Here is a 121,896-nt window from a genome sequence, read left to right as displayed (position 1 = left end):
ATATTTTTTTTCATGCCAATATAGCACACTTAAATTGACAAATTGATAGACAGAGGGAAAAATATAGAGAGAATGTGTGTGTGTGGGAGAGCAAGTCTCTTGTGTGAGTCATAAAGAAAGAGAGATGGAAAAATACAAGCGCGCGCACACACACACACACACACTGTAGTTGCAGCTCTGCATTGAATACGTGCAATGCTGTATGCAGTTCATTTGCACATTAGCTAACTATGCCCCAGTACCACACACTGCAGTAGTAGTTATTACTGCATTATAAAACATGTATTGGGGATTTTATCCGAAATATAAAAAAGCAAACAGTGATTGCGTTCCACTGAATTTTGCTCTAATTGGACAACTTGTCAGATTGTACTGTAAGGAAAGACCCACCAATTTACAGGAGCCTCTCTCCTGTCCTCCACCCCCTCCTCGTCCCTCCCCCTTCCCCTCATGAAGTCCTTCCTCCCCCTCTCCTCTACTTTCCTCTCCTCTCACAGCAGAGCGCGCGTGTGATTTGACAGTCGCATCTCTCCTTGTGTCCGGGAGCGCGCGCGTGTGTGTATGTTTACGATCGTCGTGCTCCACGTGCTTCGTGTGGATGCGCTCCTCGCGCGCTGTCGGTAACAGAAACCATGACCGGCGCGCCGCGCGACCCTTTCTACTCCTCTCCGTTCGGTCCTTTTTACCGGAGACACGCGCCCTACCCGGTGCAGCCGGAGTACCGGATGCACGAGCTCAACAAACGGCTCCAGTCCCGGCCTGAGGTGAGTGATTACCAAAAATCAGGACTTTGCATTTAATATTTTATGTATGTAATCAGGACTTTGCATTTATTATTTTATGTACGTAATCAGGACTTTGCATTTAATATTTTATATACGTTCTTAAATATATGAAGCAAACATACATTTTAGATAAGAGATCAATAGTCATCATGTAATCTATAAGGATAACTTTTCTGTCAATTAAGATGATTTTAAAGAATCAAGATCTTTCAATAATTACCCTACTTTATGATAAAAGTGTTAAAAATGTATGTTAGCTATTATTTGCACTTTTCCCCCCAAAAAAAGAAAAAAAGAAAAGAGACATCGTATTTTGAATTCATTTTAGGCCATGTATTTATGTGTATAATATCTCAACATTCTGTCCCAAATGGTGCTGACATTTCTGTATTGCGTTTTAGAAAACAATAAACAAAATTAACTAAATATACTTCATATACAAAATATATATTGCTGGTTATGATGGAAATAAGAAGTGAACAGCAATGCACAGCTATGCCAGAATAGCAGTTTGAAGATCAGAATTTTAATCAGTTTTCATATTTTTTTTTATACATCAAAAGTTGACAGCTTATAAATGACATTATTATTACAGCAGTCAAACATTATTTTTGTTGCACACAAAATGAAAATCCAAATCATCACATAGGCTACCAAAGCACTTGAAGGTTGCCAAAGCCATGATCATATCTTTACCAGACATTTGACACGTTTTAACATAGATGAAACATAATTTGATTTTTCTTTTTTTAAGTAGCCAAAAGTCCCCATGGACAAATCACTTTAACGTATTTATTTATTCTTCTCGCATCACCACAGTGTGACCCCAATGTTCTCTTACAAACTGAACTTATTCTCGGACTTTCACTAAATAGGATTTGACAGAGCACACAACATATTAGACCTTGGTTTGGTACAATACCAAATACACTATTGATCTATTGATTATGTGGTGGTTTTTAGGAACACAAACAGCAAGGTGATGTTCCAAAATGTTGGTAGCATGAATTACTGTAGTACTCTCCATAAGACAGGAACCGGACAAACAATATGCAATGTGACTAGTATATATATATATATGTGTGTGTGTATGTATGTATTTCTTCTCCCTCAATACTGTAGGCCCAGGTTGAAAATGCAGTGCAAGCTGTGTTAATATTTGCTTTTCCTGATGCTGTCAGTGTGTGTACAAAAATAATACACAACAATAAATAGTACTTTTAATATATTGCTTACACTCAGAAAAAGCAATGTGAATAAATGGAGGAAAATAAAATGTATCACCGGAGGTATGAAATGCTGTTCAGCACACCTGGAGTCATAATAATTTGACAGATAATGCTAAGAGAGACTGACCTATTGGAATGATGTCCTCTATAGAAACACCCCTTTCTCACAATCTAATAACTCTCTAACATGTTTAGTACACACAGAGACTGAAGTGCAAGAGCTGTAAAAAAAAAAAAAACAGTGTTTTGTGGCGTATGAACTGGCATAAATAATGTCCAATACAATCAAGTAAATCTCAATAGCAGGCCAGTGGTAGTTGGCTGGATTTGTGGTGTAAATTGCTGCCCTTAATGGAGAGAATCAACATGGGTGTGTGTTTATAATAAACAGAAAGCTTTGAAATGATAATCACTGTGCCAGGCCTAATTATGGTCATTTTAGGTCATTCAGAGGCCAAGTACTTCTGTCCCTCTCCTCTGTCTCACTCAGTGTTAAATGCATGTTAATGTGTGATCCCACAGGACTGTGATATTCTGTGGTGGGATGCATTCTGCACTGAGTTCTTTGAAGAAGATGCCACACTGACTCTCTCATTCTGCCTGGAGGAGGGACCAAAGACATACAGTAAGTGTGTGCAGAGCCATAGTCACCATGTATCCACTGATGTTCGAAAGGTCGGGGTGTAATGGTTTTGATTCTTCAACTTTTTCTGTTGCTCTTTACCTTAAAGCTGTTTTGAAAATAATAAATCAGATGTATAAATTCACATTCAGTGTGTAAAGAAAATATATATATTGTTTTACACAAAAAATGTGTAAAATATCACAAATCACAAAATCACAAATAAAATCATAATAAAATTTGCACACTTTGTCTCGTTTTCCCTTTCTAAGGCAGAGTTTGAATTTGGATTCATTTCAGTTTGTTCAGAGTTAGACAGGTACATAGTTGTGCTGGATTTCACTCAGTCTCATTCATTCCTTATTCACTGTGTATGTGGTGAGATTTGATTGACAGGTCTGGGGTGTTCAAATAAATATGGGCCAGCAGACTTCACACACCTCTACTGCAGTGATTGACAACTCCAGAGCACTAACTGTTCTGTGCGCACACACAGCCTGCTGGACTTAATGCCTGCGGCATTCAGTAGCCTGTTTGTTTCCAACTCTTAGGGGACCACACACAGAGACACACACACTAACACACAATTTTGCGGTTGCCAGTAAAGGTGTTCGGCCAGTGTGTCACCCAACTTTGAGTCTCTTTCATCATATGGCCATTAATAAATAAACACCTCTGCATAGAGTCTACACCATTCTTTTCCTTGTGTTTGTTAATCAGTGACCACTACGGATGTCCTCAAAATGAAATTTCCCTCTCCACGTATGTTTCTCTTACTATCCTTCCTTCTTCCACAGCCATCGGGCGCACCCTGATCCCTCGTTACTTCAGTTCTCTGTTCGAAGGAGGAGTCTATGAGTTGTTTTTTGAGCTGAAACAAACAAAGGAGTCGTTCAACAACTCAACTATTACTGTCGACTCACATAACTGTACTATGACAACACAACATGGCAAACCTACGTTCACTAAGGTACTGCACACATACACGAGTCTGGCTCAGTGAGTCTTTGCTTCCTCATTTTGAGCACTAATGTATTCCTCATTGTGAATTCTGGGCTGGAACTGCACAAAACAAAAAAGGAAAATATAACCCCCACTCTCTCCCTCTCCCTCCTGCTCTTTCTCGGCTTCTTCCTCACTCTCTCTCTCTCTCACCCTCCCTCTCTCCCTCGCTCATCCACAAAAAAACGCTTCTCTTTATTCTATCCTATAGCTTTATGCACTAAAACTGTAGGATGATCTTGATGAAAAGTCTGCAAATACGGTCTTTGAGCAAGTATATTACAATACTATTCAGAGAATGCCTTTGCTTATTTCATTTATATCATATGACAAGAATACTTTGATCCCAAAAGACCAACATAACATGATTTTCTGAATGTCCTATGCAATATTCATATGGTACGCCATTACGATGCAGAATCATTCAGTTGTCAATTAGAGAGAGAGAGAGTTTTGTCCAACTATGCTTCTTAGTAAATGCACATTTGTGAATTAAATATTGATTCGGAAGACTGTATGTTGTAGCTAAGTTATACAGACACAGTTCCCAAGTGGGTGTGTGTGTGTGTGTACTGGAGGCATTGATCAGAGCGTGTCTGCTGGGATTACATCCCTCCCGTTGCTATGCCAACCTTGCAGCTACCCTCCGTTCCCCCGGCAACAGAATGTTGGGGTTCAGAGTTCCACACAAAATCCTGCTTGTGCTGAAAATACTGCTTTAATGAGAGAACCGTATAATTTCATTTGTTTTAAATGAATGAAATTTTTTTTTTTAAATTAGCTAGATGTAATTCTCTCACAAGCTTTTACACTGGTCAAGTCTGTGTTATGATTTCAGAAGATACAAGATAATGAATTGTCTTTGTATGATGTCTGTCTTATTTTATTCTGAAAGTTAAAAAAAACTGAATGACAAACCGAAGAACTTATTCTCTTCCTTTTTTCACAGGTGTGTACAGAAGGTCGTCTAATTCTTGTATTCACCTTTGATGACCTCATGAGAATCAAAACATGGCACTTCACTATCACACACTACAGTGAACTCATTCCTCGCAGCGTTTTGGCTGTAAATGTGAGTTACTTTTCATGTGAATCAAAAGGTCCTCCTTAATATATCTCACACAAAATGATATGCAACCTGAACAACCTTCTACATTGACCAGAATTTGCAGCATACACAGAACACACTGTTTTGAGAAGAATAGACTATATCCCAACATGCAATGTGCCAGATTTGACCATTTATTTCCATAGCAGTAAATAAAGCAGAAGTAATTTCAGCAACAGAACAGGCAAAAAAAAAAAAAAAAAAAAGATGGACTAAAAATTTAATAATTTTGAGATGATAAACTGGATACCACTCTGAATCTTACTCTGAATTCTTCTATAAAAATTAAACTTGCATTAAAGTTGTAGCATTCTATTGTTTAAGACATTTATCTTTGCAGAGTCCATGCTGTCACATATATTCAAAGGTTTGGGGTTGGTAAGATTTTTTATATTTTTTAAAAGAAGTATCTAATGCTCAGCAAGGCTATATTTATTTGATCAAAAACACATTTATATTCTGAAATATTATGACAATTTAAAATAATTATTTTTTTCATTTTAAAATATTTTAAATATAATTTATTCTTATAATGGCAAAACAATTTTTTTAGCAGTCACTACTAGTTTAGTGGCACATTATTCTTCAGAAATCATTCTGATACATGGATTTGGTGCACAAACATTATCATCAATATTGAAAACTATTGTGCTTTCTTAAAATCTTTGTGGAAACTCCAACAATTCCCCTGAGAAGGGAACGAGACACTCTGTCCTCTAGAGGTTACTTTGGGAAATGCCTTCAGGATGACCGGTGTCTGAAGCATCTAAACATGACAATAACATTGGCTGGTGTGACCACAGTATAAAAGGCCGGGAGAACACACTACTACTATCTGTAGCTCAAAACAGCACAGGCTCAACTTCAAAAATAGACTCAGATGCTCAGATTGAAAGAGACCTGCTCATGAAACCCCCAAGGGTACTGCTAAGCTTGACCAACAAGAAGAGCGACTCAACCTGAGAACCCCACTCAATGAAGGTCAAATGAGCAGAGGACTCTATGAGAGGTCCACAAATGCTCATTCAGGAGCAGCAGACTCAAAGGCACCATCGGAGGTTAGCAATGCCTAGCTTGACCCAAAAAGGGGCAGCTTATCAAGGAATCAGCAAGCGGCCCAACTACCTGATGTCACTGACATGGAGCTCAAGAGTGGAGGGTTCAACCCCTAGCGAGGAGAGAGAGGAACCCAGCTTGACCAAAGTGACCAATAGCCCAGGGTAGAGGACCTAACTCTTGAGTAGAGAGGACTCACCCAGTCCGCCCAGGACTGGCAACTCAAAGGGACCCTCCCGCAGTGAGGGGAGCACAGCCATGTCCAGGAAGCAGATAGATAGCAAGTGGGACATCAGAAATGGGAGTCTGCTAGAAAGGGCTCACACATTTCTAATAGAACAAAATGGTCCCAACATAAAGGCAACTGACCAAGGAGGCGACAGAGATGGACCTAACACTTTGTTGTTTGTTGCAAATGGGGTTCTTTAGGAGCGGCACTCTCAGCTCTCAAGCTGAGGCAGGCCCTACAGCACATTCTGGGAGCGACTCATAGCTAACCCCCTCACAGTGAGGTGAGCACTTCTCAGCTAGATTAGAAGGGGAAACCCAGCAGGGCCCAATAAGAGATAGTACACTTGTGCAGCTGGACATGGTCTCCAGCTCGATAGAGACCATGGGTCCCGTATACACAGACCTCGATAGAATCTGAAGAAATATTGGGACCCAATAACCATTAATGCGTATAGAGCTTACTGCTCCTCAGAGCATAAGCATACAAAGGGGTTTTCGCAGAAAACACAAATCCCTCTTCCTCAGGGAATGCAGTGTACTCAACCTCAGGATCATGGATATAGGCTGGAGGCAAAGTCCGAAGAGCACTGGGGTCCAGACCATCAGTAGGTAGTTCTATGAGACATAGAAACTAGACAAAACATCATAGGCCCAGCATAAGAGACTTCAATGCAAGCGCAGGAGGCTCCTACCTAACCTCAGTCAGGAGGAAAGCTTTTCAGGAAAATGAAAGGGAAGTAAGAGGAGAGCAGATGTAATACTCACAGAGAGAGGTGAGTAGATGGCTCAGGTTTTACTCTGGTCCAGACAAGAGTGTTGAAAATGTCTTGTCTGGATCAGCTACCTCAAATCTTGCCTGACACCTTTAGACCCACGCCCCTTTGATGTTCGGGCTCAGACCTTGACATTTTTGGAATGAAGGATTTAAAGGCAGCTGAGCGAGTCTTAGCCTCCTTAAACTTCTCGACCACCGTCTTGACGGAAGTACTAAAAATCTCAGAAGGGGAAACTGGTGCATCAAAAAGAAAGCATTTCTCTTTCAACCCGATAACCGCCAGACCACCATGGCCACCATGGATCTGCCAATGGCAGTGGTGGCCTGCTTAGTGGCACGGAAAGCAAGATCTGTGGTGTGATGCAACTCAGCCATCTCATATGGGAATAAACCCGTACTTTATCCAGGTCTTTCAGCATATCAGCCTGATAAGCCTGAAGCACTGCCATGGTGTGCAATAAGGCTGCAGCCTGACCTGCTGCCGTGTAAGCCCTGCCATTTAAATGGGGTATATCCTGAAAGGGTTTGGACGGCAGAGAGGGAGCCTTAAGAGAAGATGTCTCCCCTATAGAGAGATAGCAGGCCAGTATTTCTTCAACAGGGGGCATCCTTTCATAACCATTCTCAAGCATTCCCTCGATGTTGGCATAAATAGTATTCTGTAATCTGTGGATGCGGAACAAGAATGGATTTTTCCATGTCTCTTCTCAACTTCTTTGTCCTCATCTGACATCTCCTGCTCGCACTGGCTTTGAGCCAGCAGAACATTAGCTGCTGGATCAGAAGATGTTAGAGAAATAGCATCGTCATCCAGCTGCTCACTCTCGTATGATCGTAAAAGGGAAAGACCCTTTTTTAACTCATCAGCCAGGTCATCTGCGATCCCCACAAACTAATTTTCCTCCGTTCCTCAGCAGCAGAGTGCCCTGAACCATGGGGAGCCGATGGCTGTCCTTCTTTCCTCGAGAGCATAGCATTTTCATAGAAAAAAGCTCACAGTGCATGCAAGTTGCCCCCTCGAGGACATTGCCACACATGCTCTTTGCCCAAACAAATGACTCAGAGATCGTGTGTGTCATCAGGTGTCAAATAATGAGGACACAGATCTACACACTTAATTGCCTTTCTAGTGCTAGCAATAGTAAAGAAGAAGAATCGTTCAGTGCTTCAAACAAAACAGTTCGTGAAAACAAAGAAGAGGATGTTGTGTTCTCGTGGCACCCTTTTATACTGTGGTCTCGCCGGGTGATGACGTCACAGGCTGTTGCCGGCCAATGTTATTGTCGTGTTTAGATGTATGCTTCAGACACCAGTCACACTGAAGAAGTTCCCCAAAGTGACCTCTAGAGAATGCAGTTCGACGTTCCATCAGAAAGGAACTCAAGAACAGCATTTCTTGGATTTTGTTTTAATAAACAATAGAAACATAATAAAGGTTTTTACTGTTACCTTTGGACAATTGAATGTTTCTTTGCTTAAATCAATTTTTTCTTTTTTAAAAAAAAATAGTAAACAAAGTCAATCTCCCTGACCCCAAACTTTTGGTAGGGAACAGTGATGCGTGGGTTGATCCAAAATGAGCGGGTGCCTGCGAGTCATCCAAAAATATTTTTAATGATATTCTGGTCGTGGTCGGTCAGGTCGTTTGAAATAAAGATGCAAATTAAACCTTTGTAATTAATATAGTACTAGACACAATTTTGAAATACATAGGCCTACACTTTATTGGGTGAATAACTGGCGCGAAGATGACGCACGAGCTCAGTCTGCAGATAGAGATGGAAGTGGCAAGAGAAAAGGTGAAGACGCTGTTTTTGGTAAAACATGATTTTGACAACTTAATTAAGTTTTGTTTTATAGAAAACTCTTTTTAAAAGATTTTCGTTTTGTATAAATTGTATCTTAATTTTGATCAATGTTTTATCAATCAATTGACCGTATTTTATAAATAAGACGCAAATATATAGCAGACAATGTAATGAGGCGCCGGCACAATAACTTGCATTGCATGTGAATTGGAGGGCGCCGAAACTCAGCTTGTGCCTCACAGATTTGAGAAATATAGGCTATATATTTCAGAAAACTAGAAATGTCTACTTTTAAACTAAAATATATATAAAAAAAAAATCAAAATAAATAGGCTACTCTCTGATTATGTTATCCATATGAAATGTGCATTTCTCTCTGGTGTGGCGAGTCCGCATCGTCAACTTCATATTTGCAGCGACACAGAAAACACCAGTTTATTACTAAACAATTAAATGTCTCCTTGCATATTTTCGAACCAGCAGGCCATTCTGGGTTGAGCGAGACCCCACGGAATGAGTGAGTGAAGCGTAAGAAATGCGCTCTCTGCTTGCGAGCTCTGATCGGAACAAACCAGAGCATCAGTGTCTGCTGAACAGAAACATCAAAATAGAAATAGCCAGGCTAGACTTTTTTAGAACAAATTATGAGCTTATTGACGATTTTTTTTTATAATTCTTGACAAAATTAGAATATATTAAGGATTTGTTTGTTTGTTTTTTTTAGTTGTTTTTTTTTTTTTTGCCTAGTTCCTACGTCTATGGCCCAATGACGCTATGAAGAGCATTTACTACTTTAAAAAATGCGGGGCAGGAAGCAGGTCGGGTACAATATTTTCTTTTCCTTTTTTTGCGGTCCTAGTTGCGGGCGGGTTAGTTGAAAACGTTGGTCGGGTGCGGGTTATTAATACATTGACCCGCGCATCACTGGTAGGGAACTGCTTTTAAAAAATATTTAATATACAGTTTTCATTGTATATTATAATATATGATAATCATATTCTTCATGAACATGTTCTACAACCCTAATTATCCTATCCAATACCAGTTAACAGTTAATGGTATTTTTACTCTAAATTGGATTAAAAAATAAATTATATGATAGCAATAACATAAGGTCATGGAATTGATAACTGGGGTGTTTGTTAATGATAAATTTTGTGTCTTGAGTGCAATGTTAGTTGCGTTGATTAAAAGTGTCTGTAAAATTCTTTGCTAAAAATATCAAATACTTTGTGTGTAAAGTAGGTTCCCTTCCCTTAGCATTAGTAAATTTCCATGTGACCCATACTCTCAGTAATTGTTAATATAAGTAAAACACTGTCCTTTTTTTTTCTTTTTCTGACACTGTGTGTGTGTAATATTATTCTTACATGAGCCATGCACTGCTTGTATGAGTGCAGTACTGCCGAATCGGAGTGAAGTTTATTATTTATAAATTTTTTTAGCTTACTATATGGATTCAAATTTTACATATGTCACATTTACAACACTATTTTAAGCTTTAAACGATTTAAATAATAATAATAAAAAATCTAAAACTAATTTGCTGTTTTCTAAATAATACAGTTTCCCCAGATATGTGGGTTATGTCTACCATGGATTTGTTTGGCATATTGACAAACTCAGGTATTTTCAGATGCATTCACAGGTAGTTGGTTATGGTACAACAAAATGCATTTCAGCCCTTTTTTATCAATCAAGGTGAAAGCATCCAAACCTTTTAGCTAAGCTGTCAGGATGTTGCTATGGAAACATATCCTGTAATGAGTTAGAGCTCTATCTGGATGGGGCACAAAATAAGAGAGTGAATAAATGGACTTGTGTGTCTATGTGTGTGTGTCTTTGTCAGGCACAAGACCCTGGAGCTCTGGAACAACTGTCCAAAAACATCAGTCGAGTGGGACTTACCAACCTCACGCTGAACTACCTCAGAGTATGTTACAATCACACATAATGTACACACACATACTGTACAAACACAACAACTCTCATATGGATTGTATTGATTTTTAATGTGTTAAACAACTGAGTGATTATTTTATTTGTGGGTAGTTGTGTGTGATTCTAGAGCCGATGCAGGAGCTCATGTCTAGGCATAAGACATATGGACTGAGTCCCAGAGACTGCCTGAAGACTTGCCTCTTTCACCAGTGGCAGAGGATGACAACACCACCAGGTCTCTCTCTCTCTCTCTCTCTCACACACACACACACATATGCATGCTGGGTTTCCATGTTTTATGGGGACTTCTAATAGGCATAATGGTTTTTATGTACAGACTGTATACACTATCATCCTGCACTTTTAGATTTTTAAAAATGTTAATTCTGTATAATTTATAAGCTGTTTTTCTCATGGGGACCAAAAATGTCCTTGTGAGTACATTTGGTGTAAATACCTGGTCCACACACACACAAGCCTCACGCAAGTTATTTTAGTATTACAGAGACACAGTTTTTTTTATTAATATTTTGAATTCATATTCATATTTTGAAATTTTTTATATTTCCCATTTTCATTATAATTTTAGCTCAAGATTTTGTAATTTTGTTTATGGTTTTAGTTAATTATAACTCTAGCTTCTACATTCTTCATTAGATCTCGTTTCATGTCTCCTCTTAGCTTTCTTTCTCTCTTAAATACAATCTGTTGTGAAAGATTAATATAGAAACACCAGCATTGTTTAGCTACTCTTTCCCCCATTATTTAATTTCTTTCTGTTGTTCTCCTCTTAAGAGCTACACAATGTCATTAAATTTACAGTAGTTTGTACATTGTAAACATATTTCATATTCCCCATTAACATTTCAAAGTAATAAGCACAGGCTGTTAAGGGTTTTGTGATCTGCAGTAATTAATGGAGGCTTTGACCTTGTGTTGTTATTTATGTGCTATTTTACTGCTCTTTTTAAAAAATAACTACCTCCTACTGTTCTGTGACAATAATTCCTTGTTTTGACTCAACAATAATCTTATTGTTCTTCTCAGGCAACTCTCTTTCATTGTTCCTCTATTTTTCTCATTCTCCTTACTGTTTTGCACCCTCATTATTATTTACTGAAATGTTCTTAATGTTGTTTCTGAAAGATGGTACAGTGGTGTCTTTTGACTGTTATTAATTCCTTTCAATTCAGTTGGACCCTCGCCCAGCTTCAAGACAGAAATATTTCCCTCTAATTCCAAAAAATGTATGTATGCTCTTCTATGCGCGTTCATTTTTTACAATTCCTCAAACATTCTAGTTAGGGTTTCTTCTACACTCATAACTCTAAATATTTAATAATAATAATAATAATAATAATAATAAAACATTTACTTCAACCTGAACTGGATCAATCAAATACAAACTTCATATTGATGCTTCTAGAAGATTCTGCAACTCTGAATTGTGACAGATCTTGCAGTTCCTGCATATATTTAACCTTAAAGCTATGTGCAAAACACTGCACTATGGCTGAATTTAAAATAGCATGCTGAGTACTATGCTAGCCTAGTATGTTATTTCTAATTTAGCCAATGTGAAAATTCCTTGTGAGCACCTGGCAAAAAAAAAAAAAAGACACATAGTGTCATGACAAGGGCAAAGCCATTTCATTTTCTCAAAACTGTAGCCTTATATATAAGAAAAAACACTATTCTTTTGTTGCTGTGCAAGCAGTGGCATTTCCCTTAGGAAATGCAAATCAAATAGGTTCTGCTCTTCCCTATACATGCTAAAAAATGTAATCAGAATACAGTTATTTAGACCTCTACCACTCTTTTGTTGGTTTCATTTGCAGTATTGATATGTGTTTTTTAAAAGATACAGTTTGCTGTGTGTTTGCACACATCTATTAATCTATATATCCACCAAATTTTTTATGGTTTCCAACATAGAATGCAATTAATGGAATGCAATGCTGATTCAGTTTGCATTATGCTGTTTTTATGTTTTGATTGACAGCAGAGCCAGCCAAACCAGCAACAAAGAGACGGAGGAGGAGGAACTCAGCTGGTAGCGCATCCAATACCAGCACAGGAAACAGCAAGAAGCGAAACCCAGCCAATAATTTCAGCCTACCATCACAGGTACATCACATCAACATACCCTAAAGCTATGTTCGGAATGGAGATATACCATACTACCGTTACTACTCTTAGTATTGCTGAAGCATATAGTATGTATGCTAATTTTCTGTATGCACAAATTAAAATGTGCAACAGTGCTTGCTGTTGTTGAATACTATATCCCACAATGCAATGTGTTCTAATCCCAAAGAACACATGTTAGGAAAAAATTGTTAGCTTGAATGCATTGCAAGTCGCTTTGGATAAAAGCGTCTGCTAAATGCATACATTTTAAACAAACCTCCAATAAATTAAAGCTGCATACACTGAAAAAAATAAAATAAAATAAATACAAATAAATCACAGACAAACACATAGAATAACAAAATAATTACTTACAAAAAGGTAACTGTGACCTTTTTTTATCAGAATTCCAATCATTTTTAAATGCCACAAAAATTGGACAAACCCTCCCATTTCCAGTGTTATGTATAAAGTAATATTAGTTGCAATCTTGAACTCTTTTCACATATTGGAGTTGATAACTGGACAGCATTCACTAAATAAAATATAAAGAAATCACATACAGTTGTAGACTGTAAAAAAAAATGCAAACTGTAAAATTAAATACATACCGCACAGTATTCAGGTCATAGTATTCCATTACGGACATACTGTAGATGCAGTCACTTACACACTTGCAGGGAAGCAGTGGTCCACACTGAAAAAATCATATAGGAGAGATATACTAAAATTGATTTATGGAGAATGTCTGGATGTCTACATATATGTGCATGAGTGTGTGTGTGGGTGTGTAAAGAAATAACCAAACAGTATAGAGAGGGAAAGACAGAGAAAGCAGCTTACTACATTAACCCATCTTATTTTTTTCATATTGTAATATTTCTATGCAATGTATTATAAAATCAATACCTGAATTACATTGTTTTATTGTTTATAGTAAGTAACAATCAGTTTTCAGTGTGATTGTAATTTGTAATGCTAGAGTAATTTTTTTTTATATGTAGTGATTTGTCTACTCTGATTCATTTGTTTGTAATTGAGACTTATTAGCCGTAACTGATTTGATGATAATTAGTATTGTCCGTCTCTGGTCCCCAGCCTAAACGTGTCGCCGGGGAAACGAGGGGTGGCGGGTGGCTGGAGGCGGAGCTTAGGTAGGTGAGTGACACATGCAGACAGTAATCACGCAGCATGTGCTGTCTTAACGAGCTACTTAGCAATGCAAATTTGCTTAATTAGCACATATGTTGTTATTTAGGTGTTCTTTATCAAAAAAAAAATCTAATTAAAGTCTAAAGAGCTAGTGTCGGGAGACGAGTTTGTGTGCATGTGTGTGTATGACTGCGTATAGACGGTTTCATCGGGTGCACGCGCCTGGACCTAAGTTAACTTCCGGTCTGTGTTGTGTATATCGGTCTGGCTGCAGTGCCTTCTACAAACGCAGTTAAAGTCAAGGTGATGAGCAGACTGAAGTTGGGCTCAGATGGTTGTGCTGTGGGATGTGTTTCCCATACATTTATTTATTTTTGGAGACTCACCACAATTTTAAAACTGATCGATTTTCAAAAAGGCTTCGTTGAATAAACATGAGTAACGTTATGTACTGCACGTTTAATAATAATAATTCCTTACATTTATATGTTTAAATATTAAAACGAGGCACAGGTGTTTATATATTGCTGTATTTCTGAAGGAAGACTTGCATGTTGTATGCCTGATAAAGCAGCGTGTGAGGGTACCAGCTCTGCTTTGTTTACAGCTGTTACTGGGGAAACCTCTATTTCTCGCGCTTTATGTCTATGCTTTAAAACACCTCCTGCTGACAAAGAATGAATTTGCATTTTCATTAAGTCCACCTGATCCACGCGACAAACATATTTTGTTTGTTATCAAAAAATATCTACTCTAGAGGGACTTGGCTGTTGTTATTGATTCTATTTGGAAGTCTACAGGGAAGTTAAGTTAGGTCCAAAAAAGCGCGCATGCGCAGTAACGTTTGTTTATGTTGTGGCCGTTGAAACCGCCTATATAACAGAGCTAGTGAGTACGCCACAGTAAACTTATGTGAACATATTCCTTATTATCAGAGCTGGGTAGATTACTTACAAATTGTAATCCATTACTGATTCCAAATTATTTGACAAAAAATTTAGTTAGTAACGTAATCCATTACACATTTTAGGTGATATAATTTGAATACGTTTTGATTGCTTTTAGATTACTTTTGATGTAACTTGTTTTTCACATGAATTTAAATAGGATAATTTTGTACCATATTGATATAAAAAAAGTGTACATTCAAAAATAAAAAAAAATAAAATATATTCCGTTTGTGGCAATTAACAACATAAAGTGCGTTAAACATTACATTACATATGGTCTCCCAAACTGTGGTTCATAAAGGTACTGCAGGTTTGTGAGTTTAATGAAAAGTTAATCATTAATTAAATCATAAAAATGTAGAATTAAAATAAATAAATGTATAATAACAGAAAAAAAACACTTCCAAAAAATTAATTATTTTATTTGTTTACATGTATGTCATGTGAGCTTTAACCAATGTCATAGAACGGTGAACATGCAAATGTGATGCTTCATTATTGAATATGTTTTTTTTTTTTTTAATCAGGGGTACTTCAATTAAATACATTAGTTAAAAGAAGTCCAGATGACAGAAAAAATTTAATAAAATACAATGTGAATTTGTGCATTTTATTGTGTTTGAAAGACAAAAGCCTTCCAAATAAGAAGCAATATATTATTAGATAACCCCCTGAGTAATAATGCAAATAAAAACATGTTAAATCATATATTAAAAACATGTTCATTAGTAGTCGATTTAATGTTGAAACACCTGAAATTATTTTTGTAAATCCATTGGTCAGATGCTGTGTAGCCACCCAACTAACGAGTAGTCTTTGTGTGTATGTCCACAAAACTGGAAGACTGTATATATATATATATATATATATATATATATATATATATATATATATAAAGATGTAATATGCTACTTTAAAAAGGAACATTTAAAAGGTGAAAAAGAGGAATTAGGGAGAATCAACAAATTATGAATAATGTGTGAATAATCATGTAATCAACAAAAAAGTAACTGTAGTCTGATCACAAGTATTTTAAAATGTCATTTAATTTATTTACAAGTATACTTAATTTTTGTAATCTGATTGCATAATCCAGAATACCTGTAATCAGTCACTACCCAGCTCTGCTTATTATGCACATCTTTTTTTATTCAATTTTGCACATTCTCTACTGTATGCTTGCATTAACTATATTACAAGTTCAGGTTTTGGAAAATAACAGCCATAAATGATTCTGCTTCTGTCGTTCTTCTCTCTCTTTCTACTCTGCGGCTATTCTCTCTCTTACTCGACCCCCGCATCTCTGTTTACGTCAACTCTCTCTCTCTCTCTCTCTCTCTCTCTCTCTCTCTCTCACTCTCTCTCTCCCTCTCTCTCCCTTACACTCTCTCTCTCTCTCTCTCCCTCTCTCTCCCTTACACTCTCTCTCTCTCTCTCTCTCTCTCACTCTCTCCCTTTCTCTCTCTCTCTCTCCCTGTCTCTCTCCCTCTCTCTCTCTCTCTCTCTCTCTCTCTCCCTCTCCCTCTCTCGCTCCCTGTCTCTCTCTCTCTGTCTCTCTCTCTCTCTGGCTGTAGGATGTGATGGTGGTAGGGGAGCCTTCTCTAATGGGAGGGGAGTTGGGTGACGTGGACGAGCGTTTGATCACACGTCTCGAGAACGAACAGTACGACCCTGTCAACAGTCTCCATGACTACACCAACTCACCGACACTTGGAAACGGCAGCTCCTGGAATGACCAGCACCCTAGCAACCAAGACAGTAAGCCTGGTACCATGGCAACGCAGCAGTTGGAGTAATGTGATCTGACATTGGGTAGCTATGGCAACGGTGCTGTCAAGGGACGGGGGTATTTTCAACTGTAGGAGAGAAGGTGTGTGTGTGTGTGTGTGCATGCTAGCGTTTATGTTGGTGTGACACGGTTTTCCACATTTGAGACATACATCTTCAATCATTTAGTTTAAGTATTCTGAAGGGAAAAAAAAGATACTGCAAGTCTTGTAAATATACAGATCTATCAATTCATTTCAAATCAGAATTTTTCAGCCCTTTTTTAAAACTCAGTGGATGTCTCGGCTTCCTTCTGTACCGTACTGTTTGGTTTCGCTACAACAACCGGATGAAAAAAAGTCCCATTGTGAACGCTATAGCGTTTTGAGCATAAATACAATTTAATGCATATTGTAAAACATGCAGATTTGTGCTGTTAGTTGTGTGTATTTTATGTATGGTTTTCAATCATTTGCATTAATAAAATGTGTTTGGTTATGATACCATATTCTGTGTGTTTGGTTATTGATATCAATGTAATAAAAAAGCCTACTCGAGAACACAGAGTGATTTTCATTGTTATAATCTAAATAAATAAAGGCGACGCTATAGGCTTATGTTATGTTTAACGCCGTTAATGCGAAAATAATCTCTGAATCTTTTCCCCCCTCTAGTGGTCAGAGAAACGCGGTACAAATTCACTGGATGATAGTTCTGAAAATTGTCATTTACTCGTCCTTATGTTGTTCCAAACGTATGATGTTCTTCTGTAACATAAACTTATATTTTGAGAAATGTAACCAAACTGTATTGTGAACACTGACTGGAAAAAAGCAAACAAACAAAAATACTGCGACATTTCTCGGTGAGGGTGAATAAATAATGACAGAATTTTCGTTTCTGGGTGAACTTCCCTTTTAACATTTGTGAATTTCTATTATTTAATCTTATTTTGACGATGAGAAGTTGCTTTTCTGTTCTGGCTGTTTCGATCAGCTGTGCATTGCATTCTGTTCTTTTTGTTTTTGTGTGAGAATATCCATATTTTAATGTTTCTATATTTCTCAATGTTCCTATCACGTAAGAACTGTCAAAACAGATATAAGAAGAATAAAATCATTAAAACATATTTTAGAGGGGTTTGCTTTGCATGTGTGGGCTGTTTACCAGCTGCATTGTGGGAATTGTAGTAATGTTTAGTGACGAATGCCGTGACGCCTGAATGTTGTGTCTGCGAGAAAGATGGCGGACTCAGTAAAGGCTGGTCTCGCAGACGAAAACGATACTGAAAATGAGGATAAGGAGAGGGAGAAACGACTCTTCAGCAGCGTCAAAAAGACGGAGAAACAAGCCGCTGCGTCAGACCTTACAGAAACTCTGGGATTTTACGAGAGGAAGGCGAAATGCAAAGAGAGAAAGAGCAATGTGTCCGGTAAGAGTGACAGACAGCGGCTCTGTGCGCTGCAAACACTGTTTTAAACCTAGTGAGCTGACAAGACAGCACGTATTGGGCATCATAACACACACGTTATGATAGTCTTGGAAAGCAGTGTTTGATATAAATATTAAAACGCGTCAAAATACAGTCTAGTTAGGTGGGCAGCTCACTGCCATGCTCTTTTAAATACCGACACAGACACAGAGCTCAATGCATCAGTACTGTCTGAAGCATCATCAGTCACTAGAGCTTATCATCTTCAACGAGATCAGATATACCATAAATATCAGTGTGGCTCATGTGACACATTCAGCCTTTTGTATAATGAGACTAACTTTAGAAGCGTGAGGATCAAGTGTGAAGACGTAAATAAAGACCAGAGCTACATCAACTTGTTTCCTGAAGTCATCACCATCATTATGCGTTTGAGTGGCGTTTATAAAAACAAATTAAATAATATTGTATATTGTATAAATTTAATAAAATTCCTAGTGTTAAAAGTGAAAATAAAGGTGGTGTGTCATAGAACTGTAACTCTAATTATTAACATTGTGTAATGCAATAATTACAGATCATGTTTAACATGCATATTTAGAGATATCATATTCATATATGAATGAATATGATATCGTTGGTATGTTAGTGGGTTATTAGTGCAATTTAGTATAAAGCAGGGTACCGTAAATGCAGGAAAACAAAATATGGGTTACACTTTATATTAGGTGTCTTTTACTGCTATATTCTTATGTCATACAAATAAATAGGATAAAATAAAATATATTCAGTACAGTGTACATATTGTGTTCATGTTGTATTGCAGAACACTTTTGCTGCTGTTGAGGTAGCAAGCAATAAAGGTTAGGGACAGGTTTTATGGTATAATTAAGGTAGGAGTTGGGTCAACAGTGTAATTATAGATATAATTAAACTGGGGTTTGCAAACCACTGGGATTCAGGAGGGAACTGCAGGCTAGGGTGTTGTAAATAAATAAAAAGCTAATAATTTTATCATGTGAATGTAAAGAAAAAAAGAAAGGAAAAGTTATTTTTAATAGAAAAAAATATATAAATAAAAACATTTTAGTTGTTTACCTGCATGTCATGTGACCATAAACCAACACCCAAGAATCATAAACATGCAAATATGTTGTTAAATTATTTAAATATTAACTTAAAATCTCAAGGGATACTTCAAGTAAATATATATTATGTTTATGTAAAATTATTAAGATATTAAGTCATGTTCCATGAAGATACTTTGTAAATTTCCTATCGTAAATATATAAAAACTTTTTTTTTTTTAATTTTTTGATAAGTAATATGCATTGCTAAGAATTCATTTGGACAACTTCAAAGGCAATTTTCTCAGTATTTTTTGCACCCTCAGATTCCAGATTTTCAAATAGTTGTATCTCGGCCAAATACTGTCTTATCCTAACAAATGGAAATCAATGCAAAGTTTATTCATTCACATTTCAGATGATCTATAAATCTCAATTTCGACAATTTCGAGAAATTGACACTTAAGAATGGTTTTGTGGTATATATATATATATATATATATATTTTTTTTTTCTATTTCTGTTCTTTTACTTTTGCTAAGGTCTTCTAGCTTTTAGAGGTTGTCATGAAGACACGGTCATTGGATAATACATTTAGTCACTTTGTCATAAACCCCAGTTATAAGACACTTACACACACAAGAGGAGCTGTTATCTCTTTAGCTCTCTCGCTCTTTCTGTCCACTCTTTGTGTTTGCGTTCCCATTTAGTGTGTTCATCCTCAAGTTTATCCTTCTCTATTACTGTTAAAAATAGAGAGTAATGTGTGTGTTGGCACTCATTCATGATGTTTGCTGTGTATCTGTCTTGCTCTTATCAACACATTTGGCATTAGGTTAACATAAACATGCCCTAAAAACAGTCCAGTACTTTCTGTTCTGCTTAAATAGAACATTCACTGCTCTCTGCTCTGCTCTGCTGTAAATCAAGTGTGTACGATCACATAACAGCTGTGTCAACTGTGTTCCTAGTCAAGCTTTTACTGCTTTAATATTATGAACATAATGCACAGAATTTGCTTATTGGGCCTTTGTGAGAAGATTGCTTAAATTAATTCTTAGGTTTGTACAATGATCTAGAAAATCTGGCATTTAAAGGTTTTCTTTAAACAAAGTTTTTAAAAATGTAAAATAAAGAATGACGGATTATTTAAATGAACACCCATTTTATTTTTTGTTTTGATGATGGTGTTAGCGCAGTGGATAAACCACATGCCATTGGTGTGAGAGACCCGGGTTCGAATCCACTGTGAGACACCAATGTGTCCCTGAGCAAGACACTTAACCCCTAGTTGCTCCAGAGGCGTGCGACCTCTGACATATATATAGCAATTGTAAGTCCCTTTGGATAAAAGCGTCAGCTAAATGGATAAATGTAAATGTAAATATACCTTCAAAATAAAACAGAAGTTTTAAAATAGAGCACAGTTCAAAGTATTTTGTTAATTTGCTTGTTTTAATAGTATCTTATATTGGAAAACTAAATTCTAAAATCCTTAAGTAGAATTTTCACAAGAGGAGACTTCTGAAAGCCACTTTAGATTACCATTCTAACTCTCTGTATTTTATAATGGTGCATGTTTATTTGCTGTATGCATATGAAAGCAATGAACAGCAGTTAATGCTGGTACACTCGTTTATTCAACCTCTTTTATTTTACACACTGGTTTTGAGCTTCCATCCTTTACATGTCTGTGTTTACAGGATAGTGCTAAATAATGAGTAAAATGGTTTCATTGTGTTGGACTGCACAGTCATGTGTGTGTTTATTTGTGTGCAGATCTCTCTCTTGTAAGGTTTATTAGTGCTGAGTTGACTAGAGGATATTTTCTGGAACACAATGAGGCCAAATACACTGAGCGGAGAGAGAGGGTCTATACCTGCCTGCGTATTCCCAAAGAACTGGAGAAGGTACCAAACACAAACGCATAGTCCATAATACACACTTACATGCCCTCATCTCTTCTGTACAGTATCCTTTATTACTCTGTGCATTAAACCTGAAGTTTGATTTATCTGCCACCAAACAGAAGTGCAAAAATAATGATACATGTATGTATGTTTATATGTGGAGTGTGTGTTTTTGTGTCAGGGTTCTTAAAAGAATAGTTCATCCAATAATAATACCCAATTTTCCCAAACTTATCAATTTCTTTCTGTTAAACATAAAATTAGACATTTTGGAGGATGTTAGTAACCAAACAGTTGCTGGTAGGCATTCACTTGTATAATATGGAATAAAAAATTAAAAAAAAAAGTTCTATAGAGGTTAATGACTACCAGCAACTGTTAAGTTACCAAGAGTTTTAGCTACGAATTTTATTAAACTTACTGGTGATTTTTTTAGTAATTTTTTAGCTTTTTAAGTAAAATGTACCACATACCACATTCAGGACATCACTGATCTCTCTTTTTCTCTCTGTAGCTGATGATGTTTGGGTTTTTCCTGTGTCTGGATGTGTTTCTGTACGTGTTCACTCTGCTGCCCCTCAGAGTGCTGCTGGCCCTGATCAGACTGCTGACACTGCCCTGCTGCGGCCTCAGGTAATACACACCCTGCTCTCACGATATGTGTGGAGGAATATTCCCAAAAGTAGTACTTTCATAATATTCTGATAATCTAACAGGTTGAAACATCTGAGCTGTCCAACTTTTTCTTTCAGTGTTATTACATACAAACACCCACGCACCCTTAAGACCCAAAATGATTGTGCATGTAGGTGTAGCTGCTGTTCACAGTATATTCTTCTGCCTGCAGGGCTAGTATATGCCCCTACTGCAAAAAGAGCAGGTATGCAGAAAAAAAAATGACTGCAACTGCTTTAAGCACACACACCCGTGCTGGTATGATTGCAGCGGCTGTGTTCAAACACACATTCATACACACACACTAGGCTTCAGTTGCCATAGCTGTCTAATTTTGCACTGTTGTGCTTTGATTTCTCCCTAGACTACTAAAATCATCTGAGATCATTCCCAGAGTTCTCCTGTTCTTCTTTCAGTGTTCAGGGTGTACTTGCATGATCGGTCACAAGATGGCAGTATGGTCATGTTCAACAAGCGAACGCTGTGCTAGAAGGAGAAACAATACTTAATGCAATATTATAATAATATTGCAGTGTGTCCTAAATAGCATCTGATAATGAAACTTCAGTAAATTGCTATTGCTTTCAGTGCATGCATTACAATGCCTAATGAATTATACATAATTTCTTGTAAAAATATAATTGGAAGAAGCCAATTATGTTTAAAGGAATGTAGATTCTATTTACAGTAAGAGTAAATAGTTGTACATACTGTTAGCACCCCAGTGTAGATACTCACAATGAGTGTGTTTTGTTTAGTAACAAGGACTTAGTAGTATATTAGTAGTATATTAAAATACACTGTCATTCAAAAGTTTGGGGATTGATTTTTCCCATAAAAATGTACTCTCATGCTCACTAAGGCTGCATTTATTTATTAAAAAATAAATAAATAAATAAAAAAACAGGAAAATAGAATGCTAAATTACAAACTAATATAATTTTTGTATTTCTAAACATAAAAAATATATATTCTAATGCTCTAAAGATTTGGTGTTCAAGAAACATTTTTTTTTATTATCAATAGTTCTTGCAATTTATTTTTGTGGAAACCATGACAATAGAGCAAAAATACCAGTGCACATGCTCTGCCTGTCAGGCACTTTGACATAATGAAATCAGCTTTTTTTGACAGCTATCTCTGTTTAAATAACTCTTGAGACTGTGAATGTAAAGCTTGTTATTTTGTTCTTGTCAGTAATCCAAAACAACTGATTGCTGCTCTTGGACTTTCTAAAGGCATTTTGTGATTTCTACGGTGACCGAGAGAGCACAAGGCGGTGCAACTTCAGAAAACACATGCAAATAGAAAAAGCACCAGCAAATCAAGAAAACATCTTCATCAGTTTGAGAACACGTCCTGCAAATGCTCGCAACACAAGCAAATAAAGAAACGCACTGCAAATTCTTACAACATAACCAGTGATAAATAATCTTATTTTAAGTGCATTTGCAGTGCTTTTTTTGCTTGTGTATTTGTGCATTTGCATTTGAAGCGTGTATTGTCAAATTGATGAAGTTGTTTTCTTAATTTGCAGGTGTTTTTTCTATTTGCAGCGCGTTGAGCTCTCGCGGCCACTGAGATTTCAGCATATTTATGTAAATAATTATGTGTCATTCCGAAACACTCAATTATGATTGTTTTCATATTTATTACTTTATCATTTAGTAAAGCTTGTAAAGGTATTGTTGTTAGAGAAAATAATTCCATTTGGTAAAAAATGTATTTATATTTAAATTACTTGCATCAAATGATTATATAATTTACAATAAATTAACTGTTTCAGTCAAAATATACAAAATATTTCATTGCTGTGTATGTGTTTGGGTGCATTTACACTGCTGATCTTTCCCTAGCACAAGTCGTGTGTTTAGCTTGATGCATGTGCCACTGAGTGTGTGACGCAAGATCGCTAACCCAGTGGCTGTGTGTGGAAGAAGATCTAACTAATAGAAAAACTGCTTTGTGATTATAATCAGTTACTCTTCCATTGTGTAATATCTATGGAGCCAATTTAACCTGAAGATGTTTGTTTATGTGTGTGTGTGTGTGTGTGTGTGTGCACGCAGTGGATCTCGTATCTTGCAGCCTGCTCAGGTGTGTGATGTTCTGAAGGGTTTCATCATGGTTTTGTGTTATTTCATGATGCATTATGTGGATTACTCCATGATGTACCACCTGATCCGGGGTCAGTCTGTCATAAAACTCTACATCATCTACAACATGCTGGAGGTACAGTATCACAACACTCACATCTGCTGCTATTATATCAGCAGTTGTTGAATGAACGCTCTCTGTTTCTCCTCTAGGTGGCAGATCGCTTGTTTTCATCGTTCGGCCAGGATATTCTGGATGCTTTGTACTGGACTGCCACTGAACCTAAAGAGAAAAAAAGAGCTCATATAGGAGTCATCCCACATTTCTTCATGGCTGTTCTCTATGTCTGTAGCCTTCACACTTGCTTTGTTTCAAATACCAAATAGTCATATGTAGATGTAAATAAAAGATAATTTTATATTGATTTGAATAATTTAATATTCAAACTAAGATTAAAAAAAATATATATATATATAATTAATTTATAATATTTTACATATATTTAAAATAATGTATGTAAAATTAGTACTAATAAATACAAAACTAAAGATTTTGTTACTTATACTCTGCAGCTTCAAGTTCTGCATGAAATCCAATTAACTACACTGAAACTCCTCAGTTTTTTATTATTTAATTGAAATGTATTTTTTGTTTCATATTTGATGTATTACAATCAGTCGTGGGTTATAACCTTCCTTAATTAATAATTCAGTTCTACATGCCATTCTGATTATGGTCCAGGCCACCACTCTGAACGTGGCTTTCAATTCACACAACAAGTCACTGCTCACCATTATGATGTCCAATAATGTGAGTACAAGCAAACTACCCTGATAGTAACATTGTTGATTTGGTTAAATTAAATTAAATACACTACAAATGACCTCTTAGTTGCTATATATTACCTTAAATGAACAAACACACACACATTCATGACTCCTTTTGTAGGGTTTATATTGATATGTTTTTTCTTTCTGTATAGTTTGTTGAGATCAAAGGAAGTGTATTCAAGAAATTTGAGAAAAACAATCTCTTCCAAATGTCCAACAGTGGTAGGTTCATATATATATATATATATATATATATATATATATATATTAGTGCTGTCAAATGATTATTCGCGATTAATCGCATCCAAAATAAAAGTTTGAATATATTATATAGTATATATATTAAAACATTTCTATCTCAAATTGTCACTGGTGAGTTTTCTCACTGTTCCTTTCTGTCTTTCTCACTATAGACATTAAAGAAAGATTTACAAACTATACACTCTTACTAATCGTCTGTCTTAGAAACATGGAGCAGTTCTCCTGGAATCCAGGTATCCAGTTAACAACTTACTCATTTCCGAGTTTGTCCATATACATGACATTGATGTTTGTATTAATCATTGTTTATTGGTTATAGATCATCTATGGGTATTGTTTCCTGATGTATGTATGGTGATCGCCTCAGAGATAGCAGTGGATGTTGTCAAACATGCCTTCATCACAAAGTTTAATGACATTACAGCAGATGTGAGTTCATGTTATTGTTGTATTCTTCAAAAGGTAGTATTGTAGCTACAATATTTGAGTAACTATCATATATATATATATATATATATATATATATAAATAACATAAATAATAATATTTAATGATATAAAATTAAATAACAAAACCTAAGAGTTAAAAAATACACACTACTTCCTGTCTGAGCTATACATTTTCTGTTAAGATATTGAGACAACTTTAGGTCAAATATTAACTAAATATGAACAACATTGAATGAGCTAAAAATGAAATCCTGTAACTTGAATACAGTAGTGATTGTGGGCTACAAGGTTTTTCAAGCTATACCTGATGCTATTGAAATGACAAGACACTTATATATGTTTATCTAGAATAAACTAAAGAAAAACAGCTTGAGAACTATGACATGACCTATTTACTGTAAACCAAAGGGCTTCCCCATTCTGGAATGTTCTTTCTTTAAAAAAAAAACAAAAAAAAAAACAGTCCTAGTCAAGAGGAAGTCTTTACAAAGAGAGACAGGTTTCCTTTGGGAGTGTGTCTGAAAATCAGCTCCGCTCTCAGTGTCTTGGATAACCCTAACAGATCCACTGACCCAAATCTATCAGCACACACAGAGCCAGCAGTGGAACTCTCTTTAGCAGTGGGGATGGTTTCACACATTCTGTCCAGTGCAGGGCACCTCTACTGTTCACATACTCATAAGATGAAAGATAAGTGACACTTCAAACAAAAAGGTCCTTAAATATGGTCCTGAAAAAACAAAAGAGAGGTAAAAGATGAAATAAATAGTGGCAGAGCATGCAAAATACACTGAGGATGGGGGGTAGAGAGAAATGTAATGACAGAAAGAGGAGTTACTGGCAGGGATTAAAGACAGATCTGCTTAGTTTAGGCAAGAAGATTAGTGTCACAGCACACACATGGACCCATTGCTCTCTCGTATAGCATCTTTCCTAGAGGTGGACACGAGCAATTTGTATTTTTTTTTTTTTTTTCCTAGCAATTTTAACATATTCAATATAGATCTTAACGTTAATGAAATTGTTAATTATTTATTTATTTTTATTCAGAACCAGAATTTCTACAAAACTGTAATTGTCATTAAGTACACCACTGTTCAAATGTTTGAGGTCAGTAAGATTTTTTATTTTTAAGGAAGTTAAGCAAGGGTGCATGAAATTGATCAATTGTGACATTTGTAATGTAACATAATAAATATATATGAAATAAACATTGTTGAGGAAGATGCTGTTTAGGAAGATGCAGCGTGACATTTTTGCTGGTGATGATGAGTTAAAAAGGTCTTTGTGTTTAAGCTGCAGCCTCAACAGTATGTCAGCTAGGCCTGTTTCTTATGTGGCCACTGCAGCTCTGGCTAAAAACCTGTGTCACATTTCATGCTTGGTACACGGGTCTATTGTGCATCTTTGTGACACGTGAATGCCTGGATGTTATATCTCCCTGGAAAAGCACAGCTCTGTGTGAACTGGACGTGATAATGGAACTGAAATAAAATTAAATGTGGCTCTAGTTTTGCTACAAAAGCATCAAAATCCTGTAGTAAACTTTGAATTGCTCGGGATAATCCCGTAGCTCCTTGATGAAGTGGAATGCTCCTTTCTCTTTAAACAATCTCAACATCAGATCAACCCAATATGTCCTCTTTCTTTTTCTCTTTTTAAGAAGAGAGAGGACAAAAAAAATAAATAATTCGCTCTGCTTGAAGGCTGCATTTTGTATTGGTTTGCAAATATTTTTGCGACTGATTAATTAATATGCATGGGACTTGCATACAAGGTTTCTATGCATGACAAATTTTTAGGATGACAAATATGAAAAAACAATTATATAAAAATTTTGGACTCTGTACATAGAACTTAAGTATGCATTCCCACCAGTGAAATTCTTACATTAAGTAGTGTGCAAAATCAGGGAGAAGAAGGAATCTATTCTGTTAACGATTAACCGCGAGCCTGTTGAAAATCGATTCAAATATGGGACTAATCAAATCAGCTGAGATGCAAAACAAATCGCGATACAATTAGGGGTAGCAGTTCATATGAATGTATGTCTAAGGGGAACTTACTGTCTTTAGAAAAGTTTAGATGGTATTTTTTCTTTTCCTCTTGCCTCCTGTATAATGCATATTAAAGTTCATAAGTGTAGCGCTGCTTTGTTTACAGCGGAAACCAAGAAATGCCTTAAGCAACACCTGCTGGCAGAGTGAATCTGTGTTTAGTTCAGCTCGTCTGCTCGAGTTTCATGCAGATATTTTTTATGTATAGCTTCACAAAGCTGAAGTCAAACCATTCTGATTTTTACTTAAAAAAGAGGACAATGGAAGCAATCAAAACCAACAAAAGAGCAATAAGCATTCAGTAGAGCACACCAGCATCAGATGCACTTCTGCAATGCACTATAATAGAGTACTATTACTGAGGCAAGAGCCCCTTTGATGCCCATAAATGTAGAGTCTTCAAGAGCTTGCACGAAGCAGACCCTGTGAATGGTCCATTATCAGTTATTCTGTCTTTTCTACAAGAGCACTTAGATGGTGGCCATGCTTCTATGCTTAAAATGTGTGTAGCCACTATAACTATAACTTTTCATGGTGAAATTGATAATCATCTGGTAAGAATGTTTTGGTGATTAAATTCTTGAAAAGTGCAAGAAGCTGAATCCTGTCTACCCTTCCATGGTACCAACTTGGGTTCTAGCTCTGGTCTTGAGAGATCTAACAGGCCTTCCATTCAAGCCACTCCAGTCAGCTACCTCGAACACACTCTCACTTAAGACAGTACTCTTACTTACCCTCGCATCAGGTAAAAGTAAGTTGGGGACATGCACGATTTATCAGTTCATGAATCCTACATGCAGTTTGGCCCAGGTGACTGCAGAGTTAAATATAGGTGCTCTCAATCCTATTCAGAGCCCTGGTTATAACTTTGTTTGTTCTCACTCCAAAAGAGCCAGCCTCAGGAGATACTATTTTTGCAGTTACTATGTTCTGTATGCGTATTGAGTGTTTATTTCGAGCACTCTAGGCCCTTTAGAGCAGCTTTTTGTGTGCTTTGGCAGCCACACTAAATGCCAGCCTGTTTTTAAGCTAAGACTGGATTGTTGATATGATAGCTCCATCTTACAGATCTCAAAGCTCTAAATATCCTTTAGGGGTTTGAGCCCACTCCACACAAGGTATGCCTTCCTCTTGGGCATGGGCAAGTGGACTGTCTGTGGAGGACATCTGCTTAGCAGCTGGATGGGTTTTGCTGAATACTTTTGCCAGATTTTACAATCTGGGTGTTTCTTTGCTATCATCTCGAGTGCCGTCAGTATAAGAGAGCTAGCTTTTTATGACAGAGGTTATCTCTAAAGCTGTTCTGTCACACATTTGATTTGTTTTTAGAGCCTGTTTAGATCTGGTCACTTTAGATAGCTATCCAATTGCGAAAAAGACCAGGTGTAAATGCCTTCCGGTGTGAATGCATTTGGTTGTTAAAAATATTTTTGCTACTAAAGTTTAATTCAGGCACTATTAAAAGTGATGTGACAGGGAAGTATTGAGAATCTATTTTTCCTACAACAACCAATGGCCAATACAACAACGTGGTTATGTAAAGCTGCTCGGCCCCTCTGACATTAATTAACAGGTAGTCAGGTGTTAGTGAAGAAAATATTATTTATTATAAGATACTGTAAGTGTTTACTACACCGCCATGTGAGTCTGAATTGAAAGTCATGAGCTAAAAGGGCAAGGACCACAAACAAACAGCGCAATCTGAGTGGTCCATTACATGAATAACTCTGAGGAGTTTTTTGATGAAATCATTCTAATGAATCTTTCACTGAATTGTTAAATTTACTAATTTTATATTTAACTCTTGAATTACTGAACTGCAAGTCATCATTACTTGTAACTGTGTGTGCACAGGTCTATAGTGAATACAGAGCAAGCTTGGCATTTGATCTGGTCAGCAGCAGACAGAAGAACGTAAGTGCATGTTCATTTTAGCATATCAGAAATCCTTTTGAAGCAAGAATCAATAATAAAGCCAGCAATAATCGTCAGTATGTCAATTTATGTATCAAAATTATTTTCATTTCAACAAATGGTTTGTCTCTTGTTTATGGTGCTAATTACATTGACTCAATTTGAAGAGTATTTCGATATTTGTGTGCGTTTTCCAGGCATACACAGACTACAGTGACAGTGTGTCTAGGCGGATGGGCTTCATTCCTCTTCCTCTTGCTCTACTGGTAACCTCCCTCCTTATTTCATAATAATCACAATACTAAATCTGTCATACAGAAAAAGGTAAAAGCAGAAACATAAATCTATTGCTTGGAATAATTAGCAATTTGTAATTTTGCTCGTTAACATGCATTACTGTTCGGTTTAAAACTTAAAGTGACTGTGTTAGACTGAAAGCTGACATGTATTTACACTAGCTATATTTTTCAAAACTTCTAAAGCCATTTACCATGAAGGAACTGTGATGTGTAGTAACGTGGTATTACAGTTATATTCATGTAGAATGTGATTGACAGTTGATCCGGGTGGTGACCAGCTCAGTGAAGATCCAGGGCTCTCTGTCCATTGTTTGTGTTGTGCTCTTCTACCTGGGGTATGAGTTCACTTTTTTTTTTTTAATAAACTTTAGTATAGGGACCAGTTCTCACTATTAACCAGTTGCTTATTAGCATGACTATTATTAACACATTGGCTGTTTACTAGTACTTATAAAGCACATATTCTGCATGACCATGGTCTGCATCCCTAATTCTACCCAATACCTAACAACTACTTTACTAACTATTAAAAAGCAGCAAATTATGAGTATGAGGCAAAAGTTGTAGTTAATGGTTTGTTAATGGCGAGAATTGGACCGTAAAATAAAGTATGACCAACTTTTTTTATTTTCAAATGTTTGGCATCGCTATGATTTTTCTTTAAAGAAATGTATACTTTAAAATAATAAAAAATGACAGTAAAGACAATTATAATGTTGGGAATGATTTCTGTTTCAAATAAATTCAAAAGAAATAGCTTTGTTGAACATAAAAATCCTTTTTCAAAAAATCAACTGATCCTAAAATGTGACCCTGGACCACAAAACCAGTTTTAAGTGTAAATTTTGAGATTTATACACCATCCATTGATGTATGGTTTGTTAGGATTGGACAATATTTGGTTGAGATGCAACTATTTAAAAATCTGGGATCTGAGAGTGCAAAAAAAAATCGAAATAGTGAGAAAGTCGCCTTTGAAGTTGTCCAAAAGAATTCTTAGCCAGTTTTGATATATTTACTGTAGGAAATTTACAAAATATCTTCATGGAACATGATCTTTACTCAATATTCTAATGATTTATGCCCCTAAAAGAAAAATCAATAATTTTGACCTAATTTGGCTATTGCTAAAAATATACTCAAGCGACTTGAGAATGGTTTGTGGTCCAGGGTCACAAATTTGAGCAGTGGCATATATGATCTGAATCTGTTTCTGCGTGCCTGTGTGTTTATTCAGTATGATCACCCTGAAGGTGCTGAACAGTATTGTGTTGTTGGGGAAATCCTGTATGTATGTGAAAGAGGCTAATATGGAGGAGAAGCTGTTTCAAAATCCCCCCTCTGCAGCTCCCAGCAGAGTGTCCAGCAGAGCCCACCGTACCAAACACACACGCGAACCACCAGGTAACACACATGCACATCTTCTCACCCACATAATAAAGAGAAGCCTGATAATAGACAGAAAATAGTTTGCAGCAAGGTTTTGTTCTCACTAACCCGTTGTGTCCGTACCCCTCTAAAGGTGAGCCAGCGGAGGAGGGCATGTCTGCATCAGTCACCACTCAACCCACCCAAAGGGATGAATGCCCCGCCCCTCAGATCCCCACCAGCGAATCAGATCAGTTCCTCACTACACCAGATGAATCAGAAGAGAAAAGCCTTATTCAGGACGATACCGAACTTAAACACGGGGCGCCCAAAAAAGACTTGCTGGAGATTGACCGCTTTACTATCTGCGGTAACCGTATCGACTGACATTAACGCGCACCTTCAAGTTCAAGAGTGATGCCACGTATGCACTGAAATGCCCGTCCTCTCTGCCAGCGTTATTTGTTTGACATTTGAACCTGAGCTCGTTGGAATGGGACAGCGAGAAACTGCAGGATATTTATTAATAAGCGACGCACCTAATTTATTTAAGACTTAAGCACACTTATACACAGACAATCACACCAACACACCGTTTTAACCAATTGGATTCCACCCAGTGATGTTTCCACGCTTTCAAGAGGTTCGAGTGGAGGTCACCATTGGACGGCAGGCAAGATCTTTGTCACTGTGCTTACCTTTCAAAGGGGGCATCCAATTAAGAAAATGAGAGAAATGGATTGATTGTTTTCCTAAATTACTTACTCGGAAGATTACATGCATTTATCCCTTCCCCTCAAAAGACTTTAAGTTTGAAATATTACCATGTTCATTGGCAGATTTTGTTTTTGTATCTTTGAGTAAAAGCAAACAGCAGGCTAAAATACCATATCACTATATTATTTATTTTTAAGAGAGTTGCTTTTTCAGTTTAAATGCAGGGTTTCCATTGACGAAAAAGAATGTGTTTTGCATCGTTTGAAGTAATGACCTTTTAAAAGCCCATTGTGATACTGTGATGAAACGCATGCTTGCAATATGTGGGTTGATTGAAGTACTTTATAAGTCACCATCTTAATGAAAGGATTATAGATTTTTACAAGACAGTCGCATGGAATCAGAAAACTGAAGTACAGTATCAGAACGTGATTTGCCAGATTTTCCCTTTAAGGATGGAAAGTCTGTTTTTTTTCCCTCCTGCAAGCTCTTATTATGCATATGCCATTCCCCCTAGCATATCAGATGAACAATCGTACATTGGTGCTGAGGTTGGGAGCAGATGAAAAATAGTCAATTACCAACATTTCAAAAGTCAGACTTTTGACCAAAGCAAAGTTGAATATACAACCTTTTGCTAATATCTTGGGTGTATTTAAAAAGACCTGTTGGCCTCACATAAACAGTTTTTACAAGTCGATAAGCATCAGAATCCATTAATGTAAATTGATAAAAATGAGCTTCATAATCAATTTATCAGTTAACAGTGACTTTTTGTGAAAGCCCATAATTAGTAATAATGTATCATGTATAGTGCTTACAGAACTTATTGGAATGCTTTCTCATCATAGACAATAATGTTTTATACATTTGCTTAACATAGACCACATGGTCTTAAAGGTTTGTTTTTTTGTTGTTGTTGTTTTTTGTGTGATCCACTAATGTTTCTTAGTAGTACATGAGGTTAGAATTTAAGAATATTTTTCTTAGTAATGGCAACATGTATTGTTTTTTTTTTTCATTTTTGACTGATTTTGAAATGTGTATTTCTTGCATTACAAATGTGTGGCTGAAATTGCTTTGCTTTGTAATATCATTAAGGTGGCATTCAATCTGACAATTTACACTCAAGTCAGCATGTCGACATTCGGCATAAAGGCCGTCTTATTGTATAAGGTGCTCAGTTTTTCAAAAACAAAAGGTTGATTTAATTTATGGTTTAGAAATGTATTAAGAGAGAATATCGGCTATGCCAAGGAATTATTTACCCCTCAGTTATCACACTAATGCAAACTCTGAATCACACTTTTCAGAACCTCTTCAGAAGCATTCACTGGACTTAAACTGCCAAGATTATATCAAAGAGCATTTCTTATTGTTTTTGCATTTGAAACACTGATATTAGAAATACTTTTGCTTATTTTAGAAGGAAAGAGACCATTATAAGCAAATGTTTGGCTTTGTTGTGGTTTACAATATAACTGCCTGTGCATTCCCAGGTTCAGTCATCTTTGGACTCTTGAAATGAGGCTAAAGCTTGACTGCACTGGATATGGATCAGTACTCAACAGCATGATTTTGCTGGACAGAACCTTTCTAATTCATACTTAAAACCATTAATTTGGAAAAAAGATCCAACCTCTCAAGTTCTTTCCATGCTGCTGGAGTTTTCTTTTTTTCCCTCACTGGTCAATATAAGTTTTTTTGCTTTTGGTGTTTTTTTTGTACCCAGATCGGCTTCAGCATCCAAGGTTCCAACAAACTTTTTATTTCATGTAGAAACTGAAGAGGATCGATGGTCAAATCTCTTGTATTGGATGTTTCAGAGACAATTCGGGAGAGGAATCAGGGTGTTGTGTTAATTAAAGTTTTGTTATGTACATTTGTTGTTGTTGTTATTTGTTTAGAGTGGATCCCTAATATAAATTTTCATTTATTGTTTCATAAGACACCAGATGTTAATTTATAAAACGTTCCAGTGCTCACCCCACTAAAATGATGAAAACATATGATTATTAACTACAATATTATATCATATAGTTTTACACTTTTGATTATACATATATACATATATATATATATATATATATATATCTACACTAACATAAATAATAATATACAAATAAACTTGTAATCAGGCATGCAAACTTTGGATTAAAAACTTGTAAAGTGCTTTGTCCCATTTTTGACTGATCACCATTGGCACATAATGGCACTATCACAATACATCATGCCACATCTAACACAACAGAGTGTGTTTTTTTTTCTATGGCAGGACACCTCTAAACGTCACATGCACAGGTGATGTCCTGAAAACATTGTTCAAACACTCATACATATAAAGCATAAAGGTACTGATACCTCATGAAGTTCAATTTCTTTGCACATTCAGACCAACAGATTGCTTTCTCAACGAAGCTTTAGTGATTCAAATGGAAAAGAAACACTGGGAACCTAATATTTTCTGTTAAACTTTTCACTACGTCTTTTTATAACTATTTTAAATTCTATTGAATATTCTTTTAACTGTCCTCTAAAATGTAGGTTAAATTTGTGCAGATCCTAACAGTCACTATAGAACTGTCTGGTTTGAGTGGTGGCGAATGCATGAGGTGATGATGGTGAGTTGTCAAGGACCACATTAAATCCATCCTCTGTGACCCCAGGCCAAAAATAGTTGCCTAAAGATTATGTAACACTAAACTGATCTGTTCTAAAACTATAGAGATCTAAACACTAAACCGATTGAGATTATGACTTGGAATGTGATCACAGAATGAATGAATACCACTATGAGACAAGTCTATTTAAAACTGGATTAGAAATCTCAAATACTTAGGCTAAACAAAATCTCTAGAAGGCTCTCTAATGCGGAGTTAGAGAAAAAACAGATTTTTTTTTTTCTATATTTAATATTTAGTTTATATTTACTATTTAGCTTTGATAACAGCATGCTTGAATGAACAAAGCATATGTCACAAAATGATATAAAATAATTGTAAAATGTTTGTTCAGGTATTTAAAAATTCTAGGTTTAAACTGTGTTTTGACTTTTAGACCCCACCACTTACATAAACTACGTAATTTCAAAGGTACGTTTTAACTACAAAAAATACAGGTGCATCTCAATAAATTAAAATGTTATGGAAAAGTTCATTTATTTCAGTAATTCAACTCAAATTGTGAAACTCATGTATTAAATAAATTCAATGCACACAGACTGAAGTAGTTTAAGTCTTTGGTTCTTTAAATTGTGATGATTTTGGCTCACATTTAACAAGAAACCACCAATTCACAATCTCAACAAATTAGAATACTTCATAAGACCAATACAAAAAGAAAAAAAAACATATTTAGTGAATTGTTGGCCTTCTGGAAAGTATGTTCATTTACAGAACATGTACTCAATACTTGGTAGGGGCTCCTTTTGCTTTAATTGCTGTCTCAATTCGGCGTGACATGGAGGTGATCAGTTTGTGGAGCTGCTGAGGTGGTATGGAAGCCCAGGTTTCTTTGATAGTGGCCTTCAGCTCTTCTGCATTGTTTGGTCTCTTGTTTCTCATTTTCCTCTTGACAATAACCCATAGATTCTCTGTGGGGTTCAGGTGTGGTGAATTTGCTGGCCAGTCAAGCATACCAAAAGCATGGTCATTTAACCAACTTTTGGTGCTTTTGGCAGTGTGGACAGGTGCCAAGTCCTGCTGAAAAATTAAATCAGCATCTTCAAAAAGCAGTTCTTCTTCTCTTTAGCCCAGGTAAGATGCTTCTGACGTTGTCTTGGGTTCAGCAAATTCCTCGACGCGTCTGTATGCCTTGACCCAGATTCAATATATTCCTTGTGAAGTTCTCTCCATTGGTTGTGCATCTTTTTCTTCCACACTTTATCCTTCCACTCAACTTTCTGTTAACATGCTTGGATACAGCACTCTGTGAACAGCCAGCTCCTTTGGCATTGCATGTTTGTAGCTTACCGTCCTTGTGAAGGGTGTCATGTCAATGATTGTCTTCTGGACAACTGTCAGATCAGCAGTCTTCCCCATGATTGTGTAGCCTAGTGAACCAAACTGAGAGACCATTTTGAAGGCTCAGGAAACCTTTGCAGCTGTTTTGAATTGATTAGCTGATTGGCATGTCACCATATTCTAATTTGTTGAGATTTTTAAGGTTTTTGTTAAATGTGAGCCAAAATCATCACAGTTAAAAGAACCAAAGATTAAACTACTTCAGTCTGTGTGCAATTAATTTAATACAAGTGTTTCACAATTTGAGTTGAATTTCTGAAAATGAACTTTTCCTCAACTTTTCCTGTATGTATATATATATATATATATATATATATATATATATATATATATATATTTTTTTTTTTTTTTTACAATGTTTGTTAAGAAATTATATATATCTTGCTTTAAACTGTATTTTGACTTTTAGACCCCAACATAAACTATGTAATATCAAAGGTATGTTATAACTACCAAAAATACATGTGACTGTAGTTTATTTTGGAGACATTTTTATCATCTCAGGGTATGATAAATAATATTAAATATTTAAATAATCTCATTTTAAATGTATTTTTTAGAAAAGAGCTACAGTTTATAAACAATGAACTAGCTGTGTCTACGGATAAAGTTACAAAATTGTATCATTATTTTTCCCCAGTTTTACTGAACATTTAACTTCAAAGTGCTTTACTTTGAAAGCTCTTTTTTCTCTCTTTCTTTGTTTCTCTGAGATGTGAATGTCAATTTTGGTTGTGTTGAATGACATAATACAAACTGTGGCCTCTTTCTTTCTCTGTCTGTCTTTCTCTCACTCTCTGTCCCTGTTTGTTGGTATTCATGTCCATGCACACACAGCCGCACAGAGGCTTTTCAGCTGTTCCAAATGTAGCTGTGGGACATTTCAGTGAAGAAGACTATCAGCTAGTGTCTTGGCAGTCATGACAGAGTCTGGAGTTGCTGCTTTTCTGCTCATTTGACTTTCTGACTGCATGAAAGAGAATATACTGTTTATTTTTGCAAACAACGACTGATAGTTCAACTTTCTTTAGTTGCTCTAAAGTTGTGACCAGTTATCATAAGTTATAATCATTCTTTGTTGAGTCTGATAACCACAGTAATTCTAAGAAATTAAATTATTTTGTGAAGTACACATGGACAATGCATATCTGTGGAAATTCTGTATAGAGCGCAATATATATATATATATAAAATTAGAAAGAGAAAAAGGAAACAAAAACAACCCCCCCCCCCTTCTCTCTCCCACTTCGCCTGCTGTCCTATCTAAATAATAGACATAAAACGCCAAAAATAAATCTTTAATAAAAAAATAAATAAAGAGCGGTTATATACATGTGCTATGATGTTCAACATCTAACTAATCTTATGAAATTATGATCAACCAATGCATTCATCATCTTAATAAATAAATAAATAAACCAGAAAAAAATGCATGATAAAACATGGAAAAGGAATTCTGTGACCATAAAAATAACGCAAGTTGAAATCTGTTAATTTAACCTAAAATCTGAGTTTTAATAAGCCCTCAGAAGAAAACAGTCCAAAGTTAGAAGCATACACAACTGATCATATTTGCAGTTACTGATAGTATTGTGTCTGTATTGTGAAAAATGCTGTAGGCTTCTTTCACAGAGGAAAGGAGTGACATAAAGTACTTTGACTTGGCTTGACGTGATTTTCCTGTAAAGAGCTAGATTAGCAGTAGAGCTGGAGCGCAGCGGGAGGCGCAGGTCAGACACACACTCAGCTCATCCTGAGCTCTTCACAACGGAGGGATGTTTTCTAGAAGCCATCAAAAGGAAACGGGGAATAAACCCATCACCTGGAATATATTTTTTCATTACTGATTTGTTTTCCTTTTATGTTTTTCGTTTTTTCTAATTTGTAGTTTTGATGTCGAGGACTAGGGAGCATTTCAAACAAACCTACTTTTACCTTATTTTATCTTTCCTCCACTTTTCGTTCCCTCCCGTTATATATCAAAAGCACCCCGTGTAAGGACTGATGGACATGTGGTGGAAAGTGGGGCTCGTGCTGGTGATGTGCTCGGGTCTCACGAGCAGCGAAGCCCGAGAGGAGCACTGGGATTCGTCTCCGCGCAGCATGGTGCTCAGAGTGCCGGTCGAAACGTTGGACTTTGGCTTCGTGCCGTCTGTGGTGTACGAAACGCATGCATATTACGAACCGGGTCCCATCGGCGTTCTTTTCCACATGGTCCACGCGTTTCTGTACGTGGTTCAACCCAATCCTTTCCCGAAAGGTGAGATGCACACTGGCTTTGAGAACGCGCAAAAGTTTTCCACATTCTTGCCCGTGTGTTTGAGGGTCGGTTTCACATGGCAAACGTCCACATATTCTTATAGAAGTGTGATGTAGACTTTAGATAGATGTTTATTTTAGGTGCATGCTTTAATATCAGATAAAGGACATATGGCACATTATGGCAAGCCGTTGTAACATTAATATTTCTTAAACCTACCTATCTTTGGTAACACATTATTACACTTAACGGTCTCATCACTTTATTTTAAGGTGTCCTTGTTACAGTGTAATTATATATGTAAGTACTGAGTAATATTTATTAACTACATGTACTTACTATATGGTTAGGATTGGGATTAGAGTTTGGCTTAGGGCAGTGTTTCTCAATTACAGTCCTCGCGCCCAACTGCTCTGCACATTTTGTACGTTTCTCTTATTGCTTCAGACGTTTGTTCTATTCGAACATAAGTGCCCTGTGAAGTGGACTTCATAGGATATTCCGTCATGAATCCAGTTCGAAGCGAACGTATATGTTCCATTCAAAGTGCATTGAAGTGTGCGAGACGTGAATTTAAATTGTATTGATTTACAGAGGTATATGATGTCACACTTGTCCGTGTGTAGACGGACGTTGTGCAACGCAAATCCGTGAATGAATGTTCCGAAGTTAAGTAAACTTCAACAGATTTCCCCTGCTCAGGGAGTAGGGAGCAGTAAACACTGTGTAAGGACCATGTCAATCGGAACACAGTTCATGCACGGAGTTCACTTCTAACGAGCTGATTATCTGAATCAGGTTTGTTAACAAAGAGAGACATACAATATGTGCAGAGCAGTGGGGCGCGAGGATTGGAATTGAGTACCACTGGCTTAGGGTTACTTGCATGTAATGATGTGTAATTAATTATTATAATAGTACATGTAACATGTGTAACAAGAACACCTTAGAAAAAATTGTTACTGTAACATTTTAAGGTGTCCCTGTTACAAAGGAAACACACAAGTAAGTATTGAGTAATACGTATAACAACATGTTTTACTATACACCAAAAATATCTGAAATAATCATTGGTCAGAAATAGCTTGTAAATTTCAAAATTATTTAAGAAGAAACACAAGTAACACACTGGATTAAATGTTACGTTTTGAAATAGAAAGAATAAAACATTTTTTTTTTTGTAAAACATACTCCAGTAATCTTTGTTTTATTTGCAACTTTAATAAATTAGTAAATAAATGTGTTTGCTTGTAAATGTGCATAATTTACTGTTATTACTAAGACATTTAACACTTTAACAAGGACATTGTATATTACCTCTGTAAACTGTGGCCAGTTTAATAAAATAACTAGCAATCTGAGTCGGTAAGCATGTTTAAATTTAACTTGTTATTCATTATATACTAGGCCCACTTATTGCAGAAGTGACTCAATATGTATTCAGTTACCATGATAAAAATAACATTGTTCCTGGTAACAAATGGGTAATAATGACTAGTATTAACTTACTTGTAATTTTTAATGGATATTAGTGAATTTGTAGATAAGTAGTTGATATGAGACACCAGTATACATCTCATTTGTTACCTTCAAGAAACTGTAAATGTGTAACTAATTGAACAGATGTTCACTACTGGAATAAATAGTATCTATAAAACACTCTAAATGCTGGGTTAAATATAACCCAGCACTGGGTTAAAAAAGGACAAGCCTAGCTATTGGGTTGTTTTGACCCAGTGGTTGGGTTAAACATTTAACCAGCGCGCTGGGTCAAAACAACCCAATAGCTGGGTTTGTCCTTTATTAACCCATGGGTAATATTTAACCCAGCAATTTTTAGAGTGTAAATATAGAGATAGGCACTACTACTCAAGTATTTAGAAGTAACACCAATGATCAGTGAAAATGATGATCATGCTTGACATTACTATTCAATTCAAAATTCACTATCAATTTTTCAGAAACATGTCAAAAATAGTTTTTTGTTTTGTTTGTTTGTTTTTGTTTTATATAATTTTGTGATTTGGTTATACTGCACATCACACATACACAATGTAGCACTTTCTTCTTGAATGGACCAAAATGCAATGGTTAGAGGCAGATTTGTTCAACCAGTCATAGTTAAGATAATTACAGTCATTTGCAGGAAGAGCAGAGAAGTGTGCAGTGAGAAAACATGATGCCATGATTTGTAATTTCTCCTCTAACATAAAAAGTAATACTAGTTAGAATTAAGGAATAAATATAAATGTGGCTTGCCATAAATAAATGAATTGAAATGATGTGATATGTGGTAATATTATGTGCACTCAAAAATCCACTAGTTTCATTCATCATTTGTTTTCTGAACCTGCAGAAAATTATGAATATGTTGGAATCGAAATGATTACTAGACACTGGATAAGACTGCACTGGTTTTGTTAAAGTACTGTTTGTACTAACAGTTAAGTTCATTAATGTACAGATTTCCAGGTATAATTCAAAAAGTGATGTTTGGTTTATTCAATAAGGTAATGAGGAGTGCGTAGAGACCGGAATTATGTGCCAAATACTGTTGCCTATTATAACTGTTACATTACACAAAAAGGAAATTTCTAAAATAAACCTACCCTAAGAAACATCCACTGTAGACAAAAAAATGTGACAACTAACCCTGGTCTATTTAAGGTCAGGCTGTTGGCAGGTGGATTTCTTTGTGAGGTCAGCATGTTGAGCATAGAGTTGCGCTTGTGTATGTCTGTGTGTGAGTGTTTTTAGAGTAGAATAGGATTGCATGGTTAAGTCCCTGCTGCCTAACCAATTAGCCGATCTGCTCTATGAGTCACCTGCCCAATCAGGTAAGCTGATAATCGGAGTGCCATATGCTTCAAAGGTACATGCAATGTAATGCTCCTAACAAAACATACGACCAAAACAAAACAACAATTTTGAAATTTTTCTGACCTTAACCAAACAATTTTATTGAAAAGTATCGCAATATAAGAAATGGGATACCAGTTTTAATCTGTAAATATATGGGTGAGTATTTGGAGACAGACACACATCAAACACAAGCCACAAACAGATATTATTCCATCTGCAATCTCTTTAGTGACGCCAAATCATTCTTTGCAGATTTTTAACTCCTGATCTTATAGAAAGGTACTTCTGATGTGGAGATGAGGCTGGATTACTGGATTAAACAGCAATAACATACACATGGTTCAGGTTAAAGACCTATATAAAGCTATATTTCTCTATTCCGTCTGTCTGCAACTCTTTTTCCAGATTAGTCACAGCTCACAGGTTTGAACACAGTTGGAGCATGTTGTCTGTAAAGCAATAGATGGATTTATGCATGACAGACATAAAACAGTTCATTATCACGACATTCATTCTATCTAAGGTCTGGACTTTAATCCGGGGACTCCCTTCGTCTCAGCCCAGATAAAGCTTAATATCACTGATCACTGGATTAAAAAAAAGAAAACCTGCACTGTAATTGAAGGACAGGAAGATCAACACACAGATATGACCCAGTTATGCTGGCACTGTCTGTGTGTGAAGTGCTGTTTCTTTTGTTTAGACAATGTTTCTTTATTCGTTAACATGTTATGTAATATTATACTATACTGCTTTCGAAGACTTTATCTGTTCAGTGTGGCTTGTTGGTTCTGTGAGAAAGAAGGGAAGGAAGTGAGAGTGTGTGAATAGGGGGCTAAGAGAGGAATGGGGTTTGGTAGAAGAAGGGGAAAAAAGGGGGAAAGAAAGCATTAAGGAAGAGGGACCACTTAACAGCAAGACCAGTGTAAGAGGATTAACCATATGCCATTATAACCAGTGATACCCTTTCCTGTTCTTGTTCCCTCTCTCTTTCTCTTACACAAATGCAACATTTAAGATAAAGAGTTGCCATATCTCACACACATATATTGCATTTAAATTTTTTAAAATAAAAATGGGTAATTTTCAGGGTAACACTGGGTATGCTATAATACTGTAACATCACTTTTTTATTTTGCTGCTAAGAAAACATTCGTTATTATTATTAATATTGAAAACAATTGCCTTGCTTGTCTCAAACCATGAGACATTTTAAAGACTTTTTAATAAACATAAAGTTCAACAGTATTTATTTGAAATTGAACATTATATAACATTTGTAACATTATAAATGTATTTACACTTCACCTTTGATTAATTTAATGCATCTTTGCTGAATAAAAGTATTAATTTAAATAGCACTGATTCTTGAGAAGTGGGACAAAACAGGGTGCAAAGTTAAATAAAAAAATTCTGGTACTCAGACAAAATCTTACATGCAACCTCCCAACTTTTCTCGTTTTCATCAAAATGTGCTTTTTACCTTGCCATTATTTATTTTGAAATCAAGATGTTTTAACATTTCAAAACACATTCTCGTGTTGGCAGACAGATTACGTTTTCAATGTGACCAACAATCCCTCAACAAATATAAAATATCATAATCAAATACTATCAAAATATTCATATGACGGAGCTGACAGACCTGACAAATCTGACGGTGGTGACGAAAACCTGAATTTGTAGTCATTTTATACTACATGGAATCAATCAACTACTGTAGTAAAATAAATACAACCAACAGTGAGTATTTATTCAAGTACTTTGATATATCATTGGAACACAAATGATCTCTCATCTCAGATCAGTATGTCTGCTTGTGCATCTAACAAGGTAACTTAACAAATGAAACAATTAGTTGTTACCTCTATCCATTTACATTCACCGGGATCTAAATATTCCGATTTAAACATCATAACAAATGACCCCAAAATGATCAGAACACATATAACCAAAATACAAACGGTATTACGTATGGACATGTTTCATCCAGTGTTTTGTGTTCCCTCAGCCTTGTGTTCCCTGAACTGTATGTTCCCTCAACCCCGAACTCTGAAAACTATCTATCCACAAAAGCAATATGCTGTATATTAAGTCATTATATACAAAATTCAACACTATTTTATATTTAATACAATTAAAAATGATTTGAAAACCACAAAAATATGATGACTTCACGTTGAATGTTAACTCTGTTTTTGGCCTGTCACCAGCATCAGACAGAAATTCTGATGGTATTGACATCTGACGGTGTTGACAAATAAAGCATTTTTTGATAATGTTAATGAAAATATTATATAGTTTTGACTGGGTGGATCTGTGACCTGTAGTAAAGAAGTGCTGATATTCTTAGTGTTGTACAGTCTTGTAGGCAGTCTTGGTCATATTTGTTATATTTTGGATCATGTTGTGTTGATCTCCTTGCAAGGTGTCATGGCAGAAAGAAAAAGCCCCTGCTAAATTTAGTACAACTGTAAAGAAGCTTATCCATTTATGTAAAGGTGTTTTAGGGTTAAGTGTATGTTTATGTTCAGGTGTGAGCATTACAGTTCTCAGTTCACTTCTGCAGTCAAAACTTTTCATGGGAAAACAGGCTATTTAATTTAAATGGTTTGATAAAAAATACCACAAAATGTCTTAAAAACATAAAAATGCATTCTGGAAAGGTTTGTTTCAGAGAGTTCAATTTAATTTTGTGTGAGTTTTCCACTATACTGCCATCTTTAACACACTTAGAGGTGAGGTGTATAAGTGTATTAAGGCTATGTTTAGTTCAGATGAGGTAAAACGTGATGGGTAAGACTGCCACAGGGTGTTAAGGTAAGTATCTTGTAGCTTTTAAAAGTATCTTGTAGTTTTCACATAGAAATGTAGGCATTAGCACCGTTAACATAGTGCTTAACAGACAGCTGCAGAGCTTTCTGCAGGTTTATGATTAACATGAATCTAATCTGTTGTTTAGCATAACGGTGCATTACACACTATTGGTAACTGTTGTTTGAATCTAAGAGCATGCGTGAACTGTTGTAGTGCCTTCATTCAAACAGTGATGGTCATCGTATAGCCTAAACTAATCTCAACAGATTATTTAAACAACGAATTTGTGAGCTAATCTGATGCATTTTCTGTTACAGATCTTATTGTTAAAATGGTCCAGCAGAACATGGGAGGAATCAAAGGGAATGATTACAAAAAGGTGTGTGTGTGTTTGGGTTTGCTTAGTATTTTTGTGCCACACTGCATATTATATACGTATACGTATGCATTTTATATAACAGTTTAAAATCAAATGCTTAAGGTTTTTTTTTTCTTCTCTTTTTCTTCGGCATGCACACTAATGATGTCTCTTCAACCCTACGCCAATGCAGCCAGAGAATGTTGTATTATTACTACAGGTACTGTTAAATGGGTTTTTATCTCACTTATTCCTTGAATTTACATCTCCCAATATTATAGAATAGGGAGATATAAATCCAGAAATACAGGAAAAAAATTAATTGTGAAAAAATAGGCACTTTAATAAACTTACCTTTTTTATTTTTCATCTTCTATAGTTAATCTGATATTTATAACTAAATATATTATGTGTAAGCTGTATCTGACCCATATATAAATTCCATGCTAAAACATTTGGAGCTAATGAAGCTTTGCTATCTTCATTTGGGGGCTTGTCTCAGCAGATATCAGTATATACTGTAAGATTACTTGTGATTAACTGCTCTCCTCCTTTCCAGGCTATCTACTATGAGCTCGGCTTCATAGTCCTGACAGTACTGGGGGTGATATTTGTGCTGTTCGTGCCGATAGTGGGCCTGTGTTTCTGTGTGTGCCGCTGCTGTGAGAACTGTGGGGGTGAGATGCATCAGAGACAGAAGAAGAATGGCGACTGCCTACGAGGCTTTTACATGGCCACACTCATCACTACCTCTGTCTTCCTCGCGTGAGTCTTCCTCATCTACAAAGAGTGTTTGTGACCATTTATAACAGGTTTATACATTCCACACGCTTGTGAAAGTCAACTGTTATACATGAAAGACAGGAGAAAGTTGCTAATTATAAATTTGTTCCAAATTGGCAGATATGAAGTATTGAGATTATTGGCACCATCCAATAATCTGTGCTAGTGTGTCAATTGGACAGTCTTGTTAGTGGATATAAATATAGTAAAAAAAAGAACTTATTTAAATCCATCAATTTATTGTGCATCTGATATGCTATAAATAAATATTATGCATGATTGGTCATGCATTTTAATAGTTTGCCATGACTTTTTGCATACTTTGTTGCAGAAAAGTACACATATTTCTGAATTCAAATCCATGCTCAAAACACACCTATTTTCTGAATGTTATAGTTCTTAGTTTTTTTTTTTTCTGCTGGTTGCTGCCCCATCTACCAATTCTCACTACTGTACTTGCACTCTCAATTGCCTACTGTTGTTCTGTCTGCTGTCTTTGTCAACTGCCTTTATTGTTGTTTGTTTATTGTAAAGTGTCCTTGAGCTCTGGAAAGGCGCTATAAAAATAAAAAATGAACTTATTATTATATTTCATGTGACATTTACAGCTCAGATGTTTGGTTCAAGGGAAGATGGCAGATTTGAAAAGAAACGCTATCTGACAGCCTTCTCCAGTTATTATATAGAGACAGTAGTGCAAGATACTGTTAGATTATATCACTTAATATTATAACATTCATAAAAATGTTCAATATTATATAATCTACTGTATGTATATCAATCATTTTAATACATTATTTATAAACTATCAATTTGCAAACCCGATTCCAAAAAAGTTGGGACACTGTACAAATTGTGAATAAAAACAAAATGCAATGATTTGGAAGTTTCAAATTTCAATATTTTATTCAGAATACAACATAGAGGACATATCAAATGTTTAAACTGAGGAAATGTATCATTTTAAGGGAAAAATATGTTGATTTTAAATTTCATGGCATCAACACATTTAAAAAAAGTTGGGTCAAGGGCATGTTTACCACTTTGTGGCATCCCCTCTTCTTTTTATTACAGTCTGCAAACGCCTGGGGACTGAGGAGACAAGTTGCTCAAGTTTAGGAATAGGAATGTTGTCCCATTCTTGTCCAATACAGGCTTCTAGTTGCTCAACTGTCTAAGATCTGGACTTCAGGCTGACGATTTCAGTACCCGGATCCTTCTTCTACGCAGCTATGATGTTGTAATAGCTGCGTAGAAGGGGAAGTCGTGGCCTAATGGTTAGAGAGTCAGACTCCCAATCGAAAGGTTGTGAGTTCGAGTCCCGGGCCGGCAGGAATTGTGGGTGGGGGGAGTGCATGTACAGTTCTCTCTCCACCTTCAATACCACGACTTAGGTGCCCTTGAGCAAGGCATCGAACCCCCAACTGCTCCCCGGTCGCCGCAGCATAAATGGCTGCCCACTGCTCCGGGTGTGTGCTCACAGTGTGTGTGTGTGTTCACTGCTCTGTGTGTGTGCATTTCGGATGGGTTAAATGCAGAGCACAAATTCTGAGTATGGGTCACCATACTTGGCTGAATGTCACTTCACTTCACTTCACTTCACTTAATTGATGCAGTATGTGGTCTGGCATCATCATGTTAGAAAATACAAGGTCTTCCCTGAAAGAGACGACATCTGGATGGGAGCATATGTTGTTCTAGAACTTGGAGTTCTCCAAGTTTTCCACTTTGCCACAGTCCATTTTAAATGAGCCTTGGCCGAGAGAAAATGCCTGCGCTTCTGGATCATGTTTAGATATGGCTTCTTTTTTGACCTAGAGTTTTAGCCAGCAACGGCGAATAACACGGTGGATTGTGTTCACGACAATGTTTTCTGGAAGTATTCCTGAAATTATTCATTTATTTATATGTTTACATTACATTTATAATTACTTTTAGTATCTTAGCAGATGCTTTTATCCAAAGCTACTTACAGATGAGGACAATAGAAGCAATCAGAACCAACAAAAGAGCAATGATATGTAAATACTGTGCAAGTCTCAGTTAGTCCAACACAGTACATGTAGCAAGGATTTTTTCAAATAAAATAAGTAAAAAGAAGATAGAATAGAAAAATAATACAGAACGCTAGTGATAGAGGGCCATTTTTTTATCAATAAAAATAAAACAATTCAAAATATATACAATGTAAATAAAATAGAGAGTGCTAGTGTTAAAGGGTCAAGATAGAAGAGATGTGTTTTTAGCCTTTTCTTGAAGATTGCTAAGGACTCAAACTGCTGTAACTTATATAACATTATATTGTAGGCTATATAATTAATAAAATATATGATATATAATTGGTCAGACTGGAAATCCGCCATGCAGCCAAACACTTGTTTGTTTACTCTAGAACATATGTATGCATTAGCTAGACAAGCCAGAAAAATCTGAAGGCACATTGATATCATTGTTGTCAGATATTATTCCTGATTTGAAATGTTTTTTATTTTTATTATTATAATTATTTATATTAGATTTCTGAACGGGTATTATTGAAATACTTTTTGAAAGACACATACTATCTAAACATATAAGAGTATATAATCAAAGCAATCATTGATCAAATACGGTATATTATACATGGTAAAGAATACTTAAAATATTTCCGAGAATTTTCATATTAGTAAATAATTGTGTCGCTGTGTGTGGGCCAGTTTGTGTGCAAATGTGAACAGTGATTCTAGTTAAAGTACATTAAACTTATTTAGGTCTAGAAATAGAATAGAGGTCACAGGTACACTGAAGCACCATCATCCTATCTCTGCTCTCTCTCTCTCTCTCTCTTTCCTTTATGTGATAAACACAGGCTGTGCTGCTCCACACTAATCGAACCTTGTCAAGGCTAGTTACTGGATTTGTGGTTGTACAGGTGTGTTTTCTGTTTTCTGTCACATTTGAATAATTATTAATTGATAACTGATACTGAAATTTTAGGAGATAAGAGATAATGATTAGAATAAATAGGAGACATTTTGTGCACATAGTCAATTGGTTGTGTGCACCGTTGCTCTCGAGTGTAATGAACACACCTGCAGTGGTCTAGAATGACACACACACAGACACATTCACACATGTGACATTGATAGCCCTGAGTCCGTCCAGAGAGAAAGTCCCCTCTTTATTTTTGTACCCCATCCCCCCCTTTCTTTCTGCCTCTCTTTTTCTTTTCTGTTTTCTTTCTGTGACAGTGCTGACAGCAGTTGCTTGGGTTACAATGAGCATTTGTTAGGCATAGACTGTACTGTACTGTACTGTGTGTGTGTGTGTGTGTGTGTGTGTGTGTGTGTGTGTGTGTGTGTGTGTGTGTGTGTGTGTGTGTGTGTGTGTGTGTGTGTGTGTCTGTCTTGATGGACTTTCAATGACTTACTGAGAGGTTTGCAGTAATTGTGCAGGATGAGGCCTGGGAGCAGAGAACATGACTGTGCAAATCTCCTCTATTTCTTTCTTCACTTTTTTCTCTCTCTTTCTATGGCATCCTTTGTTGATTCACATTTCACCTTTATTAAATCTTGTTTTTTTTTTACTGAGAGAAAAAGAAGGAGAGAGAGAGACAGTGAAAGAGGAAACGGGAGAGTGGGGGAAGTTGGAGTTTGTCTGGCAATAATCTGTAATCAGATGCCACAATTTAATATGTATCTGCACCACTCAGTTAGTGTTATCTATAGTTGGTGGCTATGTGAGCACCTGATTCTAGTTTTGAGTTTGTGACATTTTATGATGCATATTTCTATGCATATTTTTGTATTATATAATTTAATAAATTTTATCAATAAAAGGTTTAAGGTTTATCAATGTTTGGTTTAAATGTTTTTGAAAGACACAGATAATTTTTCTGATGATTCTTTGAAGAATAGTTCAATATATATACAGTATATATATATATTTGTTACAATGCAAATGTCTTTGTCATTTTTATCAATTTAATGCATCCTTGCTGGATAAAATAATTAATCTATTTAAAAAAATTAAAGGAACAATTTTTGGACACTGAACTTTTTTAACAGTAGTAAATGTAAATATTTTATCATTACAAACATACATTTAATATACTTGCAAATATTCAAATGATTTCAATTGTTGTATGTTGTATATTCTTATATGATAATTAATGCATTCATTATATAATATTGATTAAGGAAATCTGGGAACAGTTCCTTCCTCTACTGCCTCTATTTGAAAAAAGGCTTTCAGTTAACATTTCCATTCATATCAATGCTGTTGTATGGCTAATAGTGCAGAACCTTATATCTGAAATCGTATGCTTGAAATCTGCCATCTTGGTTCCTGGTTTTGTTGAACCAGTCACCTGAGCTGTAAATGTCACAAGTCAAATATGTGTACTTTTTAGGTACAATGTAAAATGTCATATGCCAAGTTAATAGGATGTCCAATATCTCAGTATTCATGATTTAGTAGTTGAACAAATGCCCAACTTGGAATTGTACAATCAGTGGTTACTTTGCTTTGCATATGGGGGCTATCGAGCCAAAAGAGTTGGAGGATCTGTTCAAACGTAATGCTGATTGGAAAATAACTCTGTCAAAAAAAGAAATAAAAAAATAATGATTGGTGAGAAAGATGCTATTTGTGTCCAGATGGTGTAGTTTCTACCAGGGGCTAACAAGGAGCTAACTATACCCTGAACTTGACCCTTGAAACACTAAAACAGTCAGGTTCTTAGCAGGGAAACAGTACCACACTGTGGCCGTCTGATACTACTGCATGTCGCTGCCAGCAATATATAAAGAAGGCACATCTGAATTATGAATATATACTGTAAATTGAAATCACAAACTCCTTCCCTGTGAGTGTGTAGTGTTCACATTCAATGTAATTGGTGCACTGGCTTTATCGGTGTTAGATAAGATTGTCTAATTTACTGTTATCTTAACACAATGTCATAACAATACTTGTAGGCACATTATTTTAAACAATTTCTGTGTGTGTGTTGCTTTGTTTACAGAGTGGGAGTGACGGTCGCCTATGCAGCAAATCAGAACATCACAAATCAGATCAAGAGCACCAGGCGCTTCGTCAGCACCAACATAAGAGACCTGAAATCTTTTGCCAACTACACACCAGCGGTAAGTCATAAACAGGTTCAGACGGTAGAGTAAAAGTGGAAAAATGTGTAAACCAAGCTATTACACTGACCGTTATGGCTAGCTGAAAAGCTAATCACATTAGCTAAGATTTCAAATCTGCAGATTCTGTGGGTTTAGATTTTGTGTGGGCCTGATCATGACACACATGAACATATTTTCACACACTAAAGCTAAAACTGTTTGTCTTTGTTCTATTATTTGATAGCAAATAGACTACCTCTCTGCACAGTACACAACAGCCAAGAACAAAGTATTATCAGACTTAGACAGTAAGTATTCTGTCTTTCTTCCTTTGTTACAGTTTGCATCACTGTGAACATTCACTAACATTCAAAAGTTTGGGGTCTGTAGGAGTTTTGAAAACTTTTTGAAATGCAGTGAAACCGTAATATTGTGAAATTTGATCACACTTCACTTAACTGTTTAAATATATTTTAACATTTATTTTTTGCATTGATTCCAAAGATTAATCTTCAGCAGCCATTATTCCAGTCATTTTAATATGTCGATTTGATGCTCAAGAAACATTTCTTATTATCATTGTTGAGAGTTGTGTATCATTATCAATGTTGCTGCCTAGTATTTTTATTTTTGTGGAAACTGTGGTACATTTTTTCAGGATCCTTTGACAAGAAAGTTCAAAAGAACAGCTTTTATTTGAAATATAAGTCTTATGTAACATTGTCAATATCTTCAGTGTCACTTTTGATTTAATTGTATGTTGACAATTCAATGCATTCTTTGAATAATAATAAAAATAATATTAATTAAAAAATCTTACTGACCACAAACTTTTGAGTATCATTGTACTTGATGGAGCTGTGTTCACTAATTTGTTAATTCGTTATCATTGGGCTTTATCAGATATTGGCACTCTGCTGGGAGGACAGATTCATAATCAGCTGGAGAGAGAAGTGGTGCCTGCTTTAGACAATGCTCTTCGCATGACAACAGGTGCAAAACCAATCAAATACACACAATTCACCAAATTGGTCTTACTTGTGAACATGTGGCATTTCAGTGCAATTCTGAATAACCTGAATAAAAAAATAGTAGTTTAATTTCCCACTGAAAGATATAAAGTACAACGCGTAAAACCGTAACTGTTGGGTATACAATAGTCACAATTATCAGAAGTTATATTTGTGAGATTTATTGTCACGTTTTGAGGTATAAAGTCACCATAAAAATCATAAAATTGAGACAGGATTGGATTTCTTTTTATTTCAGCTTATTTAAGGAGCAATCTGAAGTGAATTACTTAAAATAGCTATTTATTTTCTTTGTTCTTATTCTTGAATGAGGTTTCATAGTTTAATCTAATAAAAGTTAAATCAAACTACACTACATGTGCATATTGTAGAAGTACTGTAAGTACTGCAAGAGAGCCCTGGACCAGAAGGTAGCAAATGACACAAAGAAACCAAATTTAAAGATATTTTAAGGACAAGAAAAAATAACATTACCTAAAAAGCAATCCAAAAAATACCTAATATAAATGATATAATAAAGAGAAATGACAAAAGCAAAATAAATAAATAGAATACATATTAAAATACTAATTGAACCCATGACCTTGATGTTGATACTACCATGCTCTACTGTTTGAGCTACAGGAACACCCCAAGACGCACATTCGCAGTAAAATTATTCCTGTTAATTTGTTTCTTTCTGTTTCTGTGTCTTGTGATTTTGGATAAAAGTTAAAGTGGAGGGTGCTATTAAAGGTAAAAGTCAGTGGTTTCACCCACGTGTTTGGTGAATGTAGAAATTGTGGTTGTTGTGCATCCCATTGTTGTTTTTAAGTATTGTTGTCTGAATAGAAAGAAAAACACACATTTGTATAGAAAATGGCATATATACATAAAATGTTCTGTGATCAGTTGTGTATTTGCAGTAGTGTAATCTCTCCAAATGGTTCATTTATGATTTGCATGTGTGAGCATGTGTTGTAATGAAGGTGTTCTGTGTGTGTGTGTGTGTGTGTGTGTGTGTACTGCAGCCATGCGGGAGACCAAAGAGGCATTAGAGAGTGTGACCACATCACTGGAGATCCTGCAGGAAGGGACAGGTAGACTCCAGAACTCTCTTCAGTCTGAACGTGCGTCTCTCTCTAACACACTCAACGACCGGGCCTGCTCTAATGGAGATGTGACCCACACCTGCAACACCATCCACGGAACACTCAGCCAGCTCGCTCTCAGCGCAAACTTTCATGGGGTAACACTCACACACACACACACACACACACACACCCCACATATATTGTACATATCATGTGTGTATCAGGGTATATAGGAAACTGTGAATTACTGTGAATTATTCATGCCAGGCTGGGGACAGAGGTGTTGTAATAATGTAAAATATGTGAAAAATAATGTGTTTTTCAAACAACCTAGTATCAGAGCCTGTTCTAGTACACCCCTAAAAAACAAAATCAAGACTTTGTAAAAGAGCATAATAGACCCCTTTAAAACTGGTCATTTTAGAGAGAAGGTCAGAATGAAGGTTAAAATATTTTTTTCCACATATTTATTATTATTTTTTTTTTACCATTATAAGTAAACCTTATGGAACATATTAAAATAATAAAATACATGTCATGACTCCTTTAAAGAAGCCATTTCATGTAATCAGAGGGAAGAAAAGTTTATTGCAATTTGGGTTCAATGACAAATTGAAATGCCAGTAAGCTTTAATTACTTTACAGTCATGACCAATGATTGGCTGATTTGCTAGACAGTTGCAGGTGGTAATGGAAAGGGCATTGTCATTCTAGAGAGCATTTGATTGGGCAAACATCTTTGTGGTTTAATTGTATCCTCTATGTGTCATCCAATAGTTGCCTGATGTTGAGGCACCTTTGGCCAATCTGGATGCTGTGCTTAAAACAGACCTCAGCAATATTGTACAGAAGGTCAGATGGGTCTATCTTTATCATGCACCATCTTTAAGTCTAGTGTAATGTACTTTGACAGTTTTTTCACCTCCTTTTCTTTTTGTTTATCTCTTTAGGGCTATTCTTCCTTTAATGACACACCAAGGTTGGTCCGCGAACAGACAAAAGCAATTGTGTTGGGTGAGGATATTCTCTTTATACATCTGTCTAGCTCTGTCCCAAAACCTGTTGTGCTGCCTACATAGTGAATATTGCCTATGATGCCTTAATGTAGGGCCTTCATAAACCCATTGCACCAGAGCATCTGTTGGTACTGTTATTAAGCCTACAGCTTTCTTTGTTTTTTTTATCCATGCTAACCTCATTTGTTCTCTGTAACTGTAAAAATGTATTATTATTCTGCTGTTGTTCTCATATCTGTCCATGTGCATGCGGGAACCCATCTGTCCCTTTTTAAAAATGAAGCTCTACCCAGTAAGTTTTCCTCAGCTGGGTACAACATTAATCCTCACAGAGTTTTAGTGCCAGATGGGAATATCCCTCCATGTTCACAAACACATATTCACTTTGTCTTTCTTTGTCCATTGAAGAAATGAAAGGGCTGCTCGATAAGTCTGGTGGAGAGATAATTGGCTTCACAAAGATGTTCCCGTTAGAACCAGCACTTGAGAACTTCACAAAGTTCCTGACGGAGAGCCAGAAGAACATTGAAGCGTACTATCCACAAATCGACCAGCTGGACTTCTACAGGTGCTCCTGTAAACTCTTTTTCTGGGATGTTATTGACAGGAGTGACAATTCTAAAAAATGCTAGAAAATTTTAGTTGTGATAAATAAATGTACATTAATGCTAATAGCATGTGCAGAACCAAACTGAACTGGACTGCATTTCCCAAAAGCATCGTAAGCCTAAGTTGATTGTAGGTCCATTGGTTTCCTTGGGTCTACAGTACGTTATACTCAAGCTTACGATTCTTTTGGGAAACGCTGCCCTGGTTATTAATGACATATTTAGAAGTGCAAAATATTTACACAATACCGGTCAAAATGTTTTTTTTTTAAATATGATATGCTATGATATCCAAGCAACATTTTTTTGATCAAAAACTTTGAAAATGTCTTTATACTGTTACTAATGGTAATATTGAAATATTCTAACATGCTTGAATGTTTATCTGGTGCTTAACAAACATTTCTTATTATAATCAATGTTGAAAATAATTGTGCTGCTTGCAGTTTATTTCAACTGCTTAGACAAAATCTTTACTTGTCACACAGTTTCTGAAACTTGATACTCAAACACCAGAACCACACACCAAATCTGCAAAACCATACGCTAATTCTCAGCGTTAGACACAGCCTTTTTAATTTCATAAAACACTTTTTGCAAAATACAACACTATTCTCTGTGTAACAAGATTTACTATTATGGCAAAGGTGTTTGCATATGTTTGTGCTATTTTGAATGCAGTGCTTCATTTTGCAAGAGTGAGGGATTTTGTGTGTGCAATTTTTGGATTTGTGTGTAAAGTTTTGAAAAAAAGAAACAAAGTTTTGAAAATGTGTGTTGAAAAGCTGAAAAAAAAAAATAATATTTTGGTGAAAACCATGATATATATTTTTTTGTTTTCAGGACAATATAAATATTTTGTAACAATATACATGTCTGTAATTTGATCAATTTAATACATCCTTGCTGATTAAATTGATTCATTTTTGTGAATGAAAAAAAATTCAATAAAATGACTGACAACTGACCAAATGCTGTGTACTTTACACTCTCACCTTCACTCAGTATGTCTTTATTTTTGTGTTTGTGTCTTTAGATGGATAGGGTGCGTGGTGATTTGCTGTATGGTTGTGTTGGTTCTGGCCTTTAACTTCCTGGGTCTGCTGTGTGGATCATGTGGCTATGATAAAAATGCTACACCCACAACACGTGGCTGTCTGTCCAACACCGGAGGAAACCTACTGATGGCGTGAGTTACTGTACAATGACAACACCAAAACAACATATACTGTATACAATAACACAATATTGACACAAAGTGCTTATAAAATATACATTTGATGATAGTTAGATACTCAATATTTTGTTTTCTATTGTTTTCTTCATGGTCAGGTCTGTTGGCTTCAGCTTCATCTTCTCCTGGATGCTCATGGGAATTGTTGTCACCACATTTGTTGTTGGGGGAAACATAGAGAAGCTTGTGTGTGAGCCGCTGGCAAACAGACAGATTTTTAAGGTACTGGTTTGCAACTCTTTAAGAAGAAACAACAATTTGATTTTCTGTTTAACAGTAGATAACAGCTTATATTTACAAAAACAAAACAAAAATACTATACATAAGTAAATCAGCTATCTTGAATTACTTCTTGCACACTCGAAGTACAGATGTAAGCATAAACTCTTGTGTATTTTTTTTTAGAAAGGAGAAGAGAAACAGACTAGTCTATTCTTAAACAACTCACAACACTAGAGTCCTTGTATTTATGTTAAACTGTGGTTAACCTTGGGTTGTGTGTATGTGTGTGTTTGTGTGTTTAAGCAAAAGTTTAAAAATGGGGGTTGGTAATTCATACGTATATCTGGGTTAGTTCAGAGCATAGATAGCAAAGCATTTACACAAAAACACTTCAGAGTCAGACTAGAAACATTTAGAAGATTCTACTTTTGGCTTATGTTATATACATGAACTACATGAACAAGTATTCAAGGAAAAAAAAAACAGTTCAAAATCCAGCTGCTACAGTGTGCTGTTCCCTCTCTCCACTATATATGTTGTCTTAAAAAGTCAAAAATGTGTTACCAAAATCTATCAAGCTATTACTCATACAGTTTGTACATTAATATTACATTACTATTTCTTTATTGGTGGTCCACAGAAAAGTCATACACGTTTGCAACAACACAAACGTTTAAATGGAATTCATGTAAATCATGATAAAATTACAATCTCCGATCTTTATGATTAGCATTTGGAAAATGTTCTTTTTGACACATAAATTTGTGTGTTGTTTTTTTAAATGCTGTTCAGATCATCGACACACCATATATGGTCCATCCTGCCAAAAAGAACTTCCTTCCTGGTATGCTATTTCAAGACCCAAACATCGACCTTACTATTGGCAGTATGTACAGGCAAGTGTGTGAGCAAAGATCAGTGCTAAAGATCAATTACAAGTAGCTAATCTTGAAGAGCTATTCTGTCATCAGTTACTTGCCCTCATGTCATTCCAAACCCTTAAGACTTTCTTCAAAATACAAATGAAGATACTATTTATAATGAAACCACTGAAAGTCCATTAAACTAAAATTTTGACACTTCACTAAGTTAATAATGACAATATGTGGTTTAATCCAAGTCTCCTGCTTTGGTTAACTTTCAGTGGAGGGACGGAATTGTCTTAGGTTTCATTAAAAATATCCTAATTTGTGTTATTAAGGTAAACCAAAGTTTCATCGTATGATTTTGGAACGACATGAATAAATAATTAATTAGACACAGAAGGTTGTTTACCCTGTGAGAAGATGTGTTCATTCTCTTTTTTACTTTTTTTTCCCCCCTGCTCATAGAGATTGTTATGAGAATAATGGTTTATATTCTGCACTACAACTGGAGACTAAGTTCAACTTCAACAAGTTTCTCAATGCCACAGTGGTGCGTGAGCAAGATTTAAGACCGACAAAATAATTTAATATACTTTTGTGTATATCTACATACTGAGCATGACGTCAATTCTTTAACAATGTGTTTTGTGATTTCTTAACAGTATAACCCAGAACTAACCAAGATATTTAACAGTGTGAATGTGGATCTCCGGGGGATGCTTCTTCTGGAACAGGAGGACAAAGATAACCTCATTGACTTTGCCAACACAGGCATTGGAGATATCGACTATCAGGCTTATCTAACTGAGGTAACCAACACACTCTCACAGACACTTGCACACACAAAAACACAAGGCATTTTAATGAGAATGATTTGTTTGACAGGTGAATAAAGGAGTGACAGTTGTGGATCTTTTGTCCTATGCAAATGAACTTGAAGTTCAAGCAGACCGACTGGTGAGTCAAATACAAATCACTTTCAGTTAGTAATAATTCCAGCCACTTCATGCATAATATTTGAAGATATTAGGTTAGGCATTATGTATCAAACTAAGTTACGTCAGTTAAAACCCAGACGCCAGTCTCTGGAAGATTTCCCCTCCAGTGTAGAGGGACACAAGCACTTCATTCATGAGGGGAAAACACACAACTACAGGATATATGGAGCTGCAATGTGTGTATGTGCTTATGGGAATATGACTGAGGGTCTTTTACAGCACTTGGCCATAAAATCTTGTCACGTCTGAGATGTGAGCTTGTTTGTTAATATTTCATTGAAATAAGTCAAATTCTACCTTTATTATTGTAAGTCTTTGGCTTTTAAAGTAGAAGGATGACCCAGACCCAGCCATTAAATCTTAAAATGTAAAAACCATTATCTATTATCTACACAGAGTGAATAAATTTAACATTTCAATATTTATTGAATGAAAATTATATCAATTTGCAGAAATTCACAGAAATTCAGCTGCAACAATTTTAGTAATTTAGTAATTAAAAAACAATATAATTGTATTTGTTTAGGGTTAATAAGTTTCTACCTCTAAAGTTAGCCTTAGATTATTTCATCTTGCAATTTATTCCCAAAATGTTTTAAATTTCCAACATGCGTTGCTGTTAAAGATGTTGTAAAAAAAATTCTGACTTTCAGAAAATAAAATACAAACATGACAGATCTTAATTCTCTTGTGATGCATGTATGTCCACTGCTGAATTTGTTATTGGACAAATTATGTAAACTCTAAAAAAAAATGCTGGGTTATTTCAACTAAACTTTATGTAAAAATTTAACCCAACGGTTGGGGTTAGTCCATATTTGACCCAAACCCAGCATTTTTTAGAGTGAGTGAAAGTAATTTTTCATGTGTTTTATGGAAGGACAACTCTTTTTCTTTCCCTCTTACCTTTTTCTCAGCCACGAGGGGCTCTTGAGAATGCGCTTAAGGGTCATGCCAGCAGTATTAGACAGATCCACAAAGAACAAGTGGTACCAATGGAGCAGGCTATGGTAAACACACACACACACACACACACACACACACATACTAAATAAAGGAATTCCATAGACTTCTGTTTAAAAACAAACAAATAAACAAACAAAAACCAGCTAGTTATAAATACTATAACCTAAACCTAACAAAAAACTTTACAATGTAAAAAAGTATTTACTTTATTTTTATACCATTTGTATATATGATGATGTCCCCTGAAGGAGGTTTAGTAAGATGTAGCTCATTTCTGGGTACAAATTTGTCTCCAAAATATAGTCAAGTGCTGTAGGTACAAAAAGAAACACACGCAAAATGGCATATATATATATATATATATATATATATGGTTTACGGGGATTCTCCATAGGCATAATTGTTTTTATACTGAACTAATCATATTTACTATCCCTTATTCTTTATTCTTTTTTTTTTAATGGAACCAAAGAAATTTGTGAAAGCACGGGTAAGCCAACAGTTGGTACTATGATGTGATGATCCAAAAAATGAATGTTCTTAAAATGTGTTTTAGTAATTGTGGACCACTTTAGTAGTTCAGATGTGTTGTGTAAATGTTTGTGTTTGCACGTTTGTTTCAGCGTCCTCTTTTTGGCTCATTGTGTTTGTTCTGTGTGATTTGTTTTCAGCAACTGTTATTCAGTGACTTAAGATATGGGTTCAAAAGAGCAAACTTGAAAATATTTAAAAGAAATAGAATTAAAGAAACCAGTGACTCTTTGAGGGCTGACCAGATTGTAAGTGATTTATACAGTATTTTATATTTATTTAGATAAAATGTATATGTTTTTTTTTCCTTATAGGGCACTCTAAGTCAAAGCATTAAGCTGCTTCAGAAAACATCCAGAGAATTACCTGTAAGTACAGTAAATACACAAATATTTATGTAAAACATTCTATATAATAAATTGTACTGTTTTTTTTGTATATTTGTATAATGCAATGACATTTACACATTGTTACAAAAGTATAAATTATTTAAAATGGATGTATAAATGATGTGATATTCCTCATGGTTTTTCCTCTAGATTAAAGTGACAAATGTCTTCAATGCTATCGAGACAGTAGAGTACCTCATTGCTAACAATGCTTCACATGTGGTCAAAAAGGTACAAATACATATTACATTATTTCATTTATTAGTTTTTTACAAAAATACTGGGGAAGATTTTATATATATATTTAATAGGTCAGTTATAAATGCTCTGTATGTATGTTTTTTAACAGTTTGTTGTTGTTAATATGTCGCAGGAGACTGATAAATTCATTAAGAACATTGTGGGATATTTTTCACAATATACGGAGTGGGTCAAGCACTCTGTGAGTATGCTAATAGAAGATAAAGTCTAAAAGAGCAGCACTTTGTCATATAACACTTCAACTTAATCAGTTAAACTAATGTCTGTCTCTGTATGTGCAGCTGGGAACAGAGGTCGCCCAGTGCAAGCCCATCAGCAACATCATAGACTCGCTAGAGATTGTAGCCTGCAGCTTCATTGTTGACTCAGTGGTAAGAGATACAAAACCACTTTCACACATATAACACATAGAAGAACGCACACTCACGAAACATACTGCATATAACCTTGAACATGCACTGAACAAGCAAGAATGTTTCTAAACAGACACACACACACAAACAGAACAAGATTGGAAGTGTTCACATTTAGTGATCACAGTGCACATGCTTGTGTGAAATGAAATCATGAACTTACAGAATATACTAATAGGCAAACAAACACTCACTTTTCACACAATAATATTTCATACAATATGTGTGTTCATACAGTATATGCCTATATAATTTTTAAGAAAAATATTTATATGAGCTGTTTATTGTGTGTTTTAGAACACATTCTGGTTTGGTCTGGGAGGATGCTGTTTGTTACTTATTCCCAGCATCATCATTTCGGTAAAACTCGCCAAATTCTACCGCAGGATGGACACTGAAGACGTCTATGATGAGTGAGTGCGCACATACTTGCTGAATTTAGAATGAATCACCACAAGATTGCACTACCTGTCATATGCGCAGTGAAATACGGCAGCTTTTCTAAAAGACATCACATTCAGAACTGCAACTACACTGAAAATCTTTTCACTTTAGGGATTCAAGGAGGACTTTCATTCCACATGTTCGAAACAACATTGTTTTCCTTCTTTTAAGAATCATCTTAAGTCTCTCAGAACCTCAAGTTCCACTCTTATTTTCCACATTCTCCTGTTGTTCACATTCTGATAATAAACCACTTCTACTTCTACATCTTTTCATCTGCATCTTTAATTTTTTAACTTACCATTGCACATTAAATTTAATGTTTAAATACTTACACCCCCCCCCCCCTCCTGAAATCTTGTCACTCTATTTACTGTAAATCCTACATCTCATGCACATTTTATAAGCAACTAATCTAGGGATGTAATGATTTCCGGTATGACGATAAATCATGATAAAATTCCCCACGGTTAGTATTAGCTTTCATCTTTTAATTATCATTAGAACCGTATTAGATTACCGTGATTTGAACAACTCGCAATAAATAAATACTATCCAGCATTAAGTACAGTTTACAGTAACCGTCTCACTTGCTCACAGCATGCAGAGTAGTTTCGTTTTGAATGAAAACAGGGCGGAAAAAGCCAGGAGGTTTTAAAAGAGTGCTAAGGGAATGATACAAATGAATATATGAATGAATTAATTATATGAATCTACCTCTGAAGGTTCTGACTGTTTTCAGAAACGATTGGATAGCATTTTGTTTTCATTTTTCTCCATGTAATACCTAAAGGAAGTGTTCTTAATCAAAATACTGCTTTGTCCACGGAGGCTTAATTCATTTTTTTCCATAAGCGCCTCCTGAGGTCAGAAAGTGGATTTACAGAGACTAATATTTACATTCAGTCTGTGTGCAGTTTCTGTCTGGCCAAAAAAACTGACCAAATCTGCATGCACTGCTGTAAATCTTGACCAGTTGATGAAAAACAAGATTATGTGGGTTCTACTTATTTAAACAATTCAGATAAGTTATCTAAAATTATATATGTAGCAGATAAAATACATATAATCATTTATTAATCAATTATAATTTTTTACATATCTTTTCTTTATTTAAAGGCAGAAATGTGAGGTTTACCTTTTTATTAAACTTTTTCAAAGCTTTATTTGAACATTTACATTAGATATTTCACATGCTTTAATATACTGTTGTCGTTCAAGTTAATCACAAAACAATAACATTACAAATGATGTAAACAAATGTTTTTATTTTAACAGTACCGTGATAATACCGGTAAAGTGATAATTTTGGTCACTATAATCGTGATATGAAATTTTTATACCATTACATCCCTAATGTTTTCATTCACTGTTTTATTTACAGTAGTATGGATGTTGTTGTATGTGGTTATCATAATGAGTCTTTATATGGCATAAACAACCCCGTGATGAGCAGGTAAAGTTTATTCCGCCTCTTCATATCTGCATGATAAAATCAGTATTAGCTGAAGTCAAATGTGTGCATGTGCATCTATATGTATAGTATGCATGTGATATCAACATGAGCTGACTTTGGACACCAAAAATATGATAATAAGATTCTTTTATTAATAAATACAATATATATTTTACTAGGTTTAAAAATTAATAGATATCTGCCTTTCATACTGTAAATTATAATATTCTATTTCCTGAATGCACTTTAGCATGTTTAGCATGTTTTTTTTTTTTACATTTTTATTTATTTAGTTTTAAACAGACAAAATAGCATAGGTCTGTTGAATTTATTGGTCAAAGTATGAAAATAGTTGCATGAATTTCTAAATTGGTGGACTTGTTTTAATAGCCAAAATTAATAGATCTGTTTCGATAATTCAAATGCACGCCATAGTGACTAATGTAATAGCATGATATTTTTTTCCCAGCATCCATCTCTATCCATCCACCGCATGACAGTTTTCAGTTCTTTTTGGGAGCTTACTGAAAGATATGTATAGTTTAGATCTGTTCAAATTACACTGCCATTCCAAACTTTCAAAACTAAAACAGTTGTCACAGTTAAACTGGATTTTTTTCAGCTATCCATCCTATGACACAATGAGGTGGTATCCTCGGGCCTCAGCCCCCCCAAGACAGCCTGACTGGTGACACAAATTCACACACGCAAACACACTTTCACACTGGGTATGCAACCGTATATGCTTCCTACAGGTACAAAACCTTTCAACAGTTCACCTGTTCTCTCTGTCTTTGCATTGATATGTCCATACATCTCCTCTGAAAACACATTCATTCATGTCAGTGTTCATCTTGTTTTCAAATTTCTGCTTTATGTGTCAACTTCTCAACTTGGAATTTTTCTCACTTTGTAGTCATTCATGGTCAACCACCATTACTGTGTTACAGTACATGTGTTGTCCTTCTTTCCATCTTTCTACTTTTCTCTGTCACACATCAGGAATTCACCATCTTTCTATGTTCTACACAGTCCCGTGTTTGTTCCTCATAATTACTTTCAGTTAATGTTTCACTGAAATCATACGTGTTGTCATTGATCTTTCGCATATTCTTCCGCTAACATGTAACACTGCATGACTTTCCATGACTGCTTGATCATTGACTTATTTCCATCTTTGTAGAAGTTAAGTTGTTGGAAATATTGTCATTTCTGTGAGATTTCAGTAAAAAATGTTTCATTTTTTTCTTCTACAGTGGTACTGAGAACTGGAGCTAGAGAGTTTAGCAGGTAAGACAATAACATTCTGTCATATATTATGATACCTCAAGCTTTTAAGATTTCAATGTATTTTTTCAGTCAAAATTGATTGGTTGATTTACTGATTGGTGTTTTGTTTTTAGTCAGGGATTGTCATTCTGAGGACGACAACCGAAGATGGGAAAAAAGGGAATATAATCAGTGAAAATTGAATTAATAAGTTTATTCTAGTTTCTAACAACAATACATGCTCAGACCTTAACTGAAGAATTTCAAGCATATTCTACATACAGTTTATCATACATGGTTAACAGCAATGTGTTCTTTTTATACACTTTTAACACGTTTTTGAAAGCTTTGTATGTATTTTGTTGATATCTGTTTTATGAAATGTCCTTTAGACAATTGTGGGTACATCTAGATTTTTATCATTTGATATAAGAAAGGTCTGTAATGTGAGTCTGTGCACTGCGATATTGTCTTGTCGGTTATTGATCATGAAACCATAAATTGGTGTTTCTGAACCAAACATCTCAAGTCTGAAGGTCAAAGCAGTTTTGAAGTATTTACAGTAGAAAGTGAAGTGCTTCGTTTATCAATTTATCTTTTTATAGTTCTTCGGTGAAATGTTACTTTTTTTGTATATTTTATTGTTCAATGAATGAATCAAGTATTAGTAAGAGGAAATTTGATAACTATGTTGGATGCACTGGAAAAGGCTCAATGTCTTGAAAGACAAATTAAGCCAATGTCCTAAAAGACTGATTGATCCTATGTTTAAAATATCAGTACTTTTGGTACAAGACAATAATTACATCACTAAAAACAAATGACTATTATAGATCAATTAATTTTTTATGTTTCTTGTTCTTGTCCTTCTGTTTTATTCTTTTGAGTGTCTTATGTATTTGATTTTCTTTTTATGTCTACTTCAATACAAACTGAAAATAGATTCATATGTTCAGTTTGTATTGTACTGTAATTTCTTAAAATGCAGGAATCAGTAGTACAGAATACAGTGGGCATACATTTCCACAGAGTCCTCTATTGTAAAAACCAAAGGTTTTTCTCATATACCAAATAAAGGTTTGTGAATGAAATTTAAACTAAATTCTTAATCTCTTACCGATACCCATAAATCCAAACATCTCTCTCATGGCCTACTGTGTGCCACTGTATGCACATGTTCTTTGTAAGTTGTAGGCCTACTGATCGCCACAGTCTTGTTGTCACCGATGTTATGAAACTCAAAGGCACTTGTACCAAGTGTTTTGGATTTTTACAATGTTAATCCCATTAGAACTTGGAGGCTGTGTTACAATAAAAACAATCAACTCAAAATGGTTTTTGTGTTGTAAAAGTTACAGATATTGCATAATAAAAATTTTTTTTGCCACTTTTGCATCATTTTTTAGTGTAACAGGTTTATTTGAGTTTATAGTAATAAGTATTTTTAATATTTAAATATCGATGTAGTTTTTATACATTTTTTATTTGTTTATTACAACAATTTAGGCTAATGAAAATGAGAAATAATGCCTTTATTATTAATGATTTCAGTTCACCTTTAAAGTAACAGAAATGTTTGTTAGTTTTTGTTGTTTTGTTTCTAGTTTTGGTTAATGTAAGTATCCTTAAAAATGGGAAGAACCAGTCACCATTCATTGTAACTGCATAAAAATAAAAACGTAGCAATAATATTATTTAAAATGTTTTTTTTTTCAAACCAAGTCATTTACAAGAGATGCAATACAGTTTTTTTAAAAGTAAAAATCAATGTGCTTGCATCTCAAGTTTAGTTTAGCCATTAATTCAATTAATTTTCTTTAAATATGATCTTTAAAGATTACAGTTACAACTACTAATTAATCAACTAAAATGTGACTATTGTTAATAAATGATTTAATTTATAATCATGTTCATAAAAACTAATTTAAAAAGAAAATTAGAGGAATGGTCTTTTTGCCTTCTTCAAACAAAGAATATACAAACATATAACAGCTAAGGAAAGAACTGTCAGGTTACAATACAGTTCGTTACAATATAACTCCATATCTCTGGTAACTAAACAAACAAGAATTTTGTTGTTGTTGTTCTAAAGTTTGAGGTTGGTAAGATGTTTTGAAAATCTTTTATGCTCATCAAGGCTTCATTTATCTGATCAAAACTAGAGTAAAAACACTAATATTCAGAAATATTATTAGAATTTAAAATAACTGTGTTCTATTTTAATATCAATTTGTATATATTTTAAAATGTTTATATATATTTTAAAATGTACTTAATTCTTAAATCATTTCTCCAGTCTTCAGTGTCACATGATTCTTCAAAAAATCATCTTGATATGATGATTTGCTGCTCAAAACATTTGTTTAATTATTTTTATCAATGTTGAGAACATTACTATGAAAAAAATGGGTCACTTTTAGGATTCTTTGATTAGGAAAAAATAACAACAGCATTTATTTTAGATAAAAATCTTTTGTAATGTATTTGCTGTAACTTTTGGTCAGTGCAATGCATCACTGCTGCATAAAAGTATCCTCTTTTTTTTAATCTTCCTGAAAGCAAACTTGGTTGGTTACTGTATGTGAATGCTGGAAGACCTCCTCCAAGATGAGATCTTTTTTAGGGGCTGCTGGATCTGTGACATCAAGTTGGATGAGAAAGTGCTTGAGATCAAGTAGATTTGGTAACTGATCTATCACAACCTGTCAAAAACCCACAAAGCTGGATTGAAAGAATTATAATGATATGATATATATGACAGAAATACTTTATAAATAGACAATATATATAAGACAAGAATAATAAAATAATTTAGCATGTTATAAAGCTGATTAAGTGTCTTAATTGTTTTGTGTTTCATAAATATATTTGGTATTGTTTAAATATAGCTGGTATTGTTAAAAATATACAGTCATTTTTCCTCTCATCAAAAAACCACAACTTGACCCCAAAGAACTAGTTAATTATAGACCAATCTCGAATCTCCCTTTTCTGTCCAAGATACTAGAAAAGGTGGTATCCTCACAATTATATTCCTTCTTAGAGAAAAATGGTATATGTGAGGATTTCCAGTCAGGATTTAGACCGTATCATAGTACTGAGACTGCTCTCCTTAGAGTTACAAATGACCTGCTCTTATCATCTGATCGTGGGTGTATCTCTCTATTAGTTTTATTGGATCTTAGTGCTGCGTTTGACACAATTGACCACAACATTCTTTTGCATAGACTTGAACACTTTGTTGGCATTAATGGAAGTGCATTAGCATGGTATAACTTATATGACCGCCATCAGTTCGTAGCAGTAAATGAAGATGTATCATATCGATCACAAGTGCAGTATGGAGTACCTCAAGGCTCAGTACTAGGGCCGCTACTCTTCACGCTTGGGAGATATCATCAGGAAACATGGTGTTAGCTTTCACTGTTATGCTGATGATACTCAGCTCTATATTTCTTCGCGGCCCGGTGAAACACACCAATTTGAAAAACTAATGGATTGCATAGTCGATATAAAAAACTGGATGACGAGTAATTTCTTACTGCTAAATTCTGAAAAAACAGAGGTGTTAATTATAGGACCTAAAAACTCAGCTTGTAAAAACCTAGAACACTGTTTAAGACTTGATGGTTGCTCTGTCAATTCTTCGTCATCAGTTAGGAACCTAGGTGTGCTATTTGATCACAATCTTTCCTTAGAAAGCCACGTTTCTAGCATTTGTAAAACTGCATTTTTCCATCTCAAAAATATATCTAAATTACGGCCTATGATCTCAATGTCAAATGCAGAAATGTTAATCCATGCATTTATGACCTCAAGGTTAGATTATTGTAATGCTTTATTGGGTGGTTGTTCTGCACGCTTAGTAAACAAACTACAGCTAGTCCAAAATGCAGCAGCAAGAGTTATGTATGGAAGTCTGACCATATTAGCCCAGTCCTGTCAACACTGCACTGGCTCCCTATCAAACATAAAAAATAAAATATTGCTTATTACTTATAAAGCCCTGAATGGTTTAGCACCTCAGTGTTTGAATGAGCTCCTTTTACATTATAATCCTCTACGTCCGCTACGTTCTCAAAACTCTAATAATACCTAGAATATCAAAATCAACTGCGGGCGGCAGATTAATTAAATTTTGTAACAATTTATGAGCGCTTTTCCTGATAAATTTGATCCACTTCTGTGTGACATTACGTACATAAAATAAAAAAAATGTATATATAAAAATAAAAATACTAAAAAGAAAATAAGTTTTATATATATACATATATATATATACTGTATGCTTAAATTACAGTACAACCTGGAGACTAACCTCTGTCCCAGGGGCAATTTTCCCCCAGCTGTACCAGCACATATTATAAGTGCATAGCACACTGCAACCCAAACTACATTAAAAGGAGACATTTCAACATTCATTAGTAGGCATATGTTTTAAAACTGTTTTTAAAAGATTAGTTCGGCCCAAAATGACATTTGCTAAAATAAAATGTCTCATGTCATCAAAGATGAGTTTCATCAGAACAGATTTGGAGAAGTTCAGCATCACAAATTCAACATCACTTGTTCACTATTGGGTCCTCTGCGGTAAATGGGTGCCGTTAGAATGAGATTCCAAACAGCTGATCAAAAAAACAACATCATAATATTCAACAAGTAATCCACACATCTCTAGTCCAGGCATTTCAACTTTAGGCCATTCCTTCTGGCAAAAATATCCATAATCCATAATCCACATTAACACTACCTCCAGTAAAAAACTTATATTTGTTTTCACTTGTAAACAAAGCGTGACCTGTGCACATTTCTCTTCTGATTCAGATTGGACTACCTTAACACTGCTGAAAGCAATATTATAGATGGAGAACTTGGATTTTAGCTGAAACGGTTTGAAGTATAAAATGTCTTGTTGGATTTGTCTATTAAAAATATGCAGCTTTTCACTTCACAAGACTTAATCGACTAGAGTCATTTGATTTACTCTTGGATTATTTGGACTCTAATTCTGTCGGCGCCCATTCACTGCAGGGGATTCAGTGGTGGGCACTTGATGTAAAGTTTCTCCAAATCTGATGCAAAGAAGTGGCAAACTCATCTACAGTATATGTCATATAGAGAAAATATTCAGACAATTTTTGCTTTAATATTGTCTCTTTAAATAACCATTAGCTTAGATACCTCTCAGTATGATCAGTGATGTAGCACAGTACTGACAGAGCCTTGATAGAGATTTAAAACTTTAAAATGTCACTTTGTTTTTGTAGATCCTGCAACAAACAGTGTACAACTTCTGGTAAATGTAATGTAAATTATGCTCATGAGAATGAGTTATAATTATATTTGCTGTAGTGTTCTTCACCTGTACAGATGCTGTGTCTGACATCTGTGTGTAATTTGGTCCCCAGTTGGGATTTCTTCAGAGACAGAGCGTCCTGTCAGTAATATGAGTTTGCGATGGCAGTAATCCACTAAATCAAGTACACTATCCCCAGCAGCTCCACTGGACTCCTGCATGTGCAACACATCAACATTCAGGCATTCTTACATCGCTATCATATTAGAATGTGGTCTTAGTTTTTGGGTCATCTACATTTGTTGCAAATTTTTGTTTTAAATCACAATTTCAGATATATAAAATATGCTTCTCAGTAAAGATGTGTTAACCTTGTGGTTCATTATTGTCTCCAGCAGGTTCATAATGGTAGCTTCATGACGAATCTGAAATTAGGACAAAATGCAATGACCCAAAGAGAAATTTTATTTAAATCATGGCTTGGTAACTTACACCTACCACCATGTATAGTAGAAATTTGCTCTTTGGATAAAAGTCATTTATATTAGATTTTGCGTACGCCCAAAAGTTTTAAGATTTTAAAAACCATGCGTATGCCAGAACCTGCACAAAAATATCTTTATAAAATCCAGTCAGGGAAAGATTGTGCATAAGTGCATCTCCACCTCGCCTCCTCCCCGAAATCACCATATATGGAGCTTACAACGCCTAGTTTTACTATGCATAACTTCGTCTGCATATCATTTCCATGCGAATTCCCATGCACGTGACACAATGTTTAACACAAAGACAGTAGGGAAATAGTATCCTTGCTATGTTTTAGAATAAATAAAAAATCAGGTCTGACTAAACAGAAAATATTGAGCACAAAATCCTTACACAGCAACTATAAATATTCAACAAACTTTGTCACAACACATAGATACTCATGTTACATTGATAAAAATCTCAACCCAATACACATCAACCTGGGACACATCATAAAAAAACCTCCACTTTTAAACTATTTGTAGTTCAAGTGTTCAATTTGTGGATCCAATAAGCCTCCCCTTTCACAGGTTGAACACCTTGATCAAATAAAAACACCCCAAAGTTTTGAGTGGTGGTGTATATATATAAAAATATATATTAAAGTTTTCTTTATTGTTACCTTGTTATTCAATCTCAATTGCTGAGCTTTCATTAGCCCTAAAATGTATTACACACTGTCAAATGCTCTTTAGAAAAGCTTCCTTTTTAATTGCTCTTTATATTTTTACATTTTTAAGTCTCCTAAATACGGAAGCCCAAATTATGTTCATTTTTCTCTGCTAAAATGCAGTGCATGATTTTACTGTACAATAGGCTACATTGATACATTTTTTTTATTTATTTAATAAGCACTGTTTATTTTTTATTGCTGTTGCAAGTTTACAAAATTTAATTAAAGGGTTCAACAGACATGAGTGCTACACTGACCACCCACATTTTGTCTTTAAGTTAATACAAGGTTGTTAGAACACTCACATGCAGAATAATGTACAGAAAGGTACGTTTTGCAGTATGTTGTAAAGGCAGCATTCTAAAAAACAACACACATATGCACAAAACTTTTCTTTCGACGCACTCTTTTATTCTAAATTTCAGAACATGTAGTACTTCACGTAAACCAGACGTTAACCGCATTGGTTGACGGTAAAGTCGGCAAAACATAAATGAGTTCCAGGTGAATTACTCTCCTTGTATCTTCTCCTAAAACTAAAACGTCTTTTACATCAATAGTCAATAGCCCGCTTATGTTAGCATGTATGATTATATAATGAAGACCATGAATATCCATGAATGTAACCACTCCCATATCCTTCACCTCAAACCATCAACACACATTTATGGAAAACGAACCACAAAACCATCTACACAAAGATCAACACAATCTCATAGCAGCTTGTAACTATTTTACATTTTGGTGGCTAATTTGTATGGAATTTATTCCTATGATCTTATTTGAACGTTTTCATACAATATGCTTACAAACCAGCGATGATTAAGTTTAGGGTTGGACCTTCATACTTTTTTCCTAAGAATGGTACGTTATTATTTTGTTTCGTCGTGTGATTTTGTACAAATTCATACAAAATTGCCACTTTATTATGTTTTCCTGTGAGATTAGGTTGCAAATACCAAGCCAGACAAAACTAGCCGGTGATTTTTTTCACACTTACAAAACGATGTACTCTCCAAATCACTTACACTCCAGTTCCATCTAAACTAAATGATGATCACACACACGTCTCCTAATATTCCTACAATTAGTTCTTTCAGGCAGCTTCAGACTGGAGACTAGAGGCCCCCCAGTCTGGAGGGATGTATACATTCTGCCCTGCTCAAAGACCCCTTTGTGGGACTTGTATTTATAAAGCCAGCCTGCACCTCTAACACCTTCACTGAGTCCCTTCTACACCTCCATCATGAGAGCTGTATGCAGTACTGCTTTACTTCTGGTCTGTTTTATTTGGGCCACTAACACTCAGGCTCAGAACAGCAGTAACCAGGGGAACAGCATCAACCACATCGAAAGCACCCAAAGCAGCCGACAGCAGCGGCCGCAGAAAGGAAGCATCTGGGATGAGCCCATTCGTTTCAACACCAAAGCAAAAGATAGCTGCTCCATGGTGATCTCCGGAAAGACCAACTTCACCAAGCTGCGTATCTCCTGCAAGAGCAAGGGCAAGTCATACTGGTGTGATTTCTTGGGCAAACCTAATCTATGCAGAGCATATAGCAACAACCCTCGGCATTATTTTACTCAGATAATGTGGGACTTGAGGAAGCTTCACAACGCCTGCCAGGGACCACGGGTCTACAAGCCTCATATATGCCGCTCTGCCTCAGATGAGGTCCAGATGGCGTTCCATGCCTCTTGGCCCAAAATCTCCATCCCAAAACCTACCCAGGCTTCCTCAAACCAGCAAAAGCAACAGCAGCAGATCAAGTCCAGCATCGCCCCTACCAAACCTCCAAGCTCAAAACAGCAGCCTAAACCCCAGCAACCAGCCAAACCAGCCTCCAAACCAGTCAAGCCTGCCATTACAAAGACTGTTCTACCACGTAAACCTGTAAAGACCATCACAGCGAGACCCACTGTGGCAGACGAGAGTCAAGCAACCAAGATGGCAGAGGAATACTGCTGGAAGAGTCTCCAGGGCGTCTGCGCATACTTCATTAGCTGGTTCCAAAATTAATTCATCACCACCTCTGGTAGGCACATCATTTTATAGTAAATATCTAGTCAGTGTTTGTGGAAACTAACTCATGTGCAAGAAAGATCTACTTACTAGTGAAAATAAACTAGCTACTTTGATGTACAAACTGCAGGTAGTATTTTACGTAAAACCAACTGCTGGCTGTAATTGTTAACTTTGGCTTGAGGACTAGTACAAGACTAGCAGTATGTATTCAGCACATGAAAGAATGCAATTCAGAAGCTTTTTAGCATGAAAAGTTGTGATGTATGCAGTGGAAAGTAAACAGAAAGCTGACTTAATGAATAATCAACCGCTGCTTTACACCCACACACAGCACCTTCCAAATTTCAACAGGATATTTATGTTACACCTCCGCATTGTCCCAAAATAGCTCCAATAAAATTGATTATAGAAGTGTATTTTTTCTATCCATTGTTGCTCATATTTTAATCTTTTCTCCTCTTTGTAGGTCTATAGTGTCAGAAATTTTTTATTTGTCTGACCACCGGCAAAGTGTTTTCTCCAGAGACGGCTTGTGTGTGTGTGTGTGTGTGTGTGTGTGTGTGTGTGTGTGTGTGTGTGTGTGTGTGTGTGTGTGTGTGTGTGTGTGTGTGTGTGTGTGTGTGTGTGTGTGTGTGTGTGTGTGTGTGGGCGTGCGGAAATGTGGTTATGACTATACTTTTGTGGTTTTGTGTGTTTTTTGGTGCGAGGCAGTGTACATGCTGAGACAACAGGAATGAAAGAAATAAATTTTTAATATGTTGTTTAATAAAAAACATAGTTCTTAATTCTATGTATTGTGTCTGAATAAAAATCCGTTTTTAAACTTTTTTTGTGCTTGCTTTCATATTAAAGTAGATAATGCAATGAAGTAGACATGCAGTGATGCACATAAGAACATTGTGTTAGAATATATTGTCACAATAATGGTCTCTTAATCCCACGTTATAGTTGCATGTTAATTTACAACAAAATTATCAGAAAAAAAATCCTGAGCTGGTATAATTCGATTAGCAAAGATTCCAAGTTAATATTAACAAACAAAAATCATTAAAAATGGGGGAGGGAGTGCAGTTCCAAACCCAACTGAAATAAGCATGATTTTTGTTTCACTCAACGTGTCAGAGCACATCATCACCACTAGGGGGCAATGATACATGTCATTTATAAAGACTCAGATTAACTGGTTACAAAACAAATATGAATTTAATGGGTTTTTTAAAGGAGGTCCTGTAAAAGGCCGCAATTTTACAACCCCTCAAAATAGAATCGGAGCTTTGGTAAAACATCTATTATGCTATAATTAAACAAGAATCCTGGTTGTCATCTAATTGGGCTGTGCTAATCAGCCAAACCTTAAACCCTAGAGCTACAAAGACACACTGGAATTTCTAAATGTCAAAATTTCTAATCTTCTGAATGTTTCTTTTTTTTATAGTATTTTCCATAAGCTCTCAGCAAACATTTGTATTACAAAGAGCTCAAATCTCTTTGATCCCTGTAATCAAAATATTATGATTTGAATATGTTGCACAACTGGAAGCTGACACACCTGCCTAACACAAACACACCCTTCAGACACAACTCATGCCTTAAGTACCCCAGCCTCTTCAGTGAGGCAGAAGTGCCTCATTAATTCATTATCCATATTATACTATCATTTAGCAAAATATTATTAGTCCAACAATATATATATATTTTTTTAACTAAGCAAATTTGCAAAAACCTGTAATCTCACATACGCTAACTCAGCCCAGACCCTATCTGTAAAATTGGTAATAAAGTGTAATAATGGTCACCAAATCAATAAGCACCAAACCATTTTTGTGAAGGAATTTCAAGATGAACTCATGAGCTTCTCCACCAGACACACGCACAGTATCAATAAAAACCGTCAGACTCATCAATGCACATTTGGCTTTATCAATGCATGTGTGAGAGATCATTATACATTACAGATAACTCACACTGATCTAGCTATAACTACGAAGAAAATATCGCTTGGTTGTAAAATTTCTCTTCATCTCTTGATCCCTTGGTAAATAAGTAATGAAGATGCACAAGGAAATTTGACTTTCATGGATGACTCATTGTTCATGATTAAATCAAAACTATAATTCTACTAAATTTTGACTAATTTTATTTCAAATGTAGTTAATAATTAACGATGTAAAAACCTTAATTCATATACTAATACATTGTTTAACTCTCAGTCTGGCTTTCTGTCTCTCTGTACCCCTTTTCTAACCCCCTCCCCTTCAGTGAACTAAATTCATTAAACTCCAGTTAACATTCCATAAGTTACACTTAATGTAAGTAACATTTCATGAATTTCTATGTTTATTTTTTTGCACTACTGTTGTTGTACTATTACTTACTTTACACTGTGTGTGTGTGTGTGTGTGTGTGTGTGTGTGTGTGTGTGTGTGTGTGTGTGTGTGTGTGTGTGTGTGTGTGTGTGTGTGTGTGTGTGTAAATGAAATATGAACAAATAATCAATAAAGCACCTTAAACTGATATTAAGAGAGAGGGGGTGGATTGGTTGTTAAGCTATAGAATTAGGCCACAAAGACGTAATCACATGGGACCCCTCACACCTACCACATGAGTGCATACTCACAATGACCCTTTAACAAAACATTTTTACATACCAGGACATATTACACAAGCATAATGGTTTTAAGCATATGCAGCCATGGAGCATACCTAAAAATGACTCTTACATACATGGAATTCATGAACAGGTTGTGGTCTTGTGAGGCCCAAGGGGACCAGCTGTTTGGAAGCCCGGCACCCAAAAAAATAAAATAAATAAAATAAATACCATACACACAATACCATATACACTTTGAAAAGAATGAATAACTTTTGCTGCCCCCTCTTACATCTGCTGCTATCTGTCTGACTCATCTGCCAAAAATGTCAAATGAATTATTACCTCAATTGTGAACTGAAGTGTTGTATTTACAGGCAAATTGCAATGATTTACAGTTTTTTTTTATTACTGGAGTTCATATAATTGTAAATTATTGGCAAACATCCAAATGCAATATGTTTGTATCCGTTTTACAGTTGTAGTACCTTGCTCTCAGTTTTAGGGGTTCTGGGCCCATAATCAAATTTTTATTAAATTTAGTTTTTTTTTTTAGCATGAACCAACACCTACATTAATATTTTAATAACCCTTATGTTGTGTTCTGTTCGATTTTACCCAAGAGGATTGTCATTATGCTATATTAACAACAAATATTGGATTCAATCTTGGCTTCTTTCAACATTATGGTGAACATTGCCTATATCCCCAATCAAAGCTTTTGGTTTCACTCAAAATCGGAGGTGCATAAGCTCAGTACAAAAACAAAAACTGGGGTAGGCTACGTAAACTCAAGGGATAAAAAAAAGACCCAGACCCAACGACATGACAGCTATGCAATTCCTATCTTTTAGTTCAGCACCCTCTAAAAATGCAAATATATGAATGACGTGAGCAGTGGATTCCTGCATGTGTGCAAGAGCTCGTTAATAAAGGGCTTTTCTCATGTGTAAGAATCCGAGCGTCCTGTTGTAAGTGGGTGTGTCACTTGACATAAATACTACGAGTGAGTTCATTTTGACGTAAACTAGGCAAGTAATCTCATCATTATCCTCGCAACTCTGTTTGGTAAGATCGATTAACTTTTGATGTAAATCAAAGTCTTATATGAGATATTTTTACCTTATAAAAAGATATAACCTATTTACTACAAGCCTCTTATCTTTTAAAATGCCAAAAATGACATAATATCGTATTTAATCTCAAAATTAATATTTCTTAGATCGTTGCGTCACTGAAGGAAATGTGTCTCCGTGGGACTCTCGCGCTCCTGCTGTTCTTCGCATGTCTTTCACAGCTCATCTTCACTGCGGAAAGCATCAAGGGAACGAGGAGGAAAGGAAGGAGGCAGGAGAGTCGAGGTGATAATAACATTTCCGTACAAAAAGGAAAGTTCACAACCAAGGACAAGGCGCAGTGTTCGTGGGTGGCACGCGGAGAGGACAAGTACACCATGACTGTTACATGCAAGCCTGGAAACGGGAATGGATTCACCTGTAAATATACTGCCAAGCCATCGACGTGCACCGAATATGGGTCTAATCCCGAGGGCTATTGGAAACAGATCGCCAGATCAGTTAAAAAAATGAAAAAACTTTGCGCGGATCCGCGCGCATTGATCCGAGCGGGTATGTGTAAACGCGCGCCGATGGATGCGCATTTCAAACTCTCCGAAACGTCACAAGCTAAACCCCCGAAGACAGAGAAGACGCCTACAGCCACGAACACAACGCCTCCGGACACTAAGCTAAAGTGCACGGAGCACATTGACCACAGCGCGGTAGCTAAAGAGAAGTGCGGAGATTCCTGGGCGAGTCTCTGCACGTTTCTCTTCACTGTAATCCAGAGCGGAGACTGCTAAGCGCGCGCGCTTTACTTGACGTGTATGTATGCGTTTGTGGGTACTGTTATAGGCTATAAAGGTGTTTTTTTATATTGTAAACACAAAAATGTACTGTACTGATTCTGACAGCTAAGAAGGTGGGTCAAGATGCGCTTGTTCCCACCACCTGTAGTTTTGCCATGACCATAGTGGCACTAAATTTTTTCTTGACACATTTACAGTTTTTAATTATGACATTTAATCGGATATTAGTGATATTAGTCTATAGTTTATTTATATTATGTTGAATACGTTTCTATTTATTTATTATAGGGGCATTTTAAGGGGTGTAGGAAAAGTAAATCATTTAGATGTTTGGAGATATTTTTATTTCAAAGAGAAAATATTAAACAGGCCCTTAGGGTGCGACGACACCAGTGGCTTTTTGTTGCTATACTTTTATGGATATTAGGCTATAAATCAGTTGTTTTATATCTTTCAATGAATTTGATTTTTAAAAAGGCCCTTTAAATAATAAAAAATAAATATTTGTTTTAATTTTTAATTTTGTGCTTTAACAGTTAAATTTGCAAATATGTATTTGTTTCTCATAATAATACATTTGATGATGTTTCATCCTCACTATCACCTTCAGAATCGTCTCGTTTTAGTATCCAGATGTTGTTACACATCAAATGTAGCCTACTTCGTCAGTCTACTGTAAAATACAAGACTCATCGCATTGTAACTGTATTTATGACATGCAAAATAAATATTTTTATGTAACTGTGTTAAAAGACACCCCATTCTTGTGAAATGACCACAAGATGTTTCATTTATTACACCAGGGGTGCCCAGTCCTGCTCCTGGCGATCGACTGTCCTGCAAAGTTAGGTCCAATCCTAATCAAACACACCTGAAGCAACTAATTAAGGTCTTCAGGCTCACTTAAAAATTAAAGGCATGTGTGTATTACATGCTTATTACAATTTTTTTTTTTTTTTTTTGTGCAGAATTAACAAAAACAGCATTTTTATTTGGATTTTCATTTGGGAACTTTAAAATGATATAATATAGTAAAAATCACAAACATATAATCAGCCATACGAGCGATAAACATCCAAATTTTAACCATAAGAAACTTCCTGTTCATGATAAGCTTTTGAAAATGTTGTCAGATCATAATATTCATATTTCATTGTCTGTGGAGCAGCGGAAGAGATAAGGTAACCACAGATTTCAAACAGGTCTCTCTCTCTCTCTAAAAATGCAGAAAGTTAGGTTTAGGTGTAGGGTTAAGGTAAAGAGATAGAAAATACGGTTTGCATAGTATAAAAACCATTAAACCTATGGAGAGTCCCCATAAAAAATGGAAGTGTGTGTGTGTGTGTTGACCTACGTAATCTGAGAATAGAAGCTGGAACTCGGCATTGATACTTTGCCCTTGTAACAGTATTCTTGGCAGTAGCCTATGAGTGTGTGTGTGTGTGTACGTGTTATTTCCAACCAAATGTCCCCACATGTTTAGTAATACCAGTAAATTTAGACACATTTTTGGTCCCCATGAGGAAAACAGCTTATATATAGAATAAAGTGCTTGAAAAAAAATCTATTCTTTCGATTCTTGTATTTATAAAATGAAATAATGAAATACACAGATGATGAAATATAAAAGTGAGAATTAAACTTATTTTAGGGGTTTCAATATAAAGTATGTTCCCAAATGGAACGTTGACAATAATCATGTGACCATGAATTGTAAGGTAATGAATACATTCCATTTAAATGGCATCATATCAACTCCTGTGACAAATCATCCTTTGGGGTCAAAAAGACAAGGGTTTGTAATGTGTGTGCATTTGTTTTTGGAGATACTTTGTCACTGTTTATTCATAATTTCGTTCCCTGTCAATGGTTAATATGTAATCTTTTGAGTTTCTTACAGAGGAGATTAAAGCTATTTGGTAATTACATTTCTAAAAACTTCACCCAAGCATTTTTTATACTGTCAGGAAAAATATTGTCACCCAACCACAGGCTTATTACATATAGCTGTAGAGCATTAGTGTAAAAATGGTAGGCTATATGTTTTTTTTTCTTTTAAAAATGCAGATTTTAGAAAGGTACCTTCATTCTAAAACATCTTGTCCCTTAGATAAAAAATAAAAATCATACCAAACTGAAACAATCCACCCTAGTCAATAGCCAAGGCTTTAAAACACTGACTACGTTTACATGCTGTTAAAATTCGGGTTATGGTCGGGTTAAGGTCACTATTTGGGTTTCCCTTTCATAGGTCACTTCGATGCTGCGGTGACGTCACCACGTATGGGAACACCTTCGGTGTGACGAATGTCTGAAGCCCTATACCATCCCGCCAATCCTATTGGCCAAATAGCGCGTGGCACCGCCCAGCATGCGTAGGCATATATGTACCTGGTGCCGCGCGCCATTTACCTCAGATTTCATTCCTTCAGTACGAAGCGAATCTTCTGTGCCCTATTGTCTCGCGTTCTCAGCGATCGTCGCGAGCAGTATACTCCTCTCCGCGGACGCGATGAGTTTCAAGAAGTGCAAGGACCCGTGTACCAGGTACATCATTCAGGGGGACACTCATGACAGGTGCGTAGTCTGCCTAGGCTTACACCACGCACAGGAGGCGCTTAGCGGCCTTTCTTCATGCCCCCATTGCGATGGCCTGCGACTCAGGGTCCTTCGCTCGAGGGTAGATGTGTTCTCCGATGTCGCCGTGTCTAACCCCCGCCACACCACTTCTGCGACTGCCGAGGCACCGCACGAGGTGATAGCTTGGGGTGACACGTGTGACATGGAGCTCGAGGACAGTTCAGCGATGGAAAATTACTCTCCACATCGCTCGCTCTCCCCTACCCTAATACACAGGAAAACTTTTGAACCTGTCGTCTTTTCCTGTGAGGATTTACGGCCCACACCGGGGGCATGTAGTGCCATCTCCTTCGGTTGTGACCGCCATGATGACGACGTTCTTTCCACTGCGGCCTCGGGGTCCGAGGACTTCGCGGCCGACACGAGCCCTCTCCCTCCTAGTGGACAGGAGAGGCGTGTTTCCCCCTCCTACAGTGAGCTGTTGGATGTGGTTTCACGTGCAGTGGGTACATTGGGGCTGGAATGGGAGGTTGAGAAGGCCGAGGCCCAACCTTCTTCGAAGCTGGACGACCGTTTTCTAACTAGTCGGACACCTGCGCAGCCCCGGAGGCCTTTACCCTTTTTCCTGGACCTCCACCAGGAGGTTTCGAGGTCCTGGAAACAGCTGTTTGCGGCGTGCATCACGAACGCTGCGGCCGCGGATTTCGCCACCATTTCGGGCATGGCGAGTCACGGCTATACAGCGATACCGCCGATGGAGGAGACTCTCGCCGAACATCTTGCGCCTAATTCGGCCGCGGCGTGGAAGTCCCGCCCCCTCCTCCCCTCGAAGGCGTGTCGAGTCACGTCTAGTTTAGTGGGAAAATCCTATATGGCCGCTGGTCAAGCGGCTGCTTCGCTTCATTCCATGGCGGTCCTTCAGGCCTACCAAGCGGAGCTGTTAAAAGGATTGGACGAGGGGGACGGCATTACACCTGAGGCGGTCAAGGAACTACGGCGAGCAACTGATTTGGCGCTTCGTGCTACCAAACATACTGCTCGAGCAGTGGGCCGTTCCATGGCTGGATTAATTACGGTTGAGCGCCACCTCTGGCTTAATCTCACCGATATAAAGGAAAATGATAAATCTTTCCTCATGGATGCCCCTGTGTCTAAGGACGGTTTATTTGGAGAGGCGGTCACTTCAGTGGTGGAGAAGTTCACAGCAGCGAAACAACAATCAGCCGCTTTCCGCCAGCTGATTCCCCGCAGACCCAGAGAGGTTGAACGCCGTCAGGCGCCCGCGCGTTCTCGCTCAACCTCCTCTCACCGCCAGCGAGTGCCCTCTCGGGAAGAGCCTTCACCTATGGCGCCCCCTCGCAAGGACTGGGGCCCTAGGGTTGTTCCACCGGCTCAACAACGCCAGCGAAAAAGGTTGAACCTGAGTTCGACGGCCAAGGCCTCTCGTTCTCGGGCACATAACAGCAGCTCCTGATTTTTTCGCTGCCTGCCAGGGACTGTGCCCTCCGCTAGAGAGCGCTGTTGGACCGCTTTCGCGCATCCAACACTCTCATTGCAGTCCCCACGCTCAAACCCTGACTGTTTCGCCGCAAACAGCGCCTCGAACAGCATTGGAGCGAACTGTAACACCAATCGCTTCCTCAGACACTATGCACGATCCAGTTTTCAGAGCTCGAGGAGCGCTTCAAAGGGTCTTCATCGAACGGCCCGTCATGACGGCTCGCTCAGCCGCCGCTGTTTCGCTAGCGGCAGAGCCCGATGCTCAATCTGTTGGCCTAATTCCTGCCGTGGACACGTTTCAGGATTACGTACAACGAGATACAACACCTGCTCTGCATATACTTCCCCTGTGCACGAACACCGTGAGTCTTTCGTGCCCGGACATTTTTATGTGTGCAACAGCGTTGCAGGAAACGAACATGTTGAAACCGCTAATATTGTTTCGGGCCGCGTGGGAACGCTTGCCCGGCATTTCTCAATGGGTGTTACGCACAATTTGTCACGGATACACCATTCAGTTTCGGAAAGGCCCGCCCCCTTTCCGCGGAATTCTCTCCACGGTGATGAAACCGATGGACATGGCGGTGCTGAGACAGGAAATGTTAGCTCTACTGAGCAAAGGGGCTATAGAAGAAGTACACCCCTCTCAGATGGAGTCAGGGTTTTACAGCCGTTATTTTGTGGTACCAAAAAAGGACGGCGGATTACGACCCATTCTGGATTTACGCCGTCTAAATCTTGCACTCAGGTCGAGCAAATTCAAGATGTTGACGGTAAAATCTATTTTGTCTCAGATTCAACCAAACGACTGGTTTGTCACGATCGATCTGAAGGATGCTTATTTTCATATTCAGATCATCGAGAGACACCGGAAGTTCCTCAGATTCGCTTTGGAGGGCAAAGCGTATCAGTACCGCGTTCTTCCCTTTGGCTTAGCGCTAGCTCCCCGTACATTCTCAAAATGCATGGACGCAGCTCTGGCCCCGTTGCGGCTCCGGGGCGTCCGTGTGTTAAACTATCTGGACGACTGGCTGGTGTTAGCGCAATCTCAGACTCAAGCACACTCTCATCGAGATATTGTGCTAAATCATTTACACAGCCTGGGTTTACGCACAAACTTCCAGAAAAGTGTATTAATCCCCTCTCAACGGATTACCTTTCTGGGAGTAGATTTGGACTCTCGCGCGATGACAGCAAAGCTTTCTGTCCCGCGCGCTCAGTCGATTACGTCATGCGTTCAGCACTTCAGGGCGGGTCACACAGTGACAGTGAGACTGTGCCTCAGACTACTAGGTCTAATGGCGGCGGCGCTTCCCGTGATTCATCTGGGTTTGCTTTACATGCGCCCGTTTCAGTGGTGGACGAAACGACAGAATATTTCACCCCGTTGTTCTCCGCATCGAACGATCTCGGTGACGCGGAGGTGTGTGATGTCGTTAAAACAATGGACATCAGCCGAATTTCTCCTCACCGGGGTTCGGCTGGGAATTTGTGCTTCCCGAGAGACTGTCACGACAGACGCGTCTTTGACCGGGTGGGGAGCTGTTTGTCAGGGGCGCCCAGCCCACGGAGTGTGGACAGCGGCACAACGCAGCTGGCACATAAACAAATTGGAATTACTGGCGGTTTTTCTGGCTCTCCAGTATTTTTCGAGTCTACTGACCGGCCGTCATGTGCTTCTCAGAACGGACAACACTGCGGTCGTGGCTTATCTGAACCATCAGGGAGGATTACGTTCTCGCCCTCTGTGCAGACTGGCGAGGCGGATTCTTCTTTGGTCTCACGACAAATTTCTGTCGATCCGGGCTGTTCACATCCCCGGACGACTGAACTTCGGAGCGGATTTATTATCCAGGCAGACTCTGGAACAAGGGGAATGGAGATTACACCCCCAAACGGTGAATCACCTATGGCATATTTTCGGGGAAGCGGAAGTGGATTTATTCGCGTCGAGCACGACTACGCATTGCCCGCTATGGTTCTCCCTAAGCCCTCCATCACCCCTGGGTCTGGATGCGCTAGCTCACAGCTGGCCCAGGACCAGCTTGTATGCGTTTCCTCCGATTCGGCTGGTCCCAGCGGTATTATGCAGAATACGGCGGGACAGAGTGGGACAGCTGTTGCTGGTGGCTCTGCGATGGCACACACAGCCGTGGTTTGCGGATCTCATCAATCTGTTAGCGGGCTCTCCGGTGGAGATTCCCCTCAGACGGGATTTATTATCGCAAGCACAGGGACGGATCTGGCATCCCAGGCCAGATCTGTGGAACCTGTGGGCGTGGCCTCTGAGCGGAGTGAGTTGATATGTCCCGGTCTTTCTGCTGAAACTACCGAGACTATACTGAACTCTAGAGCAGTTTCTACGAGACGCTTATATGCTTTCAAGTGGAAACTGTTTATGACATGGTGTGAAACTCATGATGTGGATCCAGTTTACTGCCCTGTGGCTTCAGTACTGGAGTTTCTTCAAGACCGTTTTTCGGAGGGATTGACACCAGCCACCCTGAAGGTTTATGTGGCAGCTATCTCAGCTCACCATGAGCATATAGGTGGTGTTTCAGTGGGTCGTCATCCACTGGTTTCTCGCTTTATACAGGGTGCGCGACGGTTGAGGCCTTTCCGCCCTGTGCGAGTTCCTTCATGGGATTTATCCATTGTGTTACTGGGTTTGTCAGGGCATCCGTTTGAGCCCCTGGAAACTGTATCGGATAAGCTCCTGTCTCTGAAGACACTTCTTCTCATGGCTTTATCCTCCCTTAAAAGAGTAGGGGATTTACAGGCTCTCTCTGTCTCACCCTCGTGCATGGAGTTTGCACCAGGCTCTGTGAAAGTGTTGTTGCGACCTAGGCCTAATTATGTTCCTAAGGTCGCGTCTAATCCTTTTCATTTTCAGCAGGTGGTCCTGGAGGCCTTTTCTCCTGCTGCGACAGAGTCTGGAGATCTAAGTCTTTGCCCTGTGAGGGCGTTGAAGACTTATGTGGATTGCACTGCCCCATGGCGTGAGTCTGACCAGCTGTTTGTCTGTTTTGGACATAAGAATAAGGGCCATGCAGTTACGAAACAGCGCATGTCCCATTGGCTGGTGGAGGCTATTTCCTTGGCCTATGAGGCGCGCGGGCTCGCTTCGCCCTTAGGAGTAAAAGGTCATTCCACAAGAGCAGTGGCTTCTTCTCAAGCCTTTCTCAGTGGATCTTCTATGGATGATATCTGTGCTGCGGCAGGCTGGTCCTCACCGAGCACTTTTATCAGGTCTTACAGTCTGGATGTGAGGATGGCTCCTGTCTCCCGGGTTCTCTCCGCTTGAGCAGATGCTTCCTTGGATCCAAGCTATCAGGTACGTCAGGCGTGATGGTATAGCGTTCCCATACGTGGTGACGTCACCGCAGCATCGAAGTGACCTATGAAAGGGAACATCTCGGTTACGTATGTAACCTTGGTTCCCTGAATAGGGAACGAGATGCTGCGGTTCTGGCCGTGCCGTACCTTGATAGCTTTCTTCTCTTCTCGTCATGAAATCTGAGGTAAATGGCGCGCGGCACCAGGTATATATATGCCTACGCATGCTGGGCGGTGCCACGCGCTATTTGGCCAATAGGATTGGCGGGATGGTATAGGGCTTCAGACATTCGTCACACCGAAGGTGTTCCCATACGTGGTGACGTCACCGCAGCATCTCGTTCCCTATTCAGGGAACCAAGGTTACATACGTAACCGAGATGTTCTGAAACATTCGGGATAACGCACGGTTAGCGTCTGGACGTACGGACAACAAGACGCAATATGCGTCATTTCCGATTCTTCTTCCTGTATCCAAAGAGAACAACAACAGCAGCAGCAGCAGGCGGATAATGAATAGTTTGGGGCAGATAGCGATAGTCTTTGTTTGCGCTTTGGCGCTGGTACTTATCCACCAGCAGCACTTGACACTACTGTGCCTCTATACTGCACGCGGGGTTTTTTTATGCGCCGTCTCTACTCAAAAGACCAAGATTCCTTGCGAATAGAACATGCGCAGAACACCGTTTTGATGGGGATATGCCGAAACGCGTTTACAAGACCAAATATTCAGGTTAGAAAAGGGGTACCCCAGGTATAATATCCCGGTTTTTAAAAACCGGGATATGAGCATATCCGGGTTTTTGCCGGTGTTTACATGGCCGTGCGCGACCGGGTTATTGCTAATATCCCGGTTTTGAACGGGTTATTGGCTGCATGTAAACGCAGTCACATATAGGCACATTTCCAAAGACTGACTGGATGTGAAACTGATGAAAAGAAAAGCACACACTGTGAAGTTTAATGTGTAAGGTGCACCAGATGTTGCGCGCACACACACACACTCACGCACGCACGCACGCACACACACACACACACACACACCTTTCCTGTCCTACAAAATATTCCATTCTCACTGAAGTGTGGAAAACTTAACATTATATAACTAAACCCATAATGAAGCTCATTCTTTTCACCTAAAGGCCAAATAATTGCTCTGTCACATGACCGTCCATGACATTTCCTTCAGCAAGAATACTTTTTCTTTCATTTTAGTTTCCCATGGGCACTCAGGCAGACACACACAAAAGCTGAACATACATGTCTATTCTGTGATTAATCCTCAAGGTGGTCTAGCATGTGTGAACGTGTGTAATACAGCAGATGGTGCAGATGTGCACATGATGAGCAGGAAGCATAAACAACACAGGTTTACAGCACTTGATTGAAAGAGGATCAGTGGAAAGCACATACATACATTTTGTAGAGAAAGAGTTCCTGATTACTACTACTTCTTAGAATGATTTTAAGTAGAAAGAAATCTCTATTATTTATTACAATTTGCCCACACATCTACAAGAACACGTGAGCACATTTTTGATTTGATGATACTGTGGATCATATCATGCCCATGGCCAATAAGAAACGCTCTGATAACAGTTTCTATCTTTCCTATACACAACCAATAAACAATATTTATATTGTGCAATTTATACTTAACAGTTTGTGTGATCAAACCACATTTCATTCCAACACACACTTAATGCCAACACAGTAAACGGTCAAAGTTTAAGATCAGGTGATCATGCATCAAGACCAGGTTATTGGACTTTGTTATTTTGAAAATGCTATTTTTAATATATCTTGTAATATCTTTCCGTCAGTAACATTTGTAATATAATTATGTAATATATTACTTATCTTAAAGCTGTACCTAATATGAGTTCATTTAACATACTGGGATAAACTCTATAATCTCTTTAAGCCAATAGAAGAGTTAAACAGGAACACAGAGCACCTCTCATAGAATCAAATGCAGTTCAGATGTTAGTGTGTGTGTAAAGGGAAGGTTCAAGTCTATTCAAGTTGCAGCTCAAACAGACCCAGGTATTCACTGAAAGTGAGCAGATTCTTTGCACACACATATTTGTGAATGTGTGTGTGTTCACCTGTAGAATATCTCTTCCTTGCAAAGATCATGTTCTTACATGACTACTGTTACACCTGGGTTGCCGGAAGAAGAGATCAAAGTCACACAATTTCCTTAATGTGTGTGTGTGTGTGGTGGTGGGGGGGGGGGGGGCTGGGTGTTACCTTCCACAAACTAACAGATGAATGGGGTCATCCACAAAGGTTCCACAAATACTGAATATAAACATCTAAATGTCATGAATGTATTCATAACAACACATATATTGTGTCATTACCTTAAAACTGCCAACATACAAGCTTAATTTATCATGACAGTAATGCTTCCTCGCTTTCATTCATTCATTCACTGGGGGGGGGGTGTATTGTTTGGTGGGCTGGATTTAACATAGCTGTTCCTTTGTGTGGCTGAGGTGGCCTGACAGTCACACCTCTGAATTCAGACAGTCCGAAATCCTGCTATGAATTCTATTTTGATATATGCCTATAGTAATACAAAGAAGAATTACAAGCAGAGTGTCAATTTTCTTGGAAATGTATTTTACAGTACCTTGCCAAGTGAAAAGTATTGAGAGTGAGGAGTTGTCGTCATAGCACAGAGCCCCTCCCCTCAATATCACAGTCTCCGCCATGTTGGCAGGACACCAGCGGCGAAACCATGTGTTGTTAACTCAGTAGTAGAGGAGGTTTTTGCAATTCCGCACTGTTTTACCATGCCTGGAAGTTACTGCTGCGTTAAAAACTGCTCCAGTACCTCACACGATACATATGAAAACATAGGAACAATGCAATACAGTTTTTTTTAGGTTACACCAAGTGCAAAACAGCGGTATTTGGAGAAGCTCTCATGCATCCAAAATATCGACCCATACGAGCTCCCTGCAGCAGAATGGCACAGAGACCTGGACCATTTACCTCCACGCACATATATGGACATTGTGAATTATCTAGTTTTTGGTGTAAGTTAATACACAACGCAGGAGTTTAAAAGCCACAAGTCTTTGGAAATTTACGAGGCTTTCTGATGTACCCGGGTGCAGGACAAGCCTCCAGGTGGTGAAAACAGCGTTGTACTGGCCAAACTAAGTTTATTCACATGCATTTTAGTATGTTGTAATTACATTGCATGTATCAGACACTTCTTGACCAAAATGACAAAGTAACTTAAATAACTGCGACTGTGTCGTAAACACTAGATTGTAACTAGATGTTCAATGTAACGTTACACAAACTTTTCTTTTTGTGTTGGGGGCTGCAAAGTGGACAAACCAGTTCTGGCCCAGAATTGTGACGTTCGCGAACGAACCGATTCTTTTGAACGGCTCATAAACATGAACGATGGGAGCCGAGTCGCGGCTGGAGGGGAGCCGTTCTTTCTGTCGTTCTTTTTTCCTATGCGTGTTTCACACAGATGCACACAAATGAGCTCCTCCGCGAGACAGAACAGTTATAGGGGGAGGGGCGCACCCAGCGCAGGCCAACCCTTTATAGCGTGATGATATTAGTTATTAGTTGTGCATGTTCATTGCAGCCCACTTTGTTATTGTTCATTGACTTGAAGGGGCTGATGTCCTATTTGCAAAGTTTACAGTAGTAATAGTATGTAGTATGTAGACATTTCCATTTTATTTATTCTAATTTTATCTACTTTAAATATTTTTTGTTTTCTATCAAAATGTTCTTGTGTGATAACAATGTTCTTGTGTGAAAGTGTTTGTAGTAAAAGCTGTTTTGCACAGAAATTCATTGCAGCCGGCTTTGTTTTTGATGTTTATTTGAGTAGGTATTGTATGAATAACATAAGTCAACGTAGCTTTACACACACACACACACACTTTGTACTAAAGGTAAATCCAAAATAGTGATGTCACTGTCTAAGCAGAGGGATTTGTGCAACCCTATGGAATATAGTCCACACATGACAAACGAGGTAATAATCAATATTTCAGAATAATTCAAACTCAGATATTGGTGTGTGATATCTGATTTTTAATTATTTGACTACAAATCTCACCTCATTTTTCCTCCCAGTAATTATTTCCAGGATAAACTGAGATGCCCCCAAGCTGGCTTCTTAAAACTGACTAAACTTCTTTTGAACGGCTCTTTGAAAGGAACGGATCGCGAAGATCCGGATCCCCTCAAAGAGCCATAAATCCCATCACTAGTTCTGGGTTGGCTAGGGTAGTTAAATGTGTGATTGCAAGATGTAAATGTCCTGGTTAGATTAAAGCCATTAACCGTGTGAATGCAAGGTGACTTACATCGTAAACAATATAATTCACAATGTCCATATTTGTGCATGGAGGTAAATGGTCCAGGTCTCTGCGCACGAGGCTGACTCCAGCTCCTTATTCGCCGAACTATCCGTTCCACCTTAAAAATGTCGAGCGGTTGTTAATCCTTCCCCCTCAGTGCTATTGGTTGTATTCTTTAAAGGAACAGTTTCACAAAAATTGCATGCTTCAGACAGCAGTTAACAATGAAGGGTAAAAATATATAGTTCTGTAAAAATGTATTGTATGTTTCAATAAATGATGCTCGTGACTGATTCAGGCAGAGTTCTTTTTTTAATTTAAACTCCATGTCTTACTCAATGTCTTTTTCCAACGTGATCTCATGAGAATACGTGTGTATTTTTACGTTAAATGTGGTTCTACCACACGTACATTTACTTACGTTTTCATGCACATAAAAACGTACAACTTAGACGTATTTATAGCAGTAAAACGTACAAATACTTACGTGTTAGCAGCTAAAAAAACGTAAATAATCTAACGTAAAGTGTGAATTTATATGAATTCCCATGTATTAATATTAAAATCGTGGCTTTAATGATTTAAATCTGTTGTATTTAATTGTCATATCAATAAATGTTTTTATTGAATTTATTGAAAGCAGTTTACTCATCTACTTAATAGGAAATAACATTTATGTGCATGCTGCAAACCATAGATACACAAAAGCACAGTATAAAATTACAAATCACATCCATTTTATTTGTTTGCTGTACTCCATATCTTTAGAATCCAGATGTTTGCAAGGAACATATCCATATCAATCGATCTTCATCTTCATTCTTAGCAACAGCGCCCGTCACAGTCAAAGCCCGCGCTCGTTATGATTCGAATTTGAAAATAGCGCCAGTGCGCCACAGGAAAGTTACGACATGGTTTACGGCACTATTATCGAACTCTCATTGGTTCTCACATAATTCGTCACAGATTGCGAGATGTCGTGTTTCAGTTGATAGACATTTGAAATCAGTACTGCTACTGCGCCAGTACGCCTTCACGGAGAGAAGACAGATTCATAATTTCACGGATTAATAAATTAAATTCTGCTCTGTACCCTATAAAAACTATTACCTCCAGAGAGGACTGCGACTGGAACTCATTATCATTTGAACTACTTTTGGTACCACTTTTGATATTTTTTCGCAAAAAATAAATGATTAACATTATGTTTGTTTGTCTGTTATTTGTTTATTTATAACAGTAACGTTATGTAGTTTTAAGAAATGGTTATGGGTAGGTTTAGGGGTAGGTGTAAGATTAAAGTTAGTGGCTCAAAATAACGTTTTAATGTTATATTTTTACTAAAATTGTGTTTTATTATGTTTTATTCTTTTAACATTCTGTATAAAATGGGTAGGTTTAGGTTCGGGTGAGGTATAGGGATCTTACATTTATCAAAAAAAAATTACATAAATATTTAAAAAATTAATCCAATACGCATTGAAAAGCAGCTTCATGAGCAAATTTCTATGCATAACTGACTGGTCAGAGAACACGTTCTATCTGTACGTATTTGAGGTTGTTTTTACGTAAATTTCGATACGTATCGAACCTGTAATTACGTCCAGATAATACGTAAATTACACTGTAAATACGTAAAGGCACATACGTATTGGACAGTTTTAATTTACGTCTAAATATGTACGTTTTGATTGTGAGATCAGGCTGCTTTTTCAACATATCCTGTATGAATGGAACAAAATAATATTGTTTGCAGCTCTTATGTAATCTTTATTAAAATGTCTCCATTACTGTAAAAGATTAAATAAACATATACATTATTTAACTGTCGCACAAAATCTTGTATTACTGCAATTTCTGATGTGCTGTTGAAGAAACATGTGCCTTCAACTCCCAACTGTATTCTGACAAAGCATGTTGGGCATGTCATCATTTTGTTATTTCAAAGGTTCTCAAAAAAAGGAGCACCTACAGGGCAAGAGTAATTCACTCTCTAACGAAATCCTTTATTAGAACATTTTCTGATATTTTGTTATGGAACTATGATCCAGAGAATATGCCTTCAATAGCAACTTCATGGGCCGAAAAAGCATATTGGGCATGTCATCATTTTCTTGTTTCAAAGGTTCTCAAAAAAAGGAGCACATAGAGGACAAGAGTAATTCACTCTCTAACCAGATCCTGCATTAGAACATTTTTTGATGTTTTATTATGGAAATATGACCCAGAGAAAATAACCTCCAAAGCAACTTTATGGAGTGAAAAAGCATATTTGGCATGTCATCATTTTCTTATTTCAAAGGTTCTCAAAAAAAGGAGCATGTAGAGGGCAAGAGTAATTCACTCTCTAACGAGTTCCTGCATTAGAACATTTTCTGATGTTTTATTATGGAAATTTAACCCAGAGAAAATGCTCAATAGCAACTTCATGGGCCGGAAAAGCATATTTGGCATGTCATAATTTTCTTGTTTCAAAGGTTCTCAAAAAAAGGAGTACGTAGAGGGCAAGAGTAATTCACTCTCTAACGAAATCCTGCATTAGAGCATTTTCTGATGTTTTATTATGGAAACATGACTGAGAGAAAATGCCCTCAATAGCAACTTTGGGCCGAAAAAGCATATTGGGCATGTCATAATTTTCTTGTTTCAAAGGTTCTCAAAAAAAGGATCACGTAGAGGGCAAGAGTAATTCACTCTCTAACGAGATCCTGCATCAGAACATTTTCTGATGTTTTATTATGGAAATATGACCCAGATAAAATGCCCTCAATACCAACTTTATGGGACAAAAAGCATATTTGCCATGTCATAATTTTCTTATTTCAAAGGTTCTCAAAAAAGGAGCACATAGATGGCAAGAGTAATTCACTCTCTAACGGGTTCCTGCGTTAAAAACATTTTCTGATGTTTTATTATGGAAAAATAACCCAGAGAAAATGCCCCCAAAGCAACTTTATGGGCCGAAAAAGCATATTTGGCATGTCATCATTTTCTTGTTTCAAAGGTTCTCAAAGAACGGAGCATGTAAAGGGCAAGAGTAATTCACTCTCTAACGAGATCCAGCATTAGAACATTTTCAGATTTTTTATTATGGAACTATGATCCAGAGAATATGCCTTTAATAGCAGCTTTATGAGCAGAAAAAGCATATTGGGCATGTCATAATTTTCTTATATCAAAGGTTCTCAAAAAAGGAGCACGTAGAGGGCAAGAGTAATTCACTGTCTAATGAAATCCTGCTTTAGAACATTGTCTGATGTTTTATTATGGAAATATGACCCAGAGAAAATGCCTTCAATAGCAGCTTTATGGGCCGAAAAAGCATATTGAGCATGTCATAATTTTCTTATATCAAAGGTTCTCAAAAAAAGGAGCATGTAAAGGGCAAGAGTAGTTCACTCTCTAACGAAATCCTGCATTAAAACATTTTCTGATGTTTTATTAAGGAAATATAACCCAGAGAATTTGCCTCCCAAAGCATCTATATATACCGAAAAAGGATATTGGGCATGTCATCATTTTCTTGTTTCAAAGGTTCTCAAAAAAAGGAGCATGTAGAGGGCAAGAGTAATTCACTCTCTAACGTGATCCTGCATTAGAACATTTTCTGATGTTTTATTAAGGAAATATGACCCAGAGAATATGCCCTCCAAAGCATCTGTATACACTGTAAAAAGTAAAACATTGCTGTTTTTCGTTTGATATATATTTTTTCATTCCAATAGTTTCAAATTATTAGATTGTTAAGTAAAACTACATTTTGTAATTTGTATGTGTCTTTCAATCTATTTTCTTAGATTGAAACAATATAAAATTATAACATAACAATGAAATTAAAATTTTACATTCGATCAAACGATTTTTATTAGATTAAGCATGGTTTGCGCATGCGCACACATGAAAACGCGAGAGAAAGTTCTGGAAGAGATCGAACAGCAGCTGAAGTCGGAGGAGGCTGGCGGTTATCTGCTGAACAGCACGAGGCGAACAGGACACAATTATCAGGTAAGGGAGGAATTAAACAAAATTGCACGTCTGCGTTATCCTTGCCTTTTATTTCAGCACTCACGCTATAATTTTTTATAAGGTGACTTCCTTGGTACAGTTTTACTGATAGCCAGGTTAGCGTTAGCTAATGGCCGTGACCGTTAACATAAGCATTTACAGGCTAGCGCGACCTAACATTAATTTAAAAGTGGAAACTCATTCAGCATTTAAATACTTAAATTACTTTAATCCTGAATGTTGTAAAAAAAAAAAAAAAAAAAAAGTTGTATTCATGACTAAGGCTTGAGTATATTGCATTTCTTTGCCTAAAATTAACATGAAATAAATTACCTCAATATGCCAGTGACGTGTAACGTTTCCCGCTCAGAGTTTAGCCTAACAGTCTCTGCTCCGGGCGCTCAATTCCAATATGAATGAGGATTTTATATGCTTTCATTACATGAAAGGAACATGAGGAACATTAATTAACACTTTGAAACCGTAAAATTAAAACGGATTAATGTTTGATTTGAATTTTAGGAAAGCTGTTGCTTGGTAAACCCAAATCCTGGTGCCAGTTTTGGTTGTCTTGTCTGTCTTCGCTGACTGGTAAGTACATTTTACATTCAATACTGATTGCACTGATTCATGGTTGGAGTAAATGATTACATATGCTGCGTCCCAATTCGCATAAAGTTACTTAAACTACGCCCTAAAAGTATGTACTCTTTTTGTGGAGAAAAGGTATATACTTTTGAGTGTGTATCAAAAGAGTATGCAAGCTTTGGAACATACTACTTTGTCATCTTTAACAGACGGATCTGTCGCGTGCATCCTGTCACAGTAAACTGGCCTGTCAATCATCTTATCACCGTTAAAATCCTCTGTTCAATCTATTTTAATTTCCAACCTTTTTGAGAGAAATCTCAATAATTCTAATTTTAATGAATGCATTTTGTTCAGGTCGTGGACACCAACACAAGGAGGGAATCCGTTCTTAAATGTTTAATCATCTACTTTGGTGAATGTGTTCACCATTTCATCAAGGGAATTCAGGTACGTGCATTGCTCAGCCATCCACGCACATACTTACTGGTAGGACTAAAAAATTAGAATGTCATCTAAGTTTAAAAAAAAGTGTAACTAGTAAATTATATATATTCATTACACAAAGTGAAATATTTCAAGCAATTATTTGTGCTAAGGCTGCTCCGATCACGATCGGCCGATCGTTAATGTGCATCTCGTCAGTAAAGCCGGTTCTCTAATGAGCGGTAAATTCCCTCAGGTGCCTGACTTCACATAGAGCAGCTGTTACTACACAGTGCCGTTGTTAATTTAGAAGATGCGCAAATCCACTTCATTTTCAGCGTTTATTTGCGCATCTTCTCAGTTAACAATGGCTCTGTGTAGTAACAGCTGCTCTATGTGAAATCACGCACCTGATGGAATTTACCGCTGATTAGAGAACCGGCTTTACTGACCAGATGCGCATTGACAATCTGCATGTGGCACAGCTGAAGTGTTATGGATGCCCAGGTTGTTTCAAAGGGTTGTATCAGTGATTGCTGGCCCAAACATAAATTATCAAATTCATCCTCACAATCCGCTAGCTGCACGCCCCATAAGCAGGCTGTCAAAAAAATGTGTGACACAAAAACAATCGACCACAACAGTGCTACCAACCACTCAAAACCAAAATAGTGTTCCAACTGATCGCTGATGAGATGAACATGAACATACTTTTCTTAAGGCATACATTTCTATATTACAAATCCTTGTTTTTATTGGTTCTATATAATATTTTAATTTTCTGAAATACTGAATTTGGTGTTTTGATTGTCTGAAAGCAGCAACCATCAAAATTTACACAAATTTTACTTGAAATATTTCACTTTGTGTAATGGATCAATGTAATATACAAGTTTTCACTTTTTACCTTAAATTATTGAAATTTATGAACTTTTTGGGTATATTCAGATTTTTTTATCCCACACACAGAGAGAGAGTTTAAGACACACACGCGTCAGCATGTCACAAAGTTGATTCATGACAATTATGTTTCAGGGAGGACATTGGTATTTGGCTACATGCTTGGTTCAGAACGAGCTGTGCAAGCAGTAGTCTCATACACAAGCAGGCACACACACAACTGTGTCTCACACATGCACACGCAACGAGCAGGGGTGTCATACAGTTGAAACCAGATATTTACATACACTTCAGAATAGACAAACATTTTTCCTTAACTGTCGAACATTAAATTTGACAGTAAGCTTCTCCTGTTTTAGCTCAGGCTATCCTTAAATATATTCACTATCCTTTGCTGCAATTTAATTCAAAGTTTTGCCTCTACTGTTTTGACTAACTTACTTTCTAGTCTGTGAAATTATAGCTGGCTAGCAATGGAACTTGTTGAATTTGCTTTCCAACTGTTTATTCTCTCTCTCAAGCAGGGATGTGATATAAACACTGGCACACACATAACAGGGTCTTTCTCATACATGCAGCTTATGAAGTGCATAACAAGCAGTGTTGTACTCATTTATGCTCACACAACAGGGGTTACACACTCACTCAGTTCAGGAAATGTAGAATAAGCAGGAGTGTCTCTCACACACTCAACTGGGTCTGGTCAGCGCTCTTTATTCATTACTATGTATTGTCTCGCCAGGATATGCCAGGTGATGGACTGGAACAAACAATTGCCATCTTAATCAGTGAGACAGAAACCAGGGTTCTCATTGAGTCCACAGAGGTCCTCAGGAACATGCCCTAAACCACAGCTGCTGAAGCAATGGTATTTGGACTGACATATCTGCTAAACCTCGAGTATCCAAAAGAGTTTTTTCAGAAAGTTTTTAATGGAACTGGACACAAGAAAAATGACCCCCAAAATATATCGCCTCTGCACTGTGCTGCATAGTCAATGACTGACTGACGGCCTCCATTTCAGTGCTTTGATGAACACACACACAAACACACAGGATGGCAGAAATGCTTTCACCCCAGTCTCCTCTACATCATAATAATAGTTCAGTAGTTGTTCTTTGTTTACTGGATGTGGCAATATCTGTTTTGTATTTGATTTACATTTATTTCTTCTCCCAAAAATGTTAATTCCTGAGAGAATATAATCACATTTTAATACTGCTATATATGAAATTCAGCTTGAAATGAACTGATCTCTGTCTCAGTCAATGTTTGTTTTGCCAAAAAAGTATCTTAAAAAGTGATTTTCATACAAGATTTAATAAATCTTTAAACGAATGTTTGATCTGACTCATTTTGTATGTGTGTATATATGTGTATTTTTTTTTTAGTTTAATTTTTTTTTCTATTATGCCAATTGTGGAGCCTTTTATATTACTTACAATGAATCCATATTTCAGATTGAAGAAAATTAAATTTAGATCAAGTCTCTTAAAAACCTTTTTTTTATTTAAGCCAATTTAAAATATTGATTTACACCAAATTTAGAAAAGAGTTTGCAAGAAATCAAGTCTGTTAAAAAAAACTTTTTTTTTAATTTAAGCCAATTTAAAATATTGATTTACACCAAATTCAGAAAAGAGTTTGCATGAAATGCAGAAAATTAGTTTGAACTGAATGGTTTTTGAACATTAGATCAATGTAAAATCTTTATTGTGAATGGTTACTTCAATTTTATTAAGTTAATCTAATGTTTCACTTTTTACAGTGTATGCAAAAAAAAAAAAGCATATTGGCATGTCATAATTTTCTTGTTTCAAAGGTTCTCACAAAAAGGAGCACGTAGAGGGCAAGAGTAATTCACTCTCAAACAAGATCCTGCATTAGAACATTTTCTGATGTTTTATTATGGAAATATGCCCTCAATAGCAACTTTATGGGCCGAAAAAGCATATTGGCATGTCATAATTTTCTTGTTTCAAAGGTTCTCAAAAAAAGGATCACGTAGAGGGCAAGAGTAATTCACTCTCTAATGAAATCCTGCAGTAAAACATTTTCTGATGTTTTATTAAGGAAATATGACCCAGAGAAATTGCCTCCCAAAGCATCTATATATACCGAAAAAGCATATTGGGCATGTCATCATTTTCTTGTTTCAAAGGTTCTCAAAAAAAGGAGTACGTAGAGGGCAAGAGTAATTCACTCTCTAACGTGATCCTGCATTAGAACATTTTTATTGATGTTTTATTAAGGAAATATGACCCAGAGAATATGCCCTCCAAAGCATCTGTATATGCCGACTGTGTAATTGGTATCACAACTTAAATATTTTACAAGTTCCCAATAATAATAATAATATTAATAATAATAATTCACAATTCATTATCTAATGAAATCCTGCTTAAAAACATTTTATAATAAAAATATGAAGCTCAGAACCCGGCCCACCTAGGTAACCGTATATGTTGACATTGTATTAATGGAGTGCTAACTTACATTATTTGAAAGTTTAAAAAAAGGTAATGTAGAGTATTACATAAAAAATAATTCTGAAAGGAAATATCTAATTACAACATTTTTGTGTGTTGTTTTGAAAATATGATGTTCAGAACCCCTCCCACTTAGGTTCTGGGAGGGGTTCGATAGGATAGCATCTTGCAGTTGAGGGAGATTTGTGGGATGCACATGCAGGGCACGAAGCTCCCGTTCCACCACACCCCAAAGATGCTCTATTGGGTTGAAATCTGGTGACTGTGGGGGCCATTTTAGTAAAGTGAACTCATGTTCACAAACCAATTTGAAATGATTCAAGCTTTGTGACATGGTGCATTATCCTGCTGGAAGTAGCCATCAGAGGATGGGTACATGGTGGTCATAAAAGGATGGACATGGTCAGAAACAATGCTCAGGTAGGCCGTGGCAGTTAAATGATGCCCAACTGGCACTAAGGGGCCTAAAGTGTGCCAAGAAAACATCCCCCACACTATCACACCACCACCACCAGCCTGCACAGTGGTAACAAGGCATGATGGATCCATGTTATCATTCTGTTTACGCCAAATTCTGACTCTACCATCTGAATGTCTCAACAGAAATCGAGACTCATCAGACCAGGCAACATTTTTCCAGTCTTTAACTGTCCAATTTTGGTGAGCTTGTGCAAATTGTAGCCTCTTTTTCCTATTTGTAGTGGAGATGAGTGGTACCTGGTGGGGTCTTCTGCTGTTGTAGCCCATCCGCCTCAAGGTTGTGCGTGTTGTGGCTTCACAAATGCTTTGCTGCATACCTCGGTTGTAATGAGTGGTTATTTCAGTCAAAGTTGCTCTTCTATCAGCTTGAATCAGTCAGCCCATTCGCCTCTGACCTCTAGCATCAACAAGGCATTTTCGCCCACAGGACTGCCGCATACTGGATGTTTATCCCTTTTCAAACCATTCTTTGTAAACCCTAGAAATTGTTGTGTGTGAAAATCTCAGTAAATGAGCAGATTGTAAAATACTCAGACCGGCCCGTCTGGCACCAACAAACATGCCACGCTCAAAATTGCTTAAATCACCTTTCTTTCTTTCTTTCTTTCAACTGCCATGTGATTGGTTGATTAAATAATTGCATTAATGAGAAATTGAACAAGTGTTCCTAATAATCCTTTTAATAATTTTGCTTTAAGCCCTGAAGTCCAGCTGCTTGCAGCGCTAAGGTTTTTTGCTACAGAGAGCTTCATCGAGGTCGTGGGAGAGGGCTACGGCCTAATCAAGACCTCGGTGTGGAGGTGCGTCCACACTGTCACCAACGCCCTTCTGTGCCATGCCGGGGATTACATCTAGCTGGCGGCAACACGTCAGGAGGTCCAGGAGGTGCAGCAGGGCTGTCATGACATTGCTGGCATCCTGTTGGATGGGCCTGTTGGATGGCACACTCGTCCCTTTCGCCAATCCATCAGTGATTGATCTGGCGTACATATCGTGAAAGGGATACGCGGCCATAAATGTGCAGGTTAAATTAGACCATATATACCATATATATATATATATATATAGGGGTGTGATCTCCGACCAGGTCGCAAAGTCCAGCAAAACTTCAAGTTCCTCTGACGAGAAGCTTGGTGACCTTTTTTTATGTTGCTTCCCCACCATATTCTGTATCTAACTCTGTTTATTGTAGATAGGTTGCTTTTTATTGAAAACATTAACCAATGGCACTCAAAACCACATTAAACAGAAGTAACTGCAGCTGCTTGCCAATCAATTCTGATTGTAAAGTACCTTACCATTAGTATAAAAGTGTATTAAATAATTTTTAGAGGTCGTTAAACCCATGTCAAGAAGCGACACAAGTGGCACAACGGGATAAGGAGGGTGGATGATTAGCGAGGGATACCCGGTTCGTCTAACCGTCACAACATATGGTGTGAACATATTACTGACCATTTGATAATTTAATTTATTGTCTATATTTTACTGATAACTTAAACTATGTTAAAATAAATGGTACTGGAATAATTTGGGGAATGTTTCATTTGTATTGAACTTGTTGTCTTTCTTAACGCTGTAATGCACCTTCGCGTGAAGTGGAAAATCGATTCCTGAGCAATCGATGCCAACTAATTCAGCACTTTCACTTGGGACAGCGCTTTTGTAATGTCGAACGTAAGCGGCAGCGTGTTAAGAAGCTTCCTAAGGGACACTTAGGGGAACACACTTAGAAACATAAACAACTTTGGTAAGATATATCTTTCGAGGTCTTCTTAGCCCGCTAAGAATGAGCGTTATCGGGGTACCGGGCCCAGAACTATAGAACATTGGCAGTACAAATATGTAGCCATTTCTGTAATTTGTTTTAATTAAGTGTGTGGCTTACGTTTTTTTGAGAACCTTTAATACAAAAAAAATATGACATGCCCAATATGCTTCTTCGGCCCATACAGATGCTTTGGAGGGCATATTCTCTGGGTCATATTTACATAATAAAACATCAGAAAATGTTCTAATGCAGGATCTCGTTAGAGAGTGAATTACTCTTGCCCTCTACGTGCTCCTTTTTTTGAGAACCTTTGAAACAAGAAAATGATGACATGCCCAATATGCTTTTTCGGCCCATAAAATTGCTATTGAAGGCATATTCTCTGGATCATAGTTCCATAACAAAATATCAGAAAATGTTCTAATAAAGGATTTCGTTAGAGAGTGAATTACTCTTGCCCTGTAGGTGCTCCTTTTTTGAGAACCTTTGAAATAACAAAATGATTACATGCCCAACATGCTTTGTCAGAATACAGTTGAGTAGGGCATCAGAAATTGCAGTAATACAAGATTTTGTGGGACAGTTAAATAATGTATATGTTTATTTAATCTTTTACAGTAATGGATACATTTTAATAAAAATTACATAAGAGCTGCAAACAATATTATCTTGTTCCATTCATATAGGATATGTTGAAAAAGACATTGAGTAAGGCATGGAGTTTAAATAAAAAAAGAACTCTGCCTGAATCAGTCACGAGCAATATTTATTGAAACATACAATACATTTTTACAGAACTATATATTTTTACTGTTCATTGTTAACTGCTGTCTGAAGCATGCCATTTTTGTGCAACTGTTCCTTAAAAAAATACAACCAATAGCACTGAGGGGGAAGGATTAACAACTGCTTGACATTTTTAAGGTGGAATGGATAGTTCGGCGAATAAGGAGCTGGCAAATAAAGAGCTGGAGTCAGCCTGGTGTTTTGTGCTTTGTGTGAGCTTGTTCCTGTAAGGTCCCCTTTCTTTCGCCTTATCTTTATGCATTGCTTTACTTTCTTTATTTCTTTCTCTTATTAGTAGATCCGTCTCTGTTCCGCCGACATAATAAATGCGCAAAAATTAAAGAGCTCTTGAATGTTTAGTCGTGCCTCTGTGAAGTTCTGAAGGCGTTGCCCCTGGCAACCGATAGCGTGTCCTACCATCATGGCCGACCAGTTCAGACCCCGCCCAAATCGGCACGTGACTCCTCACTCTCAATAGCATTGTGATCCTTACTTCACCAAACAATAGGACCATTAATTAATAAGCAGTAATCACCAATTTCCTTAATTATTTCACACAGTAGGCCATTTGATACCTTCCTTTCTTTCTTCCATTCAGTTCATTCTTTGATTACAGCGCCCCCTTTGGCCAATACTGACCTACAGCGCACTGAAAGTGAAGTACCGTATTTTTCGGACTATAAGTCGCACCTGAGTATAAGTCGCATCAGTCCAAAAATAAAAATACGTCATGATGAGGAAAAAAACATATAAGTCGCACTGGACTATAAGTCGCATTTATTTAGAACCAAGCCTGTAATGCAACGGTGCTGTATGTCAGCACACTACCCACAAGGATATCAACGCTGACTTGATGGTACACTGACTCCGTTATGGTAAAAATCCGTTATGGTAGTGTGTACATTTGGTGAGCAAAATTACAATGAAAGGGTCAATTGCTTTATGACAAATGCACAAAAAAACCCCAGTCGTCATGATGTCATCAGTCACACAGGAGACTATCTGCTTTTGTTTCATCATTGTTTATTGTGAACATTATGGCAATGAAATATTAAAACATTTTATTAAGTAGCACCTTATTCCTCAGTTTTTAAAGGAGTAGTTCACTTTCAGAAAGAAAATTCTGTCATCATTTACTCACCACCCACTTGTTCCAAACCTGTATGAGTTTCTTTCTTCCGTTGAACACAAAAAATATTTTGAAAAATGTTGGGATCCGAATAGTTGATGAGCACCATTGACAAATACCATGGAAGTCAATGGTGCTGCTCATCAATTGTTCAGATCCCAACATTTAAAAAAAATTCTTCTTTTGTGTTCAACAGAAGACAGAAACTCATACAGGTTTGGGAAAAGTGGGTGGTGAGTAAATGATGACAGAATTTTGATTCTGAAAGTGAACTACTCATTTAATGAATATTAATAAGCTTTAAGAGGAAAAATATTTGCTGGGTATTATTATATATCAATGTGCCAATCATGGGCAATATGTTTCAAGAGTGGAATATTGAAGAAATAACCTTTAACTACCACAAATCTAGTTTAAAACATACTAATACCAACAGTGAAATAAATTTGCTAAGAATGCCAATTAAGAGACTGATTGTTATACTATACTGCTATACACTGAATTGTCAAGGAAGTTAGTAAGTATACAAACAATAAATAAGTAAAAAAAATGTTGAATGCATATAAAATATTGCTTCACTGAGTACAAGAAGTCTTTATCTATTCTTAATGTATATTTTTTGAAACTTCATATAATGATTGAGTTTCCATCTTTAAAAAGAAATGAGTAAAACTTTCTTTTTTCTATGATAGACGGCACAAGACAACCAGAGAAGGGTCATTATGTATGTTTTCAATAGTCTTTGAATATGGAAAAGAGAAGGTTTCTCATAAAATATTTTTCCTTTCTAAATTAATTACGCATTTCATTAAAATATAAAATGACAAAACTTGCTTATTACTTATTTGAAGTAAGTAATTCTGTGCTGTGCAGAGCATCTTCACAGTTCGATAAGAGATCCTTCTTTTGATTTGGAATGTCATGTTTTTGTAATTTTTCCTGGATTGGGTTCAGAAGGGGACTAGGCCCTTGTCCCATCAACCTGCCCCAGAGATGGGAGTCATGGGATCCGACCCAGGCAGAGAGGGTGGCAGGGTTTATGCATCATCCCCTCCACACAGCAGCAGCAGGGTTTTACGGTAGTCACCTGAAGTATCACCCTGCGGTAAGGGAAAGAGATTTATGGGAAAGATGAAAGAAGATTCCATTTCAGTGATGTGGATAAAAAATAAAATGTATAAGGCATTAATTGCTAAATACTAACACCTGTATGCATGAGTATACCTGAATCATTTTGTGCAGAGAGGTAGCAAACCTCTTGCGGAATTCAGCACGTATATCCAACATGTCCACCTCACTGCGGGAAACCATGATCCTTATCAATGTCTTGTCATCAGTGCCTGCCCCCTGCAGGATGCAAGTAAAATTAAAGCAGGTATGTTCTTTGCATGGGGATATCATTATATTTAAAACTGCAGCCTGTTACTTTTTTTGGTTAAAAATTACCCAAAATAAATATTTGAGCAAGTACATAAACAGCCAGTGTTCAAATCTATTGCCTTACTTTAGGCTGATTCACAGCGGTTAGCTTACAATGATGTTTTCTTATCTGAGTGGTACAGGTAGGTTTTTGCGGGAAATTCAAGCATGTTGCCGGACATTACGTCATGTCTGTAAACAAAGAAATTGTCCAGGCTACTAGGCTATGTTCACATTTGAGGGTCCTGTTGGAGGCGGATCGTTTATATGCATCATTTTGATGGCGGAATTGTAATGCAGAAAGTATAATGTGTTTATAAAACACATTCGAGAATAAAGTATAACAATAATAATAATTTGCATGGTTTGATGTGATATGAGCTAACCGATCTTTAGATTAAATCACCATTGGTAGCGTGATTTATTCTAATGCTTTTTATTCCCCCAGTTGGTCAAAACAACTGTAGCAGACTTGTTATTTACTTGTTCAGATGACAATATATGGTGAATTGGGTCATATATTCCAAGACATATAGAATCTGTGATTGCAAAAAACAGGAAATATCCACACCGGTGCATTGACTGACTGCCACACATACTTCTCAAAACATTAGATTCATCCGCGCTGGAGCTGTGCCGGTGTTTTGCCCAATTCTGACCCGTGCCAGTTTATTACCCCTCTAGTATTGGTAGGTTTAGGATGACATTACATTGAGTGCAAAAGAACCGGTGAACCGTTTTTTTTTTTTTTTCAACTGGTTTTATTTGATCGAACTGTCCGAAAGAACCAGTTCACTTGCCCCTTATGTGCCCTTTTGTCAAAGCAAAATTTCCTCTAATTTTTTTTGTAATAACATTCTCTTTTGTGAATGCCTGCCCACACCCAATCTTAATATTAGTACAATTTCTTAATAATAATTTAGCCGTAAATAAAATGACCAATGATTTTCATCACCGCGGCAGCTAGTAAGTGGTGTTTCATTCTCAGCGAAGTGATTTTGATGTTTATTTACTTATTATTATTTTACAAGAACGATGTAATGTGAGAACATGCAGATATGTTGTTTATATTGCTGTGTGTAGCCTGTAGTGTAGAAGTAAAACTAGCGTGCTGTTTGAGGGAGAACAGTTTAACAGGCATCGAAGGGTCTGGCCTTTTTTTATGTTATTTGACTAAACTATTATTATATTACAGTACTTATTTATTTTTTAACACATAGAGTGCCTTAAAAATAATTATCACAACACTGGTAAGGCTTATTCAGATTTTCTTACTCTCTGAATTATCATTATTAAAAAAAAACAATTCAGAAATGAATTAAAATATAATTATATTTTAAATGTGATACAAATATTTTTCTACAATAGAAACAGTGTTTACAACAGCAAGACCACTTTAGCCTGTAAACTCAATATCTCTCTGGAAATAAATGTAAAAATATCAATGTCAATAAAAAATGCATAATATACCTGACATCAAAGTGCAGTGTGAAGGATATGAATAAAAAATGTAGCCCGTCATTTGTTTACATTGCAAAGGTGTTCAATTTTACAATTACAATTACAATTTTACTACAACAGTAATAATAATATTAATCACTATATTCCAGTGTATCAGTTTTTGTATGTTTTGTATCAATATTTAAGGTGGACTTATTGATTAGGTGCAAGAGTAGTAGTGATGGTTAAAATAATAGATTAATGCTGAAATAGTAAATTGAGCCTTGTTCCTAGATGGACAGAGAGTGGAAAGTAATAGATCAAATTAGGGCTGGACGATTATGGCCTAAAATCAAAACCTCGATTAATTGAACATTTTACCTCGATTACGATTAATGAACGATTATTTTGTTTCTGTTTTATTTTTTTGCCCTCATAGTTCACTGACAAGGTTTGTACTGTAAATAGGATTAACTATCAGCAGTTATTTTATCTATGTTCGTAACATTTCTTACTAGGGTTGGGTATCGTTTGAATTTGATCGATTCTGATTCTGCTTATCGATTCTGATTCTTATCGATTCCAATAAGATAAAAAATCCAATATAAAAAAATTAAGTCAAATATTTAGATGTCAAACATCTTTTCAAAGCATTCTGTTGCAGCTGAATAACATGAGCAAAAATCAGCAGCCTCAAAACACTGCAAGAGGAATTTTGCCTGTGATTAAAAAAATACCATAGCAAAAACAACTAGATTAATATAAATACAAATATTAAAGTGTTAAAGACAAGTAAACAGTCAGTAATAAGATAGGAACAAACAAATCAATTAGCAATATCATAAATAAATGCAACTAAACAAAATTTCAGGTACAGAAACTGTAATTAAAAGTTTAAAAACAATGCATAGTTTTCTTTTTATAAATAAAATAAAGATTAATCAAGTAAAGTTATTAAATATATTCAGTCAAGATCAGTGAATGATTTTCTTTTGTTCTTTGATTAACATTAATGACAAGCAGCGCGTTTATTAGGCTGTTGTCTCTTTAAGCAAAAATACTGCACATGTGTGTTTTCTTTCTCATCTATTTATGTTCACGTAAGACAAAAACGGCTGCGTTTATGATGATATCCTGATGTAGTTTTCTGTATCGTATTTTTGACTCGGAACAACCTTTTCTACAGTTAAAATATACAGAACAGTCCGAGAACGGACACAAACCGGGAACCCGCAGCGCGACCGCCAACCGCTGCTCTGTATGCACGCGCTTGTGCTTCACGTGCGCTGCACACAAACATGCTATAATAAGTTTTGAGATTCTAAGCTACTTTAGTGATAAATCACAGGACAGCGCTGACAACTAGTTTCTGTGTTCCTCTGTGCACGCGATCTTCATAAATCCTGTTTATATGAGTGTTCGTGCCACAATGCAGCTGCGCGAACATGGCTCGATATAATAATACACATCCGATCGTCTAATCGCTTGAATTTCGAAACCATAAAACAAATACAACTGACAAAGTTTAGTGAAGACGCAAGGCTCACCGCTCGCGCACCATCAGTATGTGTTGAACCGGCGTTCACCTCCGTGTTTTGCTTTTATGCCACTGACTGGACGGGGCAGAGTCATGTAGTATGACATACGCGCTAGTATGCTTTTAAGGGGGAGGTATTAACAGGATTAAATAACCGAAATAACCGACATGGGTAAATTACGTCGGTTAGAGGTTATGATTTTCGGTTTTGATTACTTTTCGATTAATCGTCCAGCCCTAGATCAAATGGAGAGATGGAGAGGAAGAAAAAGAGGGACATGTAGAGGCACAAGTGACAGAAAGAGAGCAGGTAACAGCAAGCCAGGAGACAGAGGCTGGTGAGAAAGAGGCACAAGTGTTTTCTATAGTTTTTACTATAACCGCTGTTGTCAATTATTCTGTAGAACATAGAAGAAAAAGCCATCAGGTTGGGACAATTTAAGACATTTCAGTTTCTAATCCCAGAGCTATTAATATTTTAAACTTAAAATTGTCTTCTCTATTGTTTCTTTTTCAAAACTGCATCAAAGCATTTGCTGCTGTATCAATACATAATCATCCATATCTATACGTGAATCAGCAAGGAATGCATCACAATATATTGCTGTATTGATATTTTGAATAGGGCCATTTAAAGCCTTGTTCCATTTGCCCCTTTTATACTTTGAGCACCTGCCCTCCAAAGGTCTCTGCATGGCCCTGCTCAGAGGGAGTGTTAGCCATGTTAAAAAAGTTAACCACTTAAGTAATTTGTGGATTAATGCATATTGGTAACGCAAACCATTTAAAGTGCCAACCCTTTAAAGTTTTAGCATATTGTTTGCAAACTGCAATTGATTAATTAATTAAAAACAAAGTAGTTAATATGCTTTGTTGTTTTTGTTGTTTAGTAGCAGTAATATGCCGTTCTTAGCCGTGTCCACTGTATTTTTTGTTGGTTTTCATGAGACCCCCCCTTGAAATGACCAGGACCCCCCATTGCCCCCCTAATCAAAATCGTCTGGAGCCGCCACTGGTGTGGGGGAGGGGTCAGGATTACGGGTGGGGTTAGGAATAGGCCAGGGTTTCCCAAAGTGGGGTTAGCGAGGGAATTGCAGAGAGTTTGTGAGTTGTACAAGGTATGCCTACGAGTTAACACCATTAACAAATGAATAAAAAAAATATATATATTAAAAAGTTTTTGCTAAGAAATGTTTAGCTGTGCATTTATTGAATGAGCACTGTGCAATGTCCGAACTGATTGCAATATATATTTTCACAGTTTTTTTTATTTTATTTTATGTAAAATCCTTTTCTAACTGTTTTAAATTCATTTTAAATAAGTACAGTTTTAATAATTGTAAAAGTTCTCAAATTGCTTGTTTTATTCTTGTTATTATTTTTCTTCATTACTATTTTACTTTCTTTTATGTAAAGCACTTTGAATTACCATTGTGTACGAAATGTGCTATATAAATAAACTTGCCTTGCCTTGCCTTACAGGTTTATACAAAATGTGACGTAAAATGTAAAATCTTAAATGTATAACAATTATTAAATTTTTGGGAAACCCTGTATTAAAAAAATATTCTGGGGAAAAAAGTAATGTAAATACTACTAAAACTTAAAAAATTATAACAATTATTTTTAAAGTAAAACATGAAAATGTGCCATTAAATAATTGAAATAAATATTTAAAATCTCAGGGGTTATTTCAAGTACATAATTTAGGTCAAAGGGGTTCAGGTTTAGGTCAAAGATAGCGGGTGAATCGCAATCAGATACCGATTTCAACGAGAGGGGTAATAATTTGGCAGTGGGTCGAAAATGGGCACAATACGACACCCGTGCACAACCAATTGTAACAGTGGCTGCCCCAAATAAAATTTGATTTAATAAATGTAAATTTAATTTAAATTGTTCGGGCGCCAGACAAGCAAAACTACTCAAGAAAAAAAAAAAAAAGTATATATAGGCGTAATTAATTTCAGTTTCCCCGTAAATAGCTCAAGCCACTGTTACACAACAACAAAAAAACAATAACAAAAAATATATTTTAAGAAAAAGTTTTTCCAAAAAGACTACATGAAGTTAAATTTTCACACCATTTGAATTTTTTCGTTACTTCACATAAATGACAGAAGAAAGTGTAAACAGAAAGTAAGAAGATTGCTGTTCAAGTTCAATTCAAAATTTTATAAACAAGCACAAAATCACAAGAGTCCTTGATTCACGAGTGTCTTAAAGTTCATTTCTTTTTCCAACTCAGTTTTTCTATGTTCAATTTTCATCAAAGGAAAATAAAAAGGAAACAAGAGAAAAGAAGGAAAAAAAAACAAAGAAAAATAAATAATCCAACGAGTGTTTGTGTATGGGTGTATGCGTGTGCAATGAGAGTGTATGTGTGTGTGTGTGTGTGATGGCTATGTGAAGTTTGTGTAGCGGCCGCTAATCCCGGGCCGGGGACAGAGTTTGGAGACTTGACGTGAAGTTAACAAATGATGGACAACATCACTAGTACCTGAGGCAGGCGAACGAACCAGACTGGATTGTGTTGCCCCAGGCAGGCGACCGAACCATGCAGTAGAGCTCAATTTCTCAGACACTTTGGCGATCGCACCCAGTCAGCGCATGCACAGAGATTCCAGCAAAGAATAGCAACGACCTTCAGGTAGCGTGTGTCCCATTCCGATACAACCTACACGTGTGTTTTGTTTTTACTTCCCTCCTCCTCTTCCGTTTCTAACTCTCTTTTATATTAAATTTCCTCATTGATTTCCGCCCATTACAAAAAATTAAAAGCTGGCATGGATTTTTTCCAAATCGCCACACAATGCAAGGAAGATAATTCTGCAAACAGCTACGATTGCAGGTTTTCAAACAGAGATGGCAACAAAGAAGCAAAACTTAGATACTGCAGCTTTAAGTAAAATTTAAATCATAAAAAAAGTTATGTTTTTAAACCATAAACTAATTTTATCCTTTTTTTGTTGTTGTTCAGAATATCTTCTAATCAAAAAGATAAATATTTTAAAAATATATATATATTTATTGTTCATAAATAGTAAAACATAGATTTACCTTCATGGCACTGTAAAGGCTATCAGCAAAATAACCTGACACACTGCGGGCACACTTCACTGAGGAGGCAGAGAAAAGATTGTGTTTAGAGACAAAACAGACACACAGAGAAAAACCCATGACTCTGTGTGCTGTGTATGGCTGATTCTTCAATTATACGAACTATTCACTCCCCTAATATGATTTAAAAAAGGGCAGACAGCATTTTTTCTTCTATTTTTGGCATAGTGCCAACCCATACTTTTTAAGTTTCTCTCAATAATAATAAAATGATAAAAAGTGCTAAAAAAAAGGAAAATTCTATTTTGCACTTGATTGTCAATCAAATATGGTTAATTCTTCAGAGGTGTGTATATATTTGTGTATTTCTTACCCACAGCCAGCAGTACTTCTTGTAGGGTTCCTGATGTCTCTCTCTGGATGCTCTCCTCTATTTCAAACCCTGAGAGCTTCCTATACTCCTCAAACACTGTGGATAAACCATTAACAGAAAATAAACAAATATATAAAAACAAAATTACTAATTTTATTACCTACATGCATGTGTCACACTAACCTCTCCTAAGGTGAGCATTACTACGGTTTCCCAGTATAGTGATGAACTGGCCTTCATCAGTTCCATACTTCTGTTCTCCTGCGGCAAACAGAGCCTACACCCAACACAAACAGTTTTTCAACTTTTAAAGACTGAAAAAACTGATATTACACACAACAAGTGCTAGACAGCAGCATTTCACCTCATTTTACATCAAAAGATGATTTCTTTTTTTTAATGAACTTTTCATTCTACATCCAAAAATTTTTTTCAGATAATGAAAATGATGAATCCAACTTAACATGGCCACTTTAGTTTAAACAAGTATTTGCAAATATTTATTTTGCATTGGAGTTGACGTGAACTTGGATACAAACTTACCTGGGCATCACTTTGGATGAGGTTTTCTTGTATATCCTGCTGTCTGCTGGCCTATAGAGAAATCATATAATATCAAATGAATGAACAGTAATAATTTAAATATCAAAACGTGCACACTTAAGTCTTAGGTCTACTTACAGTGGATTTAAATGTCCAGTCTCACTTTATAAGAACTACTTACACACACATAGAGGTGGGTAGAGTACCCAAAAACTGTACTCAAGTAAAAGTAAAAGTACTTCTAGAAATATTTACTCAAGTAAAAGTAAAAGTACTACTCTTGAATAGTTACTTGAGAAAGAGTAAAAGAGTATCGGATAAAAAATCTACTCAAGTAGTTAGTTACTAGTTACTTTGGGTCATATATACTGAGCCTATTTTTATTTAGATATATAGATAAAATGTATGTAATGTATGTGTGCGTGTATAAACGTATATATTTCATCAGCCTTTACTCCAATTTATGTAATTTATTATAAAACCCTGTCTGCTTACTTAAGTAACAGATATAGGTGTCATGCCATAACATATTTTTAATACGACTGACTTTATATTAAATGTGAATTTAACATTGAAAGTTAATGTGATATAAATATTGCTACTAATCTTTCATTGTTCAGAAAGAGAGCAAATAACATTTACATTATCAAAGATCATTTTCACTGACAGTCTAGATTTCAATCACTCTCAGAAACTCCCATTAAAATCACTGAAACTGTTAACACTGTGAAATCAATATCTTAATTAAAGATTCGTACACACATCTGCACTTTGTTGTTTCTGACGAGAGAATTCGCCAGAAAGAGGTATTCTGTCAGTGAGTGAATGAAGGAAGCACCGGCATTTTAGCGATGACTCATCGGAACACCTCTGATTGGCCAATGCTTTAATAAGCTCAAAAGAATCATGTGTGATTTGTTATAATGCGCAGCGCTGTAAAAACGCATCTATCTCTGGCTCAGCGCCAGCAAGCGATCACAGATCTGAATTTAGCAGCTGATAATATGACTCGCTGAACGTACTCGCACCGGTGTTATTGTATTAAAATTAATAAAATCTTAATCGGCTATTTTTTGTCTTTTGGAAGCTGCATTCAACTTGACTCCCCTCTGTTATAAGCCACACACGTACAACAAACTAATGTCACAGTGGTATCGTGTACTGTAATCGAATGTAGCCCAAGTTATTACCTGTTAAACAGTAGACAGCACACGCGGTGTTCATCTAATAAGGATCTCCATCGCTAGCAAATAATATCCTTTGCAGATTTGCTTTCAATTCAGTGCAGTTCCTGCCACGTTTTCAACGCTGCTGATGTTCTTACTTCTTAAACGTTACAACTCCGAGTGAACCACTCCAGGCGCTCAGCGCGTGCGGCAGGGAACTGAACGACTCATTCAAACTGATTCATGAACCAATTCACTCGTTAGCCAATTGGTTTGATCAAGCCTTTGAACAGAATTGACTCAAAAGAATGAATCATTCGCGAATGGGCATCGCTCTTTGCCCAGAGAAAAGTAGACGGCGCATTTGGAATAAACTGAAGCATTTATAACATTTATTGCATTAAGATAACGTAACGAGAGGGGCGTCGCCCATAGTAACGAAGTAAAAGTACAGATTTTCCCCAAAAAATTTACTCAAGTAAGAGTATAAAGTACCCATCTTTAAATATACTCCGAAAAGTATTAGTTACCCCAAATAATTACTCAAGTAAATGTAACGAAGTAAATGTAACTCGTTACTACCCACCTCTGCGACACACACATTGTTGATTTAAATCTTGCACTTTTTTATTTTTTATTTTTTTTATTATTTTTTATGAACTACATACTTGTAGCAAAACAACCAGCATCCTCTTGAAATGACCTCCAGTGTCACCAGTCACATCTTCCTCCAGGTCCTTCTTATGTTCTATAATACATATATAGACATCATCATGGGTAAATAACTAAGAGTGAGAATACAAAGTCAAAGACTTATAGTACACAACTGACACAAACACAGTTACCTTGCTTGTATAAACTTTTGATCTGGTTGACTTCATTAGGCGACCTAGATGCCAAAATCTCAACCAACACTTTCTCATCTGTGCCTGCACCCTAAGACAAAATGCAAATGTACAGATATACACTGATCTGTATCTGAAGTGTATTTCACTACAAGTACTTTTTAAAATAAAAAACAATTGTGAGCAGTAGTTTTTTTTGTCTTAAAAATGATTGACAGTCCTATAGTTATACAGTAGGTATGTACCTTAATAGCATCCCGCAAACATGTGACATCATACTTAATGGGAGGAGTCATCAGAGCCACTATCAGACTCTCAAACTTCCCACCCAGCTCTGACTTCAAATTATCCACCAAATCCTAAACAGAAATGAAAAGAAAAAAAGGAATGTATGCATCTTTTAAATGTTCTGCATTAATTCAAATGAAACAGTGTTAGGAGTACATAGGTCATTCTGATGATATTACCTTTCCGTGCAGGGTTTTGTATGCAGCTTTGATTTCTTGGCGCTGTGCATTACTGCGTGCTGTCAACAGCTGGAGAATGGCAGCCTCATCAGTGCCTGAGTAAAAAAAAAAAAAATCAATTAATGTTGATGACCATTATATAATGAGCAGACCGATATCCATCTCCAACACCCAGATGAAATATTTGGGGTTTATTCATTCTTAAGAATTAAACTGATTAAACAAGCAAATATGAGTAATTAATGTCTAAATACAAATGCATCGATACAGCCTCAATTATTCTAATAATAATAAATTAGTCAAACAAAATGTTTAGGATTTTTGCTACTCTACAGCATCATAGATTTCATCTAATTTGCAATAATACTGGTTCCTTTTCAGTTGGTCACTCTCGCTGTCACGTCGGATGACCAACAAATTGGGATATCACTTAGATAGACCAATCTATTTTGAGTGTAAACTAAATGAGCCAATGCACATTGGCATGCAACATTATTTCATCCAGCTGCCGCTGATCACAGCTTGAGTATAAGAAGGCAGCAGGTGCACCACATGTTCAGTATCCTCTGTGTGTTACAGTTAGCCATCTCCCCTGTGCGCTACAGCACACTAAAGAGTAATTTCTCTAAAAGAGCATTCACGGGTGGAAAGTCTTTTAAAAGACGCCTTTCCATCTGTGCATTTTTGGATGCGGTTTTTACCAGGTGCCGGGTGATGGTCACGATCACTGCCTCACCTGTCTGGGCATTAAGCATGCTGAGGTGGCTTTTGTGGATGAATCATGCTCTCATTGCAGGAGGATGACCGTCTTGGAGTTGTGGACCAGGCTTGAGTGGAAAATTCCACTGCGTCCCGAACCCTTGAAGTTGGGACTACTGGCATCTTGGGGTGGCTCATGCTAGTTCTCAGGGCCCTATCCCAGAGCCTTTCCTCCCAGAGGTGCCTGATGAGCTCACTGGCTCATGGACGGCACCTTTCACTGCCAGAAACCACCCTAGTGGTCAATCCTCTCTCACCACTCTCGATGGTGGTGCAGCGAGGGGGTACTTGCATATCCATAGGTGGATATGCAGTGAACCTGCTGCCATTTTTATACTTGCGTTGTGATCTGCGGCAAGTGGATGCAATAATCGCATGCCAATGTGCATTGGCTCGTTTAGTTTACACTCGCAGTAGATTGGTCTATCGAAGCGATGTCTCAATTCGTCTGTCATTTGACGTGACGTCTCCGTTCCCTCCTTCAGGGAACGAGAGTTACCATACATAACTGAGATGTTCTATTGATATAATACTGTTTTGTTGAATTATAGACATGGATTTGAAGGTCTACTAATAAATAATGTGTTAAAATTTACATTTATTATGTTTGTCAAACTCACCGAGTCCTTTCATGGCCTTGTAGAGAACTTCAGCATCATTATTAGCATTGAATCCACTGTGGGGCTTCACTGTGCCTCTGCCAGCCTAATTAGAAAAATCAAGTGTTAGTTTCATGTTCCCTTTTATGGTATGTATATATTTAACTTTTGGAACTTAAGTAATGCATCTATGAGTCACAACCACAATCCCATTTCCTCTGCAGCCAGTGTTCTGACTCTTTAAGAAGATTGCATTTAACTTTTACAAGTGGTAGTTTTCCACATGGAAACTTTGAACAACTACCTCAAATCTTCTCTAGCATGTGTTTTAGGAAGGTGGTGGATGATACCAGAATTGGATCTGGACATAAAGTATAATTCATACCACATATAAAAATTATTTAACATTGTTTTGCAAGTATTGTTCATATTTACTTATTATCTGCATCCTATTCCTTAAAAGAGAGACTACTGTCCACTCAAATTTAGGGACTTATTTAAAACTCCAGAAAAGGGTTTTCTGTGGCAGGAGTAGTTAGGGTAGTATGGCATATGTGCCAAGGCTATTATATAAGGTCAAATGTCAGAAGCTGTTCAGCCACTAGAAACTGTCCAATAAGCAGTGAACATGTCTATTGTGTATAAACTTGAGACTCTGCAGTCTGCCATACAGATATTACTTATTCTAGCCAATTACTTCTAGCAGCTTTTTTATTAGATAAACTAAATGACATTCTGTTGTTTGGGATAGCAAGGAAATGCACCACATTATAGCTGAATAGCCAATCTTAACATGTTGTGCAGATTTCTCCAATTACTTCCATACACTAACTTTTTTGACCTAGTACTCAAGGCTCAGTGAGCTGCCAGCTGGAGTCATGTTACTCAGACTCTTTCCAAATAATAGAGTGAACAAACATATTTGACATATCCAAATAGATGGAAATGAAAGCAATATTAATTTACCTACAGCAACAAGTGTCTAAACATTTTCCAGTCTCCCTGGTATAAACAGCTAAAAAAAAAATATATATATATACTGTATATTTTACAATGCAACTGCAGCTTTCACTGTATAACAGGGGTATCAAACTCAGATACTAGGGCCACAGCCCTGCAGAGTTTAGCTCGAACCCTAATTAAACACATCTGATCCAGCTAAACCAGTCCTACAGGCTTATTTGAAAAGTACATGTTAGGCTATGTATGGTGGAGCAGGGTTGGAACTCAACTCTGCAGGGCTCTGGCCCTCCAGGAACCGAGTTTGACACCACTGCTCCATAATGAATAAACAGTGATTTATAAAATGTATCGGGTTTTAATGCACTGGTTTTAACTTGTACTGACAGAAGGCTAGGATAAACGTCTGATAGTAGTATCAAAACATAACATTACTGACTTGTCCTTTATTAAATATTATCATCATCCGCCACGTTAGCGGAAATAATCCATCAGTTAACTCAGCGGAGCAAGGGTGAAGTAGAGGAATTAGGAAGAGAGGATACAAAAGTGCAGAAACTGAAAGGGGGACAGACGGCAACGCCCTTTTTTGTCGTTTAACCCACACGAATGAGTCATCGTTGCTCTCATTTACAACTATTTTGTTTCTTTCTAACATTTGCGCTGGTTTTTGAAAACTTAAACTCTCTCTTTAGTTTTAGACCATAAAACATATTTATATAAAAAGTACCATCGTTTCCAGAAACGTGTCGCATATATTGTTAGCTAATAAAGAAGCATCGTTTCATTCTGTATTAAGTGTTTGACAGCGAAACGAGTAACGTTAATGGACTTTTATGGTTCCTGTGCCCCTTTAAGCAGGGGGGTTTTCTACGCAGCTATGGGCGTTGACACATAACTGTCGGAAATGTAACATGTACTATTATTCTCCATAGAAAATTAAATATAGGCAAAATAAAGACGTGTTAACACTTAATGCATGCTTAAATGATAATAGACTTTTATTAAGGCAATGAACAAATAACTCACCATCTTTGAGATTCACGTAATACTTCAAAGATCTCGAAGCTAAAAAAAAAAAGACAAAATAACAGCGGATTAATAAACATTAATGTGAATATAAAGCATGTGAGTTTAAAATGATAAAAAGCTTAGTTTATCAAGTACTGAGATAGGGAAAACTGTTTGAAAGATTTTCAGACAGGTAGGATCATACCTGTGTAACCTATTCCATAGAAATATAAGTACGAGATGTTTAAGCATTAGTGTTTAAATGCCGTTTTCATTTACTTACCGAGAAAAGGGTTTTAATTTAGGAGCAGAGGACTGCAGTACAGACCGAAACAGCAGCAGGGACGAGGAATGAAGGAGGAGGATTCAACTTCACTACGATGTGTCGTTGAGCCACATCCTGGCAGAGCCAGTCGTTGTGACTTATGGGAAGTGGTGTTTCTGCTTTTTTCTTACATTTCAGAAGAATACAGAGAACCAAATTTTTATTTTATTTTATCTATTTATTTATTTTTTTGCAGAATGGAAGCATTTATTACACACAATTGTAAACATAAACTTTTGCCTCCAAGACACTGGTTTGTGAAATCTGATGCGATTGTTCCCCACCCTGTTGGTCAACAAACTGTTGTTCCAGCAGCCAGGTGCTCTCAGTGTTTAATAAAACAAACGGAGAAAAACTACAACATAGTCAAACAAAAAGATGGGTGTCACATTACATAAATCTTTTTTTTTTTTTTTTTTTTGGAAAGTAACCCATTAGTTGATCATTTCCACATGCATGCCGGCAAGACTTGCTGATCAAATTTCAAGCCCAAAAGAATTTGAACTGCATTTATGTTCTGAAAAGTTTACCACTTGCAGTTTATCATAGCTGATGAATATATAAAAAAGCCCTTGTCATTACAATCACAACATTTTAGGTGAAATTGCCTGTAATTGGGGTACAGTGTGCACATACTGTTTATTCATCTGTAACAAAATCTCAGAATGAGAGTTCAAACAGCTGATAAATTATTGCAATAATCCACAAGTAACCTACATGATTCCAGTCCATCAATTGACACCTAGTGAATAAAAAAGCTGTGTGGTTTTAATAAACAAATTCATAATATCACCCTGTAGCCCAAGACTCAGTACCTGGATGGAAGACCTCCTTGGAAAATAGGTTGCTGCTGAAAGAGGTGCCAGTGAGGCCAGCAAGGGTGCTCACCCTGTGGCGAGTGTGATTTCACCAAGTACAACATGGAACAACATTCCAATCAACCAACCTTTTCAGAAAATATCTGGTTTAGGCTTGCAACCAGTGTTAGGTGATTCTACAGTCTTGTTAATCAGCCATGATTTTGCCAAGTAAGACATGTTCCTGGATCAACATCTTTTGATGATCCTGGATCAACATATTGTCCAAAAATATAAACTTAACCCAATCCCTACCCCTAAACCTAAACCTACTCATAATTTATTCCTAAAATTGTTCCAGGATCAACAAGGATGTTGGAACATGTTGTACTTGGTGAAATCACGCTCACCGCGACCCTCACCCTGTGGTCTGTGTGGGTTCTAACGCCCCAGTATGATGGGGAATCTATACTGTCGAAAAGCATCATGCGTCGGATGACAAGTTAAACCGAGGTCCTGACTCTTTTTTGTTTAGTTTTTTTCACTTGAGGAAGTATTACTGTCGATTATGGACTGGTATTTTGGCCAGAATTTAAAGTTAAATCACCTTAATGATGTTATATCTTACAAATATACAGCTTTTCTCTCCAAAATATGTTGCAGGTATGTAATGCTACATTTCTCCAAATCTTTTTAAATTATCTGCTATAAAGAAACAAACATCTATATCTTAAATGGCCTAAGGATGAGTACTTTTTTCAGCAAATATTCATTTTTAAAGGGGTCATATGATGCAATTTACAAGCTCTTACAAAGAGCTCTTACAAGCTCTTGGTGCATAAAGAAGATCTAAAAAGTTTCAAAGACTAAAGTCTCAAATCAAAAAGAGATATTCTTTATAAAAGTTAAGTCCACACCCCCTAAAATGGCTCGTTCTAACATGCCCCCATATCTCTACGTCACTGTGTGGGAAGATTTGCATAATGCCGCCCAGATGGTCACACAAAGAAAGAAGGCGTACCTTTTATTCTCGTAGTAGTATTGCTTTTTGCTGCCACTGCCATGTCGTAAAGACACTGTATGTTTCACTGTGAAAGCGAAACTACTTTGTTTGGCCTTCCAAAAAAGGACGATATCCATTTCATCATGCCTGGAGCTTATCCGTGCTGGTTGCTGAGGAAATACATCAACTTTGTACTGTGGCTCGTCGGATCAGCTTTCAAAGTGGACGACTTTGAAAAGCCCGGGGTCGTCACATGTGCTCGCCGCAAGCCCAACGAACTTCCTTCGTAGAATCTGCCGGCCGCGCCGTTCTCAAGCCAGCTCACTTCTGATCATTCAAGCCGGCCTCAGCTCTCATTCTAGGCCTCCGACCTCGGCTCACTCAAGGTGGAAGTGTGTGATGCCTTTTCACTGAGAGAGCAAAAGTACTTTGTTTCGCCTTCCAAAAGAGGATACGACTCGAAATCATGTTTATATCACGTTTATAATGGTTTTTATGTTAATGTCTCATCGCTCTGGCCGGACAGGGCATCACAATATGTTAAACGGATGAGATAGAAGTGGGAAATAAGGGGCAGTAACATTTCTGTCACAGATTTGAGGTATTCGGCCAATCACACTCTAAAAACTGCTGGGTTGAAAACAACCCAATTTGGGTTATTTTGGCAACCCAGCGCTGGGTCAAAAAGGGACGAACCCAGCGCTGGGTTATTTTAACTCAACCAGTTGGGTTATCATGTTTAACCCAGCCTGCTGGGTTGCTTTTTTTATGGTTTAAAATTACTACATTGCAGGGTTTCAAAAACCAGAGCGGGTGTTTTTTTATCACTGTATTTCAGAAGGGAACATACTGTATTTAGAAAATGTTCAATTTCATTTCGCATGTGCTTGATAAAGCCAAGCAGGGCGTTTGTGAGCTCACCGCTGCTTTGCAGCCGTTACAGGAGAAACATACCTCTCCCGCTCTTAGCGCCTCCTAATGGCAGAAAATAAACTCGCGGAGTGCCGCCACCAATTGAGTGTAAGGATGTGGGGAAACACTGCATTTCTACGTTAAAATGAACCCAAATTGAGCTAGGCATTAAACCTACAAATCTTGTTCATTTTAAATATCACTTTTACACACAAATAATAATTATCAAAAGAAAAATATTTATTAAAAACAATTGAAAAGTAAAAAAGTAATATGTAAGAAGAAATGCAGAAAAGGATGGCATTAACACCTACAGAGTTCATAAATAAAGCATTGAACATTTGTTGAATATAACTTAAGATCAAATTGGACTTTGTATTTTATATATTGTATAAAAATATACGAAAAAATCTTATACAATAAATGTACAATTAGTTACCGTAGGTTCTTTACCAAATATTCTGGCATGACAGAACACAAATAAACCACAACATTAACATTGATATTATAACATTTAAAAGACGTGTGTGTGTGAAAGAATGTGAGCATATGTATGAATGACAGTGTAAACTCTTCAACTAAACAACACAGAAAAAGCATTTAACATTGTTTTTTACAAATTATACACTTACAGTTCGTTTCATAGTCCATGAATACAGATCATGCATCACTGTCAATTTTCATGATCTCTTTAGCATAATTGATGTAGTCATAATAATAATAATAATAATTCATTACATTTATATAGCGCTTTTCTAGGCACTCAAAGCGCTTACATTGTCAGGGGGTATCCCCTCATCCACCACCAGTGTGCAGCAACCACCTGGATGATGCAACGGCAGCCATAGTGCGCCAGAACGCCCACCACACACACCAGCTTACTGGTGGAGAGGAGACAGAGTGATGAAGCCAATCAGTGTATGGGGATTGTTAGGAGGCCATGATGGTCAGAGGCTAATGGGTGAATCTGGCCAGGATGCCGAGGTCCCACCTCTACTCTTTTCGAAAGACTTCCTGGTATTTTTAATGACCACAGAGAGTCAGGACCTCGGTTTAACGTCTCATCCGAAGGACGGTGCTTGTTGACAGTATAGTGTCCCCATCACTACACTGGGGCGCTAGGACCCACACAGACCACAGGGTGAGCACCCCCTACTGGCCTCACTAGCACCTCTTCCAGCAGCAACCTAGTTTTCTCAGGAGGTCTCTCATCCAGGTACTGACCAGGCTCAGCCCTGCTTAGCTTCAGTGGGAAACCGGTCTTGGGCTCCAGGGTGATATGGCTGCCGGCATGAAGAAGCCCCATCAGCACAGCATGTGACGACATCTACATCATCCAGGGCAGCGTCCTCCTTTAAAACCACTGCTGCATCAGTTTAGGGGAAAGGACATTCTTTTCTTTGACCAGCATTCATCCCAGTCACTGCCTGCTTTTCATCAGTGGCCTAGAAAGAGAAACACATTTGAAAAAATAAAACATTCAATTAAACTATCTATTTTCAGGTAGAGGTGTATTCACATCCGTAAGGACAGGTAAATAATCTGTGTTAAAGTTTCAAAACTTTGTGTGGTTGTTTAATGTCTCTGTCTATCACTGTGCTCTAGTGTGCTATAATGGCAGCACTAGTGTGAGGGCATGTCATATTGTTTGAATAAATATTGCTTTCAGAAAGCTACTTTACTGAAACATTAAAACAGACATGACATTCACATACCTCACAAATGTTCATGTACGTGGAGGGCTGCTCTTCTAAGGGTTAATTCACCAAATAATGAAAATGGTCATAATTTACTCTCCACATGTTGTTCCAGACCCACACAAAATCTGCTCATTTTTGGAAAACAAATGAATATATTTAATATTCTCTTAATTTGTGTCCTTCATTGCTACTCTGGGAGACCAATATTTTTAAGATTTATTCATATATAAATATCAGAATGAATTACTTCTACAATAACTCTGTATTTATGAGGCTTGAAAATATTGATTATCTAGACTATAAATGGATTAACAAAATTATGAGAAAATTAAAAATATATTCATTTATGTTGTAAAGACAGAAAAGAGTCTTACAGGTTTGGAATGACATGAGGGCAATTCAATTATTTTTTGTGTGAACTTTACCTTTAAGAAGGAAGACCAAGGGCCCTATCTTGCACCCAGCGCAATTGACTTTGTACACTGACGCAAGTATCATTGCTATTTTGCACCGGCGCAAAGCGGACTTTTCCCTCCACAGACGCACGTTGTCAAACTACAGATTGAATTTGCGCTCCCTGGGCGGGTCGGCGCAAAAAAGAAGGCGTGATCCGGCGCAAATAGTCCCTGATGCTATCTTGCAGTTCAATAAAACGTTTGCGCAACTAGCCAAAAAAAACCTGGTCTAAAGTCAATGGCGCAATGCGCATGTTATCAGCAGAGCTGGGTAGTAACGAGTTACATTTACTTCGTTACATTTACTTGGGTAATTTTTTGGGGTAACGAATACTTTTCGGAGTATATTTAAAGATGGGTACTTTATACTCTTACTTGAGTAAATTTTTGGGGGAAAATCTGTACTTTTACTTCGTTACTTTGGGCGACGCTCCTCTCGTTACTTTATCTTAATGCAATAAATGTTAGGTGCTTCAGTTTATTCCAAACGCGCCGTCTACTTTTCTCTGGGCAATGAGCGATGCCCTTTCGCGAATGATTCATTCTTTTGAGTCAATTCTGTTCAAAGGCTTGATCAAACCAATTGGCAAACGAGTGAATTGGTTCATGAATCAGTTTGAATGAGTCGTTCAGTTCCCTGCCGCACGCGCTGAGCATCTGAAGTGGTTCACTCGGAGTTGTAACGTTTAAGAACAGAAAGAGCGTTGAAAACGTGGCTGGAACTGCACTGAATTGAAAGCAAATCTGCAAAGGATATTATTTGCTAGCGATGGAGATCCTTATTAGATGAACACCGCGTGTGCTGTCTACTGTTTAACAGGTAATAACTTGGGCTACATTCGATTACAGTACACGATACCACTGACATTAGTTTGTTGTACGTGTGTGGCTTATAACAGAGGGGAGTCAAGTTGAATGCAGCTTCCAAAAGACAAAAAATAGCCGATTAAGATTTTATTAATTTTAATACAATCACACCGGCGTGAGTACGTTCAGCAAGTCATATAATCAGCTGCTAAATTCAGATCTGTGATCGCTTGCTGGCGCTGAGCCAGAGATAGATGCGTTTTTACAGCGCTGCGCATTATAACAAATCACACATGATTCTTTTGAGCTTATTAAAGCATTGGCCAATCAGAGGTGTTCCGATGAGTCATCGCTAAAATGCCGGTGCTTCCTTCACTCACTCACTGACTGAATACCTCTTTCTGGCGAATTCTCTCGTCAGAAACAACAAAGTGCAGATGTTTGTACGAATCTTTAATTAAATATTGATTTCACAGTGTTAACAGTTTCAGTGATTTTAATGGGAGTTTCTTAGAGTGATTGAAATCTAGACTGTCTGTGAAAATTATCTTTAATAATGTAAATGTTATTTGCTCTCTTTCTGAACAAATGAAAGATTAGTAGCAATATTTATATCACATTAACTTTCAATGTTAAATTCACATTTAATATAAAGTCAGTCATATTAAAAATATGTTATGGTATGACACCTATATCTGTTACTTAAGTAAACAGACAGGGTTTTATAATAAATTACATAAATTGGAGTAAAGGCTGATGAAATATATACGTTTATACACGCACACATACATTACATACATTTTATCTATATATCTAAATAAAAATAGGCTCAGTATATATGACCCAAAGTAACTAGTAACTAACTACTTGAGTAGATTTTTTATCCGATACTCTTTTACTCTTTCTCAAGTAACTATTCAAGACTAGTACTTTTACTTTTACTTGAGTAAATATTTCTAGAAGTACTTTTACTTTTACTTGAGTACAGTTTTTGGGTACTCTACCCACCTCTGGTTATCAGATGCTATTTTAAGCGCGCAATGGCCATAGTGTAGCGTGTGTGCGTGCATTCCTCTCCAGACTTCACAAGGCAATGTGATTAAGTTAGTAAAATAATTTAATTATCTTGGCATCATTATCGATGATAAATTATCTTTTGAGTCTCACATAACTCATTTAAAGAAAAAAAATGAAATAAAGCTTGGGTTTTATTTTAGAAACATGAAATGTAAGAAAGAGAAGTTTCTACTATGTCTTGCCTTTACTTATATACAGTTATGTGGTGTATGAATTAGATTCCTATCTACTTCTTTCTTCTCTGGATGCTTTAAGATTTAAATCCGATTGTAAGCCTTTAACTCTTAATTATAAATTGTATAATAATTTATCCTGGTCATTTTTGTATTTTAGAAGGAAAATTTATTTTTTATCGAAATATTTATAAAAACTATTCTGGGATTGTTGCCTTTTTATTTAGGTTGTCTTAAAAATGGTTTTGTGAATATTCCCTCTGGTCTGATAATTGTTTTACTCTCGTTTCACTTGCAAGAACCGAATTGGGAAAAATGGCATTTATGTACGCAGTTCCATTTGAATGGAATAATATATTGGCATTTTAAATATATTATTCTGTCACGCGAAGAAGAATCATTGATTTGCTGTTGTTTCAATCTGTAAATGCTGTCAATTCTCGGCCAGGACTCTTTGAAAAATAGGCATTTTAATCTAGATTACACATTTACAAAATTATTATATGCCTGTTAAACCAAAGCTTGTTAGGTTG

The 121,896-nt window shown here is 36.8% G+C and overlaps 6 protein-coding genes across 16 annotated transcripts; 5 read left to right on the top strand and 1 right to left on the bottom strand.

The window, feature by feature from the left end:
- Positions 1 to 470: 470 nt before the first annotated feature.
- Positions 471 to 17,057, top strand: LOC132143597 (LIM domain-binding protein 2-like). 3 transcript variants are annotated; one of them, XM_059553968.1, is made up of 10 exons: positions 471 to 764; positions 2,537 to 2,639; positions 3,434 to 3,606; positions 4,588 to 4,710; positions 10,466 to 10,549; positions 10,669 to 10,792; positions 11,751 to 11,804; positions 12,560 to 12,684; positions 13,786 to 13,841; positions 16,364 to 16,499. In XM_059553968.1, exons 1-10 carry the CDS (start codon positions 633 to 635, stop codon positions 16,368 to 16,370), a joined length of 981 nt encoding a protein of 326 aa, XP_059409951.1. In that variant the 5' UTR covers positions 471 to 632; the 3' UTR covers positions 16,371 to 16,499. The 3 variants fall into 3 exon arrangements, with proteins under 3 accessions (XP_059409951.1, XP_059409952.1, XP_059409950.1); XM_059553969.1 differs by having other exon boundaries at positions 13,786 to 13,845; XM_059553967.1 differs by lacking the exon at positions 13,786 to 13,841 and having other exon boundaries at positions 16,364 to 17,057.
- A 722-nt stretch (positions 17,058 to 17,779) lies between these two features.
- LOC132143596 (transmembrane anterior posterior transformation protein 1 homolog) lies at positions 17,780 to 31,748 on the top strand. 2 transcript variants are annotated; one of them, XM_059553964.1, is made up of 15 exons: positions 17,780 to 17,988; positions 20,835 to 20,965; positions 21,480 to 21,598; positions 21,813 to 21,845; positions 23,710 to 23,872; positions 23,950 to 24,085; positions 24,450 to 24,547; positions 24,720 to 24,789; positions 24,981 to 25,061; positions 25,148 to 25,257; positions 29,189 to 29,248; positions 29,446 to 29,514; positions 29,806 to 29,882; positions 30,785 to 30,951; positions 31,070 to 31,748. In XM_059553964.1, exons 1-15 carry the CDS (start codon positions 17,799 to 17,801, stop codon positions 31,300 to 31,302), a joined length of 1,737 nt encoding a protein of 578 aa, XP_059409947.1. In that variant the 5' UTR covers positions 17,780 to 17,798; the 3' UTR covers positions 31,303 to 31,748. The 2 variants fall into 2 exon arrangements, with proteins under 2 accessions (XP_059409947.1, XP_059409948.1); XM_059553965.1 differs by lacking the exon at positions 21,813 to 21,845.
- A 5,616-nt stretch (positions 31,749 to 37,364) lies between these two features.
- LOC132143595 (prominin-1-A-like) lies at positions 37,365 to 63,951 on the top strand. 8 transcript variants are annotated; one of them, XM_059553955.1, is made up of 29 exons: positions 37,365 to 37,914; positions 43,911 to 43,972; positions 44,145 to 44,171; positions 44,511 to 44,716; positions 49,740 to 49,860; positions 50,087 to 50,150; positions 50,746 to 50,835; positions 51,585 to 51,608; positions 51,884 to 52,101; positions 52,724 to 52,798; positions 52,897 to 52,960; positions 53,371 to 53,530; positions 54,607 to 54,759; positions 54,903 to 55,026; positions 55,819 to 55,922; positions 56,358 to 56,442; positions 56,555 to 56,701; positions 56,778 to 56,849; positions 57,808 to 57,900; positions 58,329 to 58,346; positions 58,702 to 58,755; positions 58,927 to 59,007; positions 59,150 to 59,218; positions 59,319 to 59,408; positions 59,748 to 59,863; positions 61,279 to 61,350; positions 61,973 to 62,105; positions 62,607 to 62,640; positions 62,754 to 63,951. In XM_059553955.1, exons 1-27 carry the CDS (start codon positions 37,659 to 37,661, stop codon positions 62,040 to 62,042), a joined length of 2,715 nt encoding a protein of 904 aa, XP_059409938.1. In that variant the 5' UTR covers positions 37,365 to 37,658; the 3' UTR covers positions 62,043 to 62,105; positions 62,607 to 62,640; positions 62,754 to 63,951. The 8 variants fall into 8 exon arrangements, with proteins under 8 accessions (XP_059409938.1, XP_059409941.1, XP_059409940.1 ...); XM_059553958.1 differs by lacking the exon at positions 51,585 to 51,608; XM_059553957.1 differs by lacking the exon at positions 58,329 to 58,346.
- A 5,480-nt stretch (positions 63,952 to 69,431) lies between these two features.
- Positions 69,432 to 71,882, top strand: LOC132143280 (fibroblast growth factor-binding protein 2-like). The gene is given in 4 exon segments (XM_059553400.1): positions 69,432 to 69,443; positions 70,239 to 70,337; positions 70,339 to 71,152; positions 71,609 to 71,882. Coding segments are annotated over 3 exon segments (909 nt in total). The 3' UTR covers positions 71,137 to 71,152; positions 71,609 to 71,882.
- Positions 71,883 to 74,975: 3,093 nt separating this feature from the next.
- LOC132143055 (fibroblast growth factor-binding protein 1-like) lies at positions 74,976 to 75,643 on the top strand. Its single transcript, XM_059553215.1, has one exon. It carries the CDS (start codon positions 74,976 to 74,978, stop codon positions 75,591 to 75,593), a length of 618 nt encoding a protein of 205 aa, XP_059409198.1. The 3' UTR covers positions 75,594 to 75,643.
- Positions 75,644 to 100,793: 25,150 nt separating this feature from the next.
- LOC132143054 (annexin A5-like) lies at positions 100,794 to 114,178 on the bottom strand. Its single transcript, XM_059553214.1, has 12 exons — positions 114,133 to 114,178; positions 112,165 to 112,249; positions 110,786 to 110,880; positions 110,564 to 110,677; positions 110,319 to 110,409; positions 110,142 to 110,221; positions 108,308 to 108,358; positions 107,948 to 108,041; positions 107,765 to 107,860; positions 107,392 to 107,450; positions 101,160 to 101,282; positions 100,794 to 101,035 (listed from the first exon to the last, which is right to left on the bottom strand). Exons 1-12 carry the CDS (start codon positions 114,133 to 114,135, stop codon positions 100,973 to 100,975), a joined length of 954 nt encoding a protein of 317 aa, XP_059409197.1. The 5' UTR covers positions 114,136 to 114,178; the 3' UTR covers positions 100,794 to 100,972.
- Between the last annotated feature and the right edge of the window lie 7,718 nt (positions 114,179 to 121,896).

Source organism: Carassius carassius, chromosome 7, assembly GCF_963082965.1.
Source record: "Carassius carassius chromosome 7, fCarCar2.1, whole genome shotgun sequence".
Lineage (NCBI taxonomy): Eukaryota > Metazoa > Chordata > Actinopteri > Cypriniformes > Cyprinidae > Carassius > Carassius carassius.
Note: the sequence above shows the minus strand (reverse complement) of the source record. Positions and strands in the feature narration are given on the sequence as shown.

Bases quoted from the DNA above. Each gene is read 5' to 3' on its own strand.
- LOC132143055 (XM_059553215.1), top strand. From the start codon at position 74,976: ATGTGTCTCCGTGGGACTCTCGCGCTCCTGCTGTTCTTCGCATGTCTT.
- LOC132143595 (XM_059553955.1), top strand. From the start codon at position 37,659: ATGGACATGTGGTGGAAAGTGGGGCTCGTGCTGGTGATGTGCTCGGGT. The intron at 50,836-51,584 runs GTGCAAAACCAA...TTTGGATAAAAG, and splicing joins TGCTCTTCGCATGACAACAG to TTAAAGTGGAGGGTGCTATT. The intron at 53,531-54,606 runs GTGCTCCTGTAA...TTGTGTCTTTAG, and splicing joins GACCAGCTGGACTTCTACAG to ATGGATAGGGTGCGTGGTGA.
- LOC132143054 (XM_059553214.1), bottom strand. The intron at 110,222-110,318 runs GTAACTGTGTTT...TATGTATTATAG, and splicing joins CAAAAGTTTATACAAGCAAG to AACATAAGAAGGACCTGGAG. The intron at 107,861-107,947 runs GTTAGTGTGACA...GTTTATCCACAG, and splicing joins TAATGCTCACCTTAGGAGAG to TGTTTGAGGAGTATAGGAAG.
- LOC132143596 (XM_059553964.1), top strand. From the start codon at position 17,799: ATGGCGGACTCAGTAAAGGCTGGTCTCGCAGACGAAAACGATACTGAA. The intron at 17,989-20,834 runs GTAAGAGTGACA...ATTTGTGTGCAG, and splicing joins GAGAAAGAGCAATGTGTCCG to ATCTCTCTCTTGTAAGGTTT. The intron at 25,062-25,147 runs GTATCCAGTTAA...TATTGGTTATAG, and splicing joins GCAGTTCTCCTGGAATCCAG to ATCATCTATGGGTATTGTTT.
- LOC132143597 (XM_059553967.1), top strand. From the start codon at position 633: ATGACCGGCGCGCCGCGCGACCCTTTCTACTCCTCTCCGTTCGGTCCT. The intron at 765-2,536 runs GTGAGTGATTAC...GTGATCCCACAG, and splicing joins GGCTCCAGTCCCGGCCTGAG to GACTGTGATATTCTGTGGTG. The intron at 4,711-10,465 runs GTGAGTTACTTT...TGTCTTTGTCAG, and splicing joins GCAGCGTTTTGGCTGTAAAT to GCACAAGACCCTGGAGCTCT.